Source organism: Taudactylus pleione, unplaced genomic scaffold (assembly GCF_031769625.1).
Source record: "Taudactylus pleione unplaced genomic scaffold, aTauple2 ptg000314l, whole genome shotgun sequence".
NCBI lineage: Eukaryota > Metazoa > Chordata > Amphibia > Anura > Myobatrachidae > Taudactylus > Taudactylus pleione.
In genome coordinates this window covers 7,664,579-7,808,757 of record NW_028284715.1, presented here as the reverse complement: position 1 = coordinate 7,808,757, position 144,179 = coordinate 7,664,579, and the positions used below count along the sequence as shown (strand labels likewise).

At 44.6% G+C, this 144,179-nt stretch overlaps 2 protein-coding genes, 1 non-coding gene and 1 pseudogene across 3 annotated transcripts; 2 read left to right on the top strand and 2 right to left on the bottom strand.

Annotated features, from left to right (window-relative positions):
• Positions 1 to 1,768: 1,768 nt before the first annotated feature.
• Positions 1,769 to 3,621, bottom strand: LOC148510627 (E3 ubiquitin/ISG15 ligase TRIM25-like). Its single transcript, XM_088442597.1, has one exon. The coding sequence runs from the start codon at positions 3,595 to 3,597 to the stop codon at positions 1,933 to 1,935; it is 1,665 nt and encodes a 554-aa protein (XP_088298723.1). The 5' UTR covers positions 3,598 to 3,621; the 3' UTR covers positions 1,769 to 1,932.
• Positions 3,622 to 9,623: 6,002 nt separating this feature from the next.
• On the bottom strand, positions 9,624 to 59,988 carry LOC148510626 (E3 ubiquitin/ISG15 ligase TRIM25-like; annotated as a pseudogene).
• A 13,864-nt stretch (positions 59,989 to 73,852) lies between these two features.
• On the top strand, positions 73,853 to 129,446 carry ATP6V1C1 (ATPase H+ transporting V1 subunit C1). The gene is made up of 13 exons (XM_088442662.1): positions 73,853 to 73,971; positions 92,188 to 92,356; positions 99,999 to 100,066; positions 111,864 to 111,949; positions 114,181 to 114,275; positions 117,332 to 117,423; positions 118,385 to 118,483; positions 120,714 to 120,782; positions 122,156 to 122,248; positions 122,326 to 122,419; positions 125,453 to 125,550; positions 126,260 to 126,386; positions 128,805 to 129,446. The coding sequence occupies exons 2-13, from the start codon at positions 92,225 to 92,227 to the stop codon at positions 128,898 to 128,900; spliced, it is 1,149 nt and encodes a 382-aa protein (XP_088298788.1). The 5' UTR covers positions 73,853 to 73,971; positions 92,188 to 92,224; the 3' UTR covers positions 128,901 to 129,446.
• A 4,927-nt stretch (positions 129,447 to 134,373) lies between these two features.
• On the top strand, positions 134,374 to 134,488 carry LOC148510624 (U5 spliceosomal RNA). The gene has a single exon (XR_015869386.1). It is a non-coding gene; the product is annotated as a U5 spliceosomal RNA (small nuclear RNA).
• The last annotated feature ends 9,691 nt before the right edge of the window (positions 134,489 to 144,179 follow it).

The following is a 144,179-nucleotide window of genomic DNA, read 5'->3' as shown; positions in this document are numbered from 1 at the left end:
TCACAGATGGGCACAGGTGCAGCTCATTAGATGGGCACAAATCATAGTTATAATTGTTCTCTGGCTGGCAGACACACCAATACAGCAGCGCCCCCTGGTGAGCAAGTGGTGCTGCAACTGGATCTGAAAATTCCATATCATGATACAAAGAAGTTTTACCACCCCAGGCCATAGCGGTGTGGTGACCCCCTTGCTATATAGTGTCACATAAAAAAATAGAAAAATATTTGTATATTTTTTTGTTTTAAAAATTTGATAAAATGTTAATAATTATCGATATGTAGAGATACAAGCTGAATCATTTACTGCCTGTGTTATGTAAATACCAGGACTAGTGCTATCCAGCTGGAGACTGCCAGACAGATCTGATGACTTCTGTGGTGGGTGAGTGTCATTTTGAGTGTTTTAGCAACAGTTATAGAATAATTAGCCCTATTTATGTCTATATTAGTTTAGTTGATAGCCCAGAACAGTTACATTTTTTCTTATAGAAAATTATGATTTATTTACACAATTTGTAAAAGTTACAGAAACAGTCTCCTATTACCTATATCCACAACGCATCTGAAATCAGCATGCAGCACATTTCAGCCCCGATCTATCCTGTATCCACGGCCAATCTGTAATCAGCATGCAGCACATTTCAGCCCCGATCTATCCTGATCTTTATGCAAATCCCAAAATTTGCTTAGAATATCTGTCACCCCTGTCTGCCCCTAGATTGCTTTTCTTTCTGGCATGCAAGAAACACAAGGCACAGAGATGGCGAATACAAAGGTTCAGCTTTCCATGGGCCGACAGCTACTAACAAAGTACTAACGTCATGGAAAGATGGGACTGTGTAATACTAAGTGCCCACCGGAGGAAGAAATCCCTATATAACACTGATCACAGATAAATCACATTGTTTTATTCAGTGGTAGCGGATACACTCATTATACGTCATTATCTCCATATAACACTGATCACAGATACATCACATTATTATAGTCAGTGGTAGCGGATACACTCATTATACGTCATTATCTCCATATAACACTGATCACAGATACATCACATTATTATAGTCAGTGGTAGCGGATACACTCATTATACGTCATTATCTCCATATAACACTGATCACAGATACATCACATTATTATAGTCAGCGGTAGCGTATACACTCATTATACATCATTATCTCCATATAACACTGATCACAGATACATCACATTATTATAGTCAGCAGTAGCGGATACACTCATTATACATCATTATCTCCATATAACACTGATCACAGATACATCACATTATTATAGTCAGCAGTAGCGGATACACTCATTATACGTCATAAACTCCATCCTCTGCTCCGGATCAGGTGCAGTTAGACAATGCGCAACATGGTTTCAGCTGCACATCAGCCCCTATGTGCATTTACACACGCTAATTACACCAAAGGCACAAACAAGCTAATCAGTAAGTGATGTAGTCACATAGAATACATATATACATATAATCCTAGATAAATAATAATAGAGAAAGCAGCTGGTAATTACTGTAAATCTGCTGATATACAGGACTCATGGACAGGAGAGAAACAATTTGACCATAGAAACCTTGGTAACTAACGACCATAAGCCAGAGCCTGTATGACCAGCGATTTATTTCCTTTATTTATTTCACAAGAATGGACAGTTTTACACTGATGCCGATTGGGCCAAGGGCACAAAGACATACCCAGCTCTATTTAGTATTGCACCGGGCATCTATAGGTACATATGACCAATCATTTAGTAGTCCCTCCCCCTACCAAATTGGGCATGATACTGTGTAGTGTGACTTATTACAGGGGAACTAATTATTTTGTATTCAGTGGAAAGGGTCATATTGGAGTCAGTCAATTTGCCTCCTAGTTACACAAGGAGGGGTTTAGCTGTAGGTCCACCATATACTTTATTCTATTGCATAAGTGTCCCACCTATCTGATTCCCCTCTCCTCTGTGATGTCACCACCAGTCTCTGGGCACATTTTCGTGGTAATTTCTCCCAGCTTCTAACTCCCCCAGATACATGTATACAACCACCTCCAAACCATACCCATAATGCAGCATGAAGGGGCTCAGTGAGGGCGGCAGTGTAGGTGTGTAGGTGTCTAATTGGGTAACACAGAGAATAAAAGGACAGCTGTCCTGCCTCATAATCCAGGTATATCCTCACTCTGTCACAGGGAATATCGCTCGGTAACCAAATCTCTTTCCTGTCATGCATCACTGAGTACTGATTATCACATCTATACAAACACCAGGACTTGTTATTATTTCCGATGTATGACTGATTTCCTCTCCTGTCTATACTGGGATAACACATCCCCACCCTCCACCACACTGATTTACTAACATCCACTTCCCAGTAATGTCGCCCTGAGCAGAATCTCCTGGTGCTTATTACTTGAGAATACTCAAATCTTTCCGGTGTTTCTGGATGATTCTGGTTTATATGTGAAAAAGATGCAGTTTTCCTGTCACCTGATATCTGTATATCATTACCAGCTGTGGTTACATCCAGTAATATGTCTGTAGCTTCCTGCACATAGATTCCTGTATTTATATCTGTTATTATATCAGATAATGTGTGTAATGTCCCTGAGATGAGACCCACATCCAGATCTCCGGCACCATGGACCTGGTTATCATGTCTCTCTGTGTCCTCAGTATCACACAAGTCACCTGTGTCTGGTTCCTGTAAGACAGTCACTGGATCAGACATGTTACACAGCTCCCCAATGTGATGCATCTTCCTGGACAGCTCGTCTTTCTTTATTTTCAGCTTTTGGATCAGATCAAAACATATGAGTGAATCACGTTCTGCTTGCATGGAAATCTCACTCAGGACTCTCTTCTTTAGGTCTCTCAGCTGTCTCCTGATGTCTCTAAACAGGGCAGTGACTGTCTCTGTTACACCGGCTGCTTTTTTCTGAGCTCCTCTCCTGCACTCCTGCAGACTCTGGACTCTTTCCTCAGTCTCCTCTCTTTTTTTGATCAGTTTTTGCAGAACATTTCTCAGCTTCTCCTTCTTCTTCTCAAAGGCCTCATCCAGCATCTCTACCTGATGTCCTCTGTGTTCTCCAGCTGAACAGTACACACAGATACAGGCATCATCCTCAGTGCAGTAATACTCCAGGATCCTCTTATGGACAGAGCATTTCCTGTTCCCCAGGCAAGTGGTGGGATCACATAAGACATGTTCTGCTGACTTGCTGTGTACTCTCAGGTGTTTATCACACAGAGAAGCCTCACAATGCAGACAGGATTTAGCAGCAGGTACTGGAGAGTCCACACAGTAAGTGCAGAAGATCTCAGTCTCCTTCTGATCTGGCTGAGAAGACAGGAAACTCCCCACTATGCTACACAGAGGAATGTTCCTCTGCAGTGCAGGATGCTCCTGACACTCTGCTCTGCAGTCAGGACTGGTATAAACTCCAGACCCCTCCTGTGTATCCAGCACATGATCAATACAGACCCGACAGAAGTTGTGGCCACATCTCAGGGTTACAGGATCTGTATAAATGCTCAGGCAGATTGAACAGTCCTGCTCCTGTCTCAGATCAGCAGACGCCATCGCTGGCAGAAGGAGAGAGAAATGAAAGTGAACTCTGATACTCAGATACCAGTGGGGTCAAATTTTGCACAGGGCGAGGTTAAGCTTATCACTTAGATTATAGAGGCTCAAAAACACATCAGCTTTATTTGGTGTCCACAGCAAACATTATTCATAAACACGTACAGTAGTTCCGGATATGCAGTACAATGAGTAAGGGTCCCCCTGTATTATCTACAACCAGCACTGGGCACTTTCTGGTGAGGAAGTAATGCAGCAGCCACGGGACCCGCTTTATGGGGTCCCCCCAGCCAAAGCATTCATCACCCCATGCTAATTAACCCAGGCTGGGGATCCCTGAAGAGGTAGGGACCCCCCAATAAAGGGGTCCACGCTCTCCATGGCACCACAGGCCTGGGCTTATAGCCCATGGGCAAAGTTATGCCATATCCAGGTAACCTCCACCATATCCAGGTAACCTCTTTAGGGTAGGTCCATAACATACTAGGGTTCAAATCCAAAGCACAGGACACCCCCAAACTGGCCCAGCTAAGCTGCCCCAGGGCACCGCCATAGTAAGAAAAGTGCAGTGTAAAAGAGATAGTTAAGAGCAGCCACAGCTGCATATAAAAAATGAAAATAAAAAAGTGAAGTACATGTATAAACAATCAGTGAAGAGTTAAATTGTGTTATAAAAGAAAAATGTGTTATAATGTGGTGCCCTGAAACAGATCAACCAAAGCAATCCAGGGGGGACCCACACCCCAAAAATGAACAAAAGTTGCACTACAGTATATAACTTGTAGGACTTACCTAGAATTGTGCCTAATACCAGTGTGCATATACATTACCAGACACCATGCTTTTAAACCAATAAGGAAGGGTGCTAATCCAGACTGAGGGTGTCTCCTTTCCCTCAGATGTGCAATAAAGCATATTAAATGGAGTATATGAGAAAGGTTCCTGGACTGCACACCCTAAATATATATAATGGGAGGTGCTACCTGATGAGACAAATTGCGGTCACAGAAACAGACAAATCTAAGGTGCACAACTCCAAATTGCTGATAATATATAAATGCAATACAATTTTGCAATCAATAGAGGTTTTTAGCATAATCATGGCAAAAGTTATGGGCCTACCCACCATATCCAGGTAACCTCTTTAGGGTAGGTCCCTAGCATACTAGGGTTCAAATCAGGGGCAGATTGGGAAATTAAGCTGGCCCTGGAAAAATGTGTCAAAGTGGCCCTATGTGCGCGCGCCGAAGCTGCGCGTCCAAAAAAGTGGGTGTGGCCTTGTGGAAAGAGGTGTGACCTAATGTAAAAAGCCATGCCCGCAAGCCACTCCCCCAGTTTCAGTCATGCTGGGGACATGCTCACCGCTCCAGGAGCTGATGGGTATGCCCACATCCGTCTCTCTAGTGAATAAGCACAGCAAGACCTTTTGTCCATGTTGACCTATTAGCCCTGTTGACATTTTGCACTGTCGACCATTTGTCAATCGACCTTTTGTACCTGTTGATCTTTTGACCATGTCAACCTATCGCATGTTGACCATCTGGTGTCAACCTATTGACTGTCAATCTTTACATTATCAATCTTCTATCTAAAAAGTGAAAGGGTTAGGCTGTATTTAGTGTTAAATAGTATTGTCAACATTCACACTGTCAACATGCATATTGTCTACATGTTGAGCAGTGGGAATGTCAACATTATAAATGTCTAAATTGGTGACCTTGTTGACAAACTGAATATCAACATTCAGACCATATCGACATTCTCGTGTTGATATGCAGAACCGGCATCAGAAAATATTGGTCGTGGTACACTCAAGTTTTTTGGGCCCTCTATCCATCCTTAGTAGGTAGAGGCTGGTCAACCATCGGCTCATCCCCGTGTCTCTCAAACTGCATCCCAGTGTCTTTAGTACCAACCCTACCATGTCTATCAATCTTCTTCCTCATCCCCCTCGCTGTCTCTCCATATCTAGCCTCATGCCCCTCACTGTCTCTCCAGCCTCATCCTCTACTCTGTCTTTACAGCCTCATCCCCTCTGACTCTCCAGCCTCACTCTCTTGTCCATCTCCAGCCTCATCCCCCTCTATCATGCCAGCCTCACCCACCTCTGTCTTTCCATCTCCAGCCTCATCCCCTTCTTTGTCTCAGCAGCTTCATCCCCCACCCTCTGCCTGTCCATCTCAAGCCTTATCTCCCTCTCTTGCTGTCTGTTTAGCCTCATCCCACTCTCTATCTGCCCATTTCCAGCCTCATACCTCTCTCTGTCTCTCCATCTACAGCCTCATCTCCCTCTCTATCTCGAGCCACATCCTCTTCTATGCATTTCTGGCTCTAGTACCCCACATACACACTCACATGCCCCGTGTGTCTCCAGCTCTTGCACATTCTCCCTGTGTCTTCTTGGTTTTTGCACCACACCCCCATGTCTCTCTGGCTCCATCCCCTGCCCACTCTTACCTTCTCTGTTTTCTGCTGCTCCTTTTCTACTCTCTCCTGAGTGGCGAAGCCCCTAGGGGTGTTAGGGCCAGTACAACTGTCCTCCTAGTACCCCCCTGTCACCAGATCTGTTGACATGCTGAATGTCAAAATTAGGATTGTTGAAGTAGTTATTACTTGGTGTAATGCAATATGTAGGGAACCATTTTCCAGGATTAGCCTGTTTCTGTCAGCAGCCGGCATGGCAGCTCTCACCCATGATAATAATTATCAATATGCTGAGAAATAAGCTTAGTGATTGGCTGTCTGTGTCTATTCCTCTGTTATGAATCTACTAGTACCAGAGCAATCCAGCTGGAGACCAATAAACAAACCTGATATCCTCTGTGGGGAGGAGTAATGTCTTTGTGTGTTAGTGACATTTATTTAACGAAGAAAGTGCAAATCTACTTAACATATTTTCTATATTTATATCGGCTATTAACTGTAATAAAGATGTAACTAGTGACAACGGGTCACATTTTCCTTTAGAAGAAGGCCTAGAATTATTCCGTTTTTTTTCTATGGAAAATTCAAATTAATGTTTATTTACACAATTTCTGGAAGTTACAGAAATAATCTCCTATTTTCCTATCCCCACAGCCAATCTGTAATCCACATGCAGCACATTCCAGCCTGATCTATCCTGATCTTTATGGAAGTTCCAACATTTGCTTAGAATATCCTAAATGCTCGCTCACTATCTGTGTCCCCCCTGTCTACCCCTCCCCTCTATATTGTAAGTTCCCATGATAATGGCCCTCTCCCCTCGTGGGATTTTCCCTCCCTCATTTATACCGTCATCTCTTCCCCACTGTCACCAGCGGCACCGAACCTCTGTGCTCAGCCGGTGCTGGTACTATGGATATTATGGCAGCATGTGCAGCAGTGGTCATACAGCGTGTATCCCATGTTCTGAAATGTTTTCCACTGTAAGTTTTTGCATTTCATATGTATGTACTAAGGGCCGGATTCAGACCCGGTTGCAAGCGCTGAGCGGTCGCAACAGGGTCGACGGTGGCCCAGACCGCATGGACATCGCAAGTGATGTCAGTGGGAGAGCTTTTGGCTCTGTTTGAGCTGAAAGCTCTCTGGGGCTTGCGGCCACGAGACCCTACCACAAGGGTCTCATCGCAAGCCCGATGGTCACGATGGTCTTGACCATCGCGACCATCTTCCTGGCCGCTCGCATTAGCTGTTGGTGGCAACCCACAGCAATGCGAGTGACCAGGAGGCCGCTCCATAAAAAAAAAAAAAGCCCGGCCCTGATTCAGAGCCAGCGCTCTGTCAGAGGTGCTGCGGGCTTCTTGTGGTGCCATATAAATAAAGGATAATGCTAATAATTATTATAAATATTTGTTAATTCATTGCAAAGCTGGATGGCAGGAGCAATAAGAGAAAGTTAGAAAAGTGGATAAAAGTGTCGGAAAATGGGATATATTAGTAATAGCTGTGCAGATCCCCTACCTGTACCCTCGAGCTGACTGTGACATCATTATCTCCATATAACACTGATCATAGATAAATCACATTGTTTTATTCAGTGATACGGATACACTCATTATTCATTATTATCTCCATTCTCTCGTTATTACCAGTAACACAAATGATACATCTGCATTTATATAACACACAGTAATAGAGACAATCTGATGTGCGGGAGACACCAATAATATGAGGAAGAGTCACTTTCCTGGTAGATGCTCAGTAATTAGTCACATGTGGGTGACAATGACAATAGCTGTAATCTTGCTGATTAAAGTGTTTTCAGTCACAATGATGCAATAAAGAAACGTTATATAAATGTAACATAATAGTCTCATATCATATTATTATCTCATTATGCAGCTGATGCAGAGATAAACACAAGTCACTGTAATCGCTCCTGTATTACGTGCAGCGCAGAAAGAAATGCGGACATTCGCCAGTATGCAGAGTGTTATGTATTTCAGCGGTCGGATCATTTCTATCCGTACACTCAGTTTCATAGCCGCCATCATTATTAGTGCGTACTTGCTCCATCCCTAATCCTAGTGCATAAGATCCACCTGACAGTGAGCGTAATTACAAGTACACACATCTCTGCATAGACAGCAAATATGTTGCCATACCCTCTGTGGTCTATGCCTGTGTGTGTACGCCCCATTACTACCCAGTTACGCCCCTTCAGCCATACTGCTCTGCATCGCACATACATGTGTACACTCAGCTCCGGAGCATACTCAGTGCAACAACACGCAACATGTGTTCAGCTCTACATCAGCTCCAATGTGCATGTACACACGCTAATTCCACCAAAGGCACAAACACGCTAAGCTATTATATGTAGTCAATACTTAAAAAACTAAAGAGTAGGACTGCGCTATAGTAATTGCCGCTATTGGTGCAAATTTAAAGAAGAGACGGGGCTAAATAATGCGATTCATGAAGAATTGCGTCATTAAGCCCCGCCCTCTACATGGGAACCCGCGATCACCGCAGAAGTTCTCCCCACTTCATTAGGAAGTGGGCAGAATGCGGGAGAAGTGCCTACCCTTCCGGGGGTGCGGGGGTTTATCCGAGAAAATCGTGAGCCTCCCGCAAAAACCAGGAGGGTAGGCATGTATGATGTAGTCACATATAATACATACATACACATACCTCCCAACATGACCCCTTCCACCTGTGGTTAAATACATTTCTTATCAGTTATCTAGTTCACCACAGCTGATGGCAATCATAAATTACCAGGAAGTCCAGGAACAGAGCATTGTGTCCCTCCTGGACAGAGTCATGTTCGGAGGTATGTATATAATCCTAGATAAGTAACAATAGGGAAAGCAGCTGGTAATCACTATAATATACTGATATACAGGACTCATGAGGGGGAGAGAAACAATGTGACCATAGAAACCTTGGTAATTACAGACCATAACCCGGAACCTGTATGACCAGTCATGTATGCCCTTTTCCGCATGTTGTTATAGGGCCACAGGAACGGGCACTATATTTTGACATTTTGATACTGATGCCCACCGGGCCAAGGGCACCAGCTGGAAGCCAGCACTATGTAGCATTGTACTGGGCAGCTATAGGTACAGAGGACCAATCATTTAGTAGCCCCTCCCTATAGGGAATCTGGCACCATCCTGTGAAGCGCGGCCTGATACAGAGGGACAAGGGGAGGGGGATTTCTTCAATTTTTATTTTTGTGCTTTTCAAAACCTCACATGGAAAGATTTAGAATTTTGCATTTGGTTTGGGCTAAACCATATGTCATTTAGGTGGCACTGCCACACACCACCTGTGGTTTAGGTTTTCCCCTCCAAATTGCTGATGACCTGTAGCAATTTCATGACCATCAAAAAATAATGCTCATTAGTACCATACCCTCCAACATTACCCCTTCCACCAGGTGCAAAATGCTCGGCTCCTGGACTTCACACATAGGCGCCCATTTATCAACAAAGTTTATCATATGCAAGGAGTTTTTAAACTTGTTGCATATGATAATGGTGCTCCAGCCAATCAGCTCCTAACTGTTATCAGTTTGAAAAATGACAGTTGGGAGATGATTGGCTGGAGCACCATACACATATGCAACAAGTTTTATCACATTGCATATGGTAAAACTCATTGGTAAATAGGTCCCATTTTTACAATTGCATACACCTGTGCTAAACTAAAGGGCCCCTGTCATTTTTCAAACAGATGACAGTTAGGAGCTGATTGGCCACATCACCATTATGATATGCAAGGAGTTTTAAAACTCCTTGCATATTATTAAAGTCGTTGATAAATGAGCCCCTAATTATTTTGTACCCAGTGGAAGGGGTCATGATGGAGGATGGTCTGTTGCAGTTACACAACACAGGAGGGACTTAGTTATAACTCCACCCACTGCAGCATTTTATTGGTTTAATGTTCCACCAATCAGTTTCCCCTTCCTATGATGTCACCAGTGTCAGGGCAGGTTCCTTATGGTAAATTCTCCCAGCCTCTGACTCCCCCAGATATAGTTATACAACCTCGTCCCCATATCCATAATGCAGCATGAAGGGGCTCAGTGAGGGCGGCAGTGTAGGTGTGTAAGTGTCTGATGGGATCACACAGAGAATAAAAGGACAGCTGTACTGCCTCATAATCCAGATATACCCTCACTCTGTCATAGGAGGTATTGTCAGGTAACTGGATCTCTGTACTGTCATGTATCACCGAGTTCTGATTATGATCCCTATAGACACACCATGACTTATTATTATCTCCAATGTATGACTGATCTCCACTCTTGTCTATACTGGGATAACACATCCCCACCCTCCACCACACTGATTTATTGACATCCACTTCCCAGTAATGTCGCCCTGAGGAGAATCCCCTGGTGCTTATTACCTGATTTTACTGAAATCTCTCTGATGTCTCTGGGCGATTCTGGTTTATATGTGACCATGATGCAGTTTTCCTGTCACCTGATATCTGTACATAATTACCAGCTGTGGATACATCCAGTAATATATCTGTAGCTTCATGCACATAGATCCCTATATTTAGATCTGTGATTATATCAGATTCTGTATTACCAGATGTGGTTACATCCAGTAATAGCTCTGTAACTTCCTGCACATAAACTCCTGTTTTTATACCTGTTATTATATCAGATTCTGTGTTACCAGCTGTGGCTACATTCAGTAATATGTCTGTAGCTTCCTGCACATAGATCCCTGTATTTATACTTATTATTATATCAGATAATTTTTGTAATATCCCTGAGATGAAACCCACACCCAGATCTCCTGCACCACGGACCTGGTTATCATGTCTCTCTGTGTCCTCAGTATCACACAAGTCACCTGTGTCTGGTTCCTGTAAGACAGTCACTGGATCAGACATGTTACACAGCTCCTCAATGTGATGCATCTTCCTGGACAGCTCGTCCTTCTTTATTTCCAGCTGCTGGATCAGATCAGAGACTAAGCGTGAAATGCGCTGTTCCTGCCCAGAGATCTCACTCAGGGCTCTCTTCTCTAGGTTTTCCAGATGTCTCCTAATGTCTCTAAACAGGGCAGTGACTGCCTCTGTTACACCAGCTGCTTTTCCTTGATCTTCTCTCCTGCGCTCCTGCAGACTCTGGACTCTTTTCTCAGCCTGCGCTCTCTTTGTGGTCAGTTTCTGCAGAACATTTCTTAGCTTCCTCTTCTTCTTCTCAGCGGCCTCATCCAGCATCTCGACCTGGTGTCCCCGATGTTCTCCAGCCAAACAGCAAGACACAGATACAGGCAGCATCCTCAGTGCAGTAATATTTGAAGAGCTCCTTATGGACAGAACATTTCCTGTTCTCCAAGGAAGTGGTGGGATCAGATAAGACGTGTTCTGCTGACTTGCTGTGTACACTCAGGTGTTTATCACACAGAGAAGCCTCACAATGCAGACAGGATTTAGCAGCAGGTACAGGAGAGTCCACACAGTAAGTGCAGAAGATCCCAGTCTCCTCCTGATCTGGCCGAGTGGACAGGAAACTCCCCACTATGTTACATAGAGTTATGTTCCGTATCAGTGCAGGACACTCCTGATACTCTGCTCTGCAGTCAGGACAGCTATAAACTCCAGACCCCTCCCTGTGTATCCAGCACACGATCTATACAGATACGGCAGAAGTTGTGGCCACATCTCAGGGTTACAGAATCTGTATAAATGCTCAGGCAGATGGAACAGTCCAGCTCCTGTCTCAGATCAGCAGACGCCATCGCTGGCAGCAGGAGAGAGAAATGAAAGTGAAAGTCTCCAACACTCAGATATCAGTGGGGTCACATTCTGCACATAGGGAGAGGCTGACCTGTCACTCAGATTATATCTACAGGCTCAGTTATACTAAAGGACACAGCATCATGCATAATAAAATATTGTACTTTTGAAAACAATATAGGTGTTACTTTATCTAAAGTACAGATATTGGGTTATTAAAATAAAATGTATTCGGTGTCCATAGCAAAAATTATTTATATATAGGAACAGCAGTTCAGTGTATGCAGTAAGATAAGCAGATAGTAGCAGCTACTCTTAAGCCGCATACACACTAGACGATAAATTGAACGATATGGACAATAACGATATCGTTATCGTTCTTGCATTCAATATTGTCCAGTGTGTATACATGGTATTGTTAACGATGCACACTCCCGCAAATCGTTAACAATATATTTCATCACCCCAACTTGCAGTACAACCTGATGATATCTCAGGTTGTGCATGTTCAGGGATGAGGGAGGGTGATGAACGATATTGTTAACAGGTGCCTGGGATGCTCCGGGCTGCTCTACAGCACTGCTACTGGCTTTAGGGTGCCATTCTAGATACCCTACAAGCCATATACAGGTGCTCTGGGGCAGTGACAGCCCCACCTCTAGGCCCCTGTGTGACAACAACACTCACACACCCCTAGTTATATCCCTGCGTGTAGCAGCCTTGGCTGATCTGTCTCCCCTGCGCCCATGCCTCATTCCTCCGCTTAATCTCTCATGCGCAGTCACAGCGCTCCATGACACCAGCAGTGTGCAGCCCCCGGAGCCAGGTTCTGTGCTGGTCACTTGGTATCAGAACTGGCGGCACCTCCTCCATAGTGTAACTAGTGCGGGCAGTATGTGCATCGGTGCTCACACCCTACATACACTGAGCTCTGCACCTAACTCTCTGACCCAGACAGGAAGTAGCATGAGGAAGATACAGGAACAGAGGAGAGGATGGAAGATACAGCCAAGATGCAGCATAGGGAGAGAGGAATAATCATAATAATAATAATAATAATAATAATAATTTTATTTATATAGCGCTTTTCTCCTAAAGGACTCAAAGTGCTTTACATTTACAGTACAAAATACAAAATAAGCAAGGGACATTAGTGAAAGGATTCTTGAGTGGAGGCCTCTCGAATTGTGCGGGGAAGTGAGTTCCAAAAGGTTGGAGCCACAAAACTGAAAGCTCGACCCCCAGACGAATTCCTTGAGATTCTAGGTACTGTTAATAGTCCTTCGTCAATGGATCGCAGTAATCGAGTAGGACAGTAAGGAATCAGAAGCTGTTTCAGGTACCCTGGGCCATGGTCATGAAGGGCTTTGTAAGTTATTAATCCAATCTTGAAAGCAATTCACCATCTGACAGGCAGCCAGTGAAGGGAGTAGAGAATGGGTGTTATGTGGCAGGAACGGGGCTAGTTGGTTAATAGCCTGGCAGCTGCATTTTGTACCATCTGCAAGCGGTGTAATTCTTTTGCTGGGAGACCGAGGTAGAGGGCGTTGCAGTAGTCTAGGCGTGATGATATAAATGCATGTATGACTTTAGGCATATCTTCTGAGGGAATTAAGTGCTTGATTCTGGCTATGTTCCTCAGATGAAAGAATGAGGATTTGATTGTGGCTGATACCTGATGTTTAAGTGTCAAGCCACTATCCAGGACAACACCAAGATTCCGCACTTGTTTAGTGTTTTGTAATTCTGAACCCCCAAGCGTAAGTCCTGTTGGTTGGCTATGCTGTAGCCCTGTCCTGTGACCTATCATAAGGACCTCTGTTTTATCAGGGTTCAGTAGCAGCCAACTGGCACTCATCCACTCCTGAAGCTCAGCTAGGCAGCCATTTAGGGTTGTTATTGGGTCCTTTGTACCTGGAGCAAAGGACAGGTACAGTTGTGTATCATCTGCATAGCAGTGGTAGACCAGGCCATGACATCTGATTAATTCACCCAATGGTAGCATGTATACTGCAAAAAGCATGGGGGATAGTATAGAACTCTGTGGGACACCGCATGGAAGTGGCACTGGTGATGAAGAGTTTACTCCAGAAGAAACTCTCTGTGACCTGCCAGTGAGAAATGATTTGAACCATTTAAGGACTGTGCCATCCAGACCACAGAAATTTTTCAGGCGCTCAATTAGAATCCCATGGTCCACAGTATCAAATGCTGCTGTGAGATCCAGAAGGATTAAGATTGAACAATCACCTCTGTCTCTTGCCATCAGAAGATCATTAAGCACACATACCATGGCTGTTTCAGTGCTATGTCTTCTCCTGAATCCTGACTGGAATGGATCATAAATATCATGGGTAGACAGGTGGGTTTCCAGTTGCATTGCCACCACTTTCTCAATGACTTTTCAGAGATAATGCCCCTGTATAATATATGGTTGTGGATTGATATACATTAAGAAGTTAAACAGTCAGTAGGTCAACAGGGCAAAAAAGGTCGACATTCAAGTAATACTAAAAAAAAAAGGTTGACATGATTTTTTTTTATTTAGTCTACTCTAAACCCTAATCCTGACCACCTAAATTCATGAAAAATCATGTGTAAACCACTTGAATGTCAAAAATTGGAAAACTGCATTAATACCCACACTAACGTCCGGACCTGAATAAGGCCCAATGTCTGCTGCTCCAGGTGGGGGTGAGGAGGAGAGTGAGTCTGAACAGGGGCAGCTCCCCTTCAGCCACCTCCTTTGCAAAGTAGAGAACTCTGATGATCAGAGCTCTCTAAGGAGCTGCCGCCGCGCAAGTGCAGTAGGACCAAATATGGCCATGGCGGTCAGTGTAGAGACGGAGATAGAGCTGTCATTGTCTCAAAAAAAAAAATTGGCCCATCAGGTGGGGCTTCTAGATACTCAGAAACGCCCCCTGTGTGCGCCACTGACACTGATAAAAGCGATTCACTGCAGTGATTACACCATAGTCCTGGGAATGCAGTATAATGTAACATATGTATAATCATTAGGCACATGATGGTGATCCTGTCTATATATACCACATTAATGCTCTGTACATGTGATAGGGGACCCCGGTACAGATCGGCCAGTGACTAGTATTCAGTGACATCAGCATCAGGACTAGTAAAGGGGAAATACAGGCATCTATCTTACCACTGGGATGACATAACTGCAGGTTAGTGACTAGTACTCAGTGACATCAGCATCAGGACTAGTAAAGGGGAAATACAGGCATCTATCTTACCACTGGGATGATGTAAGTGCAGGTTAGTGACTAGTACTCAGTGACATCAGCATCAGGACTAGTAAAGGGGAAATACAGGCATCTATCTTACCACTGGGATGATGTAAGTGCAGGTTAGTGACTAGTACTCAGTGACATCAGCATCGGGACTAGTAAAGGGGAAATACAGGCATCTATCTTACCACTGGGATGATGTAAGTGCAGGTTAGTGACTAGTGCTAAGTAGAGATGAGCAGTTCGGATTCTGTGGAATCCGAACCGCTCCGAACATTGGGGATCCGAGTCCACCCGAGCGCTGTTTGGGTGTTCCCTGCAAGACTCAGATCCCCGTTCGAGGCTGAGCCGCAGCCTCCTGATGTCGAATTCTCGCGAGAGAATCCGACGTCAGGGCTCCTCTAGTGTAGGGCAGAATGCTGTGATAGTGGTCTGCCCTACACAGACAAACACACAGCCGCCAGCCGCAGCTGTGTGTTTGTAATAGCAGCCAATAAGAGTCACACAGTCTCTCATTGGCTGCTGCACGGAGGGAGCCGGTTGGAGCTCACTCATGAGCTCCATCTACCGGCTCCCTCCACGCGTTGTACAGCAGAGCAGAGCGGACGGCGGCGGGAGCGGGGATTCAGGTAAGTTTTTTTTTTCTCTTTATGTGTGTGTGTGTAAGGGGACATTACTGGGGGGCATACTACTACTGGGGGCCTGCTAATGGGGGGCATACTAATACTGGGGACCGGCTAAGGGGGGGCATACTACTACTGGGGGCCTGCTAATGGGGGGGCATACTACTACTGGGGGCCTGCTAATGTGGGGGCATACTACTACTGGGGGTCTGCTAATGGGGGGGCATACTACTACTGGGGGCCTGCCAATGGGGGGCATACTACTTCTGGGGGCCAGCTAAATGGGGGCCTGCCAATGGGGGGCATACTACTGGGGGCCTGCTAATGGAGGGCATACTACTACTGGGGGCCTGCTAAGGGGGGGGCATACTACTACTGGGGGCCTGCTAATGGGGGCACTACTACTACTGGGGGCCTGTTAAGGGGGGGCACTACTACTACTGGGGGCCTGATAATGGGGGCACTACTACTACTTGGGGCCTGCTAAGGGGGGGCACTACTACTACTGGGGGCCTGCTAAGGGGGGCATACTACAACTGGGGGCATGTTAATGGGGGCACTACTACTACTGGGGACCTGCTAAGGGGGGGCACTACTACTGGGGGCCTGCTAATGGGGGCACTACTACTGGGGGACTGCTAATGGGGGCACTGCTACTGGGGGGTATACTACTGGAGGCATGCTAATGGGGGCACTGCTACTGGGGGGCATACTACTGGGAGCATACTACTACTGGGGGCACTGCATAGGGGGCCCTACTACTAAGGGGACTGCATAGGGGGCACCACTACTGTGGCAGTTGTGTAAGGGACACCACTGCTGTGGGCATTGTATAAGTGGCACTACTACTGTGGGCATTGTATAAGGGGCATTACTACTGTGGGTTTTTGTATAAGGGTCACTACTGTGTTTTCATTGTGTAAAAGGGTCACTACTGTGGGCATTGTGTAAAAGGGGCACTACTGTGGGCATTGTGTAAAAGGGGCACTACTGTGGGCATTGTGTAAAAGGGGCACTACTGTGTGTCGTAACATAAATAAGAGACACTACTTTATGGTGTAATGTGAATCAGGGGCACTATGGGCCTGATTCAGACCCGGACGCAAGCGGCCGTTCGCTAGTATGCATTTGATTTTTTACAACCACGCATGCGCCCGTATATCACTGCGCATGCGCGGCCGTATCTTTGCGGTCATTTTTCTTTCGCTCATATACACAGCGAGCAGGAAGTGACCTGTGTAATTTGATTCACAGTATGGTCCGTTTATGGGTGGTGACGGGGGTGGAGATGTGAAAACGCAGGCGTGTCAAGCCGTTTTTTGTGCGTACATTTATTTTTTGCTGCGAGCGGAAAATTTGAGTGGAAGTAGTGATACATCACTGTGTGATCCAATTCACATTCTGACTGCTCGTTCAGCTTGTGGTAGGGTATTGGATCTCGCAAAGACGATAGTGTCTTCATAGCTACCTAAGCGAATCGATGTTTTTTTTTTTTTTCAAAGGCACAAATCCAATCACCTAATAATTGGATCACTTGTTATAATGTTATTTGAAATGTGCCTGTTATATTTTATACCTTCCGATCGCATGTTGTTTTGTGATTTGCAAATTATTTGTAAAGCACAACACCACTCACCTAATAAATGTTTTTTTTGGTTTACGGTCACATTTTTTTTTTTTCCGGTCACCTTTGTAATGTTTTTAAGTATGTTTGATAGAGTAACTTTTACCCAGTTGTCAATGAAATTTCAGACAAATTTTTTTATTTTTTTGTTGATTTCAATTCAAATAAATTTTCAAAACCATATTGTTTCCAGGTTTTGTTTTTACAAATTGCAATTTTTTTTTATAAGTAAAAAACAAATAAGAGGCAAATGCAAAAATAAAAGAAATTAGAAAAACAATTCACAAGAAAGGAGATGGAGGTTTTTGGGGTGCACAAATATGGGGCAAACACAGAGATGGATAATGGGAAATGTAGCCAGTGCTGTCAACGCCTTTTTGGGCGCTTGGCCTGGTGTTGTTGTGAGCAAGATTTTGTCCGTGTGCTCCTGCGGCTGGCCTGGCCAGAGGCAGATGTTGATTCCTCTGGCCTAGGCATAGGGCTAGGCATATTTGGAGGGATGGCTGATGTTGCGCCAGAGGTGGAGGGCCCTGATGGTCAGACAGTAAGGGAGGGTGGCTGCAACATGCGCAGGTGGACGAGCTGCTCCAGGGCATTTGCTATTCTCCCATTGGCCGCAGCATTTTCCTCCAGAGCATCCGCCACCCGTAGCAGATTGGCGTCCATCCTCATCAGAATCTCGGTGTTCTTATCCATTTTCTCATAGAGATCTGTGAGGAGGGCCACTGCCTGAGAGGGGGTATGCCCTGGGCTGTCCGCCACAGAGTCCCCAGGCGGATATCCTGCTTCCTCCCCTGCGGAGCCAGCAGATCTACTGCAGCCAAAGGTCACCTCTGGAGCAGACTCATCCTCTTCTGTGCCTGTAAGAAAAAGAAAATAATAAAAATTTGTGTTTTTTTAAACTTATGTTTTAATGTTTTAATTTAAAAAAAAACATTTACCTGCGGCAACATGTGGAGCCGCAAAGTCGGGCATGTCTGTGTCCATGTTGGACATGCCAAACACCTTCTCTTCCTGCACACACCCCTGTGCCAGCTCCTCCAAATTGGTAAGCTCAAGTGACACAGGGGTTGGCCCACCACCTGTCCCCCCTGCATGCCCAGCCCTATCTGCCAGTTTTTGTTTCAGGCGATATTTGAAGTTGCTCCATCTGATGATTAAAAAAGGTGGAATATTATTATTTTGTTTTTTTCAACATACATTTGAAAAAGGTTAGTGCATTTACGTACCGCCTTTTGACCTCTTTTGTAGATCGGACAAAAACTCCCACACCATTGACAGCACTGGCTGTGTCCTCCCATAGTTTCCATCTCTGTGTTGCACCCATATTTCGTGGTGCCTGCACTAGATTATCAATGCACATTTGCACCAAAACCTCCATCTCCTTTCTTGTGAATTGTGGCTGCCTCTTTCTTTTTGACCTGGCCTGGGTACTTGGCCCTGCAGCCTCCTCATTCTCAGCCTCAACAACTTTCATTATAAAAATATTAATATTTAATTTTCTAAATTTAGTTTTCAAACTTTGGATATACATTTCTGTGTACTTACTTTGTGGGCCAGGATTTTGGCTTTGCTGCTCTTCCGTGGTCATGTTTCCACAACAGAATTCAGCAGACCAATTTTGGACTGTCGTGACGTATTTATAGATAGATACATGTACATTATGCGGCCACATCATGCTTTGTGCGCGGCTATTGTGCGTCATTGATTTGAGCGGGAAAGTGTAGCCTATTTAAGGGTTATTGGTATCCTCCTTTGGGTGTGGGTTGTTTGTTGGAGTCGTGGTTGGAGTAGTGTTTGGAGTCGTGGTTGGAGTCGTGGTTGTGTCTCGGTCAGAGTTGGTCGTTTTTTTTTTTTCTTGTTTGTTTAAAAATAATCGCTTAGTTTGAAGGTATTTTTTTTTTTACGCTTAAAATTTAAAAGATTATTTTTTAATACATGTTTTAACTTTGCTTACATTTAGTGTTTGGATTTTCTTCATTTGGTTTTTTGGACCCCTTTTGTTTTTGTGGTTTCGTCTGGGTGTGGTAAGTACATGGTTAATTGTGTCAAAAAATCATCTTTCATTGTGTACATTATAACATATTTTGGTTACGATCAGCCTGTGCTGTTTGGTATACCTAAAAATATGTCAGATTTGCAATTACAGATTTTGTTTTTTTTCCCATTTATTATTTATGCGTAATTATTTTGCGTATATTTAGCGATCTCATGTCTGTCAGTTAAGCATACTATAATACGAAAAATAGAATTGTGGCGTATATTTAGCGATCTCATGTCTGTCAGTTAAGCGTACATTAGAATAATTGCAAAACAAAAAAACTTAACCTCATCTGTGTAGTGCATGCAGTGGTGTTCTTGTGGGCTTAGCCTGGCTTGTTAATCCCTTCCTTTTTTTTTTTTGTTACCATAAAAAAAATTTAAGTTTTCGACAAGATGTCTCTACCCAACCTTGTAAGAATCTGCCTTTTTTTAAAGAAGATATTTTTCCATTCTCAAATATCTAATCCATTAAAAAAACTGCCTACCATTTCAGATTGATGTAGGTCATCTCATAGTGGCGATGGTCCCAGACCCCGACCAACCTGGACATCCTCCTAGGCGTAGGCCTCGTAGGGATGCAAGGCCCCAGATATATCGAACACGTGTCACCCTTTTTGGAATGCCTGATGATGTGGTGTTGAGGCGATACCGTCTGCCACCACAAATCATCATAGACACTCTCTCATTAATAGAGAGTGATCTTGAAAGGCAAATTAACCATCCAACAGCAATACCACCACTAACGCAGTTGATGTCGGTGTTACATTTTTGTGCCTCAGGATCCTTCCAGACCACAGTCGGAATAGTGTCTGGAATATCACAGTCCTCCTGTTCCAGGATCCTGAGGGCCGTGATGGATGCCATATTTAAGCACCTCCATCATTTTATTCATATGCCATTGGATATGGGGTCCCTTGCTGTGGTTAAGCAAACATTTTTCGAATTTGCTGGCTTCCCACACATCATAGGGGTTGTGGATGGCACTCACATACCACTTCAGCCTCCAGCAGTGCTGGAGGCTATATTTAGTAACAGGAAACATTTTCATTCAATTAATGTAATGGTGATATGTGATGCCTCCCTCCAGATCCTGTCCCTGTATGCAAAGTTCCCCATAGTGCACGATTCTTTTGTCATCCGGCAATCAGGGCTTTGGCAAAAATTAAACAACCTACAAGCTGGTGATGCCTGGCTTCTGGATAAGTGGGACCCTTAATTTTTTACGTTACAATGTTTAATTGGATTTTGTTGTTATTTTTTTTTTTACGCAAGAGACAGTGGTTACCCTTGCACGCCCTGGCTGCACACTTCTTATTTGGTCCCTACACCAGGGCCACAAAGTCAATATAATTCCGCACTTACTGCCATCAGGCAGGTGGTGGAGCGCTGTATTGGCCTTTTAAAAGGTCTATTTAGATGCCTCCACTGCTCTGGTGGTGACCTAATGTATTTGCTGGCTATGGTTTCTAAAATTGTGGTCCTGTGTGGGATTTTTCATAACATTGCCATAAGGAGTGGTGTCCCAATGCAGCCAGAGGATGCCTTGCCGGAGGATGGCCCCCCTGAGGTTGGTTGTAGGAGAGTGTCTGGGGGGCCATACGCGATGATGTTGTTTTGTGTTATTTCAGGTAATTTTTATAAACTTTAAATTTCTAAAACATATAGAAGAAGGTAATTTATGTGTGCTCATTTTCCAATGTGTTCATTTTTCTATGGTTCTTTTCTTGGTTTTTCAAAAACAAAACAACAACCTACATACTACCTGAAAATAAATGACTGTGACAATTATGAAAAAAATTTGGAATTTACACCTGGACAAATGTGGCTTTTGCCTGATTTGGGACAACATGTTGGCATGCTACATCTACAACCAGTTCTTGAGTTTCTATTTTTGTTTTGTGTGTATTAATCCTGTTTTTTTTATTTGTGTGCATTAACATTTTCTATTTTAAAGCTTGTTTGGAAATTTTTTTGAATCCAAAAAAAAAAATGTCCAACAAAAATGGACACTACCTTTGACATTTGGCTCCAAGTGTAAACTGTAGAAAAGTTTGGGCCAGAAATATTTTACAAAAATATTTTTAAACATGTTTTCTACATTGTCAAAACATATTTGTATTTGGAATTTCACATTTTCTTTATTTTATAAAAAAATAAACAATGCATTAACTACATAAGGGTATTATGGAGAACCAGTATGGAGGTAATGACAAATACAACCATGTTTATGTTTTTTAGTCCTTAAAAATTTAAAAATGAATGACCCTGAATGTATGTTATGACATTTTTGATCAAGAAACCAAAGTTTTATGCTATTAAAATGTCCTTTTTTAACAAAAGAACATTGTTTGGCTTTTCCAAATATTTAGTGAAAAATGAAAAAAAAAAAAAAAACATTCTACACATACAAACATATTGTTTGCCCTTGGTATATAATGTGTGAGGCAAGGAATGATAGTTTTTTTAAATCAACAAATTTATTTTTGGAAACCAAAAAAACAACAAAAATAAGCAAATTAATGCTGGTGCATTAGGGACACCAAATGGTCCAATGAAATCAGCAGCTGGATAACATGGCGGTGCATATGTTGCAACTCTTGGAAAATTGCCTGATCCCACATCCGTGGCTCTGTTGAAAGAGAAATGTGTGTATTAATAAAAAATACAATCTAATTTTATGAAAAAGGACAGTATGATTAACAAAGAAAACAAGTTAACATACCAAGCACAATGTGTTTAACATTTATAATTTTTAACAATAACCTCCAAAATGTCCACTTTAAACCAATAAACAAAACTGTAAAAATATTTAATGAAAAACAAAAACCATTAACTCATGATAAGAGTGGGTAGACCAATCTCTTTTGCATCTGAACTAAGCCTAACACAAGTTGCCATTTTTTTGTTTACACCAAAATTTTCAAAGCCACAAGAGTCGTGTATTGGCATGTATCATATGCGCAATTAAAAAACTACATAATTTAAATTAAAATTTAAAAAAATGGTGCAGATTTTTACTACAATTACATTTTTATGTACAGAGTGAAAAGATATTTTTGAACAAAAATTCCGGAACATATTTAATGTTTAAAAAAGTAAAAAAAAAACTCAACAAAATAAACTTTGTGAGTGCCTTCATGTGACCACTTTTTAACAACAAAACCCAAAACAAAAAAAATAGAAGGTCCTTAGATTTGAATCCAGGATTCCACAGTGTATGCATATAGGGCACATTTACAGTAATTACTTGCACAAAAGGAAAAGAAAATACCTGCAGATTCCAGAACAGGGGCAGAGTGGGCCAGATCTTCCTCCGATGAGGACGTTGGTCAATGTAGGTGGGAATAAGGAGGGGTGATTTGGGATGCAGAGAAAGAGGAGGGAGTGGATAATTGAGAGGGTTGATCAGGGGAGGGAGTGGAAATGTGGATGGGTAGGACAGGGGAGGGAGTGGTGATTTGGGATTGGATTCCAGTAGAGGGAGGGGAAATAGGGATGGCCAGATCAAGGGAGGGTGGTGAAATTTGGGAGGAGTGGGCAGGGGAAGACGGTTGGAGTTGGGGATAGGGGTCGGGCCGGCCTTCGGCGGCGTCTCAGTATCCGCTCTTGACCTAAATGATGGATAGTTCAAAATATTACCAAGCAGGCGCGATGACCTCCGGTGCAAATCCGACCATCTGCGCTCCAGTTGCCCGATGGTCCTGCGATAGCCCATCGATCGCAGCCGCTGGCGCACCTCCATGTACGCCCGACGCTTAAGGAGGTTGGTGATGGGGGGCGGCCAATCTGTTATGCGCTGGTCAATCACTTCCGTGAGGACCAGCAACTCACACCTTGTGAATGCACTGGCTCTCATGATGGCAATGATTTTTTTCAACACAAAACAATATTATTACAGGTACCAAAAATATCTGATTGGCTAATGTACTTTCATAAATAGCAGGAAAAATTCTATTGGTTAATGTGTGAGTCATGTGAACAACCCATAAAAATATATTGGGACTTATGATTGGCTTGATGCATTTAGGTGCGTAAGCAAAGTTCAGACCAAACGTATAACCATATATTCTGTATTAAAATAATAAACAACAAAAGCGTTAGTACCAAAGAAACATTCTTTGGACTTAAACTAAAAAACAGGTTTGTCCTTAAAACCGTACGGAAGCAGCGGAACAAATGGAACACAAAACAAACAATAAAGTTTATTGACATTCAAAAAAAAAAACAAGATTGAAATCATTTGAGCAACAATTAAGTAAATTAATGTAATGATTGGCACCAATCGATTCACGTATGTTTGTAGAACGAGGAACAAGGCAATTGAAAAATGACAGGCATGCTTCCGGAAATTACTTGTGCGAGCGCAACCATCAACAAAAGACGAGTAGAGCGCTCGCTATTTTGGACGCTCGCTAGCTAGAGGAGGGGTTGGGTGAATATGGGGCGGAAGCCTAGCTACGAGCGACCACACGTGCGAGCGCTTTGTTTAACATATTTCCGCTCGTGCGTACTGCGGGCGAACACAGTTTTGCGAGCGGCTCTGAATCAGGCCCAATGTGTGGTGTAATGTGGATAAGATTGTGCACTGTGACTCCTTGGGCCGTAGCCCACTTTGTAAACAAGTACTGTGATTGTGCTGGCCGTACCCCACTGGGTGGGTGCACTACTTTTCATTTCTGCCACTGCTGTGTGGCAATGTGTCATAGATGTGCTTTATATTGTGGTGTCTGTGCCGCTGCGCTGCTGCTTTGTCGCTTAGTAACCAGTCAGCTCACTGCAACCTTTGGCCAATAATGTTGAAAACAATATTATAAACTGTGAGGTGGTTTAAATTGACCATACCTCCCAACATGACCCTCTCCAAGAGGGACACAATGCTCTGGTCCTGGACTTCCCTGGTAAGAGGCGGGGCTGCAGCGCAGTTCAAAATTCAAATAGGGGAGTCACACCAACTGTCATTTCACATGCTGCCAAACATCACTGGCTGGGACTCACTGGCAGTTGGTGTGACTCCCCTATTTGAATTTTGGACTGTACTGCAGCCCCACCAATCATAAATTACCAGGGAAGTCCAGGACCAGAGCATTGTGTCCCTCCTGGAGAGAGTCATGTTGGGAGGTATGAATTGACTGTAAATGTCCTACCCTGTTGGCATAGCAGGGAATAGATGGCAAATACACAGGAAAACAGGAGCTGGTGGGTAAGAGCCCAGTAACCTTACTTGTTGCCATGTTAGCATAGATGCACCATGCAGCATGCTTCCCAGTGGCTGTTGTCTCATTCCTTACCAAGCTGTCAGGGGATAAAGATGTCACTAGGAACCTCATGGTAAGGAGAAAAACAAAGGGTTGAGGCCCCTGTGCCTGACAGGAGGCAGCCTATAACTCTCCGATTGCTAGAAGACCTAAATAGCATAACAACCGCAGAACACATTCTAGGTAAAGATATGTAGAGCAGCAGAAAAGGCTTTGGCCTAATATTTCCAAGCCTCTAATTTATGTGATTTACAGGATGAAGAGTTGTAGCTGTAGATTGAACTGGATTTGGAGAGGACTTCTGGCTACTCTATAACCTCAAATACTCCACACGTTCTCAAGTACTGCACCCTCCTGCATGCTACTACTGCACCTTCCTGTATGTTACTACTACACCCTCCTGTATTTTACTACTGCACCCTCCTGTATGTTACTACTACACTCTCCTGTATGTTACTACTGCACCCTCCTCTATGTTACTACTGCACCCTCCTCTATGTTACTACTGCACCCTCCTGTATGTTACTACTGCACCCTCCTCTATGTTACTAATGCACCCTCCTGTATGTAACTACCGCACCCTCCTGTATGTTACTACTGCACCCTCCTCTATGTTACTAATGCACCCTCCTGTATGTAACTACCGCACCCTCCTGTATGTTACTACTGCATACTCCTCTGTTACTACTGCACCCTCCTGTATGTTACTACTATACCCTCCTGTATGTAACTATTACACCCTCCTATATGTAACTACTGCACTCTCCTGCATGCTACTACTTATTCTCTCTCACCTACATTATCACTTGTCTATCATTTTAGGTTCACATACATCACCTCTTTACTTTTTGCAGAGTCATTCCTCTTTATTCAATTAAACTCTTGATCTCACTTTATGTATTTATTATATATTTTTTTTATTTTTTTTATTTGACATATTCTCTGCTATTTTTATTTATTATAATAATTTGTCCATGTATACTAAGTATAGTTATCATCATATTGTATGGGTATCCCTATGTATTTACACTGATAACACCAATTAGCTTCCATAACAAGTGGAGTAATCTTTATCATTGTATGTGATTATAAATGAGGATATGTTTAGTGAAGGAATCTACCAAAACCTCTTAATATAGGTTATATTGTACCAACATACTTACCTTGATTTGGCACTGTTCCATAGAACATGTATATGGTATCTCAATGCATTACTGAGAATGTAGAGAGATACCTTTTATTTAGGAATTTTGACTTGGTTGCTATGTAATTGATAAATGGCTCCGCTGCTATCAATAAATCTTGACTGATTTCCTTTAAATCTAATAGTTTGTTCAGTACTGCTTATTTCAGCCATATAATAATTAAATCAATTGGCAGGTGTGGGGACGGTCCGTGTCTCTATGTATTCTTTAGAGACACTAGACCCGCCCACAGATGTATTATCCACTGCGCTTTTGGAGTATTACCTTTGCAGCTAACATTGGAGGATTACTCTGTCAATCAGAGTATCCTATCCAATTATGAGATAACCGGATGTACTTATTCCCTGCCACAACAACTACACGTGAGCCCTCTTGAAAAAGTCTCTCAGGCGAAACATGCGTCGGGCCACGGGAGTCCCTGTGCGCACAGGAACTACGGATCACACAGACGGCAGTCCAGGCACATTTTCCCTCTCCCCGCTGATTGCGCTACCAGGTATCTTCTGTCCTATTCTTCTTTCACCAGACTCTCATCAGTTGCCGGCTAAGTTAATCCCACCCTGCAATACTGTGGCAACAGGGGGGTTACACTGCCCGCACTGACAGCAGAGAGAGTGCTTTCTATATTTCACTGTGCTTCTGGACAGGGACTCTCATTGCCAGTCCAATGCTGATGTAAGACTGGCAATAGCAGATCCCTATTTCCTTGTAAATGCACAGATACTTTCTTTCCAACTCAAGCAATCTATTATGGGGATGATTTTGATTAATGAGGGACGCCTCAGATTCATTTAAAATTACAGCACTGTCAGGTCCGTGTTATCACTGCATCTACTGATATAGGCAGTGATTTATGTATTAATTGTTGACATTTATGTCCACATTTATTTTTATTTTCGCCTTCCACACCTTTTTCATGTTTCATTCAATAACATATGTAGTTACATTTATATTTTATATTTCATGTAAATTATTTTTTTTTTACTTGTAGAGGGTTTTGTTTCACAATATCCTTGTGATCCATATTTGTATGCACATTGCACTTTGTATTGAATCATTAGTGGAACCAATATTGCATGGCATGACAATAGTTATTGCTAATGCATACAAAGAATATATTGATTTAATGACTGTTTGAGATTTGTATTCATATTTATATTAATTTGAATTATATTTTTTTCACTTTCAGTGCATTTGTTTCACAAATATTTGTGTGATTTATGTGGATTTGCACTTTGTACTTTACATTAACTCCAGTGGTACCATTATGTCATGGCATGACAACAGTTATCAGTCATATACATAAATGAAGATATTGATTTGATAATTGTCTGAGATTAATTTGATATCTTTTTAAGGATACTTTCAACTGCATTAACACTTTGGTATTTTTTGCTGCTAATTCAAGGATACTCTTGACTGCACAAGCACTTTGGCATTTTATGCTGCCAATTTATATGTTAATGGTATCATTCAAACATATGTAAATACACCTTCCTATATCCAAACAAGGTGTGAGTACTGGTTAGTATTCTATGTTGTTTGATCTAAATATGATGACTATACGATGTATTTTTGACTAATTTCGTCTTAATCAAAATTAAATAAAATTAAATTTTTAATATATATTTGACACAGTGTGCCTCAAATATAGGAGTTACTTTTTCCTTTTTCTCTTGCTACTACTGCACCCTCCTGTATGTTACTACTGCACCCTCCTGTATGTTACTACTGCACCCTCTTGTATGTTACTACTGCACCCTCTTGTATGTTACTACTGCACCCTCCTGCATGTTACTACTGCACCCTCCTGCATGCTACTACTGCACCCTCCTGTATGTTACTACTGTACCCTCTTGTATGTTACTACTGCACCCTCCTGCATGCTACTACTGCACCCTCCTGTATGTTACTACTGCACCCTCCTGTATGTTACTACTGCACCCTCCTGCATGCTACTACTGCACCCTCCTATATGTTACTACTGCACCCTCTTGTATGTTACTACTGCACCCTCCTGTATGTTACTACTGCACCCTCCTGCATGCTACTACTGCACCCTCCTGCATGCTACTACTGCACCCTCCTGTATGTTACTACTGCACCCTCCTGTATGTTACTACTGCACCCTCTTGTATGTTACTACTGCACCCTCCTGCATGTTATTACCGCACCCTCCTGCATGCTACTACTGCACCCTCCTGTATGTTACTACTGCACCCTCTTGTATGTTACTACTGCACCCTCTTGTATGTTACTACTGCCCTCCTGCATGTTATTACTGCACCCTCCTGCATGCTACTACCGCACCTTCCTGTATGTAACTACCGCACCCTCTTGTATGTTACTACTGCACCCTCCTGTATGTTACTACTGCACCCTCCGGCCTGCTACTACTGCACCCTCCTGTATGTTACTCCTGCATCCTGCTGCATGCTACTACTGCACCCTCCTGCATGCTACTACTGCACCCTCCTGCATGCTACTACTGCACCCTCCTCCTGCATGCTACTACTGCACCCTTCTGTATGCAACTTTTGCACCATACTGCACCCTCCTGTATGTTACTACTGCACCCTCCTGCATGTTACTACTGCACCCTCCTGCATGTTACTACTGCATTCTCCTGCATGCTACTACTGCACCCTCCTGCATGCTACTACTGCATCCTTCTGCATGCAACTTCTGCACCATGCTGCATGGTACTACTGCACCCTCCTGCATGCTACTACTGCACCCAATAGTAATGCCCCCCAGAAGTCATGCCCCCTGTGTGTGCCCAATAGTAATGCCCCCCTGTATAAATGCCCTCAGTAGTTATACCCCTGTAGTTGTACCCCCAGTAGTCATGCCCCCTGTGGTAGTGGCCCCAGTAGTAGTGCCCCCTGTAGTAGTGCCCAAGTAGTAATGCCCCGCCTTCAAGTAGTAAAGCCCCCAAGAGTAGAGCCTCCAATATTAATGCCCCTTGAGTAATGCCCCCAGAAGTGGTGCCCCAAATAGTAATGCCCCCCCGAGTAATGCCCCCAGTAGTAATGCCCCCCCCAAGTAATGCCCCCAGTAGTAATCCCCCCGTCTCTCCCATAGTGCACTGCGTGAGCCGGAGGCTTAAGCTCACGAATGAGCTCCAGTCTCCGGCTCCGGCTGACACTGCGGGGAGGGAGACGGGCACCCGCTGGTTACAACCTCAGCGGGTGTCTGGCAAATAATGCCTTCCTGCGGCGCCGGGGTTAGGTTGGCCGGAGGAGGTGGAACTGGTTCCATCTCCTCCGGTTCACATTAACCCCAATGGGTGTGGGGGCCCTTCAGGTGTGGGGGCCCAGGGATGATTGCCCCTGTGCCCCCCCCCTTAATTCAGCCCTGATCCTGCATGTTACTACTGCATCCTACTGCATGCTACTACTGCACCATCCTGCATGCTACTATTGCACCCTCCTGCATGCTACTACTGCACCCTCCTGCATGCTACTACTGCACCCTCCTGCCTGCTACTACTGCACCCTCCTGCATGCTACTACTGCACCCTCCTGCATGCTACTACTGCACCCTCCTGCATGTTACTACTGCACCATCCTACATACTACTACTGCAGCCTCTGCATGTTACTACTACACCCTCCTGCATGTTACTACTGCAACCTCTGCATGCTACTACTGCACCCTATGCATGCTACTACTGCACCCTCTGCATGTTACTACTGCACCCTCTGCATGCTACTACTGCACCCTCTACATGTTACTACTGTACCCTCTGCATGTTACATCTGCACCCTTTGCATGCTACAGAGGGACAGTAGATGACTAAATGTTACCAGTTTGCAGACCTCTTATGGTAAAGTGTCCTCACACTGGAGAGATCCATCCCCTTTAGAGGACAGAATGGTTGAGGCCCACTCACTAGGGAAGTTTGGCAGGGTGGTTGAACGGCAGACAGGGAAGGCTTAGTTAGTGAAGAGAGAGATATAGGTACCACTGACTACAATGCATAGTGAGATGCTGTAGCTCTCCTACTGATGAAGAGGAGGAGGTGAATACTTACAACTGAAAGTCCAGTTGGCTAGAAACATGCGGTACTGAGGCTTGTAAGCCCTGGGTAAGGCCCCATTATATCATAGATAGATAGGATACAAATGACCATAAGTAATCTATGCAGCTAGTTGGACCATAAAAGCTGACAGATATTTTCATCTCAGAGCCAGATGCCATATAGCAATTATAGCAATTACTGGTTTAAATGGGATACCTGGGAGGCCCAGGGCTGTGACTGTCCTGCAGCTAGTATACGGGATGCGTCATGTTATGTAGTCTCCAGATCCTGAGATGCTGCACAACACCAGCTATGCCCATACCATGACCATAACCCCAGTACTGTGCTTCTGAGGGTCTCCTATTGGCCTGGCCAACTCATCACAGAAAAAAAATGGATCTCAGACTGCACACTGTGGACATATATATATATATATATATATATAATTGGAGGTGCTACCTGTGGAGACCATTGATATATACACAAAGAAGAAATACAGGTGCACAACTCCAAATTGACTGATTATATATAAATAAATAAATACATTTTGCAGTAAATACAACAGAGGTTTTTGGCATAATCTTGGCCAAGGTTATGGGCCTGCCCACCATATCCGGGTAACCTCTTGTCGGGCAGATCCCTAACATACTAGGGCTCAAATCCAGAGCGTAGGACACCCCCAAACTAGCCCAGCTAAACCACCCCAAGACACCACTCTAATAAGAAAAGTGAAGTGTTAAGAGCAGCCATTGGCCGCATATAAAGAATAAAAATAAAAAAGTGAAATACATATATATAAAAGAAACAGACAGTGAGGTATTAAAATGTGTTAAAGGAAAATGTGTTATACTGCGGTGCCCTGAAGCAGACCAGCAAAGCAACTTAGGGGGACCCACACCCCAAAAATGAACCAAAGCTGCACTACACAGTCTAAATATTAGCAGGACTTACCTATATTGTGCCTTGACTGGTGTGCATATTACATTGCCAGACTCCATGCTCTAACCAATGTAGTAGAGGTGCTAGTCTGAGTGTTGTGCACCTGTATTTCTTCTTTGTGTACAACTCATCACAGAATCAGGACTCTGGACTTCCCCTCATATAATATTTGACATCGGTCGACCTGCGAGATTGCTCAGAAGATAAAGACTAAGGGATGTCAGGAAGGTACCAGTACAAGGACCTATTTGTGCTTTATTGTTATTTTGGTTCAATGATCCAACCTAGGATGTAACCTACCAGTGGAGACAGAATGCGTGCATGAAGGCGGACAGCCCCTCCATGACCAGTACGATGACCACTGTGAGAACGGCAAAGACAGCAAAAATGATGAACACACCAATAAGCCCTCCCCAGCCCGCAATGGCCTGGCCGATGTGCATCACCATGGTCCACAGACCTTCCGATAGCTCTGCAGGGGAGAAACACCAGGCCGGTGAGTACAGAGGAGATACAGAGTACCACTGGGGACAAGATGGAAACTGCAGAGACTCAGGCAGGAGATGGCAATTATACCAGTAAATACATTATGTGCAGGTTATATCAATTAATTTTCCCAAAGGAAAGAAGGGCCCCTATAATAGAGGAACCACGAAGTTCCAGATTTACTGATTGTTACAATGATGTCATGGGGAGTTACGTGCACGCACCATTCTCAGCACCCACAGCCACAGGTAGACGCAGTGTTGGAGTTGCAGCCCAGGCGGATTAGTACATAAACCATCGGGTTTGTGTACTAATCAGAATCAGGCCATAAATTAGTAAAACGTTATAGCATGCCATAAAGGTATATTGCAGCCTAAATATTACAGCAAAGTGACTGCTGCAGGTTGTAGTGTAACATTATACGCTCACAGCTGTGACATTATCATTTACTATACAAACAAGGGAAACCGGGAAAGGGAAAACACAATTGCACAGGAGTAATAAATACCATACAGTATCTCCAAGATAGGGATAAAGAAAATCAGTGGGTACTCCCTGGAGTATACACAATGGTATGTAGAATTGTAAAGACAAAAAGAACTCCTTGTATGAGGCACACCCCGATAATAAAAGGTAGAGAAAAATAACAAAACAAATGGATATTAATATATATAGAAAAGGAAAATATAATAAAAATTAACCTTTAATTAATTTAGTTCTAAAACCTAGCATAGACCAATAGGCAATAATCAATCTACAAACAAACAATACTGATACAGTATTAAACCTGCAGATATATCTGCACATTAAATCTATTAATACATGTACCAAAACCAGCCCATATCATAACATTCCCTGAGCCAATGTTGTAGCTACAGCGGCCGGTTAATAAGGCATGGATTGTAAGCATATACAGAATTAAATTGATAACATTCAATACTCATAGAGGTATGCATCCACTTATGACTAGGCGAAAATATAACAAAACAAATATGACACATAATTAAAAAGCTGTTCACCTAACCCAAATATCATCTAATAATTCAAGGGTATATGATAATGAGAGGCATCCCTCTATTTAGAAAGTATGGAGAATATGCCATGATATCTATATAGATGTGAAAGGTAAAGTGTGTGTTCTTATGGGTCTCTTGTTGTCTGTCTGTCTGATTGTACGGGGCAGGCGTCTATTCCAGAACGTCAGGAATAACAGGGGTAACTAGGTTAGACGGGTTTCCCAGGCAGCTCACAGTTGGTTATTTTCATACAATAGCCGTTCTAGTGGAGCCACAATTAATATTTCCGATATAGAAGCCACCAGTTCCCAGGCGGTAGCCCTTTATTGTTAGGGAACAAGGATTACAATTTTTATGGGTTTTCTGTTTTAAAAATGTTATAAAGATGTTAATAATTACACCTCTCTGCGTCATTTTTGAGGTTAAGCTGCATACCCACAGCTATGCGAGCTGCCAGGAGGCCGTTCTAAAAAAAAAAAAAGACCGGCCCTGATTCAGAGCGAGCGCTCTGTCAGAGCGTCCGGCTCTGAATCAGGGCCTCTGTTCCCAGCAATATTTTATTAATCTGGAACACTTCTGTCTTTAGGCTGGAAAGAAGGTTGTTAGATCATACATGTAATGCATCAACTAACAATTTACAAAACAACAGTGACCAATGAAATGTCTTAACTCAATTACTGACTCTGAACCCAGTCAGTGACCAAATATTACAGCATACAAATTACAGTCTTAGGCGCTCTCAGTTTCCCTTAAAGTCAGGACCATATCCCTTGCGTTGGTGCACGTTAGAGTAGTAGCTACTTTTTCTCCCTGATTCCTGAAGGTAAGTATGTAGATTACAATAGCTTCGGTGCTGTTACTGCTGTTGACGCTTGTACGTGACAAGCCTGGGCCTGTTAATTCCTTTAATTATTGTAGGTGGTTGCGGTCCCTGAGGCTGTCTGTCATTTACTATTAAGAACAGACTCCTGCAGTTGACACCAAAGGTGGCTGACTCAGCCTAGCTTTGGTGTCAAATCCTGACCTGTCTCACGGCTCTTGGCTTAGTATGTTGCAGCCTGTCTGAACCTCAATAATTTATTTGCAACTTTAAATAATTCAATCCCTTCCAATAGCTGCATGAGGTGTTTAGTCCCACTACATTGGCTGGATTTCCTCCCTGTACTGTCCTTAACTCCAAGCACTGATCATTTAATGTCTATCTTCTGCTCTCTATTATTCCTGAGGGAGAGAGAGTTTTTAGAAGAAGAGGCTGAACCCCTGACTAGTGCTGACAGGTGGAATGCATTAAGCAGCCTCAGAGTCTCTGTAATGGGATACGTTTAAGAAGCTGGCTGCCGCAATCCTGACCGTCAGCTTCCCGAATCCTCTATCCCGCCTAGGGTTAAATGACAGGCATCTAAAATCTAGACGCCTGTAATTTTCCCAATGCAGGGAGAGAGGCGCCCAGCATCCTGATCGAAGGGATGCTGGGCGCCGCGAGCGGACAGCTGCGGGGGGTGTGTGGAAACTTAGGGTTAGGCACCCTCCCAGGGGACTAGGTTTAGGCAGCGGGGAAGGGGGGGTTAGGATTAGGCACTTGGGGGGAGGTTAGGGTTAGGCACCCCTAAGGAGGGTTAGGGTTAGGGGAACTGGTTAGGTTAGTTTATACTTACCTTAGGGACGATCGCGATTTCCAGCGCTGTCGGTCTTCCACTGCAGGGTTCTGCTCTTTTGTCGGGCTGCCACAGCCGGGAATTGAACTGCCGGGATCCCATACCGAATGCCTCTGTAACTATCCCAGCCTAGTCAATTATTCTTCCTACTGCAAAGACTAGCTTTGGCTGGAATAATGGCTCTACAATATATCAGGTCTGTTTAAATTAGCAAGTGTGGTGCCGAGGTGTAATTTAGGTACATCTAAACAGACCTGCTCCCCGATCTCCTCCTCCGTCTCAGCACCAGGGAAAGCTCTCTCTCTCCTGCAGGCTCGTCCCAGCTGTCAGTCACTAGGCAGGGGGAGGAATCTGGGCGGTCCCGCTGTGATGCTGCTTCCTCTCAGCAGAGGCCCCTGCAGTCTCCTCACGTCTTCGGCTCCCGGTTGTCAGTCACCAGCCCTGGGGGAGGATCCTGGGCGGTGCTGCTGATGACAACGCTTCCTTCAGTGTTGCGGACGTCCTCCCAGCAACCTGGTTACCGCAATCACCTCCTGGCTATGGCTTTTCCTCACCCTGCCCTCCGATAAGCGCAGGATTGTCCCCACTGCTTGCTCACCTCAGGTCCTCCTCACCACTCCTGGCGGCCCCTGTGGGTGCTCTTCTTATAACCAGCGGTCGCGTGCTGGCTCCTTCCCACTCACCGCATGCGCCGCTTTAGCCCACTAACATACTGGGCTTGTTCAATGGGGAAAATTTTTCCCTATCCAGCGTCTGCAGTACAAACGTCCCTGCCGTGTGCCCCTCTTTCCTCACAGTCCAGAGAGGCAGGCTGCACCATGTTCCCCTGTGTGAGGGGGTTAAAATATATATATATATATATATTATATATATATATATATATATATTATATATATATATATATTGGCAGTTTTACTGCCCTACAATACATGAATAAACAGTGATTATATATAACTTATATATCTACATATTTTAGAAGTGGGACAATAAACTATTCAGGGGTATCACATATATATACGTTTAAATGGGATTATTAGTGTAATTTCCCTGCATTGGGTATAAGGCACAATGATCCCTATGGCTACATGTATTTTCTGATAAGTATCAGTGTGTTTTCATCAACAAGTAGATCTTACTAACTGCTTTGGGGCTCGTTTACATGTGGATGTAAGTCAGTTTATGACACACACCTCTGATGTGGCAGTACACGCCCCTCAGATGTCTGACACGCCTCTCACATGTATGACACGCCTCTCAGATGTAGCAGTACACGCCCACTTTACCGCCGTGCTCATAGATGCTGCTTTTCACCATCTCCCTGAAAAGCTTTTTCAAATGTAGGCAAGTGTGGTACTTCTGTGGTCTAGTCACCATGTTAGATCGGCAGTCAAAAATAATTTTGTGGAAGTTACAGAAACAATCACCTATTGTCCTATACCCACAGCCAATCTGTAATCAGCATACAACACATTTCAGCCCCGATCTATCCTGATCTTTATGGAAGTCCCAACATTTGCTTAGAATATCCTAAATGCTCTCTCACTGTCTCTGTGTCACCCCTGTTTGCTCCTCTCCTCTAGATTGTAAGCTCCCATGAGCAGTGCCCTCTCAGCTCATGTGCTTTTCTCTCCCTTAAGCCGGTTGCACATTATAAGATATATCACAAAATATATAATTCTGGCGGTGATTAGAATGATATATTGTGCGGATCGTATAGTCAGCCTTATTCAGCAGTGCGCGTAGATTCACGATGGTCGGTAATCTGCGCAGACGCCTGAACCGTACTGCGCATATGCAGTACGGTTCCTGCTTGAACACATGCTGAGCGGCAGTAGATTGTCAGTGATTGACAGTCTGCTGCAATGTGGGGAAGGGGGTGGCGACGGCCTCCATTTCCAGAAAAGGAGGCATGTCGCCAACGTTGGGGGGGACAGGACAGGATATCCATCCGCTGACGGAAATTTCCTGGCCTCTCTGCTGTAAATGCAGTGGCTGGATTGTGGGACCCCATGGACCACTTAGCCAGCCGATATTCCCGCAGATTATCCGATGCTGCATTGGACAATGCAGCTCGGGTACGTAATGCTGCAGGAGGAGTGATGCCTACTGCTACATTACCATAATAGCAAGGCCAAAATTGCAAAGTTGCTTGCATATGGGGGTGTGGTCTAATTACCATAGGCCACTCCCCAAAGTGATATTATTTGGGGGCTTGCTCGCATGGCACGCCTGCCGTGTAACGTCAGGCTGGGGGCGAGCCCAGCACTATGTCACTAGCTGGGCTTCCACCAGCCCTCTCCCGGCACTGAATGGATGCTATGCGCATGCTCACAGCATCCATTCAGCTACTTCGGGGTCGGGCACCACCGCACAGCTGTGGCGGTGGGGGTGCCCAACATGTTGACCACCCGCGAGACACCGGCCCACAGATGGAACAGCGGGACAGTGCCCAAAAAGTGGGACTGTCCCACTGATTCATGATGTTGGGAGGGGTGCACCAAATATGGGGTGGCGCCCCTGTTCGACCGCACTGGTCGAACATGCCTCGAGCTGGCCCTGGCAGCTTTTGTACAGGAGTCGGTGACTAATACCATTTGTGTCAGTGAGAAGGTGGAGTCACTGGGAAGCAGAGTCAGCACTGATATTGCTGGTTATGATCATATGCTTTTAATCCTGGCCGCCATGAGCACGAGGCCTAGAAGTGGCAAATAGGAAGGTTCAACTGTTCAAGTATATAATTCTTAGCTGGAAATATAGGGTGAATGCAGTGAGGACAGGGACAGAATAACAATGGGGTAGATGGATCTACAGCTCCAAGCCCCCACATAAAAATAGGCCCATCATCATGGCAGCAAGAGAAACAGCTGCCTAGCTGGCCACACAGCTGGCCATATATCATCATAAGTATTACATTTTATTTCTAGTTTTCTCACAAAATGCTGCAATTTTTAAATGTTCATGTACTTAGAAAGACATTGGGGCATACTTGCCGACTATCTGGCTGCTCCTTCCGGGAGGGAGCAGCCAGATTGGCAGGGTAGGGGGTGTGGCCGACAAAAGGGGGCATGGTTGGGCAGGCAGGTGTCCTTTGCGGGGCCAATCGTGTCATTTTGGCCCTGCCCCCGCTACACAATGCCAATAAAATAGGCATTGTGAAGCAGGGGGCGGGGCCAAAATTATGCGATTCAGCATGAATCACTTCACCACCCCCGCTGTGGGGGTTTAACAGGTTTTGCAGGGGGGGCCAGCGGCAGTCGGGAGGCTTGCCTGCCTTTCCAGGGGGCCGGGAGCTGCACCCGTTTATCGGGAGGTTCCCGGCCGAATCGGGAGGGTAGGCAACCCTGCATTGGGGTTGATACTGTGTAGGTGGTGTATGTGCCCATGTGACTCAAACCACACCTCCTCCACTTATCAGTATAGGCCCTTGAACATTATCAGTTCCAGGCCCCAGACCCATGTGGATGTTAATAGGCAATGAGTGAAGAGGGACTGAGCTGTAACCTGGTCCAGCACACTATGGGGTAAATTAACTAAAGTGAGTTTTTAGAAGTGGAGATGTTGCCCATAGCAACCAATCAGATTCTACTTAATATTTACCTAGCACCTTCTAGAAGATAATATTGAATCTGATTGGTTGCTATGGGAAATCTTCACTTCTAAAAACTTTCACTGTAGTAAATTTATCCCTATAAATCTATATCACACCTGCTGGGAAGGTATGCAGCTCTTAATTAAAACCACTGAATTGCTGCTATAGGGAGGGCTGAGGGCAGTGGCGTAACAATAGCCCCCACCAACCCTGAGGTGGCATGTGAGCGCATGTCTGCGGCCAGTTTTTATGCAGATTTCATGCGGTCTAGCCGTACGCATAGAATCTGCTGAAAATTTCCCTCCAAAAATGGCCACCGACTGAGAGGAGACAGATGCTAGAGGTCCTGCTGAACCTCTAGCATCTGTGAGGGAAACACAGCGCATATACCATACCCAGAAGTAGGAGACGATACAGAAAGTTGCATCTTCTGCCATGAAACCCCTGACAATGAGCATGAAACACCAGGCAACAAGCATGGAACCCAGAGCATGAAACACCTAACATCGAGCATAAGATCCCTGACAATGAGCATGGAACACAGGGCATCAAACCCCTGGAAACAAGCATGAAACCCAGAGAATGAAACCCCTGGCAACAACCATGGAACCAATAGCATGAAACCCCTGGCAACAAGCATGGAACCCAGAGCATGAAACCCATGACAACAAGAATGAGACCCCTGGCAATGAGCAGGTAATTTAAAAGTAATTAGAAGGCTTAATGTGGGGCATAAAATGGTGTCAGGGAATAACTGTGTGAGGCATAATGTATAATGGGCATTACAGTGTGTAGCATAATGTGTAATGGGCATTATGGTGTGTGGCATATTATGTAATGGGCATTACGGTGTGTGGCATAATGTGTAATGGGCATTATGATGTGTGGCATAATGTGTAATGGGCAATATGGTGTGTGGCATAATGTGTAATGGGCATTATGGTATGCAGCATAATGTGTAATGGGCATAACTGTGTGTGGCATAATGTATAATGGGCATTACAGTGTGTAGCATAATGTGTAATGGGCATTATGGTGTGTGGCATATTATGTAATGGGCATTACGGTGTGTGGCATAATGTGTAATGGGCATTATGATGTGTGGCATAATGTGTAATGGGCAATATGGTGTGTGGCATAATGTGTAATGGGCATTATGGTATGCAGCATAATGTGTATTGGGCATTACGGTGTGTATAATAATGTGTAATGGGCATTACAGTCTGTGGCATAATGTGTAATGGGTATTATGATGTGTGGTATAATGTGTAAGTGGAATTACGGTGTGTGGCATATTGTGTAAGGGGCATTACTATAAGGAGTAAAATGACAAATAATGTAAGGGGCATGAAGCAGGATTTTTTTTTCCTGTGGTGGCCAATGCCTGGGCGTGCCTGTTGAAAATTTGGGGTATAAGCTGTTTTCCTGCAAGGCCACGCCCTTGCAGTGAGGCCACACCCTTTTTGGAGTGCGAGCCTATGGCAAATTATTTATGTTTTAAAATGTCTATGGGTGGTGGGGGTGCATTTTTAACTGTTCGCATTGGGAGCCAAATTGCCCTGTTTGTTTTACTAAAATGCCATGGGGGGAGGCACCAGAAACTTTTTTGGCACTGGCTGAGGGTTACTTTAGGCTCTTTGTTTTTGCAGATGTTATATACAGGCGTCTGCAGTGTATAATCTGGAGGTGGGGCAGCACAGGAAGGGTTACTGCAGAGATGACAGTCCTGACCTCAGGTGATCAGTCAGCACTGTCTTTCTGTGCTTTGAAAATACTGATTGCAGTCACAGGAAGAGCAAAGTTCTGTGTTTGACCACTATGTAAGTTCAATTTGTGTTACAGGAGCTCCAGTCGTACTCCTTCACTGTCACACTGCTCACACAGCTCCATTACCTCAAACAGACCTCTGAACCCCTCACTGAGGTGCAGGCTACTGAACTCCCCTCACTGAGGTGCGGGCTCCTGCACTCCCTTCACTGAGGTGCTGGCTCCTTCACTCCCCTCACTGAGGTGCTGGCTCCTGCACTCCTCTCACTGAGGTGCTGGCTCCTGAACTCCCCTCACTGAGGTGCTGCTCCTGCACTCCTCTCACTGAGGTGCTGGCTCCTGCACTCCCCTCACTGATGTGCACACCTCACAGCTCCTGCACTCCCCTCACTAATGTGCCGGCTCCTGCACTCCCCTCACTTATGTGCTGGCTCCTGCACTCCCCTCACTGGGGTGCCGGCTACTGCACTCCCCTCACTCAGTGGTGTCACAAGGGGGATGCGGTGGGTGCGGGCTGCACCTGGTGTCACCCTCCAAGGGGGTGACACCAAAATAAAACTCATCCCCGGGCCCCACCCGCCGCCACTCACACTACTCCCCCCCTCCCTCCATTTGCCGGGCACCCACTGAGATTGTGTTACCAGCGGGTGCCCGGCTCCTTCACCGCAGCCGGATCCTGGAGGCTGGAGCTCACTCCTGAGCTTCGACCTCCGGTTACCACAGTGGCACAATGGGAGAGACATCATGATGTCTCTCCCATAGTTCCAAGGAGCGGGCATCCAGTTGGACGGCAGCTGTCGGATGCAGGAGCAAGGCTTAAGGTAAGTATGCTTTTTTTTTTGCACTGGGTGCATTACTGTTGGGGGCACTACACTGGGGGTAATACTGTGGGGGGCATTCCTACTATAGAAGGCATTACCACAGGTGGACTACTACTGGGGGCAATACTATAGGGGGCATTACTTCTGGAGGCAATACTATAGGGGGCATTACCACTACCACTGGGGGCAATAATATAGGGGGCATTACTAAAGGGGACACTACTACAGGGAGCATTACTTTTGATGGCACTACTACAGGGGGCATTATTACTAGGGGCACTACTAATGAGGGCATTACCACTGGGGGCACTACTAATTGGGGCATTTCTACTGAGCGCATTACTACTGGGGTCACTACTATAGGGGGCACTACTACTATAGGGGGCAATACTATAAGGGGCATTACTTCTGGGGGCAATACTATAAGGGGCATTACCACTACCACTGGGGGCATTACCACTGGGGACATTGCATAGGGGGCACCACTACTGTGGGCACTACATATGGGGCACCACCACTGGTGGCATTGTTTAAATGTGTCTCCTGGACTGGTATTGTGGGAGAGTTCATGGAGCTGCACATCAATTTTATTTATTTTTTGTGGAGGGGGGGTGTCACCATGAGTTACAGCACCGTGACACCAAACCTAGTGACACCTCTGCGCTCACTGAGGTGCCTGTTCCTGCACTCCCCTCACTGAGGCGCTGGCTCCTGCACTCCCCTCAATGATGTGCCGGCACCAGTACACAGATGTGGCTCCACACTTGCAGCCTCTGCAGTCAGCTATATGTCTGCAGCCTGAACCGTCTCTTCAGCGGTCACCTCAGGATGCAGGTACCGTGCTGCAGTGCAGCTCTGCTTCCTCAGCCACTGAACGCTCAGCCAATGCTTTCCAAGTGAAATGCTATTATTTTCTTGATTTATGAACCTTTTCCTTAGTTATAAGTAGAGATGTGCGCCGACCCCCATGTTTTGGTTTTGGATCTGGATCTCCCCTGTTTTTGGATCTGGACCTGGTTTTGGATCTTTTTCCTTGGTGTTTTGGTTTTGACTTTGGATCTGTATTTTTTCCCAAAAAATTATATAAACAGCTAAAACCACATAATTTGGGCCTGTTTTTGTTCCTACAGTATTATTAACCTTAATAACAATGATTTTCAGACATTTCCAGGCATTATTAACCACCTCACAGCTCACAATATTGTTTTCACTATTTTTCACCAATATAGGCCAAAGGCTGCAGCGAGCTGGCTGGCTAAAGTAAGTAACAGAGCAGCAGCACAAACGCATGGCAGTTTAAAGAAATATAGGACATCTATGAAACATTACCACACAGTAGTTACAGACAGGATGGCAGTTTAATAAACTATAACAATATCGGTCGGCAATGCCCCAAATTGTGCAAAATGTAAAGAAAAGAGGTGCATAATGGAATTGTCCCTCCCACCCACTCTTATGTGGGATATTAAAAAGGACATGCACAGTTTAACAAACCAAGCACTTTAGCGACTAGGACTGACACTTCCGTGGCTGAACTCCTTGGTTTGTTTGGGCACCCACAAAACATTTTTTGGAAGGACTACCTTCAATTATTAAGGAGGAGGTTGATGATGAGGGTGTTGGTGGTGGAGATTGCAGGTGCTGGTCCAAACTGCTGGTAGCTGATACTGGACTGCTTGTTACTAATTTACAAATTATTATAATTTTGTTAAACAAATTGCATGAACTCACTGCAAATGACGTAACAGGGAGGAGGTGCCTAGATGGCTAACGTCCCTTCCTCTGCTAACTTTGGCTTTACAAATGGTACAGATGCCTTCACAACTGTTGTCAGAATTTAGATTCAAATAATTCCACACCCAAGATGTGGCTTTTCTGGCTTTCTTTTTATCATGAGCAAGAACTGCTACCACTGCTGGCTGATTTATGCAAACAGCATCCTGATCATCAACATCCTCATTAGCGTCAGATAGGACACAAATTTCCCCCTCATCCTCCTTTTGAACTTCCTCCACACTGTCATCCTCATTTTCTATTATTTCACCATCTAATACTAGCACAGCCGTCATGGAGTCAGTGATCCGCTGTGAAACTGGGTGACAGCTGTTATACTTACTTCCTCTATAAAAGGATTGTTTTGTAGTCAATTGTTTTTTTTAAATTACTACTAGTAGTAGTTTTCTTGGTCCCTTTTTGGGATGAAGATCCACCCCCAGCTGCAGCAACAGGTGTAGCACTCAAGGATCCTTCTGAGTAATCACGGATAGGAGGGGAATCAGTTATGCCTATGAAGTTGGATGCAGGACTACTTCCGATCACAAATGAGGATGTTGATGATGATGCAGGTGTTGGCGGTGGAGATTGCAGGTGCTTGGATCTAGATAGAAGGGTGCAGCTAGGTGACACTGGACTGATTGTTGTTCGTTTTTTTTGTACCCAAAGTTTCAGAATTTAAAATTCTCTTTCCAATTTGATGAATGCGCTGTAAGTGACGTAACAGGGAGGAGGTTCCAAGATGGTTAAGGTCCTTACCTTTACTCACTGTTACTTGGCAATGGTTACAAATGGCTTGGCAAAGATTGTCCGGATTTGGGTGGAAATAATTCCACAAATGAGAATTGGATTTTTTGGTCCTTTGCCCAGGCATGGAAACAATGGGATTTTTCCACCAGGGGCAACAACTCTTGCCTGATTTACAGTTTTTTCACAAACATTCTTGGCATCAACATCCTCATCATCATCAACATCCTCATCATCCTTGTTATCGCCAACTACATAAATATCCTCCTCCTCCTCGTGCAATCCCACAGAAGCATCCTCTATTTCTACGTCAGCATGTTGACTTGTGCTGCTCATCCCCAAAGAGGGCACACAAATGGTGGAAGTAGGATCCTCTTCAAGTACAGTATTAGAAAGGTCAGGCTCACACATGGCAACCGCAGATACAGTTGGACTCTCCTCGGGAATCTGGGACTTTTTGGAGACAATTTAAATTTTTTTTGTACCTCTTCTACAAGCAGAAGGGCTTAAATCATCACATCTAGAACCACCAGTCATAAATAAAGGCCAAGGCCTTATCTTTCTCTTGCCACTTCGTGTAGTGAATGTCATATTGCCAATATTTTGTGTCTAAAGCTGACTTAGCTTTAGATTTTTTTTCATTAACAGGTTAAAAGTTGATTTTCTTTTAGCCAGACTTTTTGGCCTGACTTAAGCCCTGGTACATCGGCCTTCATACAGTAGATGACGTTGATGGCCTTGCATCGTCTTCATGACTGCTGCCAGCAGCTACAAGACTGGTATGTGGATCGTGCTCTCCAGTCATGTGACTGTCCTCCATACTCACTGCGGTATTACAGCAGTGTCACCAAACAATTATAGTGCATCTAAGTTGGGGCTAATGCACACAACCACACACAGAAAAAATGTTTTTTTGTTTTTTTTCACACTGGGGGTGAAGAGCACCCCTAAAAGAGGCAGCAGCCCCTTGACAGACAGCAGCACAGCACACCTGCAAACCTACGTTGCTGACAAGTGTGGCTAACACGCACATACAAAAAAAAAAAATATATTTTTCACACTGGGGGTGAAGAGCACCCCGGAAAGAGGCAGCAGCCCCTTGACAGACAACAGTTCAGCACCCCTTCGCACCTACGCTGATGACAGGTGTGGCTAACATGCACACAGAAAAAAATGTTTGTTTTTTCACACTGGGGGAGAAGAGCACCCCTTATGGACAGAGCACTCCCTTGACAACACAGCAGAACAGCCAGCCCATATGGAGTTGACAACAGACAGCCAGCCCCTATGGACAGGACAACCTTAGTGACTAAGTCACAACAGCCAGCTAGAACCTATATGGACAATAGCCAGCTCCTATATTGACAACAGACAGCCCCTATGGACATTAAAAGCAACAACTATAGCATGCACCGCAGCACAGCACAGCTCCCAGCTCCCCCCTTCTTTACTCTCCACAGTCGGAATGAAAAATGGCGGCGATCACGGGACCTTTATAGAATCCAAAACTCATGAGAATCCGACAGCGGGATGATGACGTTTTGCCTCGTTTTCAGATCCGAGTCAGGCGGGAAAACACGAGCTGACTCGGATCCCCTTAGTTCGGGTGGGTTCGGATCTCTGAGATCCAAACCCGCTCATCTCTAGTTATAAGTTGAGTTAGGTCATGGCCTAATCTTGGGTACCTCCCCATGTATTTTCCCATGACATCTTTATCAGCCCCACCTCCAGGACGTTCCACTTTGGTGTCAGATCAAAAATGGTTCCAGCTAAAAAGAACAAAAATAAAACAAAATAAAGTACACAGAAGAGACAGGAAACTTCCATGCTATAATGGTTATTCTTCATCTTTGGTTCAGTTGCTTTGCCCTCATGCAAGTTTAAGTTGCCGGAAAAAGAAACTCAAATTGTGAAAGCACTTCTGCCCCTTTCTTGTTCTTGATTTTCCTTTTGTACAGATACACTCTTGCAATGAGTGGAATGGATCCAGGTGTCTTTTTCAGCAACTATCAATGCGGTAATAGTGGTCGTCAACACCTGTTACAGTCCTTCTCAATGATCTATTAAGCAACCGGAACCTAAGAAATTTCTAAACCGTTACATTCTTTTCCAGGAACATTGACATGACATTTAATACCCAACATGCAGGCCCGCCAAGAGCCGCGCCGGGCCCCAGAAAAAGGAGGCGTGTCCACGCCCCCTTAGGTAAAAAAAAAGTTTGCAGCGGCACGCAGTGAGCACCCTCAGCCCGGCGCATAACCAGTGGGGGGCTCGCTCAGCTTGGTCGCTCCCCCCACAGGCATAGGAGACTGCTGTGGCTGCTTCTTAGCAGCCACGAGCAGTCTCCCAGTGCAGCCCAGCACACAGTAGCGTGTGCTGGGCTGCTGTGATGTAAGAGGGGGGTCCCGGGTAATTAGTACCTGCTCCCCCCCCTCTCAGCGCCCCTGCCAACATGATCAAAGCTAAAAGCTTTAGACTCATCTGTTATCATCTTCTTTGCTTTCTCACACCCATGATGTACCTGACAGTCATTTCATTATCACAGTTCAAGGTTATCTGTCCAACAAAAATACAATATATCCAATGGTGACAGGTTAGTTGGTGGACAAGGGGTGGTTATGATACTTTTGTAATACTAGTGGTAATGCTTCTTGCCATACTTACCCTGTCTCAGTCATCACCTCACTCATATTATATTTTTATGACCCTATTTAAAAACAAATTTACCCAAACAAACACACATTTCAAATGTACACATTATACTACTTGAATGAAGTTGATTTGTATTACTTGGGCTGGAATGACTCCCTTGTGGTAACACAAATCTTGCATATTTATCAGTTTCTGTACGCTGAGAGTCTAAAAAAACCCCCATTAAATTAGTTGCCTAGATTCTTGGCAACTGAGCTATAGGTGAGGCTGCCGCTCTCTTTGCAAACTCATCAGCTCTCCTTGTCTTAATAAATGTAACCCCTGTATATGCAAGTGCTTAGACATTTTATATCTGTCAATGCCAGTGGTAGTTGTATGGTTGTCAGTAGTCCTTTGTGTGGTGTTCTAGTTGTTTGTCATTGGATCCCAACTTCATATATATCCTCAAAGTTTATCTTTTAGTTGGAATTAGAATTGTCTTCTGCCAACCCTCATTATCTGTAATAGTGTTATCAGTTCATACTTTCATAGTCCGTAATAGCAGCTCCCATCTTTAAAAGGGGATGTAGTCTGGAACACGACGGTATAAATGCCGACCACCAGCTTTCAGACTGCTTTATCCCGACTAGGGACAAATAACAGGCGTCTAAATGTAGACGCCTGTAATTTGCAAGACGTCGGGAGACCGGCGCCCGGCATCCCGATTAGGCGGATGCCGGGCGCCGCAGAGGACAGCCGCGGGGGGGGGAGGGTTAGGTTTAGGGCTCCCGGGGGGGACTTAGGGTTAGGCACCCCCCAGGAGGTTAGGGTTAGGCTAGGGGGAGGGAGGGTTATGGTTAGGCACCCCCGGGGGGAGGTTAGGTACCCTCCCAGGGGACTCAGGTTTAGGCAGCAGGGAAGGGGGGGTTAGGTTTAGGCACTTAGAGGGGGGGTTAGGGTTAGGCACAGGGGGGGAGGTTAGGGTTAGGCACCCCTAAGGAGATTTAGGGTTAGGGGGGTTAGGTTAGGGAACACTTACCTTTAGGACGATCGGGATTTCCTCCGTTGTCGGGCAGCCGCTGTCGGGAATTGAACCGCCGGCCATGCACCCGGCGGTAATACATATCACACCCCTTTAAAAGTGGAAACAAACATAATATTAAAGTTTATACTTTCTATAGGGTTGTCACATGTAAAGTCAATCTGATATACATGTTCCATGCAATCATGCGTATCTGTGTAACTGCTAAATCCTCGTCACTCTCCACTCTTTGTATCTTATGAGATACATATGGTAAATAAATGACAGGATTTAGCATATTACATATTTTGATGGTTATTATTTGATGGTGTCATAGGGACAATTACCATCTTGTGCTCATTTGTGTCAAATTTTAGTGTTCACTATAGGTCCGGCGGCAGGCAGGGTGTTGGACCTAGATTAAGGGCACCTCTGCGTGCGCCCGAAAAGGTGACCAATGAAAAGGGGGCATGTCTTTACGATGCGTCCCCTTTTCGTCACTCTTGGGTGCATGCCCACCACTTACGGAATGCCGGGCAGCCCCCAAGCATTGCAGTCACTGTGAATGGATGCCGGGCGCATGTGGACGGCATCCATTCACCGGCAGTGACCGTTGCTATGCCGTTTTAACCACCCGCGGGACACTGCAGCCCGCCGGTGGAGGACAGAACCCACAAGCTAAAACAGCTTAGGGGGAACACTAAATTTAGAATGAGCAAATACTGCATAGTGTGCATATAACATTAGATCATGCCCTTATACTGTGTCTTCCCTATATCCTGTTCAGTGTCAAGTGTTTTGTCCCCTAGGTCAGACATGTCCCAAATATTTCTCCTTTGACCGACATGGCTGCAGCTTGTGCTTATACAGGTTGAGTCTCCCATATCCAAATATTCCGAAATACGGAATATTCCGAAATACAGAATATTTTTGGCGTGACTGAGATATTGAAACCTTTGATTTTTGATGGTCCAGTTTACACAATTCTTGTCTAAGGCAAAAATTATTATAAAGATTATATAAAATTACCTTCAGGCTGTGTGTATAAGGTGTATATGAAACATAACTGAATTTTATGTATGTACACAAACTTTGTTTGAGTCACAAAATTATTGAAAATATTGTATAAAATTACCTGCAGGCTGTGTGTATAAGGTGTATTTAACACATAAATGCATTCTGTGTGTATATTAGGGTCCCATTCCCAAGATATTTCATTATGATATGCAAATATTCCAAAATACGGAATATTCCGTTATCTAAAATACCCCTAGTCCCAAGCATTTTGGATATCGGAGACTCAACCTGTAATACTTTGTGTCCTTGCAAGAGATGAAACAACAATTGTTTTAATGTTAGGCAAAGAAGACAATAATGAACATAATAACTCATCCATATGACTAAGGATGGATACATAACTTGATTAAAATAATTAAAACAGTCACTTCAGACTTGTGGAAAGATACTTTTGCTGTCATTGATTAGGACACTAGCACTAACAGTCAGGATTAAGAGGTAAAGAGAAAAAAGCAGAGTAGAGATCAGTGATATCAAGAAAAGAAATATGAGAATGAAAAAAAAATTTGTAAATGACCACTGGATTGTGCACTATGGGGAATTGACTCATTCATTTATTCTCTTTTGATCCCATATCCAAATGTATAATTAATTATGGGTGCTACAGTACCTTTTGCCCTCAATCTAGAGTCCTGTCCATCTTTTAGTTCATAGGGAACCAGGTATTGGCAAATATATTATATACATATATATGTATATATAAATATAAATATATATATATATAATTATTATCATTTATTTATATTGCGCAACAAGTATTCCGCAGCGCCTTACAAAATGCATGAACAAATAAGTAACCAGTGACTTACAATACAATACAAATCTGGACATGTATAATAAACATTACTATATTAGCGACCTTTACGCCCACATAAGCAGCCGAGTGTTGGTTGCCCTAGTGGGGAGTAAGAGATAAATTAAATTACAGTAAGGTGAAACACAAGAGGGTAGAGGGCCGTGCTTGTAAGAGCTTACATTCTTTAAGGGAGGGGCAGATGAACAGGATTGACACAGATGTGGTAGGCGGGGAGGAAGGAAGATGTAGCAGTGAGTTAGGATGAGAACTGGAAAGCTTTAATGAAATAGTGGGTCTTAAGAGCTTGTTTGAAAGATTGTAGAGAGGTGCAGAGTCTGATGGGGAGAGGGAGGGAGTTCCAAAGGTGGGGAGCAGCGCAGGCAAAATCTTGGAGGCGGTAGTGGGAGGAAGTAATTAATTGGCATGAAAGGCGGCGTGTATTAAGTGAACGAAGAGGGCGGACAGAAGAGTGAAGGGAGAGGAGATCAGAGATGTAAATGGGAGAGGATTGGGTAAGGGCTTTGTAAGTGAGTGTAAGAACCTTGAATTGGGTTCTGAAAGGGAAGGGGAGCCAGTGGAGGGCTTGTAAGAGAGGGGAGGCAGATGTAGAGCATTTGGAGAGGAAGATGAACCAAGAAGCAGCATTGAGCACAGACTGGAGAGGAGAGAGAAGGGATTTGGGGAGGCCAGATAGGAGGAGGTTACAGTAGTCCAATCTGGAGATGACCAGTGAATGTATGAGGGTTTTGGTGGCATCCTGGGTGAGAAAGGGTCTGATCTTGGAAATATTCTTGAGATGGAAACGACAGGACTGCGAGAGATTCTGAATATGTGGTTTGAAGGAGAGGGAAGAGTCCAGGATGACTCCAAGACAATGCACTTTGGGACTAGATGAGATAGTTATGCCATCTATTGATAAAGAAATAGTGGGACATGATGTTATGTGGGAGGGTGGGAAGACGATCAGCTCAGTCTTAGAAATATTAAGTTTGAGAAATCGCTGGGACATCCAGGAAGAGATAGCAGAGAGACAGTTAGAGATATGAGTCAGTAGAGAGGGGGAAAGATCAGGTGAGGAAAGGTAGATCTGAGTATCATCAGCATAGAGATGATAATGGAGGTCAAAATAGCGGATGAGTTTACCTAGAGAGGACGTATAGAGAGAGAATAGGAGAGGTCCAAGAACAGAACCTTGGGGAACACCTACTGCAAGAGGCTGTGGTGGGGAGGAGTTGTCGTGAGAGGAAACAGAGAAGGAGCAGTCAGAGAGGTAAGAGGACAGCCAGGAGAGAGCAGTGTCACGTAGACCAAGGGAGTGAAGGATATGCAGCAGTAGAGGTTGTTCCATAGTGTCAAAAGCAGCAGAGAGGTCAAGGAGAATGAGAAGGAGTAGTTGCCCTTGGATTTGGCAGCAAGAAGGTCATTGCTGACTTTTGTGAGGGCAGTTTCAGTGGAGTGGAGAGAATGGAAGCCAGACTGATAGGTCGGTAGTTAGAGAGAATGTTAGGATCAAGGTTAGGTTTTATAAGAATGGGGGAGACAAGGGCATGCTTGAATACAGAAGGAACAGTGCCAGAAGAGAGGGAGAGATTAAGGAGGTGGGCAAGATGGGAGCAAGCAGAAGAAGAGAGGTAGCAGAGGAGGTGGGAGGGGATAGGGTCGAGGGGAGAGGTGGAAGGGGGGACTGGATAAGGACCTTAGTTTCCTCTCCAGTCACAGGGGAGAAGGATGTCAGAGTCAGTAAAATGGATGTGGAGGGGAGATCCAGGAAAGGAGGAGGTGGAGAGCTGTGGGACTGGTTGGATATGATGTCCTGATGTATGGAATCAATTTTAGATGTAAAATAGGCAGCAAAGTCAGTGGCAGAGAGCAAGGAGGGGAGACGAGGAGGGGGTGGGCAGAGGAGAGAGTTGAAGGTGGAAAAGAGATGCTGGGGATTTGAGGACTGGGAGGAGATGAGATTCTTGAAATATGACTGTTTAGAGAGGGAAAGGGCAGCACTGTAGGATGACAGCATGAATTTGAAATGGAGGAAATCTGCCTGAGAGCATGATCACTGTCGCTCGGCAGTTCGTGAATATTTTTGCAGGTATCTGGTGCATTTGAAATGCCAGGGTTGAGGTATGGATTTGCGAGGGTAAGTAGTGATCGCCGGAGCAACAGAGTCAAGAGCAGAAGTAAGGGAGGCATTGTATAGGGAAGCAGCCTGTTCAGTGCAGGAGAAAGAGAGGATAAGGGAGAGAAGTGAGTCAAGTAGGGAATAAAATAAATCAGTATCGATAGCTTCAATGTTCCGCTTAGTGATGGTGGCTCTCGGAGGTAGAGGAAGGGAAGGAGAGAGGGATAGGGTAAAAGAGTGAAGGTGATGGTCAAAGAGGGGGAATGGGGAATTGGAGTAGGCAGAAATATCACAACGGTGAGTGATTATCAGATCAAGCAAATGCCCACTTGCATGGGAGGGTGAGGAGGTCCATTGGGAGAGGCCAAATGAGGAAGTGAGGGTGAGTAGTTTGGAGGCAGTGGATTCTGTGGGGATACCAATTGGAATATTGAAGTCACCCAGGATAATAGAGGGAAGGTCTGAGGAGAGAAAGTGAGTGAGCCAGGAGGCAAAGTTGTCAAGGAACTTGGAGGGAGGGTGTGTGTGTGTGTGTGTATGTGTGTGTGAATATGTATATATATATATATATATATATATATCTTGCATTCATTAGTTAGTAACCTAATTGTGTAAAACCTCATTAATATTATTTCATAACCTGATTAATAGCAAATATATCTTTTAAATTCACTTAAAAATTATATTAAGAATTAAAATTAGTTTGTTTTTTTTTTCTCACAAAACTTTGTTGCTAAACAGGTATTTTGTGTCTGTACTGTATACAATACAGAGAAAAGTCTTTTGTTACTTGCGTGATTTAGTTAGTATGAGAAGAGTAACTTCATTATGCATGGAGATTTTTCTTTATTCTCTAAGCTCCTCACACACATTAAAGTCAATACTTCTGATGTAAAATACTTAGTTTAACCATATAATCACATATTTTACCAGACAATACAAGATGCAATTATTATTACTATTTCTCAATATTGGCGGTACTCTTGTCCATAATATACGGAGGTAAAAGCACGCTGTTTGCATGAAAAGAAAAACCACCTTTCCAGTTTCCTCACTTATTAGTTTGTGACTCCCCTCCCCTCATTTTTACATTGCCATATTTCCAAACATTCATAGTGCTTAATTCGCAATTTGCGTGAGTTTATTCTACAGATTTTATCACTAACATTTTTCAAGACATCTTTAGCAAATGTACCAACAATGGGAAAAGATCTAACACACTCATGTGTCATTTTTGACCACTTCTCAAAATATTTATTTGTGCCTACACCATATTTAGCGGTATATTTACTAAGGTTCAATTTTGATTCTTTAGTGATTTGGCATTCGATTTTGCATCTAAAGATTTACTAAAGTCAAAATCGAATGTAAAATCGAATTTAAAACTAAATTTGACGCAAATCGAACATCGGAAAAACATTGGTAATTTTACATAGACCAACACACAAATCCCTTATTTACTATTTTTATATTTGAAATTGAACACCAAATCGAACTTCAAATTGCAAATTGCTTCATGCTTTCGATTTCAGCATGAGCAGGTCGGATTGACACAGATACATGCATACATCAGTGAGATGCATGCATGTATCTTACTGTAAAAAGCTTAAAGTTAAATTTAGAAAAAAATGACAACTGTAACAAGGTTAGAAAGAGTTAAATTAAATAAAAAAATGATGTGGGGTCCCCCCTAAAACAGAACCAGACCCCGGACTTTTCATAGCCAGTCCTGGTTGTCTAAGTACAAGGAGAAATTTGCGTAGGGTTCCACTGTACTTAGCTCAACCAGCAATGAGCTCTGAGGCAGTCCTGGTTCTGGAATAAAAAATCAATATAAATAATAAGGCGCTGTCAAGAGTGGTTTAACCAAGCAGCTGCTAAAGGGAGATAACAAGTCTCCTAGATTGAATAAGTGGATACAGGAAAAGCAGCGCTTCAAAATAGAAATACAAACAATTTTAATATAACCAAATATGTTATAGGTACATAAAAACTCACAAGATTAAAAAATTATGAAAGCTGGACAATAAAAATATTCAATACAATGAAAGCACAAAATTCAATTGCCGACATGCATGTCAAAATAAATATATAGAAACACCCTTATGTGGCACAATACCGGTGCACTAGATGGAGTTCAATGGTTGGTTTGGAAGGTAATGAAGAGTTAATAGAATATTACCAGCTCGCAGTGTTCTCCAATATGAATGGAAAGTCTGTAGGTCTAATGACTGGCAGTGACCTGTAGTAATCTTTAGATCCGTGATGAAATGATAGTATCCTGCAAGGACATGAGAGTCTCTTAATCCAATTCACATGGCATAGTTCCCAATAAGGGGTGGCTATTGTGGATCCAAGTGTTGCAGATAGAATTCTCTGGCAGATGGGGCTCTTTGGGTCCCAAGCAAATGCAAAAGCCTTCCAAACAATACCAGTAGCTGTCACCACATACAGTAAATGTCACTTGCGACGATGATGGCTCCACAGTCCTCCAATAGATATATAGAAGTGCCAAATCAGGGTGTCACACCAACGTGTTTCCCTGCCGGATTGGCAGCTTTTTCAAGGTGACTGAATACACCTCAATGAAGCTCTTAAATAGTGCTAATTCATCTACATTAAAATAGTTCCAGCTAAGTTCAATTAATCAATTAGAAATAAACAATTCATAATAACATATTTAAAACATATCCTTTGTTGAAAAGACCAGCAATAGTTGGAAAAACATTTTATATAACAATAGTCTTAGGGAGGCAAACGCACAAACTTGACGAAAGAATGGTTGAAGAAGATAGAAATAATTAGCTTACTAAGTGAAGCATATGTAATTCATTAGTAACATCAGTGAGCCTGTAGACTCTGTCTGCTCACATATGACGTGTTCGTCCCCTGGTATTGACGAAATTAAATCAATTAAAAAAGGCTATGTGAATATTTGCATGACATACCAGACCATCGTTGCAGGTCCGGAAGTGTTGGTATAATAGCTCAGTGTAGCATGAACCTTGGAAGGAGCTTTCGTTTGTCATCGCCTTGTTGCCATGGAAACAACCGGGGACCAATAGGAAGAGATCACATGGCCCCGGGAATAGGTCACATGGGGCAACTATGGAACTGTGGGCCTGATTCAGACCCGCTCGCAAGCGCATAGCGCTCGCAAGCGGGTCAATGGTGGCCCAGTGCGCAAGCCACTGCGCACGCGCGAGCCCCAGAGCGAGTACAAAAAGCACTCGCTCCGTGGCTCACTACAAAAGGGGCGGCTGTCAATGTTGATCGACAGCTCGCCCCGTTTTGTAGGCGTGGCGGCCCCACTGATCACCAGTGATGTCAGTGAGAGAACTTCCGGCTCTATTAGTGCCAGAAGCTCTCTGGGGATTGCAGCCATGGGACCCTACCACAAGGGTCTCGTCGCAAGCCCTATGGTCGCGATGGTCTTGACCATCGCGATCATCATCCTGGCCACCCGCAATAGCTGTGGGTAGTCACCCACAGCTATGCGAGCGGCCAGGAGGCCACAACTAAAAAAACTAGCGCCCGCCCTGATTCAGAGTGAGCACTCGTTTTTTGCGAGCGCCTCTGAATCAGGCCCAATGTTAGAATTCTATCTGCAACACTTGGATCCACAATAGCCACCTCTTATTGGGAACTATGCCATGTGAATCGTCTTAAGAGACTCTCATGTCCTTGCAGGATACTATCATTTCATCACGGATCTAAAGATTACTCCAGCCTACAGGTCACGTCCATTCATTAGACCTACAGACTTTCCATTCATATTTGAGAACACTGCGAGCTGTTAATATTCTATTAACTCTTCATTACCTTCCAAACCAACCATTGAACTCCATCTAGTGCACCGGTATTGTGCCACATAAGGGTGTTTCTATATATTTATTTTGACATGCATGTTGGCAATTGAATTTTGTGCTTTCATTGTATTGAATATTTTTATTGTCCAGCTTTCATCATTTTTTACTCTTGTGAGTTTTAATGTACCTATAAGATATTTGGTTATATTAAAATTGTTTGTATTTCTATTTTGAAGCGCTGCTTTTCCTGTATCCACTGGTTCTGGAATTATAGGGGAAAAAATTGCAGAGGGTTCCCCTGTAATCTCCAGAACCAGCACCGGATATTTTCTAGTGGGGGGCTGATGCCAGAGCCAGGGGAGGCCTTTCACCGGGCCCCCCAGCTGCAGCATCAGCCCTGACCACTATCAGCCCAGGCCAGAGATCCCCAGGGAGTTGGGGACCCCCCCAATAAAGGGGTCCCAATCTCCAGGGCACCCCTGGCCTAGGATGATAGCCCAGGGCTATCCCCGCCACCCCTGGGTGATGGGTTGATAGTGTAGGTGTGGTGTAAAAAATTAGATAGAGCTGCAGGTTCCAGCAAGCCTCCCCCGCATGCTGGTACTTGAGAAACCACAAGTACCAGCATGTGGGGCAGTAAGGGCCCACTGGTACCTGTAGTTCACCTGTAAAGAAATGTTTAGATAAACACAATACACACACACCATGACAGTAAAGTTTTAATACAGACATACACACTCACATATACTCACCTACCATATCTCGAGTGGTCCCCTTGTCCCTGTAGGCATCCTTGGTCTTCTTAAAATAAAAGAAAAAGAAAACATGAACCACACACTAAGTAACAACAAGGATGGTTGTTACTTCCCGAATTAAGCGCTTAGACACAGCTCTAGCCTTTGTAGAGCAGTATCTAAGCATTCATTGGCTGAGAGAGGTTAGCCCCCGCCTCTCTCTGCCAATGAACGACTCCTGCCATTGAAGTCAATGGTGGGAACCGCAAAATAAACTTTAGTTAGCCTGTGGCTCTCCATTGACTTTAACGGAGGAGCCGGTCATTGGCTGAGAGAGGCGGGGCCTGACCTCTCTCAGCCAATGAATGCTCAGATATGGCTCTACTAAGGCTAGAGCTGCGTCTGAGTTCTTCATTCGGGAGATAACCATCATGGTTGTTATATGTTGCGTGGCTCGCATTTATTCATTTTTTATTTTAAGAAGACCATGGATGCGTACTTTGGACTGAAGAGGACCGAACCACGAATAGGAGAAGGTGAGAATGTGTTTGTAACACAGGTACCATATGGATCCTCTACTGGACAAGTGGACTGATGCTACAGGGATATATAGGTAAGTATGAGTACATGTATGTGTACATGTGTGAGTGCATGTATGTTTATTAAACGTATACTGGTTACGGTGTGTGTCCTGTGTTTTTTTAATATTGCTTTTGCAGTGGAACTACAGGTACCAGCGGCCCGTAATGCCCCGAATGCTGGTACTTGTGGTTCTCCAAGTAGCAGCATGCGGGGGAGGCATGCTGGGACCTGCACTTCCACAGCAAAAGACAATATTTAAAATTTTTGAAAATGCACAACACCTACACTATTAACCCGCCACCCACCTCCCAGGGGTGGTGAGGATAGCCCTGGTTATCAGCCTAGGCCAGGGGTGCCCTGGAGAGGGGGTCTGCTTTATAGGGGGGGTCCCCAACTCCCCAGGGATACCTGGCCTGGGCTAACTAGAGGTCAGCGCTGATGCTGAGGCTGGGAGGCCCGATGATAGGGCTCCCCTCGCTGTGGCATCAGCCCCCCGCTATAAAGGGTCCAGTACTGGTTCTGGAGATTACAGAGGAACCCTACGCATTTTTTTCCCCTGTAATTCCAGAACTAGGACTGGCTCAGAGCCCAGTGCTGCTTGTGCTAAGTACAGTGGAACCCTACGCAATTTTTTTCCTGTATTTAGACAACCAGGACTGGCTATGAAAAGTTCGAGGCTATTTCTGTTTAAGGAGGGGACCCCATGTCATTTTTTAATTTAATTTATCTCTTTCTAACCTTGCTACAGTAAGATTATTACAATATTTGACTGTACGGCTCCCATGCTGTCTGTCCCGTGCCTCGACTTTATGTCCAAACGGTCTCTCTCCTCAACACACAGGCAGGTATGATAATACCAATAATGTTCCCATCTGCTCGTCAGTGAAGCCCCACCGCACCAGACTTTTTAAGTCCAAAAGGTGCCAAGTCTCACACTCACTAAGTATCGTTTAAATTGGGGGCAGTATAGGCTCTTTCACCAACCAATGGCCCTCATTCAGACCCACTCGCGAGCGGCTGTCCGCTCGCAAGCAGGTCGATGTTCCCCACTGCGCATGCGCACGACGGAGGGAGCTCCGTCGTGCGCATGCGCGAGACCCGACGAGCGAAGGACTTTCCTTCGCTCGGAGTGTCTCATCAAAGGGGGCGTGCTGTCGATGGTGACTGACACCACGCCCCCTTTGGTGGGCGTGCCGGGGGCGTGCCTGCCAGACGTAGGCGTTCCCAAGGGAACGCCTACCGTCTGAAGCCGGCCCCACTGACATCACTAGTGATGTCAGTGGGAGTGATTTTGGCTCTGATAGAGCCAAAATCACTCCTGGCCTTGCGGTTGAAAAACCCAACCGCAGGCTTTTGCTCGCAGTTTCGATGGTCGCGATGGTCAAGACCATCGCGACCATCATCCTGCACGCTCGTATATTCTGTGGGTGGTGACCCACAGCTATACGAGCGTCCAGGAGGACGCTCCATATTAATGGAGGTGGGCCCTGATTCAGAGCGAGCGCTCTGGTCAGAGCGTCCGGCTCTGAATCAGGGCCAATATTCGCTGTTGTGCTATTGACTATTTTATTACTATAACCCTGCACTTAATAAATGCCACTCCTGAAAATAAATACTTTTGTTTCTCTTTTAGCAGTCCCCAACACTATTTTACCCTATCTACTATATATCGTCACTTGCTGCGGGCATTCGCATATATCAAACACTGTATATTTAGTGCGATTACCTTCATCAAGGACAATTTCCCATATATATGGTGGTTTGAATGCCATACACACATCAATCATACAATTTAGATAACACAATTTCCTTTTGTTGGTACCTTTAATTCAGATATTTCTATTTCTGTGTGGCTGGCTCAAAGCTTTTCATTTGCTAATTAACCTTTTCATTAAACAAGCACAGGAACACTAAACGTGAATTTTATAACACTTAGCAATACAATTTTGACTAAAATGTTTAAAGCTTAAGGCAACGTAACTATGAGGCAGAAAGTTATTTTAAAACACAGCAAATATCTACAGTATGCAGACTAAGCCATTTATTTTACCTTATTCCCGAATTCTTCTCTGCACCTTCTCAACCCAGAAAGCAAGAATTCGGTGTATCAACACAGATAGTTTAAGATATAGAACAAATTGTTCTTACCTGTTTGTGATGCTTCTTTCCACCTTTTGTTGATACTCCAAAATCTGTGTATTATGAGTAGAGGGATGAGATACCTTTTGATGAGCCCCCAATTAATAAAGTAAAATAATTGTGATGTCCGATCAGCTTAATAGGAGTCCCAAAGTCCAAAAGATTTATTTGAACAAAGAAATATAAAGAGTACCACCCCTTATTATGCGCATGCACGGGGGCACCAACACAAGGCTTCAATTCTCTATGCACTGATTTCCCAAGGTCACTGCAGTATAATTTAAAGGTTAACATTCAAATAGTCCTTAGGGAATAAAATCATTGGGTACAGGCAGGGATCTGTGTATACTCGACGTTAGATAGTTCAGGACCTTCTCCTTTGTGTGTGCGGCTGGATCTTCATAAAGCCTGATGGCCCCACTGATGACTATCCCATGCTGGTTTTCCTTTGTTTTACAGTATCATGGGTAAGGGGAAATATTGAGTTTCAGGGGCAGCACATTACATTGCTTAAGTGCTAATAAAGGGATCTAGAACATTACATCAATAATATCACATGTATATTTACAGCAGAGATGCAGTATTTATCTATAAAACAATACATAAGACTAAACATCAATATACAGTTATACAAATTCAATAGAAACAGAAAATTACACTTATAATGAAAATATTTATAATAATGTACAGAAAGTGTTGTATTTTATTTTACTTCATTCAGTTTTAATATTTGACTTTGACACTTTATATGCAGTTTTATACCATCATGCCACCATCGCCATCGATGGCTATCCCTAGCTGTAACTCCACACACTGCAGCATTCTATTGGCTTCATGTTCTACCAGTCAGTTTCTCCTTTCTGTGAAATAACCAGTCTCTGGGCAGATTCCTTATTGTAATTTCTCCCAGCTCCTTAATTCCCCAGATATAGTTATACACCCTCTCCCTACCCATAATGCAGCATGAAGGGGCTCAGTGAGGGCGGCAGTGTAGGTGTATAAGTGTCTGATGGGGTCACATAGAGAATAAAAGGACAGCTGTCCTGCCTCATAATCCAGGTATATCCTCACTCTGTCATAGGGTATATTGTATTGGATCTCTTTCCTGTCATGTATCACTGAGTACTTATTATACCACAAATCCCTAAACAGACACCAGGACTTGTTATTATATCCAATGTATGACTGTTCTCCTCTCCTGTCTATACTGGGATAACACATCCCTACCCCCCAACCCACTGATTTACTAACATCCACTTCCCAGTAATATCGCCCTGACGAGAATCCCCTGGTGCTTATTACCTGATCACAGTCAAATCTCTGGTCTTTCTGAATGTTCCTGGTATATATCTGACTAGGATGCAGTTTTCCTGTCATCTGATATCTGTATATACTCACCAGCTGTGGTTACATCCACTAATATGTCTGTAGCTTCCTGCACATAGATACCTCCATTTATACTTGTTATTATATCAGATAATCCTCTGTGTAATTTCCCGGAGATGAGACCCACATCCAGATTTCTTACATCATGGACTTGCGTATACTGTCTCTTTCTGTCTTTACTATCACACAAGTCACCTGTGTCTTGTTGCTGTACGACAGTCACAGGATCAGACACATTACACATCTCCTCAATGTGACGCATCTTCCTGGACAGCTCATCCTTCTTTATTTCCAGCTGCTGCATCAGATCAGAGACTGAGAGCAAAACGTGCTGTTCTTGCTTGGAGATCTCACTCAGGACTCTCTTCTCCAGGGCTTCCAGCTGTCTCCTGATGTCTCTAAACAGGGCAGTGACTCTCTCTGTTACACCAGCTGCTTTTCCCTGATCTCTCCTGCGCTCCTGCAGATTCTGGATTATTTTCCCAGCCTCCTCTCTCTTTGTGGTCAGTTTCTGCAGAACATTTCTCAGCTTCTCCTTCTTCTTCTTAGAGGCCTCATCTAGTGACTCCACCTGATGTCCTCTGTGGTCCCCAATCAGACAGCAGGACACACAAATACAGGCAGCATCCTCAGTGCAGTAATACTCCAGGATCTTCTTATGGATGGAGCATTTCCCGTTCCCCAGGGAAGTGGTGGGATCACATAAGACGTGTTCTGCTGACTTGCTGTGTACTCTCAGGTGTTTATCACACAGAGAAGCCTCACAATGCAGACAGGATTTAGCAGCAGGTACAGGAGAGTCCACACAGTAAGTGCAGATGATCCCAATCACCTCCTGATCTGGCCGAGTAGACAGGAAACTCCCCACTATGTTACACAGAGTTATGTTCCGTATCAGTGCAGGACGCTCCTGACACTCTGCTCTGCATTCAGGACAGCTATAAACTTTAGACCCCTCCTGTGTATCCAACACACAATCTATACAGATACAGCAGAAGTTGTGCCCACATCTCAGGGTTACAGGATCTGTATAAATGCTCAGGCAGATGGAACAGTCCAGCTCCTGTCTCAGATCAGCAGACGCCATCGCTGGCAGCAGGAGAGAGAAATGAAAGTGAACTTTGACACTCAGAAATTACATTCTACATGAAGGGTGAGGTTGAGCTTATCACTAAGAGTATATTTACATACTAAGTTATTCTAAGGCACACAGCATAATGCAGAAAACACATTCTACTTTTAGGGCTCTATAATGTTAATTATCACGTCTGAGTGTACCCCAATAATTAACATCAAACTCGCCACGAGTACTGGAGCAATTCATTATTGCTTCGGCATGGAGACAGCTGATACAAAAATCAGCTGTGTCCACAAACATTTTCACTGTTCTTTCAGCGCCGTAATAATAATCTGGGAGGGAACCTGCACTTACTCCTGTATATGTGCTTACTAGCTGCTGACACCAAGAGATGATCCAACACTCTTATAATATTGATTAAGTAGTTATATTGTGTCTGCGCTCAGCTAAGTGTTGAACCTTGTTAGACACTATGGTAATGCTGCAATCAATAGGGTGCTGTACTGTATAATGATCTCACACGAGTAATAAGTAAAAAAATGTGTATTTATTATCCATAAAATTTAATGGTATTGACGATATTAAAATTAACCTCTCTATACCCCTGCCTATACCTACTAAAATTCTACCTATAAACCTCCAAGAATGACGCTAATTTGCGTACGCAGTCATACAGTAAATAGAGACTCCAGACTTAGAACATGTGGTTCCAAAGCACAAAGTATTATTCAAGTAAAAGTACAGTCAGTTACATGCTATTGATCCAGACACAATTAGATGCAAAGGAAATATACAGACCCAAGTACAGTATACATACGCAGCGCTTCCGGACCCGATGATAGGCATCAGCAAGAGACCCTTCATCATTCAGCACGAAGACTAAGACCCAGTGTTTGAGCACACATATTTATACCCCCCAAAATAGACAGGACAATAGAGAAGTTTGTTGCTGATGTCATTGGTTCCCAGGGGAGAAGCATCTGTTACAGAGCATTTAACAGGCTGGTTCAAATAGACTCTCCCTGCCTCTAACAGCTGGGGGTCTTTGCCCTCCCACCCCCAAATGCTGCATCCTAACAGTTGTTATTATACATTTTGTTGCTTGTAGTCTCTGGGGTCCATAAGTTGAGAAAGCATGATGCGATCTCCACACCGATAGTACCGGAATTCTGTTGAAAGAGTAAGCATCAGTACGAACCCAAACACGGCTTTCTTAGCATGTACAGAACCTTAGTTATCAAATATCTTTATTTCACAGCATTTAAACTAACTGAACCAACTTAAATCTTATACTTTAAAGCTTATTAAACCTTATGTGTGAATATGTAATGGGTGAGTATGCGGGGTTTGATATAAGGACGCTAGTTAAATTGGGGCAGATGCGTGCGCATAAAGCTAATATAACAGCGGTTTCATACAAAGTCCTATGCATTCGCTAATATGCGATTAGTTAACAATGCAATTGTGCGTAATGTGCAGTGTTTATGCATGAGATTCCATCTATGCTGGACTTATTATATATATATATATATATATATATATACATGTACATACATACACACACACACATATCATTCCTCACTCACATTTTCAGACTGCAATACAAATGTGTTACCTCCAGCTGTGAAACTGGGGCCATTCTGTCTGGGTGTGGGGCTAAAACCTGTTTAGGATTCAGACACATTCAATTGTGTAGATCAATGTCTGGGTTATATTACAATTGCCACAACTATACTTATCTGCATACAGGGATTCCCAATTTGTATGTAAAGCACTCACAGTTTCTGGTGCATTGTCTATTCTATTTACTTTTTCTCAAGAGGCTGTTCTTCTAGTTGCCCTTGGTAGATTATCAAAAACATTGCCATCTGTTCTTAGCTCGTGAGTTGTAACTTAAAGTGATGCTGGTCGCAAAATGGCGTCTTGCAGATTCTTGTTTCTAAAATGGAGTCTAGCTGCCATTCGCAAGATGGCGTCGCGCACGCTTCAATTTTAAACTGATCTTGTCTCAGCCAATTATCCAGCTTCGACAGTATCTATCACCAAATTTGGTACCACGAGGACTAATAATTCAAAAGTTCCCAACACATAACAAAGACAATGTAGAGTTTATGAAAAAATGGGAGACAATATTACATGAATGTTAAAAAAATCTCACCAATCTGATTATCGACACACGTAAAGAATCACTTAAAAAGCTTGAAAAGGAATTTGACACACTGAATAAACAACTGGTTGAGTACAGATAGAATGAGAATTTTCTACACTTATAAACAATGGCAAACGCAGGGTTTTGAAAGGGGGGTTTCCAAATCCTTGGTTACCGAACCAATGACAAAACCTCTAGCCACAAATAGACAGACAGATAGAAACAGCTTATGCAGGATTTAGGACCACTACAGTAAATATACCACTCAGCCTATGATGGGGTACACACACACTGACTGACACAGACACACACTGACTGACACAGACACACCTCTATCACTAAAAAACATGAATGCAGCAGGCAAATAAATACAGCCAGCATGATTTATTAAAGACCCCCCCTCCCCCCAGTAGTGGTCCCCCCTTTGCAGTGCCCCCAGTGGTACCCTTTATATAGAGCCCCCAGTAGTAGTCCCCCTTATGCAGTGGCCCCAGTAGTACTCCTTATATAGAGCCCCCAGTAGTAGTCACCCCTTTGCAGTGCCCCCAGTAGTGCCCCTTTTATAGTACCTCCAGTAGTAGTCCCCCTTGTGCAGTGCCCCCAGTAGTAGTCCCACCTATGCAATGCCCCCAGTATAGCCCCTTATATAGTGCCCCAGTAGTCCCCCTTATAGTGTCCCCAGTAGTAGTCCCACCAGTAGTGCCCCCAGTAGTAGTCCCCCAGTAGTGCCCATTATATAGTGCCCCCAGTAGTAGTCCTCCCAGTAGTGCCCCTTATATAGTGTCCCAAGTAGCAGCCACCCCCTCTATATAGTGCCCCCAGTAGTGCACCCCCCCATACAGTGCCAACACAAGGAAATAACCCAGCACTAATATGCTAGAGCAATCTATTACCAATGCAGCAGTGGAAAGAGGTGATTGTCAACCTCACTGACAACAGAAAAAACAAGAAAACACTGCGCTCTAATAACTATGTTGGGACATAGGCCCTGATTCAGAGCCGTACGCTCTGAGCAGAGCGCACGCTCTGAATGAGGGCCGCCCTCCATAATTATGGAGCGTCCTCCTGGACGCTCGTATAGCTGTGGGTCACCACCCACAGCCTATACGAGCGTGCAGTTTGATGGCCGCGATGGTCTTGACCATCGCGTCCATCGCCACTGCGAGCCGGAGCCTGCGGTTGAGTTTTTCAACCGCAAGGCCCGGAGTGATTTTGGCTCTATCAGAGCCAAAATCACTCCCACTGACATCACTAGTGATGTCAGTGGGCCGGCTTCTGATGGTAGGCGTTCCCTTAGGAACGCCCCCGTCAGGGAGGCACGCCCCCGGCACGCCCACCAAAGGGGGCGTGCTGTCAATCAACATCGACAGCACGCCCCCTTTGATCAGACACAACGAGCGAAGGAAAGTCCTTCGCTCGTCGCGTCTGACGTCGTGCGCATGCTCAGTGCACAACATCGACCCACTTGCGAGCGGACAGCCGCTTGCGAGTGGGTCTGAATCAGGCCCAAAGTGTCTTTTTTTTTTTCTGTGTGCTCGTGAGTGTTAGGCTTAACCACATTAGCGCACAAGATCCAGCGACTCCAGTCGTGCTCAATCAAAAAAGAAACCAATACAAGTGTCTTATATATTTTTTTCTTCTGTGCGTGCGTGCGTGGGTGTTAGGCTGAACCACAATAGCACACAAGATCCAGCGACTCCAGTCATTCTCAATCAAAAAACAATTAAAGTGTCTTATATATTTTTTTCTTCTGTGTGTGCGTGCGTGGATGTTAGGCTGAACCACATTAGCGCACAAGATCCAGCAACTTCAGTCGTGCTCAATCAAAAAAAAAAAACAATTAAAGTGTCATATTTTTTTTTTCTTCTGTGTGCTCGTGGGTGTTAGGCTTAACCGCAGTAGCGCACAAGAGCCAGCCAGGAACGCAAGTTGCAACCTTGTGCTGCCCACCTACAGTCATGCTCCAAAAAAAACTCTGGGGCCAAGTTCTTCTGGAGCTGACAAAAAATAAAAATCATCAATTGTCTTTTTTTCTAATATTTTTGTGTGTGCGCACGACTGCACGTGTGTGAATTTGGTAACCGCACCTTGGCTACACTATTGGTGATTGTGACACTGCTTCTAGACTGCAGAAAAAATATGGAGGGCTGTCACATGACAGGAGAGCAAGGCCAAGAACCACATGTTGTAGCTGCCAGCAGTGCAAGGCCGTCAACTTCCTCGACCTCTAGGAAGGCCCATGCCCCAGGGCTTAAGTCACGCCATCGATATGGTAAAGCAAGTTTTACTGAAATTAAGAAAAAAAATTGAAAGAATATTTGCCTTTAGATAAACAAAAAATTGGCAATATGCCATTCACTACACGAAGTGGAAAGGAAAGGATAAGGCCTTGGCCTTTCTTTATGAAGATTACTGATAGCCCTTCTGCTTGTAGTAGTAGTGGTGGTGGTCCAATTAAAGATTTGAAAGTTGTTAAGACAGCTCCGGAAACACCAACTGTGTGCCCTGAGAAATAGAAATCACAAATCCCCGAGGAGAGTGCAAGTGTATCCGCGGTTGCCATGTGTGAGCCCGACCTAAATACTAGTGTACTGGAGGATCCTCCAAGTTCCAACATTTGTGTGCCCTCTGTAAATGTGGGGAAGGGCAGTCAACATCTTGCACACGTAGTCATTGAGGATGCTTCTGTGGATTTGCACATGGAGGAGGAGGAGGATATTTTGGTGGATGAAGGCGCTAAGGATGATGAGGATGTTGATTATGAAGATGTTAGTGATGAGGATGTTGATGCCGAGGATGTCCTTTGTGTAAGTAAGGCAACAGCTGTTGCCCATGGTTTGACAAAGCCCATTGTTGTCATGCCGGGACAAAAGTAAAAAAAATCTACTTCTCACGTATGAAATTATTTCCATCCCGATCCGGACAACAGTTGTCAAGCCATATGTGCCCATTGCCATGCAAGAGTGAGTAGAGGGAGGGACCTAAACCACCTAGGAACCTCCTCCTTGTTACGTCACTTGGCGCGCATTCATAAAATATCAAAGTGTATGTCGCCAAGTTCCAAAACTCAAAACGCAACAAGTCCAGTGTCACCTACCTGCTCCCTCTCTGTGAGATCCAAGCGCCTTCGATCTTCAACACCAACACCTGCATCATCAACATCCTCATTCGTCATCACAAGTAGTCCTGCTGCATCCAACGTTGGTATTCGAAGCATGATTGACTCCTCTCCTATCCGTGATTCCTCAGAAGGATCCTTAATGACTACGCCTGTTGCTGCTGCTGCTGCTTTCAGTGGATCTTCATCCCAGAAGGGGACCAGGAGGACTACTTGTAGCGTATCCTCCAAAAAACAATTAACAGTTAAACAATCATTTGCAAGGGCAAACAAGTATGACAGCAATCACACAGTTGCACAGCAGATTACTGACGCCATAACAGCTATGCTGGTATTAGATGTGCGTCCAGTATCCGCCGTTACTGCAGTGGGTTTTCAACAGTTAATTCAGGTCCTGTGTCCTCGCTACCAGATCCCTTCTAGATTCTACTTCGCTAGCGGAGCAATTCCAAATCTGTACAAGGATATAAAAAAAAAACCTTATTAATGTCCTCAGAAATGCCATTGTACCCACTGTCCACTTGACCACTGATATGTGGACAAGTGGGACAGGGCAAACTAAGGATTACATGACTGTGACAGACCACTGGGTAGGTGTATTGCCTACCACAGCAACAGCAGCAACATCTACCAAAAGACAGCTGATACAGAGGCAGGCTACTCTTTGTATAACTGGTTTCACTAAGAGGCATACCACTGAGAACCTCTTAGAAAAACTAAGGGAAATCATTACTAAATGGCTTACTCCACTTAGACTCTCCTCGGGATTTGTGATTTCGGACAATGCCACCAATATTGTGAGAGCATTACATCTGGGCGAATTCCAACACGTCCCATGTTTTGCTCACACAATTAATTTGGTGGTGCAACGTTTTTTAAAAACTGACACTGTCGTGCAGGAGATGCTCTCAGTGGCCCGCAAAATATCTGGACATTTTAGACATCGGCGACCGCTTGTCGAAGATTACATGACCAGCAGGTACAGTTAAATTTGCACTTCAATCAGCTGAACAAGAGGTAGTAACTCGGTGGAATTCTACCCTCTATATGCTTCAGCGGATGGAGGAACAGCAAAAGGCCATCCAGGCCTATACAACGGACTATAACAAAGGCCGTGGAGGGGGAACGCACCTTACTCAAGCGCAGTGGAGAATAATTTCCGTGTTGTGCAAGGTTCTCAAACCCTTTGAACTTGCCACACGTGAAGTTAGTTCAGACACTGCCAGCTTGAGTCAGATCATTCCCCTCATCAGACTTTTGCAAAAACAGCTGGAGAAACTGAAGGAGGAGCTGAAATGGAGCGATTGCGCAAAGTATGTCGGACTGGTGGATCAAGCCCTTGATTCACTTCACCAGGATCCAAGAGTCGTCAATCTATTGAAATCTGAAAAATATATTTTGGCTACCATTCTGGATCCTAGGTTTAAGTCCTACCTTGTGAGTTTTTGTCCAACAGACCAAAATCTAAAACTATGCAAAGAGCTGTTGGTCAAAAAATTGTCAGCTGCAGCCGCATTTGAAACGCCTTCATCTCCTCCTTCAGTTTCACCAGCTGCCAGGAAAAAACTTAATTTTCCTTACAGAATGCCTGCTGGTCATGCAGATCAGTCACCAAAAAATGACATCTGGTCAGGCCTAAGAGAACTGCCTACTAGTGACATGTCTTCTACCGTGACTATGTGTGATACGGTTTCCATTCACAGAATGGTGGACTCTTTCAGAGATAACATCCTAACATGTCATGACATGTCAGACAGTCCCTTTCAGTACTGGCAGGAAAAAGAGGCAATTTGGAGTCCCCTACACAAACTGGCTTTGCATTACTTAAGTTGCCCACCCTCCGATGTGTACTCCGAAAAAGTTTTCAGTGCAGCTGGCAACCTTGTCAGTAATCGGCATAGGAGGTTACTTCCTCAAAATGTGGAAAAGATGATGTTTATTAAAATTAACTACAAATTCCACGAGGAAGACCTCTACCAACAATTACATAAAAAATTACAGAGGCACCTATGGTGGATTCCAGCGGGGACAAATATTGTGTGAAGGAGAGGATGTACACACTGATGGGGATGACGAGGACAACTTGTAATGTAAAGCCAGTTTGTGTATGGGATCAGCTTGTTTTATGGGGTCCAAACAAACCAATCATTTCAGCCACAATTGCCAGTCCTTGTCGCTGAAATGATTGGTTTGTTAAATTGTCCTGTTTCATATACAACATAAGGGTGGGTGGGAGGGCCCAAAGACTATTCCATTTTGCACCTTTTTCCTTTCCATTATGTGCTGGTTGGTTTAGGAACCAATGATTTATTTTTAAATTTATGATCAATTTGACAGCCAGGGGCTGCACCCAATGAATTGTTTTTAAATTAATTTATGATCAATTTAACAGCCAGGGGCTGCACCCAATGAAATGTTTTTAAATCAATTTATGATCAATTTAACAGCATGGGGCTGCACCCAATGAATTGTTTTTAAATTCATTTATGATCAATTTAACAGCCAGGGGCTGCAGCCAATGAATTGTTTTTAAATTAATTTATTATCAATATTACACCTGGCTGTCACTGTCATTGGCGTAGCTGCGCAGGGGTGCTGTGCTCCTGTCTGTTGAGGGGCTGCTGCCCAAAATAATAAATAAACAATTTTTTTTGTTTGCGTGTCAGCCACACCTGTCATCGGCATAGCTGCGCAGGGGTGCTGTGCTGCTGTCTGTCAAGGGGCTGCATGAATATTGCAATGAAATTTTTTTTTAAGTTATTCGGTTAAAAAAAGTTTTTTTTTATCTTAAACATAGCAGAAATGTTATCCTAACAGCTTGTAAAGTTATATGCTCTAAAAAACTAAAGCCTATATTTGTAAAATACTAAAGCCTAATTCTACCAAAAAGAGAGACTGACACCACGGCTAAACATAAGAGTCACCTTCTGGATGTGAATTGTCTCATTTGCATGGGGAAAACCCAACCCTCAGATGAGATGGATCTCAGCCAGTGGACAACATTGAAATCACCATTAAAAAGTCACAATGGAAGACTACAGTGTGGAGAATCTTTCTTCACAGTCAGAAGAGGCCTCAGAGAACCTGAAAAAAAAGAAGCTCCAGGTGCTGAACTTCAAGGGATTTCTCCATCATGTTCTGCAGTGTGGAAAGGTTTCATTCACATGTTTTCTATAAAGCAGTTCAAAGTTACAGCCTTCAAAGTGTCTGGCTATAACACCCACCTTTGCCAGGAATTACCAAAGATTATTACAAGCAAAGGATTCATCTGTCCGGAATCTGTCTGGGAATTCATGGATCGTATTTGGACTGAATGCACTAAGACATTCAGTGATTCTGTCACTGTGTTCTGTAGCCCACTTTATTCCTACTTGAATCGCAAACTGAAATACGGAATAGTAAACACAGACAACATGGAGGCCTTTGTTATTCCGCTGCCTGCATGCCAACCAATACCTCCCAGACTACACGCACTAGGGAGACCAGGTCTTGATAATGACCATCCCCATCTGTTGCTAGGCCTTCTTCTTCCAAACCATCCATACTGGACTTCCTGTCCAAAAAGGGTAAGCAGGGTACAGAAATAGGAGCTAGATGTCCCCAATGACATTTTTTTTCTTCTATCATAGATGATGTGGAGAGATAAGAGCTTCAGATGTTGGAAGTACAGTGGCTCCCACCTATTTGACTTCCCTCCAGAGAAAAGAGCTCTGTTCCTCAGGAAGTGTCTATGCCTGAGCTGATAGGTAGGTAGTCTCTGTCTGTTGGTAAACACCCTTCAGGAGATGGCAACCCAGAATAACAACTATAATATAATGTGTCCACTGATAACCAGCCTGATCCCTTAACAGCAGCATACCCCATATGGCCAACTCATAACATGACACCCAGTTAAAAGCCTCCTGTTCCTAATGACACTAATTCAGTCACCATGATTGATCAATCAGCCATGTGTGGTTTACCCAATTTTTGGCCTTCCACATTCTTACATTCACATATCTAAGAAGAAGTGGACAGTGGGAACAATGGCAATTTGAAGGACACTAACTCCCTGTACTGATCGGAAAATTCTGTTACAGAACAGAAGGTTTGCAAAGGATTATTTAAGTCAATTGTCTATTTATTTTTGGAAAGCACGCTGCCTGGTCCCCTTCTGGGATGAAAAAAATCAACTACCAGCAAGCAGGCATGGCGCTCAAGAAAGACACAACGTAATACTTAAACCTTAGGTCTGAAATGTTGCATTTGCTGCTCTGTTCCGCTTGTTCACAATATATCTCATATGGTTAAGTGGACAGTGGGAACAACGGCAGTTTGAAGGCCACTAACTAACTATATTTTTTTTATGTAACTCTACAGGTTGGGAAATGCCTTTATAGAAGATTTGCAAAGCATTATTTAAGTCAATTGTTTATTTATTTTTGGAAAGCACACATCCTGGTCCCCTTGCGAGCTGTGAGGTAGTCAAAATTGACTGGAAACGAGTGGAAATAAATGTTATTGAGGTTATTAATACTGTAGGAACAGTGATTTTAGCTGTTTTTTTTATTTTTTAAGAAAAAATCCAGATCCAAAACCAAAACACGAAAACAAAACACGGAGATGAGGTTTTGGCAAAACCAATCCAGATCCAAAACCAGGGGAGATCCAGATCCAAAACCAAAACACGAGGGTCGGCGCACATCTCTAATAAAAAGCATTGACAAGGCGTAATTTGAAAACACTCAGGGAACCAGTGTTAATATGCAAATAAGACAAAATTTGGACATAACTTTATGCAGTCATCATTGTCAGTAATGACTGGAAGGAATTACAGTAACAATAAAAATGCAGGATCAGCAACTGTCTCCCATTGCAAATTCCTATAGATAAATTCTGCACCAAAATGTCTCCAATACAATTATCTACTTCCAGAGTCTCTACTTACATTTATTTTTACTAAGGTGGTGGGCAGGTGGGATAGTGCATTGTGTAGCCACTTGGTCTTCTTGGACTTGGGCCAGTTGCCAGGGAGGAGGAGAGGACGCTGCCGCTTCCAGTCACTGCCATCAGACAAACTCCGCTCCGGGGAAGGCAGTGACTGTGAGACTGCAGGCTGGGGGAGGCTCTCAGGGAGGAGGAGAGGACGCTGCTGCCTCCAGTCACTGCCATCAGACAAACTCCGTCCGCTCCGGGGAAGGCAGTGACTGTGAGAAAGCATGCTGGCCACAATCCTGCGGTGGCCATGTCGTGACATCCTCGAGTCCAGGCCCGCCCCGTCACAACCAACTCGCGCATGCACAGTGCGGAGTTTCAACGGCGCAGTGGGGAAAATTGGAGGATCCTCTATGGTAATGTCACTCTAAATCCCCTTCACGGAGTGGACCTTGACGTCATCAGCCAGTGTCCAGCGGCATTCCCTACCATCCAAGTGGGCATAGAGGGGGAATATAACCTTGTGGCGAGGATATCGAGCCCGAAGCGTAGCAAGCCCGCGAGGGGACAACTTCTTCTTTAGGTGGGGACAACTTTCTTCTTTAGGTGGCCTTAGTGGGCATGGAACTGCACTTCCGCCCTCATTCACATCACTTCCAGGTCCCTAGCATGAAGGGGAAATAAGCTCTACCGATCCTCTATACTTTCCAGGGTAACAGGAGGCTCCCGCGGAATGCGGGAGGGTATGCAACTATGTTACCGTGAAGGGGAAATAAGTGAATTTGTTCATAACTGGCTAATTCCCCTTCAAATGCAGGACCTGACCACTAGGGGGCTAAAAGGGTCCTTTCAACAAAGGTGAAATAGCCCTGTTTGTGCAAATATGGCTAGTTCCCCTTCCTATGCAGGACATGACCACTCAGGGTCATCTCTACCTATAGGCTAAATGGGCAGTTGCCCAAGGGCCCCAGGATTCCAAGGGCCTGTGGCCGATAGCACCCCTACACTCCATTGCATAGCTGCCACTGCTAATAGTCCTGCATGGGGATGAGGCAGAGGCGGGTACCCGCTCAGGGGGAACTAGCGACGGTGCAGCCGGTGCATTGCACCAGGGTCCTCTGTGGTGCAGGGGCCCATAGCCGCCGCTGCACCCCCGCTATTGTCCCCTGGGCCTCAAGTGTAGGGCAGACCGGAGTGAGTAGTGGTCTGCCCTACATAGATTACAAACGCACAGCCGCTATCAGCCACAGCCAATGAGAGTCAGACAGACTCTCATTGGCTGCTGCGTCGTCAACGGAGGGGGCTGGCTGGAGCTCACTCATGAGCTCCGCCTTCCGGCTCCCCCCATCCCATAGTGCAGAGCGAGACCAAAAGAGTGGACAGCAATGGTCGTCGGCAGGAGCGGGGATCAGGTAAGTTGCTTTTCTTTGTGTGTGTGTAAGAGGGCACGGGGGCTGGCCGAGCATTGGGGGGGGTGCTAATGGGCATACTTGCCTACTTTTGAAAATGCTTTTCAGGGAGATTGTGAAGTAACACCTATGAGTGTGGCGGTACAGTGGGCATGTACATCTGGGGGGCATGTCATAAAATTGATTTAAATCCAAATGTAAATGAGCCACAAAGCAGTTAGTAAGATCTACTTGTTGATGAAAACACACTGATACTTTTCAGAAAATGTATGTAGCCATAGGGATCATTGTGCCTTATAACCAATGCAGGGAAATTATACGAATGATCCCATTTTTTTTCCATTTGACAGCTTCATAATGGGGGTAAGGTGCAATCAGGGAGATTGCTGGAGTCTTCAGGGAGATTGCTATTATTTCAGGGAGTCTCCCTGACAATCAGGGAGAGTTGGCTGCTACTGGGGGCACTGTATGGGGATGGTGGCCGCTACTGGGGGCATTGCATAGGGGGAAGCGCTGCTATGAGCACTGTATGGGGGGGTGCTACTGGGGGCACTGTATGGGGAGGGTGGCTGCTACTTGGGGCACTGTATGGGGGGGACTACTACTGGGGGCAATGCATAGGGGGATTACTACTGGGAGCACTGCATAGGATGACTACTACTGGGGCCACTGCATAGGGGGAACTACTACTGGGGCACTGCATAGGAGGACTACTACTGGGGCCACTGCATAGGGGGAACTACTACTGGGAGCACTGCATAGGGGGAACTACTACTGGGGCCACTGCATAGGGGGAACTACTACTGGGGCACTGCATAGGGGGAACTACTACTAGGGGAAATGCATAGGGGGACTACTACTGGGGCAATGCATAGGGGGACTACTACTGGGAGCACTGCATAGGGGGATTACTACTGGGGACACTGCATAGGGGGAACTACTACTGGGGCACTACATAGGGGGAACTACTACTAGGGGAAATGCATAGGGGGACTACTACTGGGGCAATGCATAGGGGGACTACTACTGGGAGCACTGCATAGGGGGAACTACTACTGGGGCACTGCATAGGGGGAACTACTACTAGGGGAAATGCATAGGGGGACTACTACTGGGGCAATGCATAGGGGGACTACTACTGGGAGCACTGCATAGGGGGATTACTACTGGGGACACTGCATAGGGGGACTACTACTGGGGGCACTGCATAGGGGGATTACTACTGGGGCAATGCATAGGGGGGACTTCTACTGGGGGCACTGCATAGGGGGACTACCATTGGGGGCACTGCATACTTGCCTACCTTTTGCTTCTCCTCCTATGCCTGGGGAGAAGCAGGTGGGTTGTGATGGAGGCGGGGCCTAACACATCACATCATTAAGCTCCACCCCCTTCATGGCAAATTGGCGCTATTGGCTTTAATTTAAATAGGGCACGGGGCTAAATTATGCAATTCATGGAGAATCGTGTCATTAAGCCCCGCCCCCCACACGGGGACCCGCGATCTCTGAGGAAATTCTACCCATTCTGCCCACTACACTAGAAAGTGGGCAGAATGCGGGAGAAGTGCCTACCCTTCCGGGGGTGCGGGGGGTTACCCAAAAAATCGTGAGCCACCCACGAAAACCTGGAGGATAGGCATGTATGGGGCAATGCATAGGGGGACTACTACCGGGGGCACTGCATAGGGGGGACTACTACTGGGGGCACTGCTTAGGGGGGACCACTTCTGGGGGCACTGTAAAAGGGGAACTACTGGGGGCACTGCATAGGAAATTAGTTGTACATGTTCAGACTGTGACTTGTGTTTTTCCTGTAAATGACTTCTGTTTTTTTCTGCCGATAGCCTCCACCTAAAGATTGTTTAATAGGGTCCCCGATGCATTGCTTTGCCCAGGAGCCTGCACTGCTGTTTAGACAGCCCTGTGATCACTAGGGGGCAAAACGGTCCTTAAGCCGAGGGGGAAATAGTCTGCTGATACAAGGTAGCCTAGGTCCCCTTCACCATAAGGACCAGGTCCTAATAGCGAAGGGGAAATAGGCTCGACCAAATCTGTGTTAAGACTTCCCTACCGCTGTGTGTATGTGTGTCAGCTGATACAGTCATGTGATGTGCTGCCTGACGCACACAAACATCAGGTGATCATCCCCTCCTTGTCGCTATTAGAGGCGCCATCTTGTTATAGACGTAGCGCCGATTCACATTGGTTTTGGTCTTTTAGAAAATGGCGACCACCATTCGCTGCACTGAGGACACATTCAAAGTGCATTTATGTCTCTCATGCAATGTGAGGTTGGACGTTAGGGTGGTTTGGTTCTGTCAGGGAGAGGATGGCGGAGGAGTGACGGACCGTGCTGCAGCCTGTGTATATCGACGGTGACAGCATTTCCCAGCCACTCAGGTACCCGTCTTACAGTATTAAGGGGTGTAGTTCCCGGGGACCAGCTCATACCTGTTACCTTGGGAGTGAATGAGCAATACACAGGCTGAGCTTTGTCCTAGCTGACTCCCCGGCTCCCAGCTAGGGGCAGAGACAGATAATCTAATATATCTGCAAGCTGCAGTGGAACTACAAGTCCAAGCATGCACACTGCTTGGAGCTGTATGAACCACTGGCTTCCCAAGCTTGATCCAGTCTCATTGGAGCATTTACTAATTATATGCACATCTTACAGTGCTTTACTATTTGTGTGAGGTGTAAATGTGACAGTAAGAGGTGCATGGCGCCTGCGCGTTGGTCCAGGTTGGCAGCCGTTATTAAATGTAATGACTGTAAGGAAAAGTGGTCAGTTAGCGTTCCTTCTGGTACACCGGTAACGGGTGCAGGGGGGCCGAACCGGTGACTGTGAGATTGCGTATAGCTGTTATTTCTAACAGTAAGTAACTGTGTATCAAATTGACAGTACAGTATTTTTACTGGTCGGTGTAATACCGATGCTTATTGTAAGGGTACATGTATTATCTATTTAGTGGATGGGAATTTAGTGATAGTCAATGTCCATTTATTTATGCTTTTTACACAATTTCTCTTTATGTTAAAATACTATTATATAATAATAGTATTTTGTGCCCGTCATTTGCTGGGTTCTTAGCTTTTGTGGCCAGTATTGCAGGTTTTTTTTTCTCTCTATTTACCAACCTTCCATCTCTCTCTCTGCCTTTTCCTCCCCTCTCTCTGCCTTTTCCTCCCCTCTCTCTGCCTTTTCCTCCCCTCTCTCTTCTCCAGAGATGGTTTGTGGCCTTCTAATCCGGTGGGTAGTTTGCTGGGGAAGCAGAGTTGCAGGTGTCAGGCAGCCAGAGAGAGCTATGTACTTGAGGTGTGTACACCTTAGACGATTTTTTAAATGATATTGCTGATAACGACACATCGTTACGACAATTTTGTTTAATTGTCTAGTGTGTACACACTATTTTGTTAACGATGCGCGCTCCTGCAGGTCGTTCACGATATCCCCAGTCGTTTGTACTTGCAGTACAATCTGGGGATATCGTTAGCGATGCCATGCTGCCGAATGCAGCATGGCCCTGCCGTCGTTGCTGGCATCGGCAAGTGTATGCACTTACCGATGCTGACTATATCGTTGGGTACACACATTGGGGGTCATTCAGACCCGCTCGCGAGCGGCAGTACGCTTGCAAGCGGGTCGATGGTCCCCACTGCGCATTCGCACGACGGAGGGAGCTCCGTCGTGCGCATGCGCGAGACCCGGACTGCGACAGCCAAGCTGTCGCTCCGGGTCTCGCACCAAAGGGGGCGTGCTGTCGATGGTGACTGACAGCACACCCCCTTTGGTGGGCGTGCCGGGGGCGTGCCTGCCAGACGGAGGCGTTCCCATGGGAACGCCTACCGTCTGAAGCCGGCCCCACTGACATCACTAGTGATGTCAGTGGGAGTGATTTTGGCTCTGATAGAGCCAAAATCACTCCAGGGCTTGTGGCAGGGAGACCCTACCGCAGGGTCTCTGTCGCAAGTCCGATGGTCGCGATGGTCAAGACCATCGCGACCATCTTTTTGGGCGCTCGTATATGCTGTGGGTGGTGACCCACAGCTATACGAGCGTCCAGGAGGACGCTCCATTTTCATGGAGGAGGGCCCTGATTCAGAGCGAGCGCTCTGGTCAGAGCGTCCGGCTCTGAATCAGGCCCATTGTCTAGTGTGTGCCCAGCTTTACATTTAAACCTGTTATATAGCTATTAATTGACCACAATAATCTACCAAACTGGTGCATTTATACAACACATATTTAGTAAGTTTGGGGACTTGTCAGACGCCTATTTACAGTAAAAATTGGAAATCTATATATTTACATTTGTGGAGGGATTCTGTTTGGCTAGCTCTATTGAGACATTAGAAAAATATATTCCAAACATTATAATGTTCCAAACATTGGACTGCTTGACATAAGTAATTAAAATCAAATCATCATTACGTTTGCTATCAGCCAAATGAATCTACTTTTGAAAGAGCTGTGCATATAGATCTCACCTGGTTAGATGTAAACCTGATTACCATTTTTTTTTTTTACCTTTTGTGCGGTTTGTAAATGGCTAACAAGCAGGTCTATTCATGGAGGCCGACAGTCACATGTCCCAACGCAGTCATCACTCAGCCTCCCTCTAATGACACAGTGGAATATGTTGTTTCACTCATGACAGGAAGCCGACTGCTCTCCTGCTCCGCTTCTCCTTATTGTGATTGCTACATGGGTAAAGGGAAGTAGGTCTGATTTCAAGAAGTGGACATTTTATTGTATGACAAGTAAATCTGAAATGCTATCTGAATTTTGCAACATTCACAAGTACATGTATGGGTTATATTTATTATATAGCACACTGGGCATTTATCAATGGAAGCTGTGGCTGTCCCCTGCTCGCCCTGTAGTATGTAATTTAGTGCGCTCTATGGGGCTGATTTATGTGCAGTGCTGAACGCCTATTCCTAACTCTCAGGAATCTGCAAATGTGCAGAACAGGTCCTGCGTGATCACACGCAGCCCCTGTTATGCCTCCGCCTGATTGACAGCCAGAGGCATTTAAGGGGCGGTGAGTGATGGCTGGCGTTCCTGGAAACGAGGCGTGGCGGCCCAGTTTTCCAGGAGTGGAAAGGCCACTGTCTGCATCCACGGACGCAATTTCCTGGCCTCGCAATCCGGACAGCCTACCTAAGCTGAGGCTTACTCAGCTGGCCGGTGGCCCGGTGCCGTCCACCATCGCGACTGATGATCTCGATGGTGATCACATCCTGTGACTGCATATGCAGCTGGGGGTGTTATACACATCCTGCTGCATTTACATATTAACAAGGACGGAATTGCAAAGCTGCTTGCATGCAGCTTTGCAATTCCGCCCTAACCTGTATTGCCCCCTATATACTAATAATGTCTTGAGTTCTGCCTCAGACTGTGCAGTCCTTTTTCCTGGACTAGCTTCCTACGAGGTGAGTCTTATACAAGATGGTGTCCTGGGATCGGCATATTCATGATAAAGCTCAGCTTGAAATCTGTGCTGAGAAATATGCACCGTTGTCATGTTAAAAAAAATGATTTTGTACAAGGTGAACAGTGGGACTGACAGATATGGTTTATTTAGTAACTGCATAATTCTCTAATCACTGTGAGGTCTATTCATTATCCCATTTTCACCTACTTTTGTAGAAATTAAGTATCGGGGCCATTCATTACAAATGTATTACAGATATCTCCTGCTTATCTTTTAGTCCCGATCTGGCCCGCCGTACCATATAATGGGGACCTACTTTTATCAAGCTCCAAAAATACAACATTTTTCAGAACTTGACAGTGGGAACCTACTTCATCTCTAGGAAGGTCTGGGTTGCGAAAGAGAACTGTTTGGATCCCTCCACAGGACATTGGTATCATTACACGCATACGTGAACCCCAGTTCCTAAAGGAAGCTCTGTTCAGTGCTGTACTTACTGGAGTTGGTGGCCCTTCCCTTTAGGTGTGCTGTCATGATGTCACGGGTTATGGCTACTGCGCGCTAACATGTAACTCTCGCTGCTACCGAAATAGCAGTTTTCGAGATCCTGGGGACAGCTGATTTTCGGAGCAGCTGTCTCTGCATCGGAGCAATGTCTAATTGCTCCAGTGTTTTAGTATCCACCGATGCTACTCGTAGCGAGTTGTATACTAAGTGAGCACTGCCGAGCATCAGCGCTTAATGAATAGAACCCTATATCATAAACACAGATCACACTCAGTTCAAACCTGCAGATGTTTATAGTAAACGTGGCTGGGGGGGGAGTAGACAGAAGTCTCGCTACAGGTACCCCTGAAATGGCATTAGTTGCAGGACAGGTTAGTGATCTATACAAACTACCAATTGGGAAATAATAAAAATAAATAAAATATAGATAATTCCATGTAAGTAGTGCTCACTCTAGGTGCCGGGTGCTGAACAGTGGGGGCAGATTTAAATTTTGAAGGGCAAAATTTTATACGTGATGTATCCCCTACAGTAGCTATAGGGGATACATCATGCCTAATATTTTGTCCTTCAGAATTTAAATATGCCCTCCTCACTGTTCAGCACCCGGCATCTATAGACACCACTAGAAAGCGCAGTTCTGCTTTAATAATTAAACTAACTGCTAACTGTATCAAAGCCATTGCACTCAGTAATAATCCATAAGAGGCCCCAAGTGACTCGGTAGTAGAGCATGAAACAAAGATGATAAATACAGCTATTTAATGAAATTAAAAAAAATATATTTACTCCGAAAACATTGTAAATGAAGGTCCAGGGTGCCATGTATAGCACCTTCCTTTCTCTGAAACTTCTGGGAAGGAAACTATTTCCCCCGAGATTGGGCCCAACTAAAGGGATCATTCTTTCCCTAAGCATGTGGGTGGCCATATTGGACGAGCTGAGAACAATCTGTCCCCGGAATATACTGCTGCATAAATTCCAGAGCACGTTGATATCTGTTAATGTGGTCGGATGATGTCTTGCTCGTAGGGTGATGTGAAACGTTTTCTGGTAGCACAGAGGGCCTCATTCAGAGACCATCGCGACCATCGGGGCTTATGACGAGACCCTAGGGTAGGGCCTCACTTGTCGTAAGCCTCGGAGAGCTTCTGGCTCTGTCAGAGCCGGAAGCTCTCCACTGACATCACTAGTGATGTCAGTGGGGCCTCCCCCAAATGGTAGGCGTTCCCATGGGAACGCCTCCGTTTGGGCTGCCACCCCCCGGCCCGCCTTCCAAATGGGGCGAGCTGTCAATCAACATCGACAGCTCGCCCCCTTTGGATCGAGACCCGCTACGACCGGCGCCGTCGTGCGCATGCTCTGTGGGGGCCATCGACCCGATCCGAGCGCATTGGCGCTAACGACCGGGACTGACTGACCCCCAGAATATCTAGCCAGCGATCTCCTAGGCGCAAATTCCTGCCTATAGGTGACAGGACACAGAATATACAAAAGTGTGTGCCCCAATAGAGAACATTCACTGGCAAAGTGGTTGGGGCACTTCTGCTGTACATCACTGGTGCCCTGGCTTTGATTCTAAATAAAGCTGGGTGCACACTATCGGATCGTGTGTGCCAATCCGATAAACGCTCCAATCCGACTGAGCCCATACGATTTGTTGCTCATTGTGTACTTTCTTTTGATCTCTGCTTTGTAATCAGAGGGTTGAAATGAGATCACGTGTACAGCACATGCTATATCACCCTTTATCAGTTTTAAACGCTCCTGCATACACTCCAATTATTGGGCCAATTAGCCGATTATCGGCTGATTGGCCCGATATTGGATAGTGTGTACCCGGCTTAAGGCACCATGGGGGTCATTCAGACCCGGTCGTTAGCGCCGATGCGCTCGGACCGGGTCGATGGCCCCCTACAGAGCATGCGCACGATGGCGCCGGCGCCGTCGTGTGCATGCGTGAGACCCGCTACGACTGTGGAGAGCTTCCGGCTCAGACAGAGCCAGAAGCTCTCTGGGGCTTACGACAAGGGAGACCCTACCCTAGGGTCTCATCGTAAGCCCTGATGGTTGCGATGGTCTTGACCATCGCGACCATCACCTTAGGCGGTCGTAAGGCTGTGGGTGTTAACCCACAGCCTTACCACCGCAAAGGAGGACGTCTTGAAAATTCAAGAGGTCCTCCCCTCATTCAGACCGACCGCACGCTCTGTGCGACCCGCTCTGAATGTGGTCCAATATGTCTGGAGCTTGTATGTTATCCGGGGGTTGTTGAAAACACAGGTGCTTAGCTTTTCTCACACATTCCAATAACCTATGCACGGCTTTATATAGAGGTGCTCCATCAATAAAGGATAATTATAAACCATTACGCTTAGTAAGCAGATTTCGGCTCTTGCTTAAGGGGTAATATCACTCTTGGTTTCAGCTGCTCAGGTACATCTGTAAATTCTGCCTTTAGTCAAATATGGCTTCCTGCGCTCCCAACTTTGACAGAGAGGACGTTTTCCTTAAGTAGTTTGCAAGTTCAAAGGGATCTGTGTATTTTGAGCTAAAGGGTGCACTTATTTCCTGCAAGCCATAGAATGCTCCTGGGGCCTAAAATGACTCTAACAGACTGTAGAAAGTTCACTCAGTGAGGTGATCTATTAAAAATTATTTTTTAAATATTATTATTATTATTATTATTATTTTGTAGGGTTACCGTGCAGCTTCTCGTTTTAAAAATGATTTTAGACAATCAGTTTCTTTGTTTTACAATATGACCGAGCTACATGGAAAAGAAACATCGCTGACAACATAAATACATGGCTGAAAAATACAGATGGAAGCCATAAACAGATTAAACATTGGGCGTAGTACAGTGTTGGCTAACCTTGACTCTCCAGCTGTTGTGGAACTATATATCCCAGCATGCCCTGCCACAGTTTTAGCATGCCCTAATAGCTAAACTGTAGCAGTGCATGCTGGGTTATGTAGTTCCATAACAGCTGGAGTGTCAAGGTTAGCCAACACTGGTGTAGTAGAAGTTGCATGGGTAGATAAATGGCTATACATGAAGTATCACCTGATGGTAGTAAGTAGTGTAGGAGATGTAAGTGCACTTTGCGCTCTCTGCACCATCTGATAGATTTTTACATTTTACACCAATTTGAATCGATTAATAAAATATTGTTTGGAGCATCTTTCACATAACTATGGCATCGGCCATGCTGCACGGCTGATGCCATATCTGAAAGATATCTTTCACATCTGCTTGTGTGTACATATAGGGGCATATTCAATTAGCCGCGAAAAGTTCCGTACTTTTCGCATGCTGGACTGTCGCCGGGTTTCAATGCAAAAAAGTATCGCGCTTATCCCCATATTCAATTAGAAATCAGTGAAAACGGGACCCGGCGAAACTGTAACATGCGAAAAGTACTGTCAGATTTGGGGAAATCATCCTGACACCCCCCAAAAGATGCACGGACATTGGGGATCACTATAGATACCCCCGAATATGCCTGATGAAGGTATTTGGGGTACTTAAATGATCTCAATAGCTGCTAATTAGCGTCCTTGCATAAGTGGTGAAGAATAGCATTTAGCAGTTTTTTGGGGTGAAAAGATGTAGTCTCTGCAAATTTGGGGTACATGAAAATGGGTGCTAGCATATTTTAAAGTTGCTAAAGTGAACTTTTAAAAAACGTAAAAAATTCACCTGCTGCAACGACCTGCAAATTTAAAAACACCTGGGGCATACTTGGGGGCCCCCTGGAGTCTATTTCGCTAGTTTTTAAGTTTGTCCCCCAACTTTGGACTTTTGCCCCCAAAATGAAAGTACTTTTTTGGGGTGATCTAAAGTATTTTTTAAACTTTTTCTGGCGCAGTTTGCCTTTGGGGGACTGTCCCAAATGTGCAGGAGGGTTTTCCGAGGTTTGCATCCCAAAACCCCAATTCTGCACTTTTTTTCCGACACCTATTCAGAGGCAAAACTTTTTTGCAGGTTCCAATGCATTGAGTTTCCACACCGGCGAAAAGTCTACGGAATTGAATACGGAGGAAACATTTTCGCATGGCGAAATATCGTCACTCGCTATACTTTATTGCAGAAAACGGCTTTTCGCAACCAATTGAATACGGCCCATACTGTTCACACTAGACTGTTTTAGCAGGGTGTCCGTGCCCTGCCTGATTTTTAAAGGGCAAAATGCACCCTGCCCCTTTTAGCGGCGCCCTGCTAAAACAGCTTGGCCAATGCCATTCTGCTGCTGCCTGAATAGATGCTGTGCGCTCAGCATCTATTCACATTAAGGAAGAGCTTCCATTAGTGATGTCACTGGGCCGCACCTCCCCCAACATTGACACAGGCTGGCTGCGACCCCTTTTCGGGCGCGCACGCTCTAGTGCCTGCCCAGCCGTGCGCCTGCCCCTCCCCAATTCTAGCGGGAACACTATATATGACCGACCCATATGCTGGTCACAGGAACACACAGCTGATTCATATGGCCAGACAAAACGAGTGGCTGATTGGGAAGTGTATGTACAAGGTCATTTGTGCATAAAGAGCCCCATACATCTGCGACAGATTGCCGCCATCCTGCAACTTGGCATCGCAGGATCGCTGAAATCCAACATGTTGGATTTCACAGATATGCCGATCGCTATCAAAAAATGATCGTGATTGGCAGATCGGTGAAATTTAACATGTAGAATTTCACCGATCCTGCGATGGATTGCGGAACATCGATGGTCCCCGTTCAGCATTTTTGACCGGCGGATCGACGTTTCCCATCTGATCGCAGGCATCCGTCGCATATCTATGGGTACCTTAACTGTGCCAGTTCGTTCAGCGAGTCAGACGATCTAATGATTTTTTGTTCAAGTGTATACCCCACATTAGTTTTAAGAGGGGCGTGTCCAAGCTTATATCTAACTTTTCCAGCATTTGTGAGCTACATGCAAAAGCAGCCAGTATATATCCTGCATGCACAAACAAATGTATTTGCACCCCTTGCATTTCATGGTTTGTCCAGTTACGCAGTTACTTGCCATTTATTCCTAACTCAGAATCAGGCCCCGATGTTTTCTCATCACTAGCCACAGACAAATGGTAAATAGCAGCACCATGTACAATAAATCTTCAATAACCAGCAATTCTGTCCATATTGCCTTCGCTTGTGGGGAAGACATAATGGGGCTAATGCAAACTTGGTCGTAGTTGCACCCCATATAGCAAGTGCAAAATGCATTCTCTAGTCAGGCTTATGTTATGCATAGTGGTTCCCAAACTTTTTTGAATCATGGCACCCTATAGTATCAGCATTGTTTTCGTGGCACCCCTAAGTTTAAGTTTACTAAAAAATTTTCTGAATCTCTCAATGGCAAAGTAGTAAATTGTGCTGACCTGTCATCCTTAGGGTCAGTTATGTGGTGGTGGACAGGTTTGCGCTTCTGTTTGTCCACATATTTACATTAAATAGTTTTATTTTGTGCTGGACCACAAACCTGAGGCACCCCAGGGTGCCACAGCGCACAGTTTGGGAACCACTGATATATACACTTACAGCTATCATTTGAACCATTTATTTTGCTTGTGAAGTCCATATTTTCTTATTAGGTTTCAATAAAACGTAAAAACGTCCCTAATACATCAGAAGTAGCCCTCCATCTAATGTATGGGGAAAAATTTTTCCTAAAATACAAACATGAAGACTTTGTACATGCATAAGCAACAAAGATTGCACCAATCAGCATCAGCGCTGCATTCACAATCAGCCAATCACAGGATATATACGCTAACACTGGTGACCATCATCATCCTCCACGTATGTTTGTAGCTGCCATTAACTACTTGCATGTAATATGGCGTTCTCACACAGTGTCTTTGTTTTGATCTATAATTATTCTCCGTTGTGCGAACAGACCCTCACTGTACTTTGGCCCTTTCCTCCCCATCCTGCCTCTTTAGGCGCATTTAATAGTAAGTGCCAAAATCACGCCAATCTGCTGAGTGCCAAAATCACTCCAATCTGCTGAGGCTCGTGCAGGTTTACTGGGCAAACGCAGAGTGACTTTTTTACATAGTTTCTGCGTCAGCTTCCATGGATAATGGAAACCGCTCTGGAATAGAGCATAAATGGCACACTTGCATTTTTACCAGTCCGATGGGGTCACTGTACACCCCATTTGTTGTTAACATTGTGCACCGGACTCTATGGCCTGAGTAGCAAATGGGGGGAAAAAAAACATGTTGCACTGTAGGTGGGGCAAATTTAAAATGTGCACAAGATTAGAGTTGGGAAGGGAGTTTCCCAGCATAGGGCCATATTCAATTTGAGGCGAAAAGTCAGTTATCGGCGATAATGTCATTTTCGCCTGTTTCATTTATCCCTGTATTCAATTTCAAAGACTATTCGCAGGCACGAAAAGTCTTTGTTAAAAATCGGGGATAAGTTTTCACCATATAATACATGGCGAAAAAAAGTGCAGAATTGGGGTTTAGGGGTGCAGGCTTAAAAAAATAGCCTGCAGCCCTGGGAGTGTTCTCTAAAAGTAATCTGTGGCAAAAAATTTTGAAAATACTCAGGACACCCCAAAAAAAGTACTTGAATTTTGGGGTTAAAAAAAATTAAAAATTGGGGGACAAACTTCTAACCTAGCAAAATTGATTCCTGAGGGGTTCCCAAGTATACGGCAGGTGTTTTCAAGAATGCGGCGGGTAGCGGCAGGTGCATTTTTGAAGAATTTTACAAAAGCAGTTTAGGGACTTAAAAATATGCTTGCACCCATTTTGATGGAATAAGTTATTTTTCCCCCCCAAAAAACCCTAAGTGCTATTCTTCACCCCTTCTTCTAAAGCCGCGGCTATTAAAAACCCTGACTACCTTCAGCAGCCCAAATCGGAGGTACCCATAGTGATCCCCCATGTCTGGACGGATCCTAATTGAATACTGGGATAAAGTGGGCACGCGCCCGATACTTTATCCCAGAAAAAGCGTCGATGATGGGGAAACGTCCGACCTCGGACTTTTCGCCTGTAATTGAATACCCCCCATAATTGCAGTGTAAAAACAAAGCTGCCCAATATTGGTTCGGTATATGCATTAGCAGTCTATTTTCCTTGCATGCAAAACAATGAATGAATTTGCACCCATGCATTGCAACATGTCTTGTTCCAGGAACAAAGAGTTCCTTTTTTTTATTTGCTTATTTGCTTGCTGTGTGTACGGGCAGCCAGAGCCCGCCTGTACACCTTCGCCGTGCGGGAGAGGGGCGGGACACATCCCCCCCGGCCTGCGGGTCCTGAGACCAGAAGACAGATGATAGCTGTTCAGTGTGTATGAACAACCACCATCTGCAAATATATCTTTACCCAGCTTAACTCTAAATCAGGGCACAGGTACGTAGTAAATAAAAAGGGTTACTGCTTGCATGTTACTGTATGATTAATAGCAGTTTGCAGCTTCTAGCGCTGAGCTCGGTTCTGGTGAAATCACTGTTACTTTTTGTTTTGTATTTTATAAAACTATTGTTTATTTCTAATTAACAAGATAAACATTAGAATTTTTTTTTTTGTAGGCAGTTTAATTTAATTACAAAAAATCAGCGTACATTCAGAGCTAGTTCACACACTGGGAAAACCTCCACACTGTAGACCGGTGAGCTCGAACGTGAGCTTTAGACATGTGAGTGAAGAGTTTTTAACTAATTTTTCATGCTTTCCTTCTTTGTTGATATAATCTATATCACTGTCTGCATATGTTATTACGTAAGAAATAGATTGTGGGAATGTCACCTTTCGACTATTAGACCTAATACCCACTGGCATTCATTTGGTGCATTATACTAGCGCAGGCCTGGCCAACCTGTGGCTCTCCAGCTTTTGTCAAACTACAAGTCCCATCATTCCCTGCCACAGTTTTAGCATTCCCTAACAGCAAAACTGTGGCAAGGCATGTTGGGACTTGTAGTTTTCAACAGCTGGAGAGCCACAAGTTGGCCTGGCCTGTACTAGTGTTTAACAACAATCTTAATGCAAAATGGCAGGGAATAGTAGCTCATTTTCAAATGCTGTTATCATTTGATTATATATATATATATATATATATATATATTTATTTATTTATTTGTGACTATGTAAGAGTGACTTATGCTATTGGATAAACCTGTATTTTTGGTTCAGTGATCTTTTGCAATAACACGGTAATAATTATATTTCTGTATTGGAGGTGCTTCCGCAAGCCAAGGTTCTACAAAGCTGTCTTGAACATTACGGTGCCTGCAGGCATATTCACTGTGTTGTGTGTTTTGTTATACTTGTGTAGCCTGCAGGCATATTGACTGTGTTGTGTGTTTTGTTATACTTACGTTGCCTGTAGGCATATTGACTGTGTTGAGTGTTTTGTTATACTTGTGTAGCCAATTATTGTTAATTGCCTGGCTTATATCACCACGTGTGCCTGTTATTACAATTCCCCTTTATTCCTGCTGAATCACTCAAGCTATTCTTTGTAGGTAGCTCAGTTCTCTTCTAGGTAGAAGACAAAATAATAATGATGAGTTTTAACAATACCCCACCGTCACACAAAGATTAAAGCCACTTCAAATGGATCTGAGCAATGATGTTGAAGAGTCTGACTTGTATGTAAATATATTTATTTGTGAATTGCTGTTTATCAGGGTCGGTGTCATAAATCTAAAGAATGAAATTTAGGAAACATTTAGCACTGTGTGACTTTTACTCAGTTGATGGACATTAGCAATATAGGCCGGTCCCGCATTGTTCTGTGTGTCAGACCGGCGTTCAAGTCATTTAAAAGCATTGTCATGATGCGTATATAGATGAATATCAGTTGGTTTATATTGTAGTCTGTTCTGTTGCAACAATAATTATCTTTATAGAATTATGTTCTTTTGTGGAACTTATTGATGCAAATCTGTATAGGTGCATAAGCATGCTTGCGCTATTCTGAGCTTTCCCTGGGGGCGATTAAAATTTTTAGTTGCACGCTGCTCAGTATTGGGTGACTGACGGAGCAATTCAATTGTTGCTCCGATCGGGCAACAGTGCTGTTTGCGACGACATTTCTGTTCGCAGCCTCTTGAGATGGCGAGCAGAAATGTGCGAAAAGTCCGTGTTTTGGGTGCCCAACTGGTAGTTTGAGCACCTTAACCAGTACCGGGTGCTTTTGGGTGCAACAAGCACGATTATGGGTGCCCAAAACAATGGAATTGCGCCCATTAATTATCACCGCTCAAAAAACAATTTAATCACCCCCTCTGAGTGGTTCTACATAAGTTATGCTGTGCCAACTGGCCTGGTAATATTCTGCATCATGCCCATAATGACTGCTGCTTATTTCCCAAGATAAATTAGATTTATTATTAGTGTTCACGCCAGGCTTCTAAAACATCCTGTACTGTGCCTTCCCCGCCAGCCGCAGTGTCCCGCGGGTGGGAGAAGTTACGGTGACCTATCACCGCTGGGTGAATAGCTGCCACGTGCATGAGGCATCTACTCACCGTGAGGGGAGAGCTTGGGGGAAGCCCAGCACCTCCCTAAGTGCTGGACACACCCCCAAGTGTGAGAAATTGGGGGTATGTCCCAATGACACGCCCCCTCCTAGGTTAGCCACGCCCTTTCCACGTGCTACCCGACCCTGTCTGGCGGGAACACTATATTACTAATATGTTAAAATATATATATATATATATATATATATAAATTTATTGTTTTGGGCGTTGTGATAAGTAATGGGGCGCCCATCGGAGCAATTCAATTGTTGTGGGCGTCTATCAATTATTGTGCTTGGTGCGGCAAAAACAGACTGGGTTTAGCCGCGTATATAACGGCTAAACCCATCTATAATCCTGGTTAGTGCACCCAAACGACGCACATTTCTGCTTGTCACCTCAGGAGGCAGCGAGCAGAAATGTCTGCACATGGCTCTCTCGCCCGATCGGAGCAACAATTGAATTGCTGTATCGGGCGCCTATAATTTTAGTGCGGTGCACAAAACCGTTATATTCCCCCCCCATGGTATATTAGTAACCGATTGCTATGTTAGGAGGGAGGTGTTTCTTTCTTACATCATTCTAACTCAGAGCCACAGGGGTGACACTTACTCTCCTGCTCTGTAGAAATGCTTTGTGTGGATTGGTGCAGTAAGGGACGATCATAAACCCTAATTGTCCATCTGGAGAAAGCAAGACGGAAACCTTATGGCGACCATCGCCATTTTTGCAGTAGGAAAATGTTTCCTTCCATTATCCCAAAGATATGAATGGGATAAATTACTTAGATCAGTCACTCCAATGACATCCTGTAATAATTGTAGCCACACACATCATTTCCCATAAGTAAGGCTGCCAATCCATTATTAAACTCTTAGAGAATTTTCCATCACTACACCATGTGGTAAGGAATTGCTGGGGGAAAAGCATTTCTTTAATTCCCAGTTGATCACCCAGTGTCCTCTCATGACCCGTGGTGCAAATAGTTCATTAGGTAAATCATAGACTATAACCCATGTATATTTATACGTATTACTCTATAGGCAGCCTAAAGGGTGTCCCGAAACGTTGGTACTGCATGTGTATTTCGTGTGAATACGTTATTTAAAGCTGAGAAAGTCTCCGGGTACCAATGCTTGTTTGTGCTGCTTTTCTGTGTGACCGTATCCAGAGGGCACCGGAGCATATAGCACCAGAGGGCACCGGAGCATATAGCACCAGAGGGCACCGGAGCATATAGCACCAGAGGGCACCGGAGCATATAACACCAGAGTGGAGATTGCTGGGTACAATTAACACAAATGGACTACCCAGGTGGAAAATTGGAAAATGATGGAGAACCACTCTCTTAAAGCATTGTTGGGACCTTAGTGTGGTTGGAAGATGACCGCACACCCTGAGCCATAGTAGGTGTCTTCTGACCACCTTTACCAACATTTCTAATAATGGGAAAAATCAATTAAGAAGTTCAAGTTCAGAACATAGGGCCTGATTCAGACCCGCTCGCGAGCGCTGAGTGCTCGCAAGCGGGTCGATGGTACCCTAGTGCGCATGCGCACGACGGAGGGAGCTCCATCGTGCGCATGCGCGAGACCCGGATAGCGACAGCCAAGCTGTCGCTCCGGGTCTCGCACCAAAGGGGGCGTGCTGTCGATAGTGAGTGACAGCACGCCCCCTTTGGTGGGCGTGCCGGGGGCGTGGCTGCCAGATGCTGCCCATGGGAACGCCTACCGTCTGGGTACGGCCCCACTGACATCACTAGTGATGTCGGTGGGAGTGATTTTGGCTCTGATAGAGCCAAAATCACTCCAGGGCTTGCGGTCACCGAGACCCTACCGCAGGGTCTCGTCGCAAGCCCGATGTTCGCGATGGTCTTGACCATCGCGACCATCATCATGGACGCTCGCATAAGCTGTGGGTGGTAACCCACAGCTATGCGAGCGTCCAGGAGGATGCTCCAAAACAAAAACAAAAACGCCCTGATTCAGAGCGGGAACTCGTTCAGAGCGTCCGGCTCTGAATCAGGCCCACAGTGTTCATTCTAGCACCCTGCACCTGTCACTGCCCGCGCAGTTCCTCTTTTCCTGCCTGCGGTGTTGCTCTCTGCTCTGGTGCTTCTAGCACACTCAGTTGATGCTACAAACTTTTGAGATACAGACCAGAGTGTGCTTGAATCATCAGAGCAGAGTGCTATACCCCAGGCAGGAAAGAGGAACCGCACGAGTTGTAACAGGTGCAGGGTGCTAGAATGAACACTAGAACTTGTGGCCCCCACCTCCCGTATAGTCGGTGCAGCTACCATCTTCCGAACAGTTTCCACTGCTGGATAGATGTCTGCAGATGTGGACCGCAGACATGCTCCCATACTAATGCTAACGGCAGCAACTGTGCGGAGGTGGGGTCCCCATGTTTTCAACTTGAACCTTAAGTATTGTAGTAGTTCTTTTGAGACGCACTTTGCGATGTCAGGGCCATTTAACCTGCTTGCTGTAATATCACTGTGTGTATGGACAACATAAGTGCAAAATATTGTCCTTGGCTTGTAGACATTCAACAGCTCCCTGCAGTTATTTTTCACTAGAATAGTGTAACGTATGAGCAACATATGCAGCAAACATTTTGATTACCTTAAAACTGAACATTATTTGTATTATTTCATAAGCCAAAATTCTGCTGTGATAGACCTAAATAGTGGCTTATGAAATATTACTAATAAAATGTTTGTTCAGTGTTAAGGTATTCAAAATGTTTGCTGCATACGTTTCTCACCTCTTATTGAGGGCCGAATTCAATTAGTGGGGAACAGGATGTTTTTTGACAAAAAAAAGCGACATTTTCGCCAAAGAACAGGCGAAAATGGCAACCAGGCGAAAAATGGAGGAAAAAAAAATGGAGAACAGTTATCTCTATCCCAGACCAGGAGAAAAAAAATGCAAAATCCCTATTTTTGGCTAAAAATAAGGGGATTTCTTTCTGAACCCTTTGGACCCACCCCCAATGATAAATTAGTGCAAAAAAATTAGTACGCTGCGTACTTTGGTGAAAAATAATTGCGCAAATTTTGGGCGAAAGAAAACCAACAATCGTTGAAAATATTTTTAACGTATTGGGTCTGATTTCCCGGGGGCGGTATGGTTGTGTCAAGTGTTTTAAACATCGCACGCGGTCCCAGCAGGCATTTTTTTAATGGTTTTTAAAATTCCGCTTTTACGGCACGAGAATATACTTGCATCCATTTTAACGTACTCCCAATTTATGTGGAACAATAATTTCCTGGAAAAAAAATTGCTTTCTATAATTTTCAACGATTTTTATTTTTTTTTTTATTGCCCAAGCTTTGCGTGGTCATTTTTCGCCAAATTACGCAACTTACAAAAAAAATTTGGGCTAATTTATCATTAGGCGGGTGTCAAAAGGTTTCTGAAAGAAATCCTCAAGTTTTTAGCCAAAAATTGGGATTTTGCTATTTTATTTTTTTTTCCTGGTCTGGGATGTAGAAAACTTTTCTCCAGTTTTTTTTTTTCTCCATTTTCGCCTGCTTGCCGGTTTCGTCATTGGTGAAAAAAAATGTCCGTTTTTGCCGCTAATTGAATACGGCCTTGAGAGTATTAACAATTTTCATAGTTCTAAAAAGGATATTTTACAGTAAGAAAAACTTTTAGTAATGAGAGAGAATATATATATCTAACACCTACGATAAGGCTTCACTCCACGGACTTCTTTCATTGCAATGAACAGACAAATAGCCCAGATAAATCCGACGTTTCGGGAATAACGCCTCGTTTTCAAGGGATAACCAAAACTTTGGATTTATCTGTGCTGTTTGTCTGTCCATTGCGATGAAAGAGGAGTCCGTGGAGCCTTATCGCATGTATATTTATAATTACATTACAAAGACTCAATACAAACTCAGCATAGTCTTCATTATAACAGTATCAATGTGTTTTAATTACTGTACATATATATGTAGATGCACTTTTCCTGTTATGCTAAGTAGTGTGGACAATAGTAAGAGCCCAGGTAGTGAACGCAGCTGATAAATTACTTTGGTGCATACAGTTGTTTGTTTGTTTTTTAGCACTTGATGAACATGTTCCCTGGCACCTTAAGCAGTCCTGTTGGCCTATAGCATTGATAAGCTGGTTCCTGAATTGTACATTATTGTCCACCCTTAATTTAAACATATCAATATACAGTATATGGAATATCAGTAAGCAGTAAATTAGACTAAACTTATTTTGCAGCATATTATTTTGAGCATCTTGTTTTGAGCAAGAAAAAACAAACCACAAATGTTTATGATGATAAAACTATCCACAGCTAGTGCAAATCTGTGACCTATAATATTCCTAAGAACAGGGGATATACCTAATTTGGTGACCGTAGGAGCAAGGGAGATCTGTAGCTTCGTAAATTGGAATATCCATAATAATTAAACGAAATGCATCAGGTAGGCTGCTTTGGGGCTACCGCTGGAGCAATAGTTACAACATCCTCAGCTTAGTAATAATTTAATGAACCCATAGGGTGTACACTCACATGTGACTGGTCACTGGATACAAAGTAGCTGACCTACAGGTATAATATCTGTAGCAGAATTATTTAAGTTGGGCCTTCATACAGTATTACATTTTATTGGGTAGTTTTCTGCCTTCAGGCCAGTATTATGGACAATCTAAGAGGGGCCAGGTTACTGTTCCATTAATATGGATTGGTCATAAGGCCCTTACACACTAGACGATATTTTGAACGATTTGGCCGATTCCGATGCATCGGTGTTTGTTGCATTTTCTGATCTTCTCTACATGCAGGAAGATCCATCAATCTCGTTAACCATTCCCCTCAGATCGTGCAGTGTATACGCACTACTGGACGATCAGGCGATATGGTTACATTATATAGTTAACGATCTAACCACCAAACGATGCAAGATATATCCTTTGGACAGTGTGTAAGCACTAGATCGTTTGCCTGGGAGTTCAGGGGAAATTGTTAACAACATCGCATTGCAAGTCGTCTAGTGTGTACCCAGCTATACTGTAGAGGTGGAGACAGGAGTGACTATTCCCTGTACTTGGGGGGGAGCACATTTACCCTGATAAAGTTTGGATGAAGTTCCTGGTTACACTACATCTGTTGTAACAATTCCTCTTATTTCTTTTTGTTATTATAGTGAATATCTGCTTGCGACCAGCACTTAGCCAGCAATCATGACCGAGTTCTGGCTGATTTCTGCTCCTGGGGAGAAAACCTGCCAACAGACCTGGGAGAAACTGATGGCAGCCACCACCAAGCACAACAATTTGTCAGCCAACGCCAAGTTTAACATACCCGACCTAAAGGTAAATGTGTTGTTTTTTTTTTTTGCGTTAACTAGTTCAACACATATGATGGCAATCAAAAATTAAGTGTGAAGTCCAGGAACAGAGCATTTTGTGTGTGTTTGTGTCTTGGGATTTCTCAGCCTACAGCTTCCTGCTGTTATATGGACACAGAACTCCTAAGTGCCTCCTTATCTCCTGGCTGGCGAGGGTGCAGTCTAGATGCACTGATAATGGATGCAAAACGCTGTCCTTACTCAATTTCTACTTCTCTCTATAACCCATCTCTCTATTTCTTTCTATAACCAGACTACCCCATGTCGTCTCTTAGACCGTCTGTCTCATGCATTCCTTATCGGTTTCATTTCTTTTTTTTTTCTTCGCCTACCTGTCTTATTCCTTCACCGTGTCACATTCCCTTACATACTCCGCCTGTCTCATTTTTTCTGTGTCTCTCACTATACTTCAGGTGTTATCTAAGCACTCAAAACTGGGTACACACCTTACAACGCTGCAATGGGGTGAAAATTGCTGAATGTCATTTGCTCCCATACATTACCGGATTTTCATTCCAACCAACTAGTTGGATGGTTGGAGGAAAGTTGGTCTTGTGTACGGACAGCTTAAGGTACTAATGAAGTCACCTGTGCTCCAGCATGGATATCCTTAAAACATGGACTGTAATGGCAGTCCACATCTTAAGGATAAGTTGAGGCTTACGTGTAGTGTGTGCTAGAAGCAGGCTTAGGCAAGTTGCTCTGCAGCAGCTTTGAAACTACATGTAATGGTAAGTTTCCTCCTTCTAAACTAAACTTAATAGAGCTTTAACGGTGTCGTTACTAGTAGATAATACACATTTGCACTGCAACTCCCACCATTTGGCTATTAAACAGCCCCATGAGACCTGTACCTGTCCAGCTATGTAGAGGAGACGGATGTGCTGGGCATCAGTGATGTCTGTGGGTCTGCAGCTGCAGGCCCTCTTGTGGTTGGGGAGATGCCCAGCCTCCTTACCTCTTTGCCTGCCTAAGTGCTCACAATTAGCAATTTAGTTCCTGAGGACTCCTTTGAGGGATCTCCCAGCAGAGGGGGCTGGAGGTAGGGAAACCACTGGAGGAAGAACTTGCTACAGGTATCTGTGAAACAAAGCTGGATCTTAGTGCTGGAGACGGCCGCTCTGCCATCTTTAAGTAGGTGGTGCATTTAATTGGGTCCTGCTTTTCTGGCTGTTTCCAGTTTAAATGTGGGCAGGGATAGAGTAATTTTTAGCCAATCGGGTCATTGGAAGGTTTGCGGCAGCACCGTGTGCTCTGATCTTGTGCATCTGACTTGTTAATTACCTGCCTGCTTAATGATATTGCCCTGTGAGTGCATCGTCTTGTGTTTAATAAGGGGGGCTCCTGGTTGATGGCAGCATTTTGGGCATATTTTGTGCTATGCTTACATCTATTGATATGAACCTATTTTTGGACTTTTGCCATTTACTCAGAATGTTGCCGTCATATCTAACATCAACCTCTTGTGATCAATGAAGCTTAATAACACGGACACAACAGTTGCTGTCACTCTGCCCTTAGCTCTCGGGAAGCAGGAGTTCCCACCGTTTGGTCATTCAGCAGTATGGGATTTACTAAAATAATATGGTGCAGCAAAAATGTATATTTCTACTTCAGGGTCCATAGGGTATCCACAGGATACCTTGGGGTATAGGTGTGACGTCAGTCGCTGGGCACCATAGAGTTAAGCTTTTCAGCCTCCCAGGATGCACTAGGGTCCCCCTCCTATACCCCGCCCCCGAGCCAAGGCACCTCAGTTTAGTTTGGTGCCCGGCCGGCGTCGGGTGCACCTGTCGGAGTGGGGGCTAGAAGAGCCCCTGAAGCTTTCTTCAGTGCAGCTGTGGCTGCACATCTGGATGTACAGCATGGACAGTCAGTCCTGACGTCCATGCTGTCTTCCCTACACCCCCGCCGGTACCAGAACGCCGGTACCGATCCGGGGATGCTGGTGAGCATCTGGGGTCACAGCTAGCGGTGACCCCAGATGTTCCGGACCATGGCCGGATCCAAGGGGGACAAAGGTAAGCAGCGGGGTCCCGCGGTGGGTCCCCGCTGGTCACATGGTCCTAAGTCCCCAGGCAGGGGGCTCCCTGGGGACTGGCTGCAGCGTGGAGCCAGGCGACCAACCTGCGCTTTCCACTACCCCCTGGGACAGCGGACCGCAGCAGAGCGGTAGCGCTGCGGCGTCCCAGGGGTTAAATGCATGCCAGGGGAACGCGCCTTCCCTGTCTCACAGCCGGCGCCTCCCCCGCTGCACACAGCCCTCTCTGCATGCTGCCGACTGGTCCTGTGGCAGCGCTCCTCCCCCAGGCCAGCCTCCTCTCTGCTCCTCGGCGGCCATCTTCTCCAGAACGCATGGTGAACGCTGCTGGAAGCGCTGGACGGAAGCATCGTGGTCTGGGTCCCCCCGCATACCTCTCCTCCGCTGTGGCTCAGGTCTGTGTATGCAGCGCTGTGTCCTACCAGGCCCTGTGTCTGTGTAGTTGAGTGATCAGCGCTGTTAGTGCAGGAATTGTTATTTCTCTGCATTGTATGTGACTGTGCTAGCGCTGCCTGTAACTTTTCTTCTCTAAACTGTCAGCTTTATTACTGTCCCTGTTCTTTCTGCTAAAGCCCTTGCGGTGCGGTGCTGCAGGGTGGTCTCTCGCCTGTTTAATACTTAATTGGTGAGAGAGGTCACATACGTGGTGCCATCATGTCTGAAAGTGAATTTCCCCTCCGGCTACAGTGTACCATGTGCAAAGTACCGTTAGCGGAGGGGGAGGGTAGCGCGGAGGGCCTTTGCCGGCAGTGTTTGTCCATGGCGCGGCCTATTACGGTTACAGCACCGGTACAGGAGCCGCCCTGGGCTTGTTTCGCTCAGGCGTTAACAGCTTTAGTGGGCCAGTTAGCTCCGCAGCCCGCGTTTACTCCGATGGGTTTGTCCCAGCAGTCTGTGGTGTCGTCACCCATGCAGGGGTTCCCACGACAATTGGTGGTACCCCACAGTCTCCCTATTTCCCCGCTCCCGGGTTCTCAGGAGCCAGGACGAGTTCTGTACAGCACTTGTCGGATGTGTTGCAAGGGGAGTCTGTGATGCGGCCTCATAAAAGGCCGGTGGCGTCTCTGTCCGCTCCTTATGAGGATGACGAAGGGACGTCTGATGATGGGGAGATTCTGGATCCTTACGATCAGGAACCTCTCCATACTAAGGACGCTGATGCTAAGTCCAAAGTATATATTCCTGGACTTATCCGGGCGGTCCGCACAGCCTTGGTGATTGAGGACGAAGTTCCCCCAGCGGCTAAATCTAAGTATGCCTTTTTCAAAGATGTGAAGGGCGATGCCACAGTCTTTCCTCTTTCGGGTCAGTTGGTGGACCATTTAGAGGAGGCGTGGAAACAACCTGGCAAAAGATACCAGCCACAGAGACGCCTGGCGGTGGCTTATCCGTTCGCGGATAATTATTTTGCTAAGTGGGAATCCCCTCCACAGGTGGATTCTCACGTGACCCGTCTTGTCCGTAGTGCCACATTGCCGATGCCATCCATGTCCTCCCTTAAGGACACTACGGACCGCAAGGTAGAAATCTGCCTGAAGTCCGCTTATTCCCTTGCAGGGGGGGCAGCACGGCCGGCTATGGCCATTTGCTGGGTTGCCAGAGCGATGGAGCGCTGGGCGGATTCATTAGAGGCTTCTTTTGAATCCGACTGTCCGGCCGAACAGGCGGAGTTGATTGGCAATCTCCGTGATTCGGCCACCTACATCAACGAGGCGGCTCTAGACATTAGTACTCTGGTGTCTAGAATTTCTTCAGCAGCGGTAGCTGCTCGTCGCACCTTGTGGCTGCGATCCTGGAAGGCGGACGCAGATTCCAAGAAAGGTCTGGAAGCGTTGCCGTTTACCGGAGAAGTTCTCTTTGGTCCGGATCTGGATAAGATTGTGGCCACGCTGGCGGCAGCCAAATCTGCTTGTCTCCCGTCGGCCGCTGCTCCTTCTGGTTCTGGACCATCGTCCTTTCGGTCATCTAGGGCCCAGGGCAGGCCCAAACCACAGTCGTTTCCTCGACAGGCTGGCCCTAAGAAATCGGTCAAGCCCCGGAAGCAGGCATGGAGTACCAGACGTCCGGCCCCCAAGCCAGATGACAAGCCTGCGGCCTGACGGTCCGGGCCTCCCTTTGGGGGATCCCAGGGTGGGAGGCCGCCTGCTACAGTTCGCCCAGTGTTGGTCGACCACTACGACAGACACTTGGGTTCTGGAGGTGGTTTCCCACGGATACGCCCTCTCCTTCCGGCACAGACCCCCGGCTCGCTTCTTCACCACGGGTCTGCCATCAGACCGGAACAAGGCTACGGAGCTGCGGAAGGTATTGCACACTATGCTCCAGGCTGGAGTTATAGTGCCTGTTCCATTCTCCCAGAGGGGCCAGGGTTTCTATTCAAATCTATTTTTGGTACAGAAACCCAATGGGTCATATCGTCCGATTCTCAACCTCAAAGCACTCAACAAGTCTTTGCGGGTCCCGAAGTTTCGGATGGAGACCCTACGGTCCATCATTCTGGCGCTGGAACCTGGGGACTACATGGTGTCATTGGACATACAGGACGCTTACCTGCATGTCCCTATTCTTTTGCGCCATCAACAGTTCCTCAGGTTTGCAATCCGCAGCGACCACTTCCAGTTTCGGGCGTTACCTTTTGGCCTGGCAACAGCACCACGTGTTTTCACCAAGGTGATGGCGGTCATGGCGGCTTCTCTGCGGCTGCAGGGAGTCCGCATGTTGCCGTATTTGGACGACTTGTTATTGGTGGCAGGATCTCCAGAGCTCCTGTTACGCCACTTGGACCTGACCATTGCACTGCTGCAACGGTACGGCTGGCTAATTAACTGGCAGAAGTCCACTCTAATCCGGTCTCGGAGGATTCTGCATCTTGGAGCCTTATTGGACTCGGGACAGCGCAAAGGATCTTCGTGACGGAGGACAAGATCTCTACTTTACAGTCAAGGGTGCGCAGTTGCCTGCACAGCCGCCGGGTGTCCTTACACTCGGCGATGAGGTTACTGGGCTCCATGGTGTCGGTGTTCGACATGGTGGAATACGCCCAGTTTCACTCCAGACCTCTGCAGCACCTGATCCTGTCCAAGTGGAACGGGCTGCCTCAGTCTCTGAAGTCCCAGACGATTGTGCTCACCCCGGAGGTTCGCCTGTCCCTTGCGTGGTGGTTACAGACGACCCACCTCAACAAGGGACGTCCGTTCTGGGTTCCAAATTGGGTCCTGTTGACAACGGACGCCAGTCTTCGGGGCTGGGGAGCAGTTTCGGGTCCACACTTGTTCCAGGGCAGGTGGACGCTGACAGAAGCGGAGCTTCCAATAAATATCTTGGAACTCCGTGCGGTCTTCAATGCTCTCCAGCAGGCACAGCGGTTTCTCCAGGGTCGCCCTGTGCAGGTCCAGTCGGACAACGCTACCACCGTGGCCTACATAAACAGGCAAGGAGGAACTCGCAGTCGGGCGGCTCTCGTAGAGGTCTCTCGGATCCTGGTTTGGGCGGAGCGCAATCTTCCGGCCATATCAGCGGTCTTCATCCCGGGAGTGCTAAATTGGGAGGCGGACTTTCTAAGTCGCCAGGACGTTCATCCGGGGGAATGGTCCCTGCACCCGGACGTTTTTCAACTACTGGTGGACAGATGGGGTCTTCCAGAGATCGACCTCATGGCGTCCCGGCACAACAACAAGTTGCCGGTGTACGGGTCTCGCACAAGAGACGAAGGGGCGTCTCTGGTGGATGCTCTGTCCGTCCGGTGGACGTTCCGGTTCGCATACCTGTTCCCTCCGGTCTCCCTTCTTCCACGGGTAATCCGGAAATTCAAACAGGAAGGAGGGACGCTCCTGTTGATAGCTCCCGCGTGGCCCAGACGGCACTGGTTCTCAGACCTTCGGGGTCTGTCCGTGGACAGTCCTCTGCGGTTGCCGCTACGACCGGACCTTCTGTCTCAGGGTCCTTGCCTTCACCCGGACCTGACTCGGCTGTCTTTGACGGCGTGGCTGTTGAGACGGCCATGCTGAGGTCCCGGGGGTTTTCCAGCTCTGTGGTGCGTACCATGTTACGAGCTCGGAAACCGTCTTCCGCGAGGATATGCCATCGCGTGTGGCATACGTTCTTCCAGTGGTGTCGACCGAGCGGTTATGCACCGCGGGAGTTTCGTCTGTCTCGGATTCTCGCCTTCCTGCAAGCGGGACTAGATCATGGGCTTCGCCTTGCTTCTTTGAAGGTACAGGTTTCGGCCCTATCTGTCTGGTTTCACCGTAGGATTGCTACAATCCCGGATGTGCGCACCTTTATGCAGGGTGTTCTCCGCATTCAGCCGCCCTTTGTTCCACCTGTGGCGCCTTGGGATTTGGCTGTGGTCCTGAGGGCTCTCCAAGGACCGCCGTTTGAACCACTGGGCTCAGTGGATCTTAAATGGCTAACAGCTAAGACTGTTTTCCTTCTGGCCATTGCTTCGGCCAGACGTGTTTCTGAGTTAGGGGCTCTTTCTTGTAGACCCCCTTTCTTGGTTTTTCATGGGAACAGGGCAGTGCTCCGCACTCGGCCCGAGTTTCTTCCCAAAGTTGTTTCCCAGTTTCATGTTAACGAGGAAATAGTTGTTCCGGCCGTTAACTCACCGGGTCTTTCCCTGGGTGAGGCCTCTTTGGATGTTGTGCGGGCCTTAAGGACTTATGTTGACCGCACTTCTTCGTTTAGGAAGTCGGACGCTTTGTTTGTCCTCTATGGCTTCCGTAAAAAGGGTTGGCCTGCTTCAAAGCAAACTTTGGCAGCCTGGATCCGTATGGCTATTTCTGAAGCTTATCTTCATGAAGGCCTACCGGTCCCTCCTTCTCTGAAGGCTCATTCCACTAGGTCTGTGGGTCCTTCGTGGGCAGCTCGACGTGGTGCCTCGGCAGTTCAGATCTGCAAGGCTGCTACGTGGTCCTCTGTCCATACCTTCGTGAGGTATTACAGGTTTGACACCTTCGCCTCTCAGGATGCTTCCTTCGGGCGGCGGATTCTCCTTTCTGCACAGGAGCGTCCCCACCCTTAAAGGATACAGCTTTGGGACATCCCCAAGGTATCCTGTGGATACCCTATGGACCCTGAAGTAGAAAATATGAGATATGGTAAGAACTTACCCTTGTTATCTCTATTTCTACGAAGTCCATAGGGTTCCACAGGACTCCCGCCCTGTCGCACCTGTGCTGCAGATGGGCTTTGCTCTGGTCACCGGTTTTCCGTCTCCCTCTGGTGAGAATGTGATTCTTGTATGTGTCCAGATCTTTTTTCTCTCTCTTCCTTCTCCTCCTCCGGCCTATGGCTTGATAACTAACTGAGGTGCCTTGGCTCGGGGGCGGGGTATAGGAGGGTGACCCTAGTGCATCCTGGGAGGCTGAAAAGCTTAACTCTATGGTGCCCAGCGACTGACGTCACACCTATACCCCAAGGTATCCTGTGGAACCCTATGGACTTCGTAGAAATAGAGATAACAAGGGTAAGTTCTTACCATATCTCATATTATAGTTTATATATTCCAAATTATATGTTACGTGAATTGATACAATTTTATCTCCCCACTTTTGTATATCCCCAGGTAGGCACACTGGATGTGCTGGTCGGCTTGTCTGATGAACTGGCCAAACTGGATGCGTTTGTTGAAGGGTAAATGTTATGTTTAATCACTTACATATATAAGTATTTGCAAAACCTTTAGGTACAATAATGTATTAATAATAATATCCGTTTTACGACCTAAAAAAAAGTATAGCATTTGTCTCCTATATGTATACATACATGCAATATTTAATTATGTATTGTTATCATTGTCTCTAAAACTGTTGAAGATCGCTGTGCAGGTTTAACACCGTGCGATGAACATAATGCGCCTTAGGCGCAAGCTGAGATGTCAGTCTGTACGAATGGTGTCCTATGCTGTTTATATACTTCACTTCAAACCAAAAATTAGCATGTATGTGGATGAAGTCTGTACAGGCGCCTCTGCTACTGAAATGTGTGATTGGAGAAATCAGGTGTGATGCAGGCTGGGTATTGTTTCAAGTCCTGCAGCTGGGGCCAGCAGAATTAGGTTACACCACTGACTGAAAATCTATTTCTAAAGGTGCATACACACACAACAATTATCGATAATGATATCGTTTATCGTTCAGTCGTTGAAAAAATTGTTCATCGTTTTAACTCAGAAGGTGAACGATTATCGTTCATGCGCGTTCGCGTTTGTAGTTCAGTCAGGCTGACCGACTCAACGATTTTTCAGTAAGGGACTATGCAAAAATCGTTTGTAGTTCAAAAAAATGGTTCATTATATTTAGTAAATGAATGATTTTAGTAAACGATTTTCGTTCATTTTTCCTTTGAAAAAAATGAACGAAAGTAGTTTACTAAAAACGTTCATTTACTAAATCGTTGTGTGTGTGTGTGTGTGTGTGTGTGTGTATGCAGCTTTAAAATGTTGTAGACTTCCTGTGTTCCCTAGTACCAGACAGAAATACAGAGCATTCGTATTGTCTTCCATCTACTCTGTTATTGCCTACTGCAAATGCAGCTAAATTGCAATACTTTTAAAGTCTGACTTTAACTATATATAAAAATGTAACCGAATGTGTTCTAGTTGCAGAAAATAATACATATACTGTATTGCTCCAATGAAATAGATTTGTGTCAAGGGGGTTATTTGGGTTTACCACTCATACGTGTGAGCTCTGTGCAAGTTACTTCCCGCATAACAGTGGAATTTATCGTGTACCTGGCAAAGTGGATCAATTCTACACAAGGAGTCTAGAAATATCAATTATTGAGCTAGATTTAAAGTTTTGCAATTACAGAACTTCCAGCTAACGTTTCCTTTGAGCAAAATGTATATATTTTTTACTAGTTACCATATCTCTGATCAGGAATGACTTATTCTCCACATTCTCTTACAATTTCTTTTAAAGATACAACAATGGTTTATTATGAGTGAGATCGCATCAAATGTAATTTTATGTCACGGGATGATCACTGTATTGATTTCCATAGGATTATATCTACTTCAGGGTCCATAGGGTATCCACAGGATACCTTGGGTATAGGCGATGGCGGCAGACATCGGGCACCTCAGAGTTAAAATTTTCAGCCTCCCAGGATGCATTGGGGTCCCTCTCCTATACCCCGCCCCCGAGCCAAAGCAAACCAGTTTCGTAGGTGCCTGGCTCGGAGTCGGATCACCATATTCAGAGGGGGGCTGTTGCAGCCCCTGAAGTTTTTCAACTAGCTTTGCTGCACAAGATGAGCTGTACAGCATAAACAGTCATAACAGATGTCCATGCTGTCGCTCCTTCACCCCGCCGGACTAGAACGCCGGTGCTGTTTCGGGGATGCTGGTGGGTGTCTGGGGTCGCAGCTAGCGGTGACCCCGGAATATTCCTGACTGTGACCGGATTCAAGGGGTCAGGTAAGTGACTGGGTACCTGCCAATTCAGTCATTTGGTCCTGAGGCAGGGGGCTCCCGGAGGACAGGCTGCGCGTGGAGCCAAGTACTGATCCTGCGCTTTCAACTAGACCACCAGGGACAGCGGGCTGCAGCAGTGTGGATATGCTCCAGCGTCCCAGGGGTTAATAGCATGCCAGGGGAGTGCGCCTTCCCTGTCTCACAGCCGGCGCCTCCCCCGCTGCACAGTGTCTTTCCACAGCGGTCTCTGGTGAGCTGTGTCAGTGCTCCTCCCCCAGGCCCGCCTCCTCTCAGCTTCTCGGCGGCCATTTTCTAGGAAGTGTGCAAACGCTGTTGGAGTTTGATACAGGTGGCATCGCGGTCCGGGTCCCCCTGCATACCTCTCCTCCGATAAGATCAGAGTGTGCAGCGCTGTTTTCTACCAGGCTCTGGTCTGTGTAGTTGATCACAGTGCTGGTAGTGCAGGGTTTTATTTCTGCATTGTATGTGACTTACTGCTAACGCTGTCTGACTGTACTTTCACTTCTGACTGTCAGCCATTTTACTATCCCTGTTCTTCCTCTGTTAAAGCCCTTGCGGTGCAGTGTTGCAGGGTGTTCATTACCTCACAGTAAACAAAGTGTTTGTCTGTGTGGGGAGTCACATACGCTCCGTTTACACTCATCATGTCTGGGAGTGAACGTGAATATCCTCTTCAGCTAAATGTACCACATGTAATGTACTGTTAGCGGAGGGCGATGTGGAGTGGTGGGCGGATACCTTGGAAGTGTCTCTGGACACTGACTCTTCCCCTGAACAGGTGGAGTTAGTGGGCAATCTCATCGACTATGCCACGTACATCAGTAAGGCAGCCTTAGATACTGGTCTCCTCACTTCCAGAATCTCCTCGGCAGCAGTAGCGGCTCGCCGCTCCCTGTGGTTGCGCTCTTGGAAAGCGGACGCAGATTCCAAGAAGGGATTGGAATGCTTGCCCTTTAATGGACAGGTCCTGTTTGGTCCTGACCTGGACAAAATTGTGGCCACACTGGCAGCAGCTAAATCTGCGTGTTTGCCATTGGCTACAGTCCAATCAGGGTCTGGTACTACGTCCTTTCGACATTATAGGGCCCAGGGTTAAGTCCAAGATCCAGTCCTTTCCCAGACAGTCGGGTACAGGAAATCTGCCAAGCCAAAGAAGCAGGCTTGGAGTACAAGACGTCCTACTCCCAAGTCGGACGATAAGCCTTCAGTCTGACGGGACAAGCCTCCCGTTGGGGGACCCCAGAGTGGGAGGCCGCCTGCTTCAGTTCGCCCAGTGCTGGTACATGACTACCAAGGACACTTGGGTACATGAGGTGGTCCCTCGGGGGTATGCCCTCTCCTTCCAGCAAAGGCCTCCCAGCCATTTTTTTTTTCCACAGGCCTTACGTCAGATCAGGACAAGGCCCTGGAACTCCAAAAGGTGTTGCACTCTATGCTCCTGGCTGGAGATATAGTGCCTGTTCCATTATCCCAGAGGGGCACGGGTTTCTATTCCAATCTCTTTCTGATGCAGAAACCCAATGGGTATTACCGACCCATCTTCAACCTCAAATCCCTGAACAAGTTCTTGAGGGTTCCTCTGTTCAGGATTGAGACCCTGCGTTCCATTATTCTGGCAATGGAGCCTGGGGATTTCATGGTGTCGGACATTCAGGACGCCTACCTGCATGTCCCTATTATCTTAGCACACCAGCAATTCCTCAGGTTTGCAGTGCTCGACCAACATTTCCAGTTCCAGGCATTGCCCTTTGGTCTGGCCACAGCGCCTCGAGTCTTCACCAAAGTCATGGAGGTCATGACAGCCCACCTGCGGATGCAGGTGGTCCGCTTGTTGCCATTTCTGGATGACCTTCTGCTGTTAGCAGGGTCTTCCAGCGCCATCTGCAACTGACAATATCTGTCGCTGTTGCTGAATCACGGCTGGAAGAAATCCACCCTGGTTCCCTCGCAGAGGATGCTCCATCTCGGGGACTCTCAACAACAGAGGATCTTTGTGACGGAGGAAAAGATCTCTGCATTACAGGCCAAGGTACGCAGCTGCCTTCAGAGCCGCCGAGTGTCTGTTAACTCGGCGATGAGATTACTGGGCTCCATGGTGTCAATGTTCGACATGGTGGAACTCCAGACCTCTGCAGAAATTGATCCTCTCCAGATGGAATGGGTTGCCCCATCGGATCAAGACACAGACCATGGTGCTTTCTCCGGAGGTACGTCTGTTTCTGGCCTGGTGGCTGCAGATGACTCACCTGTACAAGGGACGCCCCTTTTGGGTGGCAAACTGGGTCCTTCTGCCGTTGTCAGCAAGTGTGGACCAGTCACTGGCAGTGACTGGTCCACACTTGTTCCAGGGCAGGTGGCTTCCAATAAACATCTTGGAACTTCGGGCGGTATTAAAAGCTCTCCAGCAAGCAAAACATGTTCTCCACTAAAAACCCGTGCAGATACAATCGGACAACGCCACCACAGTGGCTTACATAAACCGCCAAGGAGAAACCCGAAGTCAGGCGGCACTGACAGAGGTATCCTGCATCCTGACTTGGGCGGAGGACAATCTCCCTGCCATCTCGGCGGTGTTCATACCGGGAGTCCTCAATTGGGAAGCAGACTTTCTCAGCCGTCAAGACGTGCATCCAGGAGAATGGTCTCTTCACCAGGAGGTGTTTCAACTAATGGTGGACAAGTGGGGCCTTCCAGAGATAGACCTCATGGCCTCCCGACACAACAACAAGCTGCCTGTGTACGGGTCGAGAACAAGAGACTCGGAGGCTCTTCTGGTGGATACTCTGTCGGTCTGGTGGACCTTCCAGTTTGCGTACCTCTTCCCTCCGTTCTCCCTTCTTCCTCGAGTGGTTCGAAAATTCAAGCAAGAAGGCGGCACGCTCCTGTTGATGGCTCCAGCGTGGCCCAGACGTCACTGGTACTCAGATCTTCGGAGTCTCTCCGTAGACACTCCGATGCTGTTGCCTCAATGTCCGGACCTGTTGTCTCAGGGTCCTTGCCATTACCTGGACCTGAGACGTCTGTCTTTGACTGTTGAGACAGCCTTCTTGAGGTCCAGGGGTTTTTCCAGCTCTGTAGTTAACACCATGCTCAGAGCTCGGAAGGAAACCTGCGCCTGCAAGAATTTACCACCGAGTATGGCATACTTTCTTTGAATGGTGTCGCCCTAGAGGCTATGATCTTCAGGTGTTCAGGATATCCAGGGTGGTGTTGGCTTTCCTACAGGCGGGCTTAGATCACGGTCTTTGCCTTGCTTCTCTGAAGGTGCAAGTTTCTGCCCTGTCAGTGTGGTTTCAGCATAGGATTGCTACTCTTCCTGATGTCCGCACCTTTCTGCAAGGTGTACTTTGTATTCAGCCTCCCTTTGTTCCACCAGTGGCTCCTTGGGATTTTGCTGTGGTCCTGAGGGCATGCGCCCGGCATCCATTCACAGTGACCGCAGCACTTGGGAGCTGCCTGGCATGCCCGTTTGTGCCGGGCACGCCCCCAGGAGTGACGAAAAAGGGACGCGTCATACAGACACACCCCCTTTTCGGGCGCGCGCGCCCCTTCGGCGCTCGCAAAAGTGCCCTAACTCTGGGTCCGGCGCCCTGCCTCCCGCCGGACCTAGAGTGAACACTAGATGTGTGTAATATTGTGGTTTGTGATATTGCAGCATGTGACCAGTGTGTGTTTGTGTGTAATTTTGTGGTGTGTGATACTGTGGTGTATTGCAGGCATGATATTGCAGTATGTAGCCAGCTTTAGACAGTTTTTGCCTTTAAAAATACAGGTGGAGTCTCCCATATCCAAATATTCCGAAATACAGAATTTTTTTAGCATGACTGAGATAGTGAAACCTTTGTTTTTTGATGGTTCAATGTACACAAACTTTGTTTAAGGCACAATAGTATTTAAAAATATTGTATAAAATGACCATCAGGCTTTGTGTATATGAAACATAAATGAAATTCATGTATGTACACAAACTTTCTTTGAGCCACAAAATTACTGAAAATATTGTATAAAATTATCTGCAGGCTGTGTGTATAAGGTGTATATGAAATATGAATGCATTCTGTGTTTAGATTTGTGTCCCATTCCCAAGATATCTCATAATTGTATGCAAATATTCCAAAATACCCCTGGCCCCAAGCATTTTGGATATAGGAGGGTCAACCTGTATTGCACTTTTGCTAAATAAGATCTTATTGCATCCCCTCCATATTTGTGTGTGATATAAAGTCTTATTTTCATTCCCCAAAATACATTTTTGCAATTGGCATTCACCACATTGTAAGAATTTGCTTCTCTCCTTGTTATATATTTTCAATAAATGTTTTTTTCTGTAACATCCGTTATCTCCTCCTTGTATATAATACCACTGTTATATTATTGCTGTCCACACACACTATATTCACTTTCATTGTAAAAAAACAAACAAAAAACACAGTAAAAGTTCTGACTGTCCGCATGTCGAGAGAGTGGGAAAATGCCACAGTAAAAACGGAGCTCAGAGGTGCGTTCTGAAGCCTCTCTGCTCAATACTTCACGTGGCTGTGGTTGCCACGTTAGTCACATGACACTGGAAAATCTGCAGCATTATCATTATTTAATAACCTCACAAAACAAGCCGTAAAAAATGGTAGTTACCCAACATTTTTTTCATCGGATTGATTGATTGATTTATTTTCCCTTTGTTTATAAAGCACTAAATATATAGTCATATTCATTTTGGATGGAAATCTCTTATCCACATTAAAGATGTAATGGGGGGTATCCACTTAGCGATTTAGCCAAGCGATTGCACGATAATGACATCGTTATCGCGCAATCGTTTGCAAATCGCGCATGCATCGGGCATGTTTTGGTCAGAAGTGACCAGAGATGCGCGTGCCTGCTGGTCACTTCTGACATCCGACATCGCCCGTACATGCAGGTCAACTCGACGATCTCGTCAGGTTCAGCATGTGCGGGGATGAGGGATGTGCCGAGACTGAACGAGTGAACGTTTAGTCTTGGCACATCATTAGCTATACAAACGAGAGCACGATTGCAATGTCAAATCTGCGTTTGTATAATGTAGCTCAACTCTAGTGTGTGTGTGTGTGTGTGTGCGTGCGTGTGCGTGCTTTCAAAATACACCAGGTGTGAGCTTGGCTCAGTAATCCGGCATAGCACAGAACTACGCCGAGCGTGTGCATTGCACTCCACTGCAAACAATTAGGCAAATAACATTTTGAAAATAAGTTGTCAGTGGGGGAGAGCCTTTAAATCAGGCATAAAGAGACCCTTTAAAACATTTATACGTTTTGTTAGGAATAATTGCTGCTCTGGATTTCTGACAATACATCTAGTAATATAAAACAAGAACCTAGCAATTGACTGTGAAGTAATGAATTCCTGCTTGTGTGCATTAAACCTACTGTTTCAGCCGCTAAAACCTGCTCTTTATTTTAATAGATTTACCATTCACGTCAGCTTGATTGCAATTTAAATTCTGAACAGTAGATTTCTTGTACACAAATGTCTGGAATCGCCTCTCCAGCCGCTGAACACAAACCACTTACAACAAGAATGTTCTGCTGATTGCCCAGCTGCCGGCGCCAAGCCACAATATTCAGCCTTTATTTATATATGCGCAGTTTGTACCAGGCTGTAAAAATTCACAATGACCGATATCACCCCAAGCCGTGACACAGCTACTGCCACCGTTTTACCACAAATAGCATATACGGTAGTTAGGCAGAGGGGATTTTGAGTGCCTTAGTATTACTATTATTAATATACACGTATATATTTTGCATTTAGCCTTTTTAATTGAATGACTTTCCCTGCGGACTACATGCTGGAATAAGTACAGCTGGACTGTTGATTTGATCGCTGCAGGACTGTATCTAAAGATGGAGTGTAGCGGCCTCAGCCATTTGTTAAAGGGGAATGCCTCCCATAAGACAGCAATGTCTTCTAGGTAGTTTACGTTTTCAGTAGCCGATATTGCCTCATGCCTGCCTTCAAAATGAGAACAAAGCCTGAAATAGATCAAATTGGTGGTAATTGTGATGAGATAAAAACTGTCATCAGCCTGTGGGTGAGGTCGTTTTGTGGCTGCGTTAAGAGGTCCCGGTGTATGACGTATGTTTGCCTGCCTGCATGTGTCGCAAAATCAGACAGGGAACCTGGTGGTCTACACTCTGTGCTAGCGGCACTTTGGCATGTGTCCAGCTGGTGCAGTTTCGGCAGCACAGATAGCATATTGTAACAGCACAGGTCTCGTTTTTATTATCCTGGATGGAACAACAGGAGTAATATGCAGGGAGAATGAAGACTTGTTTGGTTTCCCTATAATCGTATGACTCTCACCCACTTTATAATTCTGTGCGGAACTATGACGTTGGATGTATCGAGCAGTGAACCAGTGGAGAAGTTGCCCATAGCAACCAATCGAGTTTGCACGTTGAGTTCGGATTTTTCCCTCCAAAAAAACGGAACTCAGAAAGAGGCAAAACGTCATCTTGCATGGAAGAACATCATCATTCCTTGACTTTTGTCTCTCAACTCAACGTGCAAACTCGAACCTATCCGAGCCTGCACATCCCTACTTTGAAGTAGGATTTATTAAGTAAAGTCTATAAAATAATAGGTAGGAGCTGATTTGTTGCTGTGAGCAACTTCTCCACTGGTCCACCTCTCCACACTTTTCATTGCTTGATTCATAAACCCCTATATGTATAAGGGGACTTATATCTACCTGTGTTTGCCTTCCGCTGCTGTAAGATTTCTTTATGCATTGTATATGTGCCTACCTCTCCCCTATAACGGAGGGGGATAGACATCATAGGTTATTATCTTGAGAGAAAGTCCATGCTTATTCTAGAAAATGAACTGAAATAAATGGTAGTTTTTTCCTCCCCAATTAGCCCCTGGAAGAAATGTATAACTATGAATAGGAGTCCTGTATGGAAAAGTCTTGTGTAAGAACAGGAAATGACCAGACAAGTTCTGTAAAATCGCCATAGAATCTCCTCTTATTCCGGTGATGGAATTATATACCTAGACCAGTGGTTCCCAAACTTTTTTGAACCACGGCGCCCTAGAGTATCAGCAGTGTTTTTGCAGCACCCCAAAGCCATAAGTTTCGCTATTGAGAAATTCAGAATAAAATGTAGTAAAGCGAAGTAAATTGTGCTTACCTAGTGTTCACTCTAGCTCCGGCGCGAGGCAGGGGGCGTGGTCATTGAAAAGGGGGCATGTCTATAAGATGCGTCCCCTTTTCGTCACTCTTGGGGGCGTGCCGGCACTTACGGACACGCCGGGCAGCCCCCAAACCCTGCAGACAGGGAGAATAGATGCCGGGCGCATGCGCCCGCCGTCTATTCTCCGGCGGTGACCGGGTCACCGCACATTTCTTAACCCGCGGGACACTGCGACCCGCGGGTGAAGACAGTTCCCGCAGGCTGTTAGGGCAGGGCGCTTTTTGCCCTCCTTCTGGAGGGCAGGGCGCTTTTTGCCTTCCAGAAAGAGGGCAGGGCGCCGCGCCCCGCTAAAACAGCCTAGCGGGAACGCTACTTACCTATGTTCCTTAGGTTCAGATATGTGGTGGTGGACAGGTTTGCGCTTGTAGACAAACAGTAGTGGTGAATCCCTAAGCGCACCTCCAAAGATCAGCTGGTCATCACTGGCTAGGGGCTTCCCTGACCCCAATTTAGACAATATGAAATATATATGGTGTAGTGATAATAGCGCTACTGGTAAAATAGATCTCAATAAAATTATAGCAAAAAGGCAAACTGTATTTATTAGTAACGTGGTAAAAAATAACAAAAGAAAATCCACAAAGATGTATATTGTAGACAACAAACGTCAGAAAACATACGGTGGTTATATATCCAAAAGTGCATACAGTACATACGAAAATAGCAGCATATGATTGTTTTTCATAAACCTCCAGGTGTCATGGACATGGGTATATAAAGTGCACTGGGTAGCAATAAATAGAATAAAATATACAATATTTATATCCAAAGTGCTTATAGTACATACAATGATAGCAGCATCAGTGTTCTCTGCAGAAAATATTTCCAGCCGGGTGGGGCCTTCGCAATAATAAAATGTTTTAAACCCTGACCTTATAATGATTTAAACTTGAAATATGCAGTGCCCCCCCAGGCTGGCCCCATATGCCTTGCCCCCCAGACTGGCCCCATATGCAGTGCCCCCCCAGACTGGCCCCATATGCCGTGGCCCCATATGCCGTGCCTCCAGACTGGCCCCATATGCCGTGCCCCCAGACTGGCCCCATATGCCGTGCCCCCAGACTGGCCCCAGCCCAGAACTTACCTGAACATGCTCAGTTGCGGCGCTCCCACTCCCGGTGCCTTGCTGTGACTGGATCTAGCAGGCGCGCAGGGTAAGCTCTTCACGTCGCGGGTGACATCATGATGTCATCCGCGCAATGCATCACTGGGAACGCTTGCCACTGATCGGAAGCTTCTTTAGCCTCCGGTCACTTAAGAGGCCAGCGTTCCACACCAGGAGGCGGATGGTGACCGGGAATGTGGCGGGGGGAAGTGCCGGGCAGTGGGCTGTTTGCCGGGCAATGCGCCCGCAGAAAACAGCCTGGGGAGAACACTGAGCATATCAAATGTCCTTGGTACCTCTAGGCATCGAGGACATACACATATGAAGTGCACTGGGTACAAACATAAGATGCAATAAGTTCCAATTCTGAAATTGAGCGTTGTGTGCAGTATCTACTATTGACTATCCACACTTGAGCCTGTCAGTGTCCTAAACGGGGGGGCTGTCTGGACCCCCGTTGTTTACCCTGAGTGACACTCGCCTTCAGCACACAGTATGGATGACTAATTTCTACGTTTATTTTCCACACACTTTTTGGGGAGCGATTTGGACTGCTCATTTTCAGGATGGAACTTATTGCATCTTATATTTTTACCCAGAGCTCTTCATATGTGTATGTCCTCGATGTCTAGAGGTACCAAGGACATTTGATTATGCTGCTATCATTGTATGCACTATAAGCACTTTGGATATAAATATTGTATTTTTTATTCCATTTATTGCTACCCAGTGCACTTTATATACCCATGTCCATGACACCTGGAGGTCTATGAAAAACGATCATATGCTGCTATTTTCGTATATGTACTGTATGCACTTTTGGATATATAACCACCGTATGTTTTCTGACGTTTGTTGTCTACAATATACATCTTTGTGGATTTGCTTTTATTATTTTTTACCACGTTACTAATAATGACAGTTTGCCTTTTGGCTATAATTTTATTGAGATTCATTTTACCACTAGCGCTATTATCACGACACCATATATATTTCAGGTTTGAGCTTCTCTTTGTTCACATATTTACATTACATTGAACATAAATCATTTGATTTGGTGCTGGACCACCAACCTGAGGCACCCCTGCAAGTGTCCCGAGGCACCCCAGGGTGCTACAGCGCACATTTTGGGAACCACTGACCTAGGCTATAAGATCACTTTAGGGCAGTGTTGGCTAACCTTGACACTCCAGCTGTTGTGGAACTATATATCCCAGCATGCCCTGCCACAGTTTTAGCATGCCCTAATAGCAAAACTGTAGCAGTGCATGCTGGGTTACGTAGTTCCATAACAGCTGGAGTGTCAAGGTTAGCTAACACTGCTTTAGGGCAGTCACTAAGGTGCTTTTATTGTAAGACTGCAGCTTGAGGATTATAATGTGATCGGTCACTCCTGTGCGATTGAGCTGGGTATCGTGTAGGTCTACAATGTGTGAAATGTCCACAGAAATACAAACATGTGCAAAGCGTAGTATGAGAGATGCTTCATGTAAAAAATGTTTTATTTATTAACGAAAGATAAGTATTTACCATATTTGTGATTCCTTTTCTGTGTAGTAACAATAACTCCTGCAGTATTATAGATGGTGGTAAAATACAGATGCAGTACACTTTAGTATACTTACAGATAGATCTGTCCTTGTCTCTCAGGACGGTGAAGAAGGTGGCGCAGTACATGGCTGACGTGCTGGAGGACAGCCGGGATAAGGTGCAGGAAAACCTTCTGGCCAGCGGAGGTATTGTGCTATTGTGTCCATCTTATCTCAGATTATTAAATGTTCACTAAAGGCACAGTGGCTTCTATATACCGCTACTTGTACCAAACCCAATGCATAGCTATGATTTATATGCTGTAGTGATGGAGGGAGGGTTTCTCTTTTATTTTTTTCCCCCTGTCCGTAGCAGACGTCTTGTGATATGTTTTGGATGGTACAGCCTGAAAATGACTAATAACAGGTCAATAGTATGTTTGCTTAGATCACTGATTATCCATTTTCACTAAACAAAAACACATTGCAGCTGTTATTTGTAAACAGTTCAAGACTAAAGGTGCCTATCCACTAGACGATTAAAATGAGCGATTGAGCGATAACGATATCATTTGATCGTTCGATAATCGTTTGCAGATTGTTTAAAAAAATTGGTCTTTTAGACATCTATCATCGTGCAAACATGCTGGTCAACCTGACGATAACATCATGTTCAACATGTTTGCAGATGATTGATTGTGCCTACACTGAACGACTGCTCATTCAGTGTAGGCACATCACAGACTGACAAACGACTGCACGATTACAATGTCATAATCGTGCAGTCTTTTGCCTGTCTTCTAGTGGATAGGCACCTTAACATGTGGGCATAGGACCTTTTACCCAGAGTATTTGGGGTTATCTGGATAGGGGATTGTTTTACCTGAAATCTGACACCACCTTACACCCCGGCATGTTCTCATTCTTGTTACGTTGTGTAGCTCTGTATCATTACAGAGTCATTACAGTATCATTCTATTACTCTGAGATTAGTAATTAGGCTACTCTAGATATTACTGGAGGTTACTTTCACTCAAAGTTGCTCTACTTTTCACTGATGGTTACTTTACTTTGCGCTCTAGGTTACACTAGCTGTAACTGGGGGTTACTCCGCATATCACTCAGGGTTACTCCACATATCACTGAGGGATGCTTTACCTTGCTTTCTAGGTTACTCTACATATAACAGGAGGTTACTCTACCTTTCACTAAGAGTTACTTTTCCTTGAAGTCTAGGTTATTTTACCTATAACTGGTGGTCACACTACCTATCAGGGTTACTCTGCTTATCACTGAGGGATGCTTTACTTGCGCTCTAAGGGGGTCATTCAGACCCGCTCGTGAGCGGCAGTACGCTCGCAAGTGGGTCGATGTTCCCCCACTGCACATGCGCACGACGGAGGGAGCTCCGTTATGCGCATCCGCGAGACCCGGCGAGCGACGGGCTCTCCATCGCTCCGGGTCTCGCACCAAAGGGGGCGTGCTGTCGATGTTGATTGACAGCACGTGGGCGTGCCGGGGGCGTGCCTGCCAGACGGAGGCGTTCCCATGGGAACGCCTACCGTCTCAAGCCGGCCCCACTGACATCACTAGTGATGTCAGTGGGAGTGATTTTGGCTCTGATAGAGCCAAAATCACTCCAGGGCTTGCGGCAGCCTACCACAGGGTCTCCGTCGCAAGCCCGATGGTCGCGATGGTCAAGACCATCGCGACCATCATCATGGACGCTCGCTATAGCTGTGGGTGGTAACCCACAGCTATGCGAGCGTCCATGAGGACGCTCCAAAAAAAGGTAGGAGGGCCCTGATTCAGAGCGAGCGCTCTGGTCAGAGCGTTCAGCTCTGAATCAGGCCCAAAGTTAGTCTACTTATAACTGGACATTACTCAATCTGTCATTCAGGGTTCCTTTACTTATTGCTCTTGGTTACTCTACCTCTAACTGGAGGTTACTCTACTTCTCACGGAGGGTTGCTCTACTTCTTACACTTGGTCATTGTAACTATAACTGGAGGTTTCTCTATCTTTCAATATGGGTTACTCTACTTATCATGGAGTGTTAATTTACCTATGACTCAAGGTTACCTATAACTGGAGGTTACTTTCCCTATCACTAGTTGCTACACTGACTTTGTTTTGAAGGACTATTCAATACTGTAATTATGCAGCTAAGACTTTTTTTTTTTTTAATAACACGCTTATTCCCTAGTCATACTGTCTCACCATAACAATGAAGACTTCTTCCGAGCAGGGGAACCAGCATTGCCGTTGAGAGAGCAGATCTTTTAGCATTATTATTAAAGCAATCCTGTCACTTTCCTGTCTCTAACATCAAATCAGACTAACGGCTCCATGACACGTGTTACGTGTGTGCGAGTGTCTGCTTCTCATGTCTGTGTCAGGCTGTCTCTCACCGCTCTCTATTCTTCCCCCTGTTTTAGTGGACTTGGTCACGTACATCACAAGGTTCCAGTGGGACATGGCGAAGTACCCAATTAAGCAGTCCTTGAAGAACATTTCTGAAATAATTGCTAAAGTAAGAGACAAGGTCTAAATAATGTAATTTTCTGGGTTAAAGGAGGCTCTAGCCCGGGGTGAGGAAAAATACTGTAATGGAAAAGCAATGCGTTTCACTTTGTGTCTATTTCTGTCTCCTAGATTTATGTCACATTGTGTTAATTTCATGAGAGCAATCAGTTGACAGTTAGTCAAGTGTTGCACTTTTCCTGTCAGACAATTTAGGCTATTGTGCGATGCAGTCACATGATGCGTGCAGAAATAACTTGCCATATATAACCCCCATATAAAAGCTGGGTGACTACATATAGTATTGTAGACTATATATGTGGCGTTTATATGGGCTAAAGAACAGATTCTCAAACTCTGTCCTCAGGGCCCTAAACAGTGCATGTTTTCCAGGTCTCCTCACAGAATCGCGAATGAATTATTTACCTCCACTTGTGGATCTTATAAAATGTGTCGGTGAGTAATGAATACACCTGTGCACATGCTAGGTGACCTGGAAAACGGTAACTGTTTGAGAACCACTGGTCTTAGACTATTGGCTCCAGCAGGTCTGTGACTGCTGTGAATGATTCCGGATTCCCTGTCCAAAGCTGCATATTACATTTGTGCTTTGTAGATACATAATAACAATAATATTGTGTGTGTGTAGCTGGGAACAGACAAGAGTGTTTTTAGGAGTTCAATGATTTCTAAGTCAAATACGTGATATACACGGTATCGCAAAACGATGGGACACATTTTAAATGCAAGTATCTAGGACTGGAACGGGCACATTTATTAAGGACTATGTTAATGCATAACCAAGGTACATAGCACTGTTAAAGGTTGAATATGACATCCCTTAGAATGATGCTCACCACCTGGAAGAGAACAGTGTGTGTGTATGTGTGTGTGTATGTATGTGTCAACGACTAGACTAGTCAGCCAGTGGGTGAGAGCCCCTCTGCTCGGCTGTAACATTAAGGATCAATGTCCTGGAAAGGAGGCCAGCATTATCTCCCAAAGTCAGACTTTGAAATACAATACATTTTAAAGATGGGCGAGTGCCCACGCCCTTGTAAATTAAGAAAAATAAAATGTGTCCCAACGTTATGGGACACCCTGTATAAATATGGAAAAAAAAAAACGGGTGCACTCACAAGACTGTCAACAAAACGATAGGTGTATTCAGCAGATACCATATTCCAATATACAATCCACCTTTCGGTCCCAGCTTAGAACTTTGGGCCTGATTCATCACGGATTCTAACTGCAGCAGCGTACGTACATTGGCCGATGGTGCGAGCTGCGCGTGCGTGTGCACGAGTTCGCATTGCGACCGCGGAAACGCTCACCTGCATGGAACGCAAACCGGCGCATGCGCAGTGGCCATACAGGCGTTTCACAGTGACGATCATGACGCATCAAGCGTTCCGCTGTGGAGCGCAAACAGTAAGGGCATTGCTGACCGCGATGTAAGCCATATAAACAACAAATGGAGGGTATTGGTACATAAATGGACATGTTAAACAACCAAAATTGTTGATTTATTGTGCAGATATAAATGATTATAGATATAAGTAGATAATGCAAACCTAAAAGATGGGGCACGAGCTGTACAGACCTATGGTTCGCCATGCTCACACGGAATGGCCGAATGGTCTTACCATCATAAACTAGAGAGCAGATCTGAATCTGCACGACATGGTCTGACGTACAGGGTAGTCTGTAATTTATTTTCATCTTTCTTCCCGTATGTGGGTGGTGAAAATGTTCACCCACAGACCTGCTTCTGCACATAGTGTAATTTGGTACATCTGTAACATCCTTTCTTCTGGATCAGCAACCACTAAGAAGTACTCTGTATGCAACACAAATCAGGACGCATGAGTATATCTATCCTGCTCGGAACCCGTTTATATGAGAGGTCTCCCTGGCAACTGCTTCTTAAGGGTCGGGTCTGAGGCAGCAATGAGCCAGTGTTGTTTGATGGCATCACCTATAATAGGACGGGCAGAGACGTGCATGGTAGTAAAAACAAAAAGATCATCCGCCTCAGTATGTGGTCTCTTGCTGCTGTTACCATGATGATATATTGTCCGGACATTGTGCAATAACCTCATCACCGTAGCCCCGTTCCAAGAAGTCAGTACTCACCTCAAAGCGCTGAAACTCCGCCTTACAGTTATCAGCGTTTTCATGTAAAACTCTTAAAAATTGGGACACTAGAAGATTCATTTTTAACTGGAGAGGATGGTGATTGGTAAATAAAAATGTGTCTCGGTCGGTTGTTTCCTGCGCAACTTGTACCCATATCTGTGGCATAGATAGGGGAGATTATTCTATAATTAGTTTCTATGATGCAAGGTAATTAAACTGTAACATGTCCATTGTGAGATACTACATAATGTACTGTCCATAGGGTTTATTCTGCATCAGGAAACACAGTATTGTCGCTCTGCACCCGGGAACCATATATCATTTCAATCCAGCCTATACGCAGCATTGCTCCAGCTGCCTAGGTTCAGGCCTAGAAGAGACAGGGAAGGGAAACTCACACAGGTTTATATATCAGGTTGTAGCATCACATTGGAATGTAGATTTAAAGTTTATTTAAGCAGCACATTCACAAGCTAAGTTACAGTGGAAACGAAAGTTTAAACGAGTTCAGATGATCATTGTTGTTTCTGGCCGTAAGGAGTTATGTACTGTCCTTTCCTCTATAATCATACTTTAGAATGTCCATCTTAAGTAAATGTATTGTTCTAAGCTATATTGTGGTGGTGCTACTTGTTCCTGGTAACAGAGCGCTCCCCTGCATACTACTGGGATAGGTAATGCCCCTAATCCAGCACCATGATTATACAGAAGAGCTGGAGATAATGGCCTAGCGACTTCCTTCATCCTTGCTAATAGCTGCAGAACACAGTGCATGTGATAAATGTAAGGAGAGGTCATTACAGAACCCTCTGTATATGATGGGCACGTTCTCATGAGAACCATTCTGCCTCCCTGACATGAACGCTGACCCCCTGTTTCTGAGACGTTTTATATATGTGACCTTTGGTTTGTCCTCTATACTCACAGGGCGTTACACAGATTGACAATGATCTGAAAGCAAGAGCATCTGCCTACAACAATCTGAAAGGAAATCTGCAAAATCTCGAAAGAAAAAATGCGTAAGGTTACACTTTCCATGTCCTTAGATAGTAATTACTTATCCGTACAGTTGTAATTCTGTCCCTCGAGGGCTGTCCGGCCGATGGGGCTGCATTGCTCCTCTAAGGTGGCGTGTTTTTTGTTTTGTTTCATGGGTTTATTTGTTATGGGATGCACCTCAGGAATATTATGTTTACGCAACGGTCATATTTACCAATACCATGCAATACCGCATAGCAACCAATCAATCAGTCATTTGCTTTCACGAGTAACATACACCAGACCTATCAAAGCTAATGTCTGCTTGGTTGGTGCGGGCTACTGCTCATTTTCACTTTGTTAGTAAGTAATACTCAATAGCTCAGCAAGGGGCAGATGCTACTTTAATGTGACGTATAGTTATAAAGGCTTGAGATTGGTATGTTTAGTTTCTCCTTTGCCATTACCACATGATTTGCATGAACAAGTTTAATAAAGGCATTTGGAAAATGGAGTATTTGAGGAAGTCATTCAGATGGACACCACTTCCTTTACTCGCACAGATTCTTATTGTCTCATTTACTGACTATATGGATATGTAAAGAAACAAGATGGGGGAAACATAATATGCATTCAAAATACAATATCAAGCAACATGAACATTTTTTTTTTTTTTCTTACAAATCATTATCTCCTTTTCAAAATATCTATGGAGGGCAGACAAGTATGGCTGCCAGTTCCACACACAGGCTCACATCTCTCAGCATGAAGGCAGAATGGGGGAGGTGAGGATTTTACAGTACACCGAGCAGATAGGCCTCGGAGGAATATTCCAAAGTCTTTCTACACACTATATCATGTGCTATGTGTCTGTGGTTTCCATGACACTGCAGAACTATATATTGGCAACAGCAGCCTGGTAATAGTTGCATTTTGTATTTATTCATATGCAGTTAGAGTTTTTAGCTAAAGCATTATTTTCATTGCACTGTTTCCCAACAGAGGAAGTTTAATAACTAGAAGCTTAGCTGAAATTGTGAAGAAAGATGACTTTGTGCTGGATTCTGAATACCTGGTCACTCTCTTGGTCGTTGTACCAAAGTAAGTAATATATTTACTGCATGTTCTGTAACAGGCTGCTTAGCTGGGCAGACCTCTGTGATCTAAACAAGGGCGTTGTAGTGGCAACATTAAATACATACTGTATGTTAAAACTATCAAGAAGCAGCATTTCATCTATGCTTGCATGAATCCCTGCAATTTAGTTCTTTTTAGAGACCTGTTACTCCTTGTAAAACATTAATGCAATTTTTTGCACCTTGTAGGCTCTAAAAGCAGCTGCAATAATCCAATCAAAATCAGAATATTGTCCTCTAGCTGGCGGAGCATTTAATTCTTCTGTAAGGCACACTAACAGTCCAGGTTTTAAGGACAGCCATACTTGAGCACAGTTATTTTGATTTACCCATCTGTGATTAAACATGGATCTCCCTAAAACCTGCACTGCCTCTGCCTTGAGGACAGAGGTTTGGAAACACTGCCATAGATGCTTAATTAGATTAGTCTACATTTCTAACAGAATTCCTAGGGAAGCACTGTTAAATAATTCAAGGTTGCTGACAAGCCCCTTATCATTAATAATTTAGGTATTATTATTATCCTTTTATATAGTGCCACAAGTGTTCCGCAGCGCCTTACAAAGTACATAGACAAATATGTGAACAAGCAACAAGTGAATTACAGTACAGTACTATGCAGGACAAAGACATGGTTTATATACATCACTGCACAGCTTCTCAAACTCGGTCCTCAGGACCCCAAACAGTGCATGTTTTCCAGGTCTCCTCACATAATCACAAATTAAATAATTTGCTTCATCTGTGGATCTTTTAAATTGTCAGTGATTAATTAAAACACCTGTGTGCTTGCTGGGTGACCTGGAAAACATCTGTCTGGGGTCCTGAGGACCGAGTTTGAGAACCACTGCATTAGTGATCATAACACTCAAGTAAGCAACCAGATGTTAGGTGCCCGAGTGAGAAGTAGATGATTGTATAAGTAAGGAAAAGCACATGAGGGAAGAGGGCCCTGCTTCTGAGAGCTTACATTCTAAAGGGGCTGGGCATACTAACAGGTGTGTGACAGGTTGGGTAGACCGGGAGGAAGGAGCAAGTAGCATCAGGTTAGGATGAGAGCTGGAAGGAAGTAGTGGGTCTCGAGAGCCCGTTTGAAGATTTGTAGAGAGGTGGAGAGTCTGATGGGGAGAGGGAGAGAGTTCCAGAGGTAGGGAGCAGCACGGGCAAAATCTTGGAGGCGGGTTTGGGAGGAAGTAATCAGCTGGCAGGAGAGGCGGCGTGCATTTGTTGAGCAGAGAGGGCGGACGGGAGAGTGAAGGGAGATGAGGTCAGAGATGTAAATGGGAGAGCAATGGGTGTGAGGGCTTTGTAAGTGAGTGTGAGAACCTTGCATTGGGCTCTGAAGGGGAAGGGGAGCCAGTCGAGGGCTATTAGGAGAGGGAAGGCAGATGTAGAACATTTAGGTAATAAATACTTTTAAAAGTTAAATTTTTATGGACTATATTTGAGCCGCAGTATTGGGATGTGGGCCAAGTTCTACACCTATCACTTTGTGTAATGCACCCGATCACACTGAAAGCTGTCTTTACAGTATCTTCTTGAGTTGCATGGGTTAAAATGTAATCTACATATATTAAGATGCAGTCAAGTCTGTTACATTAATTTCCATTTAATTACCTTTGTTAATAGAACCAAACACCTTTTAAGGTTTATGTAATACAGGTTGAGTCTCCCATTTCCAAATATTCCGAAATACGGATTTTTTTTTTTACATGCCTGAGATAGTGAAACCTTTGCTTTTTGATGGTTCAATTTACACAGACGTTGTTTAAGGCACAAAATTATAAAAAATATTCGTATAAAATTACCGGCAAGCTGTGTGTATAAGGCGCATATAATACATAAATGCATCGTTTGTTTAGATTTGGGTCCCATTTGCATACTATATCATTATAGTATGCAAATATTCCAAAATACGGAATTTTCCCATATCCAAAATACTCCTGGTCCCAATCATTTTGGATATGGGAGACTCAACCTGTAATACTGCACATCTGACCTTAAGAGTAGTAACACATGGCAGCCAATCAGCAATTGGCTTTCATCCATGTTTTGCAAGGTAGATGATGAAAGCATGTGTCTGGTTGCTGTGGTTTAGTGCACATTTTCCTCTTTCAGCAATATTAGTAGATAATCCATACTGTTTACATTGGCTGGAGAGACTTTGTTACATGCGTATCAATGCTGTTTTCCAGGCTTAATTATAATGACTGGGTTAAACAATATGAAACCCTGGCCGAGATGGTGGTCCCACGTTCCAGCATGTAAGCGATTGTTTATGGGTCTTATGCTTGTTCCTTAAAATGTAGGTTACTGTAAGAAGTGAGTTTATTACATGGATTGCTGATTCATTGAGATTTTGTTTTTGTCACTGATTAGAGGTACAGAGTTAGGGGGAAGTGGCCCTGGGTTTCCTAAATGTACCTGGAGGGGGGATCTAAACCTAACAGGGGGAAAGACTATTAGTTTGTCTTATTATTGTGTATGTGTTGTAGGAAAGTTTATTACAATTGGAAAATAAATGACCAGTACCTCACAGGGGAAGTGACTTGTGCTGGATTGGTAAACAATAAAATAAAAAATCCACATGAACATTTTGAATTAAAAATTAAAATAATGCGCCTTTGAATAGAAGTTACCGGGGAGCATTTCTAAACCTAGTTTGCAAACTACTTAATTTGCTAATGAGAATCAGGCCTTTAAAGCAGATTGTTCAGGGACTTAGGCAAATTATAGTCTCCTCCTTTGGGAAATTTTGTGAGTCTCCCAAATTTGGTGGGAGGGTTCTCCCGACTCCCAAGCACAAAGGTAACTTCCCACCAATTGCTCCCGTGATGTGGCCGGAGGCTCTGATGATGTGATTTTATATGAATCGCAACATCGTGGCCCCTTCCCTCGTGACGCCATTCTGCGGTTCGTGACATTGTGTCACGTAGGAGGGGCGCTATATCCCCGTCTGTTACGCCATGCCCCCATACCTTTGTACTGACCCTCCATGGGCCTCCTGGAAGGATGGTGGGTTAAAGTTGGCGAGCATGAGCCAAATAGGCCTGAGCCTGAGTTTATCGGCTCTGCTGTAGCTCAACATTTTAAAAGGAGGGATTGCAATGAAAATGACCTGCCCCAAGTCGGAAAAAATGGGGATGCTGTCAGGGGGACTTTTTGAAAAATTCCCAGTGCAGAATTTTTTTATTTTTTTTTTAAAGTAGGAATTTTTTCCTGTTTTTATGTTCATCAATCTCCCACAGTGAGGATTGGGTGCTGCTCTTTATTTTCCTCTTGAAGTCGTCTGCCATTGCCCCTCCCTTATCTATATCACAAGATAATACCGTACATGATATACACACATGTTGAGTGGGGGGGCATTGCAGCCCTTTCCTCCCACTCAAGCTGACCTGCACATCGGCCACACCTGATGCCAAGTACCGTCCTGAAATACTTGGTTAAACATCATTTTTCTATACTTGTGATTCAATCAGTTGCGTTCTTCCCTGCAAGTATACAGTGTGCAATATCTTGATTAACACTTAGCTCTACAGGTCAGAGACGCTGGCTGTCCCTAAGTGACGGCTCTGCTGGACCTGCGGCGACAGACCTTCTTCTCTTTTAACAATTGTATTGTCTTTCTTGTGCACAGTGTGATATCTGAAGACCAAGACAGTTATCTGTGTAACGTAACTCTGTTCCGTAAAGCGGTGGATGACTTCCGTCACAAAGCCAGGGAGAATAAGTAAGCTATTTGGATGGTTACTGAAGCAGAGGTGCTGGCATTCCATGAATCTCACATAACCGTTCTCTTCCTTGCAGGTTTGTTGTCCGTGATTTCCAGTACAACGAGGAGGAGATGAAAGCCGATAAAGAAGAAATGAACAGACTATCCACTGATAAGAAGAAACAGTTTGTAAGAACATATTTGTATTAAAACACAGAAGGAGATATGTGTGACAGAATCACAACATGCTAATAAACCCATAATTCCTTTTTGTAATACCCAGAATCCTTTGTGGAGAACCATGCAGAAGATTGCACCTCCTGTTAATTAGTAATACAAATTGGTTTTTAAAAATGCTGAATTTAGTTGTGAATAATTGCTATAATCTTTTTTATCTATATTGTTTGCTGCCACGTTATGATCAGTCTAGTAAGTTAATTGTAAAGGGATTATATTAAATTAGCTATGTCCCCTGATTTAATGAAATAATAGCTGAAATTGTATTGTAACAAGGTAATCGCATGTTAAAGTCACTTATAACAGCTGTTGTTAAATTTATTTAAACAAACTGCAGTGATTGCGAAAAGCGAAAAAAAATGTGGGTCCCAGGGACCCCTCACTTTATAGAAATGGGGTCCTCCTCCACTCTTTGGGTCCCATCACATATTATGAGGGTTAAGGGCAAGCAGCAGTTGGGGTAGAGCTGAGGCTAAAGGCAAGGAGAAGTTGGGTTAGAGCTTGAGCCAGAGGGCAGTAAGGGCAGGCAGAACTGGGGATAGGGAGGGGTAAGTGCAGACAGTAGTTTGCGACAGTGCTGGGGTCAAGGAAGAGGTTAGAGGCAGGCAGTACGAAGGGTAGGGAGGAGGTTGGAGTAGATAGCTGGGGTAGTATTTGAGGCCAAGGAGGAGGTTAGAGACAGGCAGTGCTTGGGTAAGGTGGGGCAGTGCACACAGTTAACAGTCAGGGTAAATGGGAAATTCACACAGTTACACAGTCAGGGTTAGGGGGTCTGCATACAGTTACACAGTCAGGGTAAGGGGGTCTGAACACAGATACACAGTCACAGTTGGGGGGGGGTTGGCCACAGCTCCACAGTCAGGGAGGGTTAGGGGGGAAGCACATGGTCACACAGTCAGGATTAGGGGGTGCTGCACACAGTCAGGGTTAGAAGGAGTGCACACAATTACATTGTCAGGGTTAGGGGAGCGGCACCCAGTTACACTGTCAGGATTGAAGGGGGTGCGCACAGTTACAAAGTCAGTTAGGGGGTGGGGGTGGCCACAGTTACACAGTCAGGGAGGGTTAGGGGGATGCACATGGTCACACAGTAGGAGTCGGGGGCTCTGCACAGTGATGACTGTAAGCCGTAAGTGACTGACCTGTCTGAGGTCAGGGTCTTTTCTCTGTCACCAGCCTTCACACATCCCCTGTACATGCTGAGTCCTCCCAGCACCTCCGGACCTGAGTCCTCCTGACCGCTGTCCCTGGATGCAGAGTCAATCCATTTTCTGAAGAACGCGTGGGCACAGAGCATGGTGTCAGGCAGCAATTAAATCAGATGCTGCCGTCAGTTATTGGTTGAGGAGACGCTGCCGGCAGCTATGGGTTCAGGATAATCCACCGGCGGTGAATGGTGGCGGAGATGCTACCGGCGGTGATTGGCTGCTGCTGCAGCAGCCGGCGGTGATTGGCTGCTGCTGAGGCCGCCTGGGGTGATTGGCTGCTGCTGAGGCCTCCTGGGGTGATTGGCTGCTGCTGAGGCCGCCTGGGGTGATTGGTTGCTCTGAGGCCACCTGGGGTGATTGGCTGCTGAGGCCACCTGGGGTGATTGGCTGCTGAGGCCGCCTGGGGTGATTGGCTGCTGAGGCCGCCGGCGGTGATTGGCTGCTGAGGCCGCCGGCGGTGCTTGGCTGCTGTGGCCGCCTGAGGTGATTGGCTCCTGCAGCGCTACAGGCAGCAAACTCAGCCAGCGCGTCCTGCGGCACCTGCAGGGATTTAAAAATCGGGTCCCCGTCTTGCTGTAGTGCGTAAAAATGCGTAATGTGACATTACATGCTGCATGTAACTGCAAGCTGCCGTTCATGCATCGTCTCATCTGCTGCGCAGCACAGCAGATGGGACGTAGTGATGGACGAACCTCGTGCACATGCAATCGGAGGTGTACACACTGCACGATCCATACCATATATCATATAGTGTGTACCCAGCTTTACACGCATACAAGTATTTTGTTATTATAATGAACCAAATAGTTTGCTTCCATTTACAATCAGTGGTGTTTTATACTAATGCTCTGTTTTTAGAGCTGATAATTTATTTGAGTGATATTGGGTTTATGCTGTGGTTTTGAATATGGCTTTCAATTTGATTGTTAAAGAACAAGCGCTATAATAGTGAGCAGGGCTGGACTGGCTAGATGGCACTTCTGGCAAATGCCAGAAGGGCTGATCTGGTCTGAAAGCCGTGCCGAGCAGCTCCGCTGGGTTACTGAGAGACGGGTAGCTTGCCGTGAGGCCAGTCCCCTGTGACTCGCGACACACCCTCGTGAGATTTATCAGCGCACCCCGTGAGCCGAGGCCACGCTCCTTTTATGCGAGCGACGTAGGCACATCCAATAAGGGGAATGGCAGGGCTAATCTGGGGCTCCAGTCCGTCCCCGATAGTGAGGCAAATATACTATTGTCCATTGAATAATCATGAATGTCCTTTATAAGCCATGCTCAAAGTATAACAAAGAAATATAATGCCTTTCTTGCTCTGAGTTCACGTTAACCCTACTTTTCATATAATTAACTTATAAGAGACTTTATTTTTTTTTCTGCACACAGATTATTAACATTAATTATCAGTTACTTGTTTTGTTATATTTATTGCAGGACACAACATTATAGTTTAAAAACATAGAACTGCCAAAACTTTTGTTTTCATGACAGGTCCCCATTAGAATAACTATGTTATACGGTGCTGTCTAATCCTCTTGACCTCAACCCAAAATCATTTCTGCTGCAAGAAAAATAGGCCCAAAAAAAATGAAAATGACTTAAGTGCCTTTAATAGATTGAAATGATTTTACTTTTTGTACAACATAATAATAACATTGCTGTAAATCACATTATTTGAAGTAGCTGTCATTTGTGCTAATGTCCATGTTTGTAAACCGCTTCTGTGCTGTGCAGTAATCATTCCGGCAGATTATACAGTGATTATCTGTGTCCTCTGCAGGGTCCTCTCGTGCGATGGCTCAAAGTTAATTTCAGTGAAGCTTTTATTGCGTGGATCCATGTGAAAGCACTGCGGGTGTTTGTGGAGTCTGTTTTAAGGTAGGAAGGAACCAGCAAGTTTGTCGTTGTTATATATACTTATGATGGAGTAGACTTTATTGTAGATTTAATAGTATGCCAAAACCGTTTAGCTAATAACCTAGATGGGGATGTAGTCACCATCCCGGCGGTCGGGATGCCGGAGCCGGAATCTCGACATCAGTCGGAATCCCGGCACCAGTATCCCGACCGCCGGCATCTGGACTGTAAGTATTGGGGAACGGGGGGAGGGTTATGGTTAGGCTGCGGGCGGCAGGGTTAGGGTTAGGCTGCGGGAAAGGTGGGTTAGGGGGAGGTTTAGGATTCGGCTACTTACCTTCAGGCGTAGGGATTCTGACTGTCGAAATGCCGCTGTCTGTATTCTGACCGCCAGCATCCCGTACCCAATCCCCTGGATGTCACAGGCTTAATAAGCAAAGATCTGTTACATTATATAAGCCTAAATACAATATGTAGAAAATAGATCTGTACTTATTCCCTATCCATGGTGCCCTGACTGCTGCTATATACTCCACCTGGACATCTAGAAAACATTGTAATAGAAACGTTGCTACGTTTTCTTGCCTACAAAAGGTGTTTATCAATCTATTGAGAACCCTACTTATCTGACAGAATACCTATTGTCACATATTTCAATAAATCCGCTATTTAGATGGCAGTGTTGGACCCTGGGGAGCATTGTATAAGTAACCCTTACTCCTGTTCCTAGGTATGGGTTACCAGTGAATTTCCAAGCCATGCTGCTTCAGCCCAACAAGAAGACCATGAAGAAACTACGGGAAGTCTTGTATGATTTGTACAAGCACCTGGACAGCAGCGCGGCGTCCATTATAGATGTGAGTAACTCATAAAACCCATAGTCCACATCTAGGATAGTTGACAATATATTGTGACTTTTAAGTCCTTGTGTGCTACTTTGTACAGAAGTCAGTGTATTTATTTATTTAATAGACTTGTCTTTTTCCAGAGTTAGTATTCAGTAGGACTGGCTGTTGGAGACAGGCAATGACATTATGAATCATCATACTGATTGAAATCGGGTCTCTAATGAGGTCATGTCTGTTGTCACAATGTTGTGTTATATTTGCAGCACAAGTATAATTGTTTTATTACTTTATTGAATTATGTATTTTATACACTTTCTTTTTTTTTCTCTCACCCATAGTTTTTTCTAGCACATTAACTGCACCTTAACACTGTTTTCTATTTTCCTTTTGTGTTTGTGTAATGTATATGTTTGGATGAATATATAAAGTATCTGTTACGAGACTATACCATCGTTTCAGTTAAGACTCATCACCTATATGGAGGGAGACCATAAAGCTACATCTAGCTTAGGAACCACCTGTACTAGACTTAATTAAACCCCCCGAAAATGTTGGTTTCAATATGTTACTCGTATTATCATTTTGTTTAAATTTATATGTTACCAGCACTTCAGAAAGCCGCCTATCTCCGGTGCTGTGGCACTAAGCTAATTTTAACGTGCGTGTTACTAAACAACATATGTTCGCCATGCAACATGAGATGCGTGTAATAATTGTCCACGCTTGTTGCTAAGGGGTGTGGTATAGGAGGTAGACAGTAATTAGTTAGACAAAGTCTAGATAGACACCAGATGTTAGACAGTTAGACAGGGAAAAAAGTTAGACACATTACAGTTCGACAGGTACAAAAGGTCGACGGGTCAAAAGTTTGACACAAAAATGGTCGACAATTATAATTTTTTTGTTTTTTAACCCTAATCTTCACCCTAACCCTCCCTTTGGTGCCTAACCATCTGGGTAAGTGTCTAACCCTAACCGTGGGGCTAAGTGCCTAAACCTAACCCTCCAGTAAGTGCCTAACCCTAGCCCTAATAAAAAAAAAAAATGTGGCGACCATTTTTGTGTCGATCTTTTCATGTCGAACTTTTGACCCTGTCGATCCTTTGTACATGTCTAACTGTAATGTGTCTGACTATTGTCTGTGTCGAACTTTTATCCTTGATTAACTATTGACTGTCTAACATCTGGTGTCTATCTAGACATTGTCTAACTAATTACTGTCTGTCTGTAGTCCGGAACCTGTTGCTAAGGAGGCTACACTGATATCACTGCAGGATTCAATTAGCGATGAGTCTGTCACAAACCTTGCACGCTGCAATAACATGGCTTATCCATGCAGGATAATCTCACTGGGTTTTTAACCCACATCATAGAAGTATAAGCAAAGTTCTCCCTCCGTAATTACCTGCAATGTTCGCAGCGCGAGGTTCTGATGGAACTTAGTGCTTAAGTTGAATCTTCCCCATAGTAGAAAAAGCAGTGACCGCATCTGATGCTGTTTTTCACTTTTGGCTTTCGCATTCATTTTTGTAGGGGTTCTTATTTTGGGTCTTATTTGAAATTGGATGATTCTTTATAAGTAAAAGTTATTTGTAATATTATACCATATACAAGGGTTCAAGACTTGGTGCAATAGGGAGACAAAAAAATAGCTCTTAACCTTGTGCGAACACATGTGGAACCTGAAGATAAGAGACTTAGGGGTCTATTTACTAAGCAGTGTTAGGAGACAGAGTGAAAAGTGATAAGGTACAAGCCAATCAGCTCCTAACTGTCATGTCACAGGCTGTGTTTGAAAAATGACAGTTGGGAGCTGATTGGCTGGTACCTTATCACTTTTCACTCTGTCTCCTAACACTGCTTAGTAAATAGACCCCTAATATTTATCATAGACAGACATTCTTGGCTATTACATTTGGTCCTTTATCCGACATTTGTCTCTGCCTTCTTAGCTACTTGCTGTTTCTATTTGGCTCCTAGTATGTAATCTGACAGCGTAACTGAAACAGCTGACATCTAGGGGTATATTTACTAAAATGCAGGAGTTTTTTTTTTTAGAAATGGAGATGTTGCCCATAGCAACCAATCAGATTCTACATATTTATCTAGCACCTTCCAGAAGAAAATAGCTAGAATCTGATTGGTTGCTATGGGCAACATCTCCATTTCTAAAAAATGTACCCTCCTAGAATCAATCTCTGACAAGTCTGTGTGGCGTTTATTCACATACGATCTCCAATGACCCTCAATCTGTCATTGTTATTGACGAAATGCATTTCACTACCGATCCCGCGTGGGACAATTTTGGAGCATTGAACCATTCTGTAGTCTGAAGGACTATTTTATGCTATTATGACCTATTGAAATATTTTGGCCTCCTTTATGTACGTTTGGTATTTTGTAATCATCATAATCTGCTTTCTCTAGGCTCCCATGGATATACCTGGATTAAACCTCAGCCAGCAAGAATACTACCCCTATGTGTACTACAAGATCGATTGCAGTTTGTTGGAATTTAAGTAACATAAACCTTTTATGTGTGTACTTGGAGCAGCCATGAGTTTGAAGTACAGTGATACCCCTAACTACTTACAATGTGCATGCTTCTCATACCCCAGGGTTCCATCTGCCCAAAAGGGGTTGTTCCCCTCTTCCATAGTTGCCGTTTTGACACTGTTTTCTTTTAAAGAAAGTTCAATCGATATTGTTGCTTTTAATCAGAGGTATTTAAATGTCCACAGAGCAAATAAGAGTCTATTTATAAATACATGTATTTATGCCAGAGAGGCCACTTAGTATCCTAGAAGATTTAATTTCTCATTCGTATGGTGATCAACATTTATTCTGCTCATTACCACTGCTCGTACGTAGATCTTGTTTACAAGAGGTCATGGTGTAATGTTTTATACCATTCCATTCACTGTATTTCGTTCATAAACGTGTTTAAATGTGGAGTTGTGATGTAAAGTGTATGTACTATTTAACGTATGTGCTTTCTGTATATTTGATAAGGATCTTTAGAGCACTGTCAGCGCGCACAGGAAAAATTAAACATCCCTGTTCAAATGGTATTGTGTCCTGGCCTTTTATCTCTCCCCATTCAATGTATTGCTGAGTGTTTCTTCTCCTTGTAATTTTTAAATTGCAATGGATTAAGTAATGGACTTAATGGACATATGCTGGCAAGTCGGAGTTATTCATTGTAATATATATATTCATTTTTAGGTGCATTTGAGTTGGTAAAATGGGAGCAAATTTAGATCAACCTGAAGCCGATCAGACCATTGTGTATTTGCCAACCTGTAGCCAATTTCAGCATCTTAATGTTACTTTCATAATGTCCTTTGTCTGTATAGATAAGTTGGGATCCAATCACATTGTCAACATCTACCAAGTTGACACAGTGGCGGCACCACACATTAACAATGCCGAAATTGGAATGTTGACATTCTCAGAATGCCGACTGTTAGGTTGCAGGAGGTAGGTTACAATTAGGCTGCTGGGACCTAGGCACTAGGGGGATGGTTGGTGATTAGCAGAAAATACTCGGCCAAGCCGCCGTTCCGTCAAAGGTCTGTGCCGGAAGTGACCGTTACATGACCACCGGAACTGCTCCATCCGCCAGGACCAGGTAAATGGCCGTGCTCCAACCGGGACGTTGGGTCGATATTCTGCCATGTTGCCACCATGTCGACATTCTCATGTCGACTTGATAACTGTCAACCTTAGCAGACCACACCAAGAAAGGGAGAGATTTGTATCTGAAAGAGATCCGTAAGTGCTGACAAAGGTTTCCATTAACAAGACCTCTACTGAAGTGTAATCACTTGAGACCGTTACATCTCTCTCTAAGGTGTTTGGAGAATCTAAGTCCATTGCAGTTTAAGGTGTTTTGGGGGCTCGTCTTATCCCGACTTCCCATGGTCAAAAAAACTTTAGTAGTTACTTACATATTCCGGGATCTTGCACTAATTTCTCTGTGCTGCAAAAGCATCTATAATGGAAATTAAAATATTTTAAATAGTTGCACAAAGGTATCCTATACTGTGATAAAGTTTATGTAATCAGCTTTAATATTTATTTAAGCTTTCATTTTATTTTTAGCAACCTGACGTGATCCATAATGTGGACATGGAGGAGTACACACTAAGGCTGGGTACACATCAGACGATCCTGGATCGTGTGCGATTGGATGACCGATGTAACGATACATTAGTTGCCCTTAGACGCAGAACGATATAGCGAGCAGCCGCGTGATAAATCGTTAAGTGGCCGCGTCCAGGAGCATGCCGCCGGATTGCCACATCTGTGCAGAACAGCAGATGTGACGGCCCCGATGTCGGTGGGCGGGAGTGCACCATCATAGGTACATCAGACGATGTGTATGATAAGTCACTCCAATCTGTGGGGTCTGATGTGTACCCACCCTAACCACTTTACCCAACATTTTAACGTGGCGCATGATTCTTTTGCAGGGAGCTGTTGTAAAGCTGGGTACACACTCGATGTCGGGCCGACTTGTCGTTTCGTAACGACGAATTGCCTACATCACTCAGTGTGCACCGGCAATTGCACGCTCCCACAATATGGCTAGCGACCTGTAATAAGTTAATAAAGGAAGGAACAGTGATCATTCCGTCCGTCCTTTATCTCGTTCTAGTGTGTACGGGCAATCCCTGTTCAAGGGCATTCGTTCCAATGTCTGAACGAATGCTCATCGCTACAGTGTGTACCCAGCTTAAGGCAGCGCATGCAGTCTTAAGATGTTATGAGTTAATATTTTATGACATCAATGGCGCGAAATTGTTTTTCACATACAACACGTCGGACTTGTTCTTAAGTGGGTCTATAGTTCATCATCGCACAATCTCTGTTACTTATCTAAGCTCCATTGTGGCAATTTCAATAGAAGCCCGTTTCACTGCGTGGGTCTCTATAGTACCCAAAAATATGCAAATCAATTCTCTTTCTCCTGGTTGCTGTAGCAATTTTCTTTCGGAAGGTGAAAACTGCAGATACCTGATCTGAATTTTAAATGGCAAACAATTCCCTTGGCCATTGTGAAGCTGACCATCACTGTGTGGGTTGTGTAATTGGGCCTCATTGTGTGTTAAATGTAGCATGAGGCACCTTTCATCATGGAGGAAGAGTATGTGGGTTGTAGAGTGCGGTCTACAATTACTCTAACAATTGTTTAAAATAACACAAAGGAAATTACAAAGAAATTAAAGTTTACTTGTCATCGGGACACAGTGAGGCAGCCGTCGTTCTGTACTAAACCCATACTCATGATAATGCAACCTACCAATTTACATGGAAATTATGTCTGAGGCATGAGGCACTGATGTGTACTCTTTTATTGACACTACACCCATAGAAAAAAAAGTAGCAGAATTTATGAAGCAGTCATGTTCTCCAATGAAGCAGCAATTTATTATAATCTTAATTTTTGCATGGTCAGAATTTGTTTTAATTTTTCATAATTAGAGTCCTCTTCCACCAGCGGCTCCAGTGTACCGCTGGCGGGATGCGGGTGTACCTACTGGCGGTGGGTGGATTGCTGAACATCCTGCGACCATGAAAAAACGATTGCAGGATATACTTGCAGTTTCAAACTACTGATGCGTACACATACATCTTACTTCATAGCACGATAAACAGCCCTTCGACTCGGTAGTCTGATTAAAATGATATGCGGCATGCCTATATTCTGTTTGCGACTGCGGCTGTATCTGCGTTGGTGTCACAGCCGCTGTATCTGCATGCGAAATGCCACGTTACAGTGTCACAGCTGCTGTATCTGCATGTGAAATACTATGTTGGTGTCACAGCCTCTGTATCTGCATGTGAAATACTATTTTACAATGTCACACCGCTGTATCTGCATGCAAAATGCTACATTAGTGTCACAGCCTCTGTATCTGCATGCGAAATGCCACGTTAGTCTAACAGCCACTGTATCTGCATGCGAAATGCTATTTCTCCTTCATCCACTAGGGGACACTGGAATTCAAGACAGTGGGGTATAGACGGTGGTAGAGCAGAGCCTGGCACTTTAAATAATTCTGATGCCCCATCAGCCCCAGTTTTTAGAATGTGCCTGAGAGAGCCGGTCACATAGGGCTGAGCTCCAGCCCACTCTTAGTATTTTTTCTTTTATTTTCCTTTATTTTAATTTCTAGCTTTCACAAAGCATTGAGGACAGGCTGACAGAGTACTGCGTCTGTCAGCCTGCTACATGGAGGCATCAGGTGACCCGCCACCACTAAAAAAAAGAGTGCGTGTCGGAGTCCCAGGCACCCTGGCAGTAGCTCAGGGAGGACACGCCACAGCTTAATATAGAGGCTGTGTCCGTGCTTCCGAATGCCTAGCCGCAGCCCTGATGCCAGCAGTGGTAAGTATAGCTCTGTTCCCCTTATGGGAAACAGAGTTTAATCTGCGGCCCCTACGCCCCCTCCCAGGCTCATGTGGTATATACTGTAGTATATCCCCTCCTGGAATCCTGTAACGCCGCTAGCGTTATTACAAGGGGCGGAGCTACCGCGCATAGAGCGCGGATACCAGTACAGGGAGACTGTTCAGACAGTCTGTAACGTTGCTGCCTAGCAGCATGCCTGATCCCTGCACGATGAGCGCTGTCTTACTTTATAGAGCCTGACAGCGCTCTGTTTGCTGCTCTCACGAGAGCCGAATCCTCCCTCTGCTCTATCCCCACGAGGAGGGAGCCTGCCGCGCCCCGCTACTCCCATAAGGGAGTCTACATAGCGCACCAATTGGCGGGGCCTAGGGCTGGTCCCTGCCGCGCTGGTGCTTGTAGAAGCGCTGGCTTCTGCACACAGCCGCCGGGGAGCGAGGCTGTTATTCACAGCGCTCTCGGCTGCGGGTTGCGGCGCCGGTGCTTGTATGAAGATTGCACCGGCGCTGTCTATTTCATTCCCGCTCCCCCACTCGCATTATGCCTACAATACATTGTTTGCGCCCCGCCCGCTTATTATAGTAGGGGCAGAGTCTACTCCATGCTGGCGTGCACAGATGCCGCCATACTCCAGGAGTATTATTAGCATATGCACCTGCCTTAAAAGGAGCCGGGGCTTATTGCCAGCATCTCCTGCATCCTCACTCTGGAGTTGTGTGGGGGGTGCAACCCTTAACAGGGTTGTGGGTTTTATTCCCAGTACGGCCATAGCTGTTTGGAGTTTGTATGTTCTCCCTGTGCTTGCATATGGCCTCTACCGTCTTTTTCTTTACTTAAACCTACAGCACCTGGTCTTATTAGGTTTAACGGCACAACTGTGGAGTTTGTACTTTAACCTGCAGTCCTTATAGAGATCTGGCTCTGCCTCATCTCGGTTATATTGCAAGTAGTTCCCCTACGGAACTGGGCAGTGTACTGGTTTAATATTATATAAAAAAAAAAAGGACCCGCCGCCACTATTATAGAGTGAGTGTCCGGGTCCCAGGCACCCTGAAGCACGGGGAGGAACATGCCACAGCCTAATATAGAGGTTGTGTCCATGCCACTTTGCCCACCACATATCTATCAGCGCCTAAGGCCACACGCCCGATCTCGTCTGATCTTGGACACTAAGCAGCGCCAGGCCTGGTTAGTACTTGGATGGGAGACCGCCTGGGTATACCAGGTGCGACAGGCTTATTACATTGAACATCTGGGGCAAATATGCTTGATGTGTAACAGAATAATGCAGTGTGTTTCTTGCATCTATAGCTGCCAGAGATCACTCTGCCTAAATAGTCGGGGCCACTGTTCTGGCTGCTGCCAGAAATTACGGTTATTGCATATCTTTAACCCAAGGTTAGCACAAGGGTGCGTCCCATCCCCAGGCTTAGGCCTCACATTGGCTCGCCTAAAGAATGAGCCGTACTCTTCTCATGCACATATGTGGCTACACATGTTAAATCTCAACAGCCTTCGGTGCTTACCTTAGAAGGTATGCATCTGTGCATCTATAGGGATTTATATCTTATTTATTCCCTTATACTGTGGTTTCTCTTCAGATCGAATAAATCTTTCGCCTTTTACTAAAGATTTCCGTGGAGAGAAACAATCATGAGTTTCATGTACTTTTTTGATGCCCGGCAGCTGCTGGGCTGCACACACAAGAAGTAACGTATGGCCGTTGTAGTGGTTGGCATTGCTGTCTCACATCACTGAGGTCATCTTTTGATTTCCATCATCTGGAGCCAGAAGGGCACACCTGATAAGGCGAGTACACCGGTAACGGAAGAGTCCCAGGATCGCAATCAGTCTGGGATAGTACGTTGCTAACATTTCCTGCCCCAACACCGTAGCAGAATGACGGCCACGCGCGGCACATGAGTAGTCTCCCTGTGTGGAGGTAAGCCACATGTATGTATATACTTGTATTTTGTACTAAACCCTGCGTTTAGACCTGGGGCTCAGTTCCTACTAACTATTGCCCATGTTATATTTTTCAAATTATATCGCCACCTACTAATCTTGTATGTAGGTACGCGTAGGCATGTAGGGATTTATGTATGTGTTATGTATATATATATATATATATATGTGTGTGTGTATATACAGATGTATGTGTGTGTGTGTGTGTGTGTGTGTGTGTGTGTGTGTGTGTATGTATGTATATATATATATATATATATTACTTATCCTTACCATTAAAAGGGGTAGGATATGTTCTTATCAGTTTTATGTCTGATACCTAGCATATTTAAAGAGGATGCTGCGATGGGAGGCTGGACTCTCCTGATCTGGTAGTTTGTTCTATAACTCCGCTTTATACCATCTCTCCCTAGGGATTGGGTGGTGTGTGTATATTATGTATAGAATTATGGATATGTGTAGGTATTCCTATACTTCCACATTCATTAAGATACATCTTATTCCACGTCTGGAAAGCTGCCAGGGTTTACCAGAAGCTGTCGCTTATATCCATACATATTATATGGTGGCTCTATAGATTAGAGACCTGTTCTGCAGCTTACATAGGATAGTCAGAGACTCCTACGGCATTGCTTTTAGTATGGACTCTATACATGTCCTGGGGCCTTCCTGTATGTCCACACATGTATAATAAGGATATGTACTTACACCCGCCTCGGGTTATAGTCCTGTTTCCGTTAGTCTATATCTACAGTGTCCACTTCAGGGGACCTATTAATTACAACTACACTCTAGGGCGCACTTAGTAACAAACTTGTAAGATACTAGGAATGCAATGTGTGTATATATAGATATAGCATGCTGATCTCCTTGTGCGGGATATGTGTATGTGTGTATATGTATATATATATATATATGTAATGTAGCGTGCGGATCTCCTGGTGCAGGAGTTTGACAAGTGACTTACTATGTCGGTACTAACTCTTCCTTTCAGAGAGTTTGCCTTTTCATGCAGCTATGTTTATATGTGTGAATGTGTATATATACTGATATATTCCCGTTCCTTGTATGAATTTTCCTAATAATTGGAGAAATCTGTTTTTGCCCCTGACTGGCGTTATCACTACGGATATATCTCTTCTTTACTTGGGATAATTAACGCATTCTATGTCTATGTACAGGTACCTTTCTCGGTATCGATTCTGGTACCTTATATTATTGTCTTGTCACATATCTCACTACAATAGGTATCTGTAGGTCCCTTGGGTACATTTCCTATCAGTACATAGAGAATCCAGGATCTATTCCATCCTCATGGCTTATTTAGTTAATTTACATGAAGCCTAGGGCCACCCGCCGATATAGGCAGGGTCTGGCCTGGGTTGTATCAGATTGTGGGCGTAATACACAATTCACCATTATAAGTGTTAATGTAAGGATACACTAGCAGACCGTTTTTGGGGTATGTGTAATCTCTATATGGATACATATCCCTAATGGAACAGGCTCAGGTATAGCGTCCTGTTGTACGACCTTCTTGTCTCCATTAACAATTTGCTAGTTTCTACAGTATTTTCTTCTGCAGCATCTCCAGACTGAAGTCCGTGCTGTAGAGCATTGATCTTTGCCCACTGAGGCTACTCTCTGTACCTGACGTGGTGGTTTGCTGTGAGATGAATAAGGTCAGTGACATCCTACATAGCGTCCAGAGGGCTTCTGGTCGCTCACAGGTAAGAAGGCTTACCCCACTAATGCCTCGGCAGATGCTTTCTTTTTCATGCATCCTGACATAGCTGCTGTTCTCTCTTATGCACCCTAGTTGCTGTCCTAGCAGCCTTCCGCTCTTTTAAATCAGTTGGCTGTACACTTTAGAGCTTTCCTGGTGTGTGGGTGCATAATTGCAACATTGAGATTTGTGACCCTATTCTACTGGAATCTGTTGGGGTTATGGACTGAAGTACATCTATGGGCTAATGCACATCTTTACTATAAAGTGTGACAGTCTCTATGTTCCATACAGGGGGCCTGGTTTGTTTCCTGTTCAGTATCTGTTGATAAATTCAGCACACTGACAGGTACCTCAATGGTAACTTCATAGTTGTCCTAGTGCTTTAGCCTTGCGGATGGGATACTTCCCTATATTGGTAGCTCTCCCTGGGTGGAGGTGGCATCCGTGCTCTTTTTCTGCTAAGGGTATCCTGGGTGTTTTCATACTATGTTCAGGCCAGTTGTTGGTACTGATTACACTCTACCATCATGTAGGAAGTTGTCTGCTGTTTGACAGGATGGGTGGTACTGCCGTCTGACCCACTGGAAGGAATTGTAGTCTCAATCCTCTCGTATCCGCCTCTGCCTCATGCCCAGTTGACAACTTCTATGGTCTAAACCTTCCACTGGTTACCAACCCTTTAGTTGTTGGACCTCGAGAATGGTTCAGGGCGACTGTTAGGTCGTGATTCTTGCCTCCTTGTTTGCTTTGTTAGGAGTCTGTGGACAGGTCCAGCTCTGTCTCTGTATATTGGTCTCATTATACTTTTATCTATATGATGTCCCGCAGTGCTGGGATTCTGCTGTCTGAGACTGTTGCAGCTTCCTGTAGTTGTCGCTAATACGGTTTTCTCGAGTTTTGTTCTCATGTTACTGCCATTCTATGGATTCTAGTTGGGGTTTTCTGCTCCCAACGGTCTTGCTTGGTCTGTTTTTGGCTGAGCTTACGGTGTTCTGATGCTTTTCATCTGCGGGTACTCTCTCTAGCCGTATTCCATTGAATTTACGCTGTAAGTTGTGGAATGTCTGTGACTGTTCAGCAAGGAGCTCTGATTGTCTCCTGGCTCTACGACATGCCTCCAGTCTTGGGCTGTCCCTGTTTCGGTTGGCCGAAAGGTCGGCAGGTTCTCCACGCTTCCCACCCGGGAGGTTAGCTTTGGGACGTCCCCACTGTCTTGAACTCCAGTGTCCCCTAGTGGATGAAGGAGAAAACAGGATTTTGGTACTTACCGATAAATCCCTTTCTCCGATTCCACAGGGGACACTGGACGCCCGCCCAGCGCTGCGTTCCTGCCGTTTTGTTGGGTCCTTATCTAGTTGTGTGACTGCATGTGTTCCCTGCAGAGGGTTCCTCTGTTCTTCTTCAGTCTGTATTGTTCCGTTCTGTGGTCTTCTCCTTCTCCTCATTTTCCTATTGTCTACCGTCTCCTCTCGGGCTCAGTTCTTAAACTGGGGCTGATGGGGCATAGAGGGGGAGGAGCCAGTCACACTTCAGAATTATTTAAAGTGCCAGGCTCTGCTCTACCACCGTCTATACCCCACTGTCTTGAACTCCAGTGTCCCCTGTGGAATCGGAGAAAGGGATTTATCGGTAAGTACCAAAATCCTGTTTTTACAATGTCACAGCCGATGTATCTGCTTGCGAAATGCTACGTTAGTGTCACAGCCTCTCTATCTGCATGCAAAATGCTATGTTACAGTGTCACAGCCGATGTATCTGCTTGCGAAATGCTATTTTACAGTGTCACAGCCGCTGTATCTACTTGCGAAATGCTATGTTAGTGTCACAGCAGCTGCATCTGCATGTGAAATGCCACGTTAGTGTCACAGCCGCTGTATCTATATGTGAAATGCGATTTTATGGTGTCAGCCGCTGACAGTTGTCATGTTTTGGAAAATATTGTCTATATCTGCGTTAAAGTTTAAAAAGCAGCTTATTAAAATAATAAGGACAGAGAGAGAAATTACGAGCGCTATGTGTAATAATTATGCTCTAAATTAGTGGCACCTGTGAAACAAGATTTTTTGTTAGTAACATATGTTTATAGCTCCTCTCTGAGGAATTGGTTTGAGGTGAGTTCCGGTTCAATATCACAGTTGCCGTAGTGCTGCGAGCCCTAACTGTCCCTATCTTGTCCTTCCAGTGGACACTTAATGTGGTACGGGTCCAGGCTGTGTTGGTTACTGGGGGAGCTGGAGCCTGGCCTTGCCTCTTGTTCCACGTGTACCTCTGGCGTCTTGCTGGATGCGGGTGATGACGTCAGCGGGATGCAGCGGGCAATGTAAATGGCTTGACTGTCAGAGTGATCTTGATGCTGGATCTGACCACCTTCTGCCCCCAACGCGTTTCGTGCCTTCAGACACTTTGTCAAGGATGGCATTGGGTCCACCAAGGGTGGTTTAAATACCTAAAAAAAACCTTTATTTAATTTTGTTTAAAACCCGGAAGTTATCACCGGAAGTAGATAAAAAGAGCGCTATCCATGTGCTGGCCTCCATATTATAGAATAAAACAAAAATACTACATAAGTTATATGGTTAGGTGCCACATTGATAAAATATATATGGAAAATTAATAATAAATATAATTATGTATAAATATTAATATATTGAGTTAAAAGGAAATATATTTTTTTAAATTTATATAGTTAGACAATATTTTAAAAAGTTTCCATGGATTAAAAGGTTGAATGGTTGAAAGTTTTTCAGGAAGTTTATAAGAAAGCATTTAGTTCAATATCTATATTCAAACCAAATGGTTGTAGGGTTTTGAGATTGTAAATCCACTTTGTTTCTATTCTTTTTAAACTATTTACAATGTTTCCACCTCTCCAGTTTCTGTGGATTTTTGTATTGCTGTAAATTTTAAACCCACTGGATCTTTTTGGTGTACTTTCGCAAAGTGGTTTGAAACGCTATGAGTTTGTAGGCCTCTTTTTATGTTATAGATGTGTTTCGCCAGTCTAATCTTCATTTTTCTATTGGTCTGACCTACATACTGGAGCCCACAAGGGCATTCTAGTAGATAAATTATTCGCTCTCACAGGAAATAAAATCTTTAATTATATACTTTTTTTTCCAGTAATGTTCGATTTGAATTCTTGTAGTGGTTTTGTAGTTGTTATTTTTGAGTCTTGCATGCTGCACATTTAAGGCAGTAATGATGTCCTTTGGTCAAGAGTGAAAATTCATCATCCAAGGCAAATGAAGCTTGTTACTAGCTCCTGTTTCATTTTTCTGGCTTTAAAGTAAATCGTGTGTTTTCTGAAATTAAGGGATTTATATCTGCGTCCAGTTTCAGAATGTGCCAATGCTTGTTTATTAAACTTTCTATTGTGTTGCTATTGCTGTTAAACTGTGTTATGAATGAAAGATTCTTTCCTCATTTTTGTTTATAAGTAATTAAATCGTTTCTCTCGAGTTGTTCTATTTTTGTTAATTGAATTTCTAAATCTTAGGATTTGTATCCTTTGTTAATGAAGTTTGTCTTTAATTTTTCACTTTGTTTATGATATTCAAAATTTCCGTGCAATTGCATTTGATCTGTCTGAATTGGCCTCCAGTTATGTTTCGGATCCAATTCCTATGATGATTTACTTGATACTGGTAGGGCGTTATTTCCATTGGCTTCTTTAATGTGTGTTTTTGATTGTTCTTACTTTCTTTGATGTAAATTTCAAAGTCCAGGAATATTAAGCTTTCTTTACTTATATTAGTTGTAAAATCCAGATTGATTTCATTTCTATTGATGTAGTTAGTGAGTTCTTGTAGTTTTTCTTCTGGCCTACCCCACACAAAAAAAATTTCATCAATATATTGTTTCCAGCAGACTTTATTTTCCTTAAATTCATTATTTTCCCATATATGGTAATTTTCCCATTTTGAAACAAATTAATTTGCATAACTAGGTGCAAAAGAAGTTCCCATTGCAGTCCCTCGTTTTTGGAGATAGAATCTTCCGTCGTACCAAAAATAGTTATGTATTAAAATGAATTCAATGTTCTCCATAATTAAATTAATTTGTTCATTCTCAATCTCTGTCATTGTGGAAAGAAAATATCTGGTGCTCTCGCATTCATTTTCGTGTGAAATACATGTGTATAACGACTTTATTATTATTATTACCAGTTATTTATATAGCGCACACATATTCCGCAGCGCTTTACAGAGAAGATCTGGACATTCACATCAGTCCCTGCCCCAGTGGAGCTTACAATCTATATTCCCTACCACATGTACACACACACACACACATACACACTAGGGTAATTTGTGTTGGGAGCCAATTAACCTACCAGTATATTTTTGGAGTGTGGGAGGAAACCGGAGTACCCGGAGGAAACCCACGCAAGCACAGGGAGAATATACAAACTCCACACAGGTAGGGCCATGGTGGGAATCAAACCCATGAACTCAGTGCTGTGAGGCAGTAACGCTAACCATTACACCGTCTGTGCTGCCCATCACTTTACATCACTTGTTCCCAAAAATTAGGTTTCTTTCCAAGTTATATTTTCTAGTATTTGTAATATATTTATAGTGTCCTTAAGGTAACTTCTTTGTTGGGATACCAAGTCTTGGAGGAAAAAATCTATATATTTTGATAAATTACTTGTGATAGAATTTAAACCTGATACTATCGGGCGGCCGGGAGGATTCTGTAGGTCCTTTATGGCTTTTCGGTAGAAAATTAAAAGTCTGTATTTTTGGATCTTTTTCCCAGATATAATCAAATTATTTTTCTTTATAATTCCCATCTCTAGACCTTCATTTAAGATTGCTTCTAGTTTTATTGCAAATTTGCAGTCGGATCTTTGGGTAATAAGTCATACGTATCTATATCTCCCAACAGTCTTTCGGCTTCTTGTTTATATTTGTGTATGTCCATCAACACGATTCCCCCTCCTTTGTCGGCTGGTTTAATAATAATCGAGGTGTCTTTTTTTTTTTTTTTTTTAATGCCTTCAAGTTTTTTTTCTCTTCCTCAGATAAATTGCTTTTTACCTTTTTTGTTTTTCTGGCAGCGTGGCAATATTTTTTGCTATCAATTTTTGGAAGGTTTCAATATGGGGTCCTTTGCAGTGAGTTGGATTAAATGTCGATTGGGGTCTGAATTCCGTATGCTTATAATTTTCTTCTGTTGTTAGATATATTCCTGTCTGCATCTCTTTAGTATAGAACTTTTTTATGCAAAGTTTTATCACAAATTTTTGTACATCGATATAAAGATCTAATTTATTGATAGTGGACTGCGAAGCAAATTTTAATCCCTTTTCTAATGATGAGATTTCCAATTTGTATTCAAAAAATTTCACTCAGATTAAAGATGGTAGTTTTTGAATCTATTTGCTTCTTTTTTTTGATGTTTCCCTCCTCTTGTGCCTCGTCTTCTAATGTAGGGTTTCTTCTCACTTTTTTGTTTTGTGAGGTTTGTGCATACTCTGGGGGGTTTATTTATACCATGGGTGAAAACTAAAAAATCATCATCTTCATCATCTTCATATTCTTCATCTTCTGAGTCTTCATACAAATGTATTTTTGAAGGCTGTTTCCTTGGTTCATGAGAGGTTGTTCCTCCCTGATTTTTCTCTGATATATTGTGTATAAGGGAATTAAATTTGATCTGTTCCTCCCTTAAAGCTGTTTCTCGTCTAGATCTGTAAGAGTCCTAATTAGCTTGTATAGATTGTCTTCAAAAGAAAAGTTTCTTTTTTATATATGGTTTAGACATCCAATTAACAAAAATAGAACAACTCGAGAGAAAAGATTTAATTACTTATAAACAAAAATGAGGAAAGAATCTTTAATTCATAACACAGTGTAACAGCAATACCAACACCATAGAAAGTTTAATAAACAAGTATTGGTGTATTCTGAAAATGGACGCAGATATAAATCCCTTAATTTCAGAAAACCCACAAATTATTTACCGTAAAGCCAGAAATATAAAACAGTAGCTAGTAACAAGCTTCATTGCCTTGGATGATGAATCTTCACTCTTGACCACAGGACATCATTACTGCCTTAAATGTGCAGCATGCAAGACTCAAATAATAACTACAAAACCATTACAAGAATTCAAATCGAACATTACTGGAAAAAAGTATATAATTAAAGATTTTATTTCCTGTGAGAGCGAATAAATAATTTTCCTACTAGAATGCCCTTGTGGGCTCCAGTATGTAGGCCAGACCAAGAGAAAAATGAAGATTAGACTGGCGAAACACATCTATAAAATAAAGAGGCCTACAAACTCCTAGCGTTTCAAACCACTTTGCAGACGTACACCAAAAGAATCCAGTGGGTTTAAAATTTACAGCAATACAAAAAATCCACAGAAACTGGAGAGGTGGAAACATTGTAAATAGCTTAAAAAGAATAGAAACAAAGTGGATTTGCGATCTCAAAATCCTATATCCATTTTGTTTAAATATAGATATTGAACTAAATACTTTCTTATAAACTTTCTGAAAAACTTTCAACCTTTTAATCCATGGAAACTTTTTAAAATATTGTCTAACTATATAAATTTTAAAAATAATATATCCAGTTAACCCAATAAATTCATATTTATACATAATTATGTATTAATTTTACATATATATTTTATCAATGTGGCACCTAACCATATAACTTATGTAGTATTTTTGTGTTATTCTATAATATGGAGGCCAGCACATGGATACCGCTCTTTTTATCTACTTCCGGTGATAACTACATTAAATTTTGTTTAAAACCCAGAAGTTTTTTTTAGGTATTTAAACCACCCTCAGTGTACCCAATTCCATCCTTGACAAAGTGCCTGAAGGCACGAAACACATTGGAGGCAGAAGGTGACCAGATCCGGCATCAAGAACACTCTGGCGATCAAGCCATTTACATTGCCCGCTGACGTCATAACCCACGGCAGCATCTGGCTAGACGCCAGCGGCACAAGTGGAACAAGAGCCAAGGCCAGGCTCCAGCTCCCCCAGTTACCATCACAGCCCGGTCCCGTACCGCATTAAGCGCCCACTGGAGGGACAAGATAGGGACACTTAGGGCTCGCAGCACTACGGCAACGGTGATATTGAACCGGAACTCACCTCAAACCAATTCCTCAAAGAGGAGCCATAAACATATGTTGCTAACCAAAAAATTGTTTTCACAGGTGCCACTAATTTAGAGCATAATTATTACACACAGCGCACATAAGTTGTCCTGTTTTAACAGGAAAGAGCCTTACCGAAACTTGTCACAATGCTGGAAGGGCACAAATGTCTTTGTATACTGTAGTAATAAGATTACCCTTCACTTGAATTAAGCGGCCCATGCAAAACCATGAATAAGAGCCTCGGGCCATTTTTCCTTCTCCACCACACTTTGCGGCTGGCAGCGCACATTTATTCAGCGAGCATTCTGGTGTATACACCATAAGTGTCACTCCAGAGAACATTTCCACTACTCCAATTGTGGTGTGCTTCACATGACTCCAGCATTTTTCATTATGCATGGTGTCATAATGTTTGTGCTGGTGGGCCATGGTTGACTAGATTTTTTTTTTTTTTTAAGTGTCTGTACTCTGTCTACTGATTACTGTCACATAGAATCCTTTATAATGACAAGGGGGATAACCATCACCTGTAATAGTGACACAGTAGAATAATGAAAAAGTG

What these genes read in the sequence shown, in the direction of transcription:
- ATP6V1C1 (XM_088442662.1), top strand. Translation starts at nt 92,225, where the DNA reads ATGACCGAGTTCTGGCTGATTTCTGCTCCTGGGGAGAAAACCTGCCAA. An exon ending in CTGGATGCGTTTGTTGAAGG is followed by an intron (nt 100,067 to 111,863) that starts GTAAATGTTATG and finishes CTTGTCTCTCAG; the next exon opens with GACGGTGAAGAAGGTGGCGC. An exon ending in GCGCGGCGTCCATTATAGAT is followed by an intron (nt 126,387 to 128,804) that starts GTGAGTAACTCA and finishes TGCTTTCTCTAG; the next exon opens with GCTCCCATGGATATACCTGG.
- LOC148510627 (XM_088442597.1), bottom strand. Translation starts at nt 3,597, where the DNA reads ATGGCGTCTGCTGATCTGAGACAGGAGCAGGACTGTTCAATCTGCCTG.